The sequence below is a fragment of the Rattus norvegicus genome, chromosome 8 (assembly GCF_021556685.1).
Source record: "Rattus norvegicus strain SHRSP/BbbUtx chromosome 8, alternate assembly SHRSP_T2T, whole genome shotgun sequence".
NCBI classification, from domain to species: Eukaryota; Metazoa; Chordata; class Mammalia; order Rodentia; family Muridae; genus Rattus; species Rattus norvegicus.
Window position 1 is genome coordinate 30,236,130 of NC_141541.1, and position 144,179 is coordinate 30,380,308.

General features: G+C 44.2%; 1 protein-coding gene, 1 long non-coding RNA gene and 1 other non-coding gene across 8 annotated transcripts; 1 reads left to right on the forward strand and 2 right to left on the reverse strand.

Annotated features, from left to right (window-relative positions):
- Window positions 1-4,955: 4,955 nt before the first annotated feature.
- On the forward strand, window positions 4,956-112,002 carry Eepd1 (endonuclease/exonuclease/phosphatase family domain containing 1). Of its 6 annotated transcripts, NR_190792.1 has the most exons (9): window positions 4,956-5,250; window positions 5,674-6,712; window positions 21,896-22,000; window positions 65,222-65,273; window positions 96,673-96,783; window positions 100,940-101,074; window positions 103,682-103,820; window positions 108,875-109,069; window positions 111,300-112,002. NR_190792.1 is itself a non-coding variant. In NM_001014088.4 (8 exons), the coding sequence occupies exons 2-8, from the start codon at window positions 5,835-5,837 to the stop codon at window positions 111,497-111,499; spliced, it is 1,710 nt and encodes a 569-aa protein (NP_001014110.1). In that variant the 5' UTR covers window positions 4,956-5,250; window positions 5,674-5,834; the 3' UTR covers window positions 111,500-112,002. The 6 variants fall into 6 exon arrangements, 2 of the variants coding, with proteins under 2 accessions (NP_001014110.1, NP_001416733.1); NM_001014088.4 differs by lacking the exon at window positions 21,896-22,000; NR_190794.1 differs by lacking the exons at window positions 5,674-6,712; window positions 21,896-22,000.
- Window positions 68,408-76,397, reverse strand: LOC148003999 (uncharacterized). The gene is made up of 4 exons (XR_015627084.1): window positions 76,289-76,397; window positions 75,708-75,810; window positions 75,088-75,300; window positions 68,408-69,058 (listed from the first exon to the last, which is right to left on the reverse strand). It is a non-coding gene; the product is annotated as an uncharacterized LOC148003999 (long non-coding RNA).
- Window positions 86,336-86,469, reverse strand: LOC120094485 (small nucleolar RNA SNORA17). The gene has a single exon (XR_015628324.1). It is a non-coding gene; the product is annotated as a small nucleolar RNA SNORA17 (small nucleolar RNA).
- Window positions 112,003-144,179: the final 32,177 nt, after the last annotated feature.

The following is a 144,179-nucleotide window of genomic DNA, read 5'->3' on the forward strand; positions in this document are numbered from 1 at the left end:
CACAACCACAGAATAACATCAGTGGTAGAAACACAGATGACTCCATTCCCTAAAGACGGATCTTCCCTGCATTCTGGGTAGCTGGGCTCAGGTGAAGGATCAGAGACTATGACACTCGTGGTGACTCCAGCCTCTCCCTCTGGCCACAGCCAGGACCACAGGGGACCACTAAGAGGTGTTCATCATCCCCTGAGAAGAATTAGTTAGCTATGAAGGAGGTATGAAAATGGATGTAGATCAGGGATGGGAAGTCTTGAGTATTGAACAGTGAGGCCATGGGGAACCAAAACACCAGGGGAAAGGTCAAGCAGTCACTTCATATATACCAAAAGCAGAAAGAACTGAGCAAAAGTGAGCCCAAGACAGTACAGACAACAGGTGGGAGACGGGTGCTCACAGCTGTCATGGAGAAAGCAGGGAGCCCATGCTCCTGTACATACCTGGCTCACCTGGGGAGGTGGGAACTGCACAGCTGGCCAGAGCTTAGCTCAGCCACCTTTGGTTGAGAGGACACCTAGCTCCTCCATGACAAGTATTTTCTCAAACTACATGTTCAGCTGCGAAGAGCTGCCCAGGGGCAGGGAGAGGCTGTCTGGCCTGGGACCTTCATACACTGCATTCTGTTTCCCTCCTTCCATCGAATCCTCTCTGTATTGTGTTCTATGTCTGTGTCCTGTAGGAAATTCAGAACTCACAGGGTGAACAAATCCATGGTTCTCATCTCAGAGCTGGCACATTATTCTTACAGGTACAGCTGTCACTGAACCTTCATGGGTCACTCTTCATGGGGAAGACCCTCAGCTCTTGACAATCATCTTGTGAGCAAACTGAAAAGCAATGAGATGTATCCCTAAAGGAAACTAATACCTGGAGAGAACGGGGATAGGTGTGTGTGTGTGTGTGTGTGTGTGTGTGTGTGTGTGTGTGTGACAGAGAGGGGGAAGAGGAGGAGGGGAAAGGGAGGGGAAGGGGGATAGGGAGGGAGAGGGAGAGGGAGAGAGAGACAGAGACAAAGACAGAGGCAGAAAGAGAGACAGAGCAGGGCTGCATTGGGAGCTATGCCATTGTCTCTTCTTGTTGGGAAACAAGACCAGGGCCACAGACTGTGGTAAGCATGCTGTGAGGGGCTACTGTGATGTGCACTGCCTTTTGACCTCTGTCCCCTCTCATAACTTATTATGGGTGCTGGGCACTGCCGGGTGGCCTCTCTGCCCTTGGTTCTCTACTGGGCTCTTCCTATGGGCACATCTGCTGCGGCTGGACTGGGCGAAGGCTCCATAAACCTCACTTGCACAGCCAGGCCTGGAAGTGAGTGGGCTGGGCTGCTTTTTCTCCTCCATGTGGCCTCTCCTTGAGATGAGCTAGGCACCTCCAGTGCAGCTGCTGGGTTCCACCATATGGGGAGAGGGGTGTAGTGAGGACTCTGGGAGGCTGGCTCACTGGGAGAACAGGCACAGTCTCCTCAGGTTGGGCTGTGACAGAGAGGTCAGAGATGTGGGGCCTTTGCTGCTACTTGAAGTTCACCCTGAATTCCAGGACCAGGTGTGAAGGACACAGGAACTTCTGTTGACATGGTCCTGCTGTGTATCAGTGGTCACTCTGCCACCCCATAGCATGACTTGCAGTAGAGCAGACCTGATATAGAATATTCCAGAGCTCCGAGGATGTCTGGACTTTCATTAGTTCAAACACAGGGAGCATTGTAGTACAAGGAACAGATGTGCTGTCCAAGTCACACGAATAAGAGTGATTCCTTTGATATAATGCTCTTCAGAACACCGTCTCTCTTGACCATTGCAGAAGGCTGGTATCAGGTGCCTGTCAGTAGCCAGCTTGAACATTATTGATCTGGGAAGTGGGGTTTACTTTTGCTTTGAAGGGACTGAGAGTTTGTGGGTTGAGGCATCATTTCCTAATTATCTTTCAAGTCTCGGGCTAACTGTCACTTCCCAGGGATGTCGCTTAGACTAATTGTTTGATAGCCAAGTCCATTTTCTCTCCTATTTAACCTGTAGAAGTCTCCCTAATTTCTCACCTATATCTCTGATACCCAAGGACTCTGGGGAATCGAAGGGATCAGAATTTGGCTCATTACGGTCTAAGAGTGCCTGCACCACGCTATTGAACCTGGAGATTGACAAATGTTTGGCTCCTTAACTTCCACCACTTTTCTCCTGGTCACTGTTTTTATCTTTGGAACTGCTGAGTAAAAGTGAAAGGCCACTGACCTAGACCTCTCTGATTAGGCCTTAAATGAAAGCTGTGTTTTAAGGGGCAAAGTCCACTACATGTGGCATTTGGTTGGAACCATACAACCTCTGACATCTTTGTGTAACTCAGTGGTCACCTAGAATTCTAACATCCCTGGAGAATCGAGAAAGTTCATTAAAACCTTTGTTCCTTGCATAGTAAGCCCTTTTACCAATGTCTCCATGCCTGTGGTGATTCTGGATCGTCCCGGATGCTGCTAGGCTATCTCCCAGTCTGGCTTTCTATGTGTTTAGAACTTTCTGAGCAGTGCATACGTCTCTTCTTGTAGCTGTTGACTTAGCTTCTCATCCCCTTTCACCCCTGTCAATGATCAGCCTTCAGTCAATTCTGGCTTAGCCCGCTCTACCTCGATTTCTTCTTTTCTTTTAAGCTAAAAAAGCGTTTCTTTTGGAATATCTTCTGATGATTTGCCTAGCCTATTGAAGTATAATTTAGCTGCACTAAACTGTACGTTTAAAACATACCATTTCCTTGCTTTTGACATATTCAGCCAGCACATCCCAACCACCCGCCATGAAGATACTCTGTGCTCTTTTTATTCTGTTCCTCCCTCCCTCCCTGCATTCATTCCCACACAAGCACTGGCACACTGCACGTGGACAGCTTCTATGTTTTAGCTTGTCTACGAATCCCTCAGCGTGTTTTCTTTCTGCCGGCCTTCTTTCATGCAACCGACTGCTTTCCATTTTTCCTTTCTGCTGTTGCTTTTGTTCAGTAGTTTCCCGTCATCACTCAACAACATTGCACACGTTTTTCTTTTCCCTTTTTTGTACCACTTGTTTTCCATTGCTATACTCAAATGCCTAGAGCTTGTGGAGAAGAGGCTCATTTGGCACATGGTCCTGGAGTCATCAGGGAATAATGTTCACGTGCTGTCCACTTTGGCAAGACCTCATGGCACATGGTATCACAGTGGCAGGAGGAGGGATGCCATCAGGAGACTGGGAGCCAGGGCATGAGGAAGAGCCAGGGTTTGTTTTTCTTGTTTTGTTTTTGGTACCAACTCTTTGCAGTGACTGACTCAGGATCTTCCAAACATCTCTTACTCTCTTCAACAGGAGGCACCTCTGTGGCCTCCCATGAAGCTCCATTTCCCAACACGATCACCTTCCTGAGGGCCAAACTCTAATACAGGAACCACTGGGGGACAAATTCACCCCAAACCCGGACTGAAGTTCCTGAGGTTGCCCATCTTTGACTACAGTAAGTCTAGGCACACACATGTGGAGGGGTTTGGCTCTGTGCTTCTCTTGCTCTTCCGGTCATTACCTGTAAGTGCAATGTCTGAGTGGTGCAGCAAGTGTATTTTTAACTTTCAAGGGAACTGTCAAGGTAGTCTGCAAAGTGGTCGTATCAACTTCTGATCCTACAAGTGATCGGTGGAAGTTTCATTTGTCTGTATCCCCAGCAGCTTGATCATCAGTCACTGGAATGATGTGTGCCTTCCACCTTAGTCAACGTGTACATGGTGCACTCTGTCCATCTACCTGTTCCTGTTGCCATCGTATTTTTCCTCTCTACATTCTTTTTTCCCCCTCTCCCCACTTTGGCAGTCTTCTCAAGTGAGAATGGCTTGAGTGGAAATAAAGCTGACAGATCGAAAGTTAGCTGAAGACATGGAGGGAGTCGGGCCAGCCTGTGTCATACTTAGTGAGGATGCATGCCTGCTCCAGGTAAGGTGGATTCCATAACGATTCCCGGTGAATCAGGACCCCTTTTTTTCTTTAAGTTCATCAGACTGGGGTGTCTTTCACTTGTACTAGTGAGGTTCCTTAGATCCCTAGCATTTCACCAAGCCTGGGTTGTCACCCACTTCACCTGTGAATGCTTTCTGTTGGTATTCAAATCAGAAGCCTTGTTCAGATCTGTTCTTTCAGAGGTCACTGACAGCTCTGGGTCAAAGTATCTAAAGGCTCACCCTGTCACTGCTACCCTGCAGGGTTTGTTTAGCCAAATACTCCTGCTTCAGGTATCCATTGTAATGCATCAGGCTCTTTAATCTTTAACTAAATTATCATCATTTCACAATGTGATCCAAAAACTGTTTTGGAAAGCTGCCTGCACTTCCCAGTATTGTTTCCTTCCGTTTTTTTTTTTTTTTTTTTTTTTTTTTTTTTTTTTTTTTGCGATTAGATTTAATACTTAACAGAAACATGCCCTTATTTTCTCAGAGAGCTAAATTTGCAAAGGGCAGCAGATGTACAACCTTTGTGAACACCCAGGAGGCAAGTCCTCTTCCAGTGACACATGGTTCCCAGACATTAGTGGAGCACGAAGGTCTCTCTGAGTAGGAGGAAAGACCTAAAAAGTAGCGAGAGAATTGAGCTAGATCCATTTTATCCCCGGTCTGAGAATTTCAGGAGCTCTGGATATGCAGGACAAGCCTACTTCACAGAGAAGACCCCCGCTTGCCTTAGGTAGCCCTAAACAGCTTCACCTAACAAAAGGAGCTTGGTAGGAGCTCAGGTTCAGAAAAACAGCCCGGCTCACAGTGAGCCATTCCTACTGCCCGCCCAGTCCCCAAGTCCCGCCCTCGACCCCGCCCCACGAGGCCCACCAATGGTCCCGCCCCAAGGCACTCCTGTCCCGCCCCTACGTGCGGCGGGGAGGCGGGAGGAGGAGTTTGCGCGGAGGAGGCGTGGCTGTGCGGGCGGAGGCACGGGCGGGCGCCGCGACCCTACTTCAGCTGTGACACCCACGGCGAAAGGCGGTGGTGGCGCGCGGCGCGCGGCTCGGGACGCGCTCCGCCGTCTCTCGCACCCGAGTTAGGCGCCGGGTTTTGCCTGGATCGACGCAGCTGCGACGCCGCTAGTCCTGGTGCAGCATCGGGGGCCGAATTTCGCCGCTGCTACTGTCGTTTAGGAGCAATCCTGCCTGCCCCGGGAAAGCTGCACTGAAGAGTTTCCCTGGGAGAAAGAGCCGGGACGCGCGCGTAGAGCCACCGGGGACCGAGAGCGGACCCAGCAGAGCGGCGGAGAGGTGGGACGCGGGGATCGGAGATCCGGGGGGTGGGTCCCTAAATCCTTGTTCAGTGTCTGCGGCCACAGGCTCAGCCGAGTTACCAAGTTACAGTGCTTTGAGCGCAGTAGGGGCTTCTTCTTGCCTGTCTGCAGGAGCCCCGTTGTGTGTGTGTGTGTGTGTGTGTGTGTGTGTGTGTGTGTGTGTGTGTGTGTGTATGGGGGGGGCGTCCGAAGTGAGGAGGTGGCCCCAGCGGGGATATCTCTGTTCCCCTTTTGGATCCAGTGTGATAAATAACCCGAGGAAACCCCACAAAGGTCAGCCTTTCTGGGTCTATGTTTTTAGAAGTTGACCTGACCCCCCTACGCGTTATGAACTTCCAACACTGCGAGAGTGCAAAGGGTTGATTGATTAATTTCAATCAATTTCCATGTCAATTTCTAGGGGGCCAAGCAAAAGGTAATTTTGAACACTAGTCATGGAAGATTTGATGTTCGTCTGCAGCAACTTCCTCGACCCATAAGTCCTGCAACCTCCTGTTCTTTTGTGCCTGTAAAGGCTCCCGGGTTCCTTCTCTATCCAGAATTGTTTTGTGGTGGTTGGCCATGGGGAGCACCCTGGGCTGCCATCGCTCTATCCCCAGAGACCCATCAGACCTGTCACATAGCCGCAAGTTCAGCGCTGCCTGCAACTTCAGCAACATCCTGGTGAATCAGGAGCGACTAAATATCAACACTGCCACTGAGGAGGAACTGATGACCCTGCCTGGGGTGACACGTGCAGTGGCCCGAAGCATCGTGGAGTACCGAGAATATATCGGCGGCTTCAAGAAGGTGGAAGATCTAGCACTTGTCAGTGGTGTAGGGGCCACTAAACTAGAACAGGTCAAGTTTGAGATCTGTGTGAGCAGCAAGGGTAACTCAGCACAGCACTCTCCCAGTTCCCTGAGGCGGGATCTGCTGGCTGAGCAGCAGCCCCATCACCTGGCCACCACTGTGCCCCTCACTCCACGAGTCAATATCAACACAGCCACCCTTGCTCAGCTCATGAGTGTCCGGGGCCTCAGTGAGAAGATGGCCGTCAGCATCGTGGACTACCGCCGCGAACATGGCCCTTTCCGAAGTGTTGAGGACTTGGTGAGGATGGATGGAATCAATGCAGCCTTCCTGGACAGAATACGACACCAGGTGTTCGCAGAGAGGTCCAGGCCCCCATCTACCCACACCAATGGGGGTCTTACCTTCACTGCCAAGCCTCATCCCAGTCCCACGTCTCTGAGCCTGCAGAGTGAGGACTTGGACCTGCCACCAGGGGGGCCCACGCAGATTATCTCTATGAGGCCCTCGGTGGAGGCCTTTGGAGGTATGAGGGATGGGCGACCTGTGTTTAGGTTGGCCACGTGGAACTTACAGGGCTGCTCTGTGGAGAAGGCCAATAACCCAGGGGTCCGAGAGGTGGTGTGCATGACGCTTCTGGAAAACAGGTGAGGGCTGCAACCGCGAAGGGTGCTGTGAGTGAGGATACAAATGAGTGGATCCTTTGTGGCAAGGGAGAGGAAAGAGTGCTTAACCCATGTTCCTGAGGTTCTAGAGCTGAATGCTGAGTGATAGTCCCCTGCTATGCAGAGGCTATGTACGGTGGGTTCTGCTTTGGAGAAGGACTTTGGCTTATGGAACTTCACAGACTTTTAACTGCCTCAGGGACTGAGGCATATAGTCTTGCATATAAGAAAAACGAGGGTTTTTTTTTTTTTTTGTTGTTGTTGGTTTTTTTTTTTGTTTGTTTGTTTTTTTTTTTTTTTTTGTCTTTCTTCAGAGTCATGCTTTCTCTGTAGCTTTGACTGTCCTAGAACCAGGCTGGCTTTGAACTCAGGGATTCAAGGGATCCACCTGCCCCTGCCTCCTGAGTGCTGGGGTTAAAGGCATGCACTACCACTGTCCTGATAAAATCCTGAGATTTTTTTTTAAGGTTACGTTAGTGGGAGGGAAAGTCATGTTTTCCCATCAAATACGCCTATTTGTGTGGACAAAAAAAAAAAATTTTGCAAACTTACGCACTGTATTTGCCAGGGAGCTGTGAACAAAGCACGGAACACTGCTTTTCCTTGCTGAACCTGAACTTGGCTTTTAGCATGCTCCTCCTCCTGTCCCAGAGCTAGAAAAGGCCAGTTTGGGTGTGGATACTGGGCGGATGGTTCCTTCTGAACTAAAGGAGAAAAGCCTGGCAGGTCCGGCCAGTGGGAGAGGATGCTTCTAATCGTCACAGAATTACCGTCTGTAGGAACTAACTCCCCACACGGTAGAATAATACATGGTGGCAAGAACTCCTGCTATTTGTAACAGTGTACAGTGTCATTAGCTTTCTCACTGTGTCAGAAATTCTCAGACCCTGATCTGCAGGGATCTGGGGCGCAGTCAGTGCTGGTACTTTTTTGCTTGCCCTCCTTTGAGGAGGCCGATCTGCTTGGCGAGGTGGTTTCTTGGTGTCTGGAAGTGAAAAGTGAGCTCTCAGTGCGGAATCAGTGAACTGAGGCAGGTCATGGACAGATTAGTGAGGAGGAAAGCAGGTCACAACATTTTCTTGGCACCGTCCCATGGCACATTCTTATCTCCGAGGGGAGAGAGAGAGGGTTGCAGGATGGATCAGGAACCAGAAGATCACTGGGTGCTCTACTCCCTGCTACATTGTACTTACTGTCTGTCTGTCACCCCAACTCAGTCATTCTGCAAACTAACCCTGTTCACAGCCCTGGGAGACTCACATCAGGACCGGCTTGATAATGATGCTCCTTCACAGCTGCTGGGGGACAGCGGCCAGCAGCATGATTGCCTGATTTCCAGCAGGGGTTTTCTTAAGACCCAGTGTAGTAAAGAGATGGGCGAATCTGGATCTCAAGTCTCTCAGTAGGGTGGACAGCAGGGGCAGTCCTTCTCCATTCACTTCATCAGTGTGGCTCTGGACCAGTACCACCAGACACTGCCTAAGAAGCTCTGGGTGCCAGCCAGGGTTCAGTCTACGTGTTTCTGGTGTGCTCTAGAGCTGAGAGGCGTGGTGCTGGTATTGGCATTCCTGGTGTGACTTTGTGTTGAGTTTTTCCGTTACTTTGCCCCCTCCTTTGACTGTTCTGGCCATCCCTGAATTTATTTGTTCCTATACCATTCAGTCTGGCCAGGAATTAAGGGCCTTAATACTTTCTAAGATATACGAATGAAGAGAGGGGAAGGTGGGAGGGTTGAGACTGGATATGGAGCCGGTTGTTCCCAGCTACTCAGAAGCTTCTCAGGCAGCTGGCCTGGCTCTGAATCAACGATGGAGCCACAAGGGGCTGTCTAGAGAGGAGCAGTAACAATTCTTGTTCAGTGTGGAGTTTGTCCTGTTTTGTTCTTGGAAGACTATTGGAGTTGTGTCCCTGATGGGTGAACTTCAGGCAAGTTCACCCAAACCCAGTGAAGTGTAGAGAGGGCGCTGGCAGTAAGCAGTGGGAAGGTGCCCTCTACCTCCATTAGGTTGTCACACTAGGCCACATATATGTCCCATGAGTCGGTGACTCCTTTGGTCTGATCACAATTCAGTCACTCTTCTGAGGAATCCTAGCACATGGTTAGTGTCTGGTAAAACCCAAGTAATAGGCTTAAGGCTTGATCCGTGCAAAGCTGGGGTGGGAACGTTTGTGGTCGTCCTGGGGCACCAGAAGCTGTCACTGAGTCCTTGAGGACAGGTGGCAGTGTCCATGCTCCGAGAGCTGTGTGTGTGTGCGCTCATAGTGATTCACAGAAGTTTCCCAACATCTCGGGGGTTCTCTTTGTTAACAGCAGGAAGCAGATCTAGTGTGAGCAAGTGTGGCTGCTTGCAGCTTCCCGAGTGGTTCTTATTTTCCTACTGTAGATGTCCAGGGGAAGAGAGCTGGAGCTCAGGGCGTGCCTTTGCGTTTTCTGACAGCTTCCACATCCTTTCGTTCTTCCCCAGTCACTCTAAAGTCGGGAATGTTTGCTTTTGTTAGAGATTCTCCATCTTTAGATGAGGAAAGAAGCGAAAGGAGTTAAACCTCTCTCCTCTGAAACAGCTCATTTGTGACTCCCGGGACAAGGACTGAGACCAGCTGACTTTATTTATACTATGCTCCTGGCAAGCATGCTGTTTGTTTAGGCATAGCACCTGTGCACTGCTGTACCAAACCACGCTATACCAAACCAAAGGTATTTGCCAACTCCCATGTCAGTCACAGGCATTAAATCCATTATTAAGGCATTATAAAGCAAACCCTGGGCAGTTTTGTAGGAGGGAGTGGCTGTCTCGTAGCTTCCTTTCTGTGAGTTTTGCTCATCCAGTATGTGCGTTTTCTTAGAGGAAAGGTACCCCTGTATGGGAATTAAAGTCTTTATTGCTCTCATATGCTGCTGACTTGATAGGTGGAGACATTTTGCATGTGAACTCTAAGGTAGGACCTCTTGGAGCTAGATAATTATAGTCACCAGGAACCTTCAGGGACACTGACGGTTTCATCAGATTCATTTGCCAAACCTTGGTCTGGGGCAATGTTCTTCCTTCTTCAGTATTTATGGGGCAGGAACGAAAGAGGCATGCTTCTGCTGAATATCCTGGGCAAAATTCTGGACAGTATGAGCGATGACCCTCCGGTGTTTGTTTATTGCTGAGTAAGCATTCTCTCTTCTAGCGTCCCTTTGGTTTCTGACGATAAATGCAGGGAGAGCTGATCGAGAATCTCCAAAAGAAATAAAGAGATCCCACATCCCGGCTGCCTGTTTTCCTCATATTCTGTATCTGAAGGAAACTCCGGTGTCAAAGTAGTTAGCTTTTTAGAGGTTTTAATTGTATTTCTTTCTGAGTCTTCATTGGCAAATCACGTGTCGATTATTAATGCCTGGCAACGTGTATAGTTCTGAAAAGAAAAAAAAAAAAGACTCCACCAACAGATTTTAGTCTGACAGACTTGATTAGTGGGATCAACATAGATAGAGTTCATCTTGTCATTCCATTCATCCATTGAAAAATATGTATTGAATGTACACTTCCTGTGCACAAGTATAAACACAGCTCAGGGATCAGCTTGGATCACCTCCACGACAGAATTAACTAAATGTCAGTCAGTTTGTGTGGCTCAGCACGGAAACGGTTTGGTTAACCCAGTTTTTTTTTTTTTCCCCTAACTCACAGAAACTCATTTGTATTTTGTCCATATGAATAATCGGCTCATGTTGGGGAATTAAAGAGTAGGTAGATGAACCAAATATAATATCCAGGGGAGGAAAAAAAATCACTCCGCAATCCTCTTAAAGTAGACGTGGTAACATCTCTTTTGATAGCTGTGGAAACAGAGGCTCAGAGGCTTGAGATAACACCCCATTGGCCTTCAGAAGTAAAGATGCTAGAACCAGGATTTGAATCTCTTCATTTGTCTGATTTCAAAGCCAGGACTTGGTATGGATTTTACCAAGTTCAGTATGTCCTTCCATGTCCTGTTTCTGAACCTCACTGGCTCACTGTCTTGGGTTAAGCGTCAGGGCCTTGTAAGAAGGGTGGTTTCACCCAAATCCCTGAAACTGTCTTAGCCTCAGAAGGCCCCCATGCCTTTCCTGTTTTTGTTCCTCCAAAGGCTGGGGTGGTAGCCAGAGTGTGGAGCAAACTCAGAGGACGTCAAGGCCTCTCTGTTTGGCCCTAACTGTGAGTTTGAGACCTTGGGCTCCACTCCAAGGTGGAGTTCCGGTTTGCAGAGCCAAGGAATTCTGGGTCATTTCCAGATAGAAAGGTGGTCGGCACGAAGACTGTTGTGGCTTTGTAAGAGAAGGAGGGGGTGAGTAAAGAGAGGTCTTAGTGCGGGCATCCCTCAGAAAGGAAAGGGGCTATGTTTGTTTTTCAAAGAAGGTGAGTTTCTTTGGGGTCTAATGTCAAGGTCCTGTGGAGGTTTGATACTGTTGATTTTTTTCCGGGTGATTAAACATTCAATCAGGCATTTCTTCTTCTCCCTCTGGGTAGCAGGCTGTTTTAGGCAATGCTGCTGCTTTGATGGAACTTCCCTTCTGGATAGGGAGATAAGCATGTCCTCACACAGGTACCTAATTACAGGTGGGTGCAAGAGTAAGGAGAGATGAGGCAAAGAGATGCTTGTTTAGATAAACGGAGGTCATAGAAGGTCTCCTCCGGGCGCTGGTGGATGGCAACGAGCCAGGCATGGGAAATCTGGGGATAGAGGTAGACGCTGGTGAGATGAATTCCTGCTGAGTTGTTGTGACTGCTGTGGCCTGAATGGATTGTGTTTTAGGAGTTGTAAAGAGGCTATTCTTGCTTGAGGTGTAGTGAGTGACTGGAGATGAAGTGGGTGGAAATGAAGGACCTACTTAGAGATAAGAATGAAGGTAGTTGTCTGTGTCAGGGATGATGGTGACTTGTTTGAAACTTCAAAATTCCTAGAAGACAGGCACAGAGGCATTTCAGAAATTTTGAGGACAACTGGCATGCTTCTGCTCTGTGTGAACATGCACACAACTCTCTGACCTCATCGCTCCTCCCTGTGCATGCTGTATTCTGGACGAGGAGTAGGGTTGTGGGTACCCATAGCTATATAGCCTGTTCTCTGCCCCAGAGTGGCGTCTGACAGGGCCCTGTACTCTATTAGCACCAATGACACGTAGAACAGTCATGCTTAGGGATCGTAGGTAACTTTTCATAGGAAGATAATTTACCTTAGTTTGTTTCCTTGTTTTTTTTTTTTTTTTTTTTTTTTTTTATTAACTTGAGTATTTCTTATATACATTTCGAGTGTTATTCCCTTTCCCGGTTTCCGGGCAAACATCCCCCTCCCCCCTCCCCTTCCTTATGGGTGTTCCCCTCCCAACCCTCCCACCATTGCCGCCCTCCCCCCATAGACTAGTTCACTGGGGGTTCAGTCTTAGCAGGACCCAGGGCTTCCCCTTCCACTGGTGCTCTTACTAGTATATTCATTGCTACCTATGGGGTCAGAGTCCAGGGTCAGTCCATGTATAGTCTTTAGGTAGTGGCTTAGTCCCTGGAAGCTCTGGTTGCTTGGCATTGTTGTACTTTTGGGGTCTCGAGCCCCTTCAAGCTCTTCCAGTTCTTTCTCTGATTCCTTCAGTAGGGGACCTATTCTCAGTTCAGTGGTTTGCTGCTGGCATTCGCCTCTGTATTTGCTGTATTCTGGCTGTGTCTCTCAGGAGCGATCTACATCCGGCTCCTGTCGGTCTGCACTTCTTTGCTTCATCCATCTAGTCCAATTGGGTGGCTGTATATGTATGGGCCAAATGTGGGACAGGCTCTGAATGGGTGTTCCTTCAGTCTCTGTTTTAATCTTTGCCTCTCCCTTCCCTGCCAAGGGTATTCTTTTTCCTCATTTAAAGAAGGAGTGAAGCATTCACAATTTGATCATCCGTCTTGAGTTTCGTTTGTTCTAGCGATCTAGGGTAATTCATGCGTTTGGGCTAATAGCCACTTATCAATGAGTGCATACCATGTATGTCTTTCTGTGATTGGGTTAGTTCACTCAGGATGATATTTTCCAGTTCCAACCATTTGCCTACGAATTTCATAAACTCGTTGTTTTTGATAGCTGAGTAATATTCCATTGTGTAGATGTACCACATTTTCTGTATCCATTCCTCTGTTGAAGGGCATCTCGGTTCTTTCCATTTTCTGGCTATTATAAATAAGGCTGCGATGAACATAGTGGAGCACGTGTCTCTTTTATATGTTGAGGCATCTTTTGGGTATATGCCCAAGAGAGGTATAGCTGGATCCTCAGGCAGTTCAATGTCCAATTTTCTGAGGAACCTCCAGACTGATTTCCAGAATGGTTTTACCAGTCTGCAATCCCACCAACAATGGAGGAGTGTTCCTCTTTCTCCACATCCTCGCCAGCATCTGCTGTCACCTGAGTTTTTGATCTTAGCCAATCGCACTGGTGTGAGGTGAAATCTCAGGGTTGTTTTGATTTGCATTTCCCTTATGACTAAAGATGTTGAACATTTCTTTAGGTGTTTCTCAGCCATTCGGCATTCCTCAGCTGTGAATTCTTTGTTTAGCTCTGAACCCCATTTTTTAATAGGGTTATTTGTTTCCCTGCGGTCTAACTTCTTGAGTTCTTTGTATATTTTGGATATAAGGCCTCTATCTGTTGTAGAATTGGTAAAGATCTTTTCCCAATCTGTTGGTTGCCGTTTTGTCCTAACCACAGTGTCCTTTGCCTTACAGAAGCTTTGCAGTTTTATGAGATCCCATTTGTCAATTCTTGATCTTAGAGCGTAAGCCATTGGTGTTTTGTTCAGGAAATTTTTTCCAGTGCCCATGTGTTCCAGATGCTTCCCTAGTTTTTCTTCTATTAGTTTGAGTGTGTCTGGTTTGATGTGGAGGTCCTTGATCCACTTGGACTTAAGCTTTGTACAGGGTGATAAGCATGGATCGATCTGCATTCTTCTACATGTTGCCCTCCAGTTGAACCAGCACCATTTGCTGAAAATGCTATCTTTTTTCCAATGGATGGTTTTGGCTCCTTTGTCAAAAATCAAGTGACCATAGGTGTGTGGGTTCATTTCTGGGTCTTCAATTCTATTCCATTGGTCTATCTGTCTGTCTCTGTACCAATACCATGCAGTTTTTATCACTATTGCTCTGTAATACTGCTTGAGTTCAGGGATAGTGATTCCCCCTGAAGTCCTTTTATTGTTGAGGATAGCTTTAGCTATCCTGGGTTTTTTGTTATTCCAGATGAATTTGCAAATTGTTCTGTCTAACTCTTTGAAGAATTGGATTGGTATTTTGATGGGGATTGCATTGAATCTGTAGATCGCTTTTGGTAAAATGGCCATTTTTACTATATTAATCCTGCCAATCCATGAGCATGGGAGATCTTTCCATCTTCTGAGGTCTTCTTCAATTTCTTTCTTCAGTGTCTTGAAGTTCTTATTGTACAGATCTTTTACTTGCTTGGTTAAAGTCACACCGAGGTACTTTATATTATTTGGGTCTATTATGAAGGGTGTCGTTTCCCTAATTTCTTTCTCGGCTTGTTTCTCTTTTGTATAGAGGAAGGCAACTGATTTATTTGAGTTAATTTTATACCCAGCCACTTTGCTGAAGTTGTTTATCAGCTTTAGTAGTTCTCTGGTGGAACTTTTGGGATCACTTAAATATACTATCATATCATCTGCAAATAGTGATATTTTGACCTCTTCTTTTCCGATCTGTATCCCTTTGATCTCCTTTTGTTGTCTGATTGCTCTGGCTAGAACTTCAAGAACTATATTGAATAAGTAGGGAGAGAGTGGGCAGCCTTGTCTAGTCCCTGATTTTAGTGGGATTGCTTCAAGTTTCTCTCCATTTAGTTTAATGTTAGCAACTGGTTTGCTGTATATGGCTTTTACTATGTTTAAGTATGGGCCTTGAATTCCTATTCTTTCCAGGACTTTTATCATGAAGGGGTGTTGAATTTTGTCAAATGCTTTCTCAGCATCTAATGAAATGATCATGTGGTTCTGTTCTTTCAGTTTGTTTATATAATGGATCACGTTGATGGTTTTCCGTATATTAAACCATCCCTGCATGCCTGGGATGAAGCCTACTTGATCATGGTGGATGATTGTTTTGATGTGCTCTTGAATTCGGTTTGCCAGAATTTTATTGAGTATTTTTGCGTCGATATTCATAAGGGAAATTGGTCTGAAGTTCTCTTTCTTTGTTGTGTCTTTGTGTGGTTTAGGTATAAGAGTAATTGTAGCTTCGTAGAAGGAATTTGGTAGGGCTCCATCTGTTTCAATTTTGTGGAATAGTTTGGATAATATTGGTATGAGGTCTTCTATGAAGGTTTGATAGAATTCTGCACTAAACCCATCTGGACCTGGGCTCTTTTTGGTTGGGAGACCTTTAATGACTGCTTCTATTTCCTTAGGAGTTATGGGGTTGTTTAACTGGATTATCTGTTCCTGATTTAACTTTGATACCTGGTATCTGTCTAGGAAATTGTCCATTTCCTGAAGATTTTCAAACTTTGTTGAATATAGGTTTTTATAGTAAGATCTGATGATTTTTTGAATTTCCTCTGAATCTGTAGTTATGTCTCCCTTTTCATTTCTGATTTTGTTAATTTGGACGCACTCTCTGTGTCCTCTCGTTAGTCTGGCTAAGGGTTTATCTATCTTGTTGATTTTCTCAAAGAACCAACTTTTGGTCCTGTTGATTCTTTCTATGGTCCTTTTTGTTTCTACTTGGTTGATTTCAGCTCTGAGTTTGATTATTTCCTGCCTTCTACTCCTCCTGGGTGTATTTGCTTCTTTTTGTTCTAGAGCTTTTAGGTGTGCTGTCAAGCTGCTGACATATGCTCTTTCCTGTTTCTTTCTGCAGGCACTCAGCGCTATGAGTTTTCCTCTTAGCACAGCTTTCATTGTGTCCCATAAGTTTGAGTATGTTGTATCTTCATTTTCATTAAATTCTAAAAAGTTTTTAATTTCTTTCTTTATTTCTTCCTTGACCAGGTTATCATTGAGTAGAGCATTGTTCAATTTCCACGTATATGTGGGCATTCTTCCCTTATTGTTATTGAAGACCAGTTTTAGGCCGTGGTGGTCCGATAGCACGCATGGGATTATTTCTATCTTTCTGTACCTGTTGAGGCCCGTTTTTTGACCAATTATATGGTCAATTTTGGAGAAAGTACCATGAGGAGCTGAGAAGAAGGTATATCCTTTTGCTTTAGGATAGAATGTTCTATAAATATCCGTTAAGTCCATTTGGCTCATGACTTCTCTTAGTCTGTCTACATCACTGTTTAATTTCTGTTTCCATGATCTGTCCATTGATGAGAGTGGGGTGTTGAAATCTCCCACTATTATTGTGTGAGGTGCAATGTGTGTTTTGAGCTTTAGTAAGGTTTCTTTTACGTATGTAGGTGCCCTTGTATTTGGGGCATAGATATTTAGGATTGAGAGTTCATCTTGGTGGATTTTTCCTTTGATGAATATGAAGTGTCCTTCCTTATCTTTTTTGATGACTTTTAGTTGGAAATTGATTTTATTTGATATTAGAATGGCTACTCCAGCTTGCTTCTTCTGACCATTTGCTTGGAAAGTTGTTTTCCAGCCTTTCACTCTGAGGTAGTGTCTGTCTTTGTCTCTGAGGTGTGTTTCCTGTAGGCAGCAGAATGCAGGGTCCTCGTTGCGTATCCAGTTTGTTAATCTATGTCTTTTTATTGGGGAGTTGAGGCCATTGATATTGAGAGATATTAAGGAATAGTGATTATTGTTTCCCTTTATATTCATATTTGGATGTGAGGTTATGTTTGTGTGCTTTCATTCTCTTTGTTTTGTTGCCAAGACGATTAGTTTCTTGCTTCTTCTAGGGTATAGCTTGCCTCCTTATGTTGGGCTTTACCATTTATTATCCTTTGTAGTGCTGGATTTGTAGAAAGATATTGTGTAAATTTGGTTTTGTCATGGAATATCTTGGTTTCTCCATCAATGTTAATTGAGAGTTTTGCTGGATACAGTAACCTGGGCTGGCATTTGTGTTCTCTTAGGGTCTGTATGACATCAGTCCAGGATCTTCTGGCCTTCATAGTTTCTGGCGAGAAGTCTGGTGTGATTCTGATAGGTCTCCCTTTATATGTTACTTGACCTTTTTCCCTTACTGCTTTTAATATTCTTTCTTTATTTTGTGCGTTTGGTGTTTTGACAATTATGTGACGGGAGGTGTTTCTTTTCTGGTCCAATCTATTTGGAGTTCTGTAGGCTTCTTGTATGCCTATGGGTATCTCTTTTTTTAGGTTAGGGAAGTTTTCTTCTATGATTTTGTTGAAAATATTTACTGGTCCTTTGAGCTGGGAGTCTTCACTCTCTTCTATACCTATTATCCTTAGGTTTGATCTTCTCATTGAGTCCTGGATTTCCTGTATGTTTTGGACCAGTAGCTTTTTCCGCTTTACATTATCTTTGACAGTTGAGTCAATGATTTCTATGGAATCTTCTGCTCCTGAGATTCTCTCTTCCATCTCTTGTATTCTGTTGGTGAAGCTTATATCTACAGCTCCTTGTCTCTTCTTTTGGTTTTCTATATCCAGGGTTGTTTCCATGTGTTCTTTCTTGATTGCTTCTATTTCCATTTTTAATTCCTTCATCTGTTTGATTGTGTTTTCCTGGAATTCTTTCAGGGATTTTTGCCATTCCTCTCTGTAGGCTTCTACTTGTTTATTAATGATTTCCTGTGTTTCCCTAAGTGTGTTCATGTCTTTCTTGAAGTCCTCCAGCATCATGATCAGATATGATTTTGAAACTAGATCTTGCTTTTCTGGTGTGTTTGGATATTCCATGTTTGTTTTGGTGGGAGAATTGGGCTCCGATGATGGCATGCAGTCTTGGTTTCTGTTGCTTGGGTTCCTGCGCTTGCCTCTCGCCATCAGATTATCTCTAGTGTTACTTTGTTCTGCTATTTCTGACAGTGGGTAGACTGACCTATAAGCCTGTGTGTCAGGAGTGCTGTAGACCTGCTTTCCTCTCTTTCAGTCAGTTATGGGGACAGTGTGTTCTGCTTTCGGGCGTGTAGTTTTTCCTCTCTACAGGTCTTCAGCTGTTCCTGTGGGCCTGTGTCTTGAGTTCACCAGGCAGCTTTCTTGCAGCAGAAAATTTGGTCTTACCTGTGGTCCCGAGGCTCAGGTTCGCTCGTGGGGTGCTGTCCAGGGGCTCTCTGCAGTGGCAGCAACCAGGAAGACCTGTGCCGCCCCTTCCGGGAGCTTCAGTGCACCAGGGTTCCAGATGGTCTTTGGTGTTTTCCTCTGGCGTCCGAGATGTGTGTGCAGGGAGCAGTCTCTTCTGGTTTCCCAGGCTTGTCTGCCTCTCTGAAGGTTTAGCTCTCCCTCCCACGGGATTTGGGTGCAGAGAACTGTTTATCCGGTCTGTTTCTTTCAGGATCCGGTGGTGTCTCAGGCGCAGAAGTCCTGCCGCTCCTGGGCCCTCCCCCACAGGAGCCCAGAGGCCTTATACAGTTTCCTCTTGGGCCAGGGATGTGGGCAGGGGTGAGCAGTGTTGGTGGTCTCTTCCGCTCTGCAGCCTCAGGAGTGCCCACCTGACCAGGCGGTTGGGTCTCTCTCTCACCGGGTCTGGGAGCAGAGAGCTGCCAGTTTGTTTCCTTGTTGACTGAGCACCTGCTCTGCTTCTTCCCCGATGAGGTCAGTGGTTTAGCGACCTGCCCTGTGTTGAGGAAACGGACAGTCTTGAGTGGAGATAGGAATCTGACAGGTAGTTAGCTACCAAGGCGAAGTGCAGTGTGAGGGAGGAAGTGAGTATTGCTGAGAGGCAGAGAACACAGTGACTTGGTACCAGTCTGCTTGGTTCCACAGGGTATGTGGAAACCTCAGCCTAAGGGGAGAGTGAGGAACAACCTTGGGAACAAGTTCACTGGGAGGGAGGATGTCATTTGACAGAGAGCAATGTGGCAATAGTTGGGGCTATGAGTTAGTAGCTCCTCCATGATAAAAATGGAGGGCCAAACTGGACCGTCTACTCCGGCTTCAAATGTATCATACTTAGAAACACAGGTTTCTTCTCTAGAAATTACAAATAATTAACATGAGAACAACTGCCTTTATCTTTGACCTTGCACAGTGGCACACCTTTAATCCCAGCAGAGGATCTATAGGTAGGTGAACCACTTTGAGCTCAAGACCAGCCTGGTTTACATTAGCAAGTACCAGGAGAGCCAGACCTACATAGAGAGACAAACAAACAAACAAACACAAAAAACAAATGTCTTAGCCCATAATTCCTTAATAATATTTGCTATAGTAGCAAATAAAATGATGTATTTTACTAAAATACCATTTGCTCATCACTGATACCTGGTCTGCTATAGAGGAAGCAAGGTGGGATCCCATCTTGGTAATCCTTCCCATCAGAGCATTAAGGAGATGCTACAGAAATTTGGGGTGAAAGCCTCCTGGCCTTACTCCATGTGACTGCACACAGACCTTATTCTGGGTCACAGAATTGTAGTGTTGTAATTGAGAGCTGCTACACACGCAGATCTTGGTGGCTAGGAGTCTTTGGAGGGTATCTGGGAGTGAACATGTCAATAAAAGAAGTCTGGAGTCCTTCCGAAGTCCCATATAGAGAAACACGGTGTGTTTCTTTTTTCTGGCCATAGTACTCTAACTGATGTTGATTTGTGCTTATTCCCGAACAGCCCTTGTTTCTTGAAGATTCTATTTTGGGCAAACCATTACCTGATTAAGCTGTTAGGCCTGGCCTTTGATTGAGAGGGCTGCTGTAAGGTCCTGAAATGGAGCGCTTTACCAGGGGAATGCTGTCCTGCCTGCCTGTGTCTTCTACATTCTGCTCTTGTAGGGATCTTTGAGCTTCTTTGCTGATTGAACTCTGGAGTACATTAGTACTTTCTCAATTCAGGCTAAAAGCATGGAATCTAAGGGGTGGGGGGTTAAGGTAGATTGTGTTTTTTTTTTAAATATTGATTTAATAACTGGTTCAAAGAAAACCTCTCCTAGAGCTTCTTGAGCAAATTCAGTCTGATTTGCATTTTAAAAACCCCCTTTAAAGAAATTGTTTGTTTGTTTTTTTTTAAATAAAATAACCAGCTTCATCATGGGTGGTGTCCTGCGTGGGTAGCGTGCAAGTTAACAGTCACTGCCCGCCATTATTCTTTTGTCTTCCCACTGCTGTCTCCGTGTCTCTCCCCAGACAGTCCCTTTCTCCAGGGCCACATCTCTAACAGCAATCTGGAGTCCACATTTGAGAGGAAACATGACATGTTGGTCTTCGTGAGTTGGCTTATGTCTTTTGACCCAATGGTCTCCAGTTCTATCCGTATTTTTTTCCTGCAAATGACACAATTGTTATTTTACGTTGAAGAAAAAGTAAGACAGTGGTCTGTGGTCTGAAAGTCCCCTCCCGTGATTGGCTTTGCGGGTCTGAAACTGTGGACTCCGTTTCCTCTTTTCATTTCTCAGAAGGAGCCTTCACAGCTGCCAGTCCTGGTGTCCCCCGCCCCCGCCCCCCCACCATTTGTTCGGTTAACACTGTGGTCTCCAATCTTAAGCTGTAAAATCTCGCTCTAAGCAGCAAACTCTTCCGTGCCTGTCTCCCCACAGGGCCTGGAGCTCTTATGTCTGTCTCTTTGGTAGCAGTATGTATGCTGAGAACAAAAACTCATAAGTAACACTGGACTGGCTGGGGCTGGGGCGTGAGCCCAGCCTGTATCACCTGTGGCTGTCATCTTTGTCTCTGTCTAATGAATGGCAAAGGGATGGCCCGGGGAAGCCTAGACCTCTGCCACGGTCACATGGCTTTTAAGTCATGGGGTCTGAATTGCAGTCGCAGCAGTTAGTGTCTAAGTTTCATTGGTTTGCCTCTGGAGTACCTGCTGCTCTGCTGCTCTGTCTGCTCGGAGTTCTTTCAGCGTGTGGAGACACAGCAATGCCATTCGTGCAGTGCATGTGCGTGCATGCGTTTGCTCTGGCCTTTGCTTCTTCACAAGGACATTCGCAAAGCCACCCAGGTGTCAGATACCGCGTATTTTCTTTTATGACTTTTGAGTCTTTTGTATTTATCCTGCCCACACCTTTTTTTGGATAGCAGTTTCTGACATAATTTGTTTCTACAGCATCTTTCCAAACGCTCGTCTCTATTTTCTGAGAAACAGCTTCTCTTTCCGTTCACACTTCTTATTCGTGAATCGGTGTCACGTTTTAGGGATAGTAGCAGTGTGCAACCAGCATTAACGGTCTAGGGGTAAAGTTGGCCCCTGGCAAGCACAGGATGCCCATAGGCATGGCTGCTCCACTCAGGAGTGTTCAGTGTCCTATGGGCCTGCCAAGTGTGCATTAACCGAGGAGCGGGGCAGTCTGCTGGGTTTCTTGAATTGAAGTGGCTGAAAAAAGAAAAACAACTCACTTTTGTGTGTAAAATCACTAGTATGTGTTCAATGAATCTCAAAACGCACCAGCCAGGTATAGGGGCACATGCCCGTTGTGCCAGTGTTTGGAAGGCAGAGCCAAGAGAATCGTGAGTTTGAGGTTAGCCTGAGCTACAGCCCTATCTCAAGCAAAACAAAATAAAACAAAATCCCAGTCAAATAAAGAACAAAACAAACTAAACCTTGGTACCCGTGCCGAAGTTATAGTCTATAGAGTGTTACAGGGCATGGCGTTTGCTGACTCCTAGCAGTAGCCGAAAGTGTCAGCCGCTCATCAAAGGCTGACTCAAAAGATGTGGCTACTTATAAACCACAGGGCCATTGCTCCAGTGTATCAGTTCTCCCTAAATTCCTCATTTCGGCTCCCAGAAAGGTAAGTGGCAATGGACTTTCATTTTTGCTTTTATTTTTCTTTGACTCGGGACATGTATTACTTACGTCACAGTAGCGAAATCACAGTTGTGAAGTAGCAATGAAGTTAATTTTATGGTTGGGGGAATCTAGTAAAGGGTCACAGTATCAAGAAGGTTGAGAGCCACTGTTGTAGGATTTCCTGCTGATGTAGCCTGTGAATTACCCTGAGTTGGGATAAGTTTTTGAGAAAGAAGGCTGCCTTTGACGCCTTGCAAAGCATTTTCCTAAGTTTTAAGGTTTGCACAGTTTCTTTAAATTGTTCTGAGTTGAATTTTAAGGTTTATTTATTTTTTTACTATTTTTTATGTAGAATATGTGTGAGATCGCCCAGTGGCTGAGGGGAGCACTTCAGCGGATATGAACTACACTGAACAGAGTCAGACAGCACGCAAAATGGCGATGATCTTGAATTATGGTAGTCTTGATGATTCTACATTTAATAATAAAAATATAAGCCGTTGTCAGATAACTGCTAATTTTGACATAGAAGCAAAAGTTGTTTTATCTAAGTCCAGGGTAAACTTAATTTGAAGAACATTTAAGATGATGGATCAAAGTGCTGCTTATCTATGAAAATGAAGAATTTATTGACATGAGCCATGACAGAAGAAACCTGGAGGATGAATGGTAGGCAAGATTTCAAAACTATCTGTTAGCCCTGATCTTGGATATAGTATTTATTTATTTGTTTATTTATTTATTTATTTATTTATTTAGTCTTGAAACAGGGTGCTCAATGTGTAGCCCTGGCTGTTCTAGAACTCTCTATTTAGACCTGGCCTCAAATTCAGAGATCGCCCTGCTTCTATCTTCTGAATGCTAGAATTGAAGGCATGCACTAGCAGACCCAGCTCAGATACAGTATTTGTGTTCGTCAAAATCACAGTTAGGCCAGGAGGGTGGTGCAGTATGGAGTCTGAGGCAGGCTTGTGTCAAGGAATTCTGAGCTCCAAGCTGAGACCCTGTAGTATCTTAAGGCCAGCCTTTCTCTAATAGTAAAAATCAAAGCACAAAGAGAAGGAAAGAAAGGAGGAGGGCCAAAGGATGTCTGGGTGATATTTTGATTGGTCAATTCTTTTGGTGGGTGTTGTATACTTAAATGTATGCATTTCTTCTAAATTGCAGAAGTCCCTTCTATTCTGAAGTTTTACTCACTAGTAAGGACAGTGACCCCTATTTTCTGCCACGTACTTGGAATTCAGAGGAGGAGGGATACTCATTTCTGTAGATAGGGTGGGTATTAGTCAAGAAGGTTGCCTTGATAAAGTTCTGTGGACCCGGTAGCCCAAACAACTGGAATTCATTGTCTCACTGCCGGGGCAAGAGACCACTATGTGTGGTTTAGCAGTATTCTTTGTTTTGTGTTTCCCTGAGGCTCGGTCTCTGCTGAATAGCTAACTAGGCCTTCATCTCCCGTTGTTTTTGCATGGCCCTTCTACCTATCCGAATCCAAATTTTCTCTGCTTGTGAGGACGCTAGTCATTTTGGACGAGGAGATAGTTCATTTTGTAGATTCTGACTTACTGTGGGCTGGTGAAGTTTGAGAGGCCACCATCATTCAGTGTATAAGAAGATAATTTAGGGAGAATTGACTGATGTGTCTTTGGGCCATTTGTGAGGAAGATATGTCTCTGAATACTTTCAAAGTGTTCAGTGCACAGATTAAAGCTGACATCCAGTTCCTGGGGTGACATTGGGGTGACAGCATTCTTTTTAGCCATAGTAGGTCTGACCTAGCTTTTTGGGAGCCAGGGTTAGTTTCCCCTGCACTGCCCTTCAGAAGTGCCAGTCTAGGCATCCTGCTGGAACAAACTGCATTGCCCTGAAGCCCTGTGGTCCAGCTCCACTCCCAGACAGCATCCTTCAGTCTGCCAACTTGGTGCTTGCCCTTAGCCCCAGATAATATTGATGCTTGAGGTTGCAAGAACCTAGACACTAACTTCAGGTAGGGATTTAGTGTCTGTCTGCTGTTTGGAACTGTGTGTTCCTTAGACCTGCAGTGAGAAGGTGAGTCCAGAGTGCCTGTCAGAGAGCCAACACAAGCCAAGCTTTCTCTGACTTTTGTTATTAAGTGTCCAGTTATGGGCTCCCATCCAGATCTCCCAGACCTTAGCAGGTCCCCCACTGCAATTGCATGTAGATGCCATCCACCCTTCTAGACTGAGGGTTTTTACAAGGGTAGGAGCTGGGTTCTGAATCGTAGTTTTTGGCACAGCAGCACTAAGAAATTCATGGCAAGAATATGTTGGTCACATTTATTATTTAATTTGGTTCAAGAGCCACTGTAAGCATTTTATATTCAGTCTCTGACTTCATTCTCATACCAGCAAGTGGCTACAGTATGTCTACCAGACGCATGAGGATGGTGCTTGAAGAATTCAAGCAAGTTTGCAGGAAGTCACCCAGCTGGTGAGAAGGGATCAGGCCCTGTCTCCTTTATGTAGGAGAGAATCTGAAAATGTGGAGAGACCACATCAGGCCCAGGATGGGACACTTCTATATCTAGAGAGGCTGGAGAGACAGCATGAGTTGTGGGAAGAGGGAGCTCAAGGTGGTTGTCAATCAATTGATACGTGGGGAAGTCACCCAGTCTGTCCCAGGGAGGCCAGCAGTGCTGGGTTGTGTGGCGGCTGGGTTTGTTTTTGGAATTAAAATAAAATTTCCACATCATGCAGCTCACGGCGGTAAACTGACAGTAGTTTTTATTATATTCACGGTATTTTACTATAGTCACAGGTGAGGGTTGTGTTGCTGTCACCCATGTAATTCCAGAACATGGAGCATAAACATGGAGCAAGCAGTTTATAAGGGAACTCCATAAGTATTAGCTGTCACTTCCGGTGCCCGTCCTTTCTTCTGGACACTTGGCTGTTTGAACTGGACTCCTTGCCCTCCCCATGTTTCAAGGTTCGTCTTTGTTGCAATGTGTTAGAATTCCATTTTTTTTCCCCTTGAGAGCTGAGTAATCTTTCACTATATTGATGGAAACTAGTTTTTTTTTTAACCTTTAGGCTTTGATGAATAATATTGATTTGAACATAGATGAAGACATTTTTATATGGAAGGTGTTGTCATTGCTCTACACTATATCCAGACAGTCAGGTTGTTGGTTCATAGTTAATTCTATGTTTAACATTTTGAAGAACCGCCAGGCTGTTTTCTAGAGCAGCTGAATCACTTTCCATTTCTGTCAGCAGTACACGAGGGCTCATGTTTTCCAAATGCCTGTCAACACTTATTATTGTCTTTTGATTTTTGACCATAGCCATCCTATTAGGCGTGGAACCGTGTTATCAGGGTTTGAATTTCATTTCTCCACTACCCAGGGATGCTTAGCGTCTTCCCATGTGTTACTGGCTGTTTACTTCTCTTTGGAGAAATATCTAGATGGAAGCCTGGGCTTAGGTTATCTTCAAAGTCATTGCTAAGCGGAGGAACACAGAGATGATGCTGACTGCTTCTCTTCCCCTCTTTCTTGCCATTTAGTCAGAGAGTCATTGTACCAGGACACAAACTGGGAAATTTCTCTGTAATAGGAGAACGTTCTCGACATCCTACCCGAAGGAAACTCCATCTGGGAAGACCTTGGCACCTTCCTCTTGGCGTGTTGCATGATTCTGGCAGAAGCAGTGTGTCTGAGCAGGCCTTGTAGGAGAGTCCTTCAGAGGTACTGAGTGTCCTCCAACTTCACATTTAAGTTATGTGTTTTGGATGGAAGTTTGAGCACTCATCTGGAGCCAAGGTTTGCAGTGAGAGGTAAACACTGGGGATCTCACTTCAGTGCCTGCAGTCCACAGGCCCCTCAGGCAGGAGAAGTGCCTTGAAGGAACACCTGCTGGAGGATGCTGGCCAAGCCATCACACACAGATGAAATTACATGCAGCATGTTTACTTCCTGATCCCTCTGAGTCCTAGCCGTGACACACTGAGTCATACCCTTCACTTCAAGGGACCCTGCAAGGTTTCACTTCCCTTTGCTTTTGTGTTTAACATGACATTTCTCTTGTCATGCACCTCCTATCCGCTTGCAAGGTAAAGCGGTACTTAAATGTACTTAGACGTACCGGTGGGAATTATGAAATTGTTAATTCACAAAAGAACCTGCTGAGCTCTGAAGATTTCCAGCTAGCGACTGCTTCCGAAGGCCTTGTCCTCAGGAGCAGTTCCCTCACTCTCTCCATCTACCACGTGTATGCAGCCCCACTCCCGTCGTCCCTGGTGGTCTGTCGTTGTGTTTAGTTATCTTGTTACCTCGGTGATCTCTCTAATGTACATCCTTTCTGTATTAGCCTGTCTCCTATAGTGGTAACAGGACACCTTAAACTAGGCGATTTATCTGAGTACAGATCTGTTTTGTTCCTGGCTCTAGAGGCCGGGAGGTGCCCAAGAACAGAGTGCCAGCAGCTAGTGAGGACCGAGGGGGCTGCATTGTCCCTGTGGTGGATGGTGGAACACTGAAAGGCAAGATACTGGAGAGGGCCAAGCTTGCTTTTGAAGAGATGGCTCAAGGGTTAGGAGTATGTATTTTCAGATCTGTGCTAAGCTGGGGGGAAAAAAAGATGATGTTTTCCTTCCTTTCTTTCTTGGTGCTTAGTCATGGGGTCACTGCACCTGGACACAGTTTGGAATACTGTCTCTGTGGTAGGAAGAAGTGCTCAACGTTGTACCAAATCCATCTTCCCTCTGAGAAAATCTCGGGGACCCGAGTTCAGTTCCTCCTACTCACATCAGATGGCTCATAATCACCTGTAACTGGAGCCCTAGCGGTTTCAACAACTAACACAATCACACATATACATAATTTCAAAACAAAACAAAACGAGCTCTTCTGATAACCAATGTGCTCCCCCAGCAAGGGGTAGTCCACTGTGGGGACAAAGCTTTCTGTTCTAACCACCTGTAATTTGACCCAATACCTTTCACTAAGAGTGGTGTATGACCTTGGGGGAACATGTTCAAACCAGACCATTTTATTTGTAATTCAAGACCAGTTTTCTAAAGGCCTCCTCATTGGAAACAAAGGCCAGTTGATCAGAACTCGGAAGTCCTCTCACACAGTTGGAGGCCTCAGTTGTGACTAGTTACAATTTTTCTCCTTTGCTACTCTCATTTTCTATAGTTAATTTTACCATTCCCCATGCTTTACATGTTTAAAAAGTTCTGATTTTAATTCTGTGTATTTGTGGGCAGTGTATGTACTTGCTGGTGTAGGTGTGTGCACACATGTGCTTGTGGAAGCCAGACATGGATACTGGAATCTTTCTGTGGTTGCTCTCTACCTGTGTCTATTCAGACAAGATCTGTTCAGACATAAACTGAAACTCACTGGCTCCGCTAGGCTAGTTGCCCAGCGATCTTCAGGGGTTCGCCTGTCTCTGCTTCTCTTCCCAATATCGTGGCTATAGGTGTGTACCAGCAGGCTCAGCCTTTTACAAGGGTGCTGTGGGTTTGAACTCGTGTTTGCCTGCCAGGAATTTTTTCGGCTGAGCTGTCTTTCCAGCCTCTCATGCTTTTATCTTTAGGAAATAAATTATTGTCTATACTCTAAACCTTAGATTCTCCGAGTATATTTTTGTATAAGTATATACACAGATACTAATGGACCTAGCAGAAAACCCAAAACATACACTGCTGCTGGCATAAAAGCAGACAGACCCCAAATACTGAGCCTAAATTACAAATACTTGAATTTTAACCCGATTTTATTTGCGCAAAATAAATCGAGCAGTGAGTCAGACTTCATCACAGGTCGAGCTTGAGATCAGCAACGTCGAAATTATCTTTCAGATAGGATCAATTAATGGAGTCTTACTTTTATAAGCCTGTTTTACATCTCATGTGTCCCTAGGTTTGTATATATCTGACCACAGACAGAAGTTTGTATATTTCTCCACCCACAGAGTGTCTGGCTATGTGACAGCTATAAATATATCCATCTTTAAAAATAGATCTTTATCTTTAGTGCTAATTACATCTCGGCTTCCTTCACGTTGTCAGGGAGTAAGAGTACTTGGGAGAACCTGTGCACAATTGGCAGGATACTGCCTTCTGACTAATTGTTTGCAAGTTCTCTCTCCTGCAGCTCGTTATGGCAATGGCACTATTGGTGATTTACTATCAACACGACAGATGGAAACAGGGGCTCTTTCTTGCTGTCCAGTGGCCTGGTGGCTGCTGGAGCTGGAGCCACGAACCTTGACTTTATTTTTATTTTTCATGGTTCAAGGCCAGACTGTACAGCACCAGTTTTCCTTGTTTGTATATGTGGAGCACTTCATTATTTGTATGAAACCTTCAAAATCATAGGAAAGATGCTTGGGCTCACGTTCTTGAGGCCTTGGTGCTGTTTACCATTGTGCTGGTCTTTGTATTCCTTCAGAACATGAGAAATCACCTTCCCAATGAGACTTGATGGTCAGCAGTGCTCACTACCCTCTGATGAAGCTATCAGTGGAGCCACTTTTGCCTGGCATAGCGTGTCCCTGCTGGTCTCACATTGAGGGACAGTGGTACCTATTCAAAAGCATAGGGGATAAGAAGAGTTCCTTCTGGCTGTGGGGACCGTTGACTCAGGATCTCGATCTTGGGCAGATTGCACAGACATTGTGGCTGGTGGCAGGGAGTGATCATGCCAGGGCTGCTAACTGTAGAACTGCTCAAAGAGGCTGCAATGGTGCCACTGCCTCTTCCGACCAGCCAATGCTGTTTCCTGTTTCCTGAAGCTACCACTCTTGGTGGATGTGCCCTGACCCTCAGGCCCTGGGCAATGCATCTGTTTGTTTACAGGTATTAGGGACAGAACCCCAGGGTCTTGCTTGTGCCAGGCAAGCACTCTACCACAGAGCTGTATTCCAGATCCTGGACAGTGCTTTTAAAATGCTTTTTAGTCAAGGACAACTTTCCTTAAATGAAATCTTCTGTGGCAGCAGGTTTCACCCTGTGGGTTGAGGCAGGCCCCTCTGGGGATCAAATGGTCCTTTTACAGGGTCATATATCAGATATCATGCATATCCGATATTTATATTACAAGTCATAACAGTAGCAAAGTTACAGTTGTGAAGTAGCAACAAAAATAATTTTATGGTTTGGGGGGTGTCACAACATGAGGAATCGTTTTAACGAGTTGCAGCATTAGGAAGGTTGAGAACCAGAGTCTTATAGACGAGTACAACACACCACTCTGGTAAAAGATGAGCTGCTGTGGGCTAGGGCTTGTGGAGTCTGGGAGGTACACTGTGCAAAGAAGCATGGACAAAATCCTGTGTGGACATTTTTTATCATCTGGCTCAATGTCAGTCTGTCTCCCTGCTCATGTTTCTAGGCTCTGTTTGCTGCCAACAACCCATAGATGATCATGGGACTGTTTGCTGCTGGTTCATCAGTTTGTTTTCTGGGCCTTCTGAGTGCTATTAATGTCCTCCGCATTGGTCTTTGTAGGATGATCACTTTCCCAAGCATAAACACTTGTTGGCTTTCTCGGGTGCAGACCCTGAACAGGTGGGGCCACCTGCACCAGAGGTTACTGTCTTCTTCAAAATACAGTTCCATTTTTAAGGTTTGCTTTTTTCCTTAAACAAATACTACTAATAATGAACCAATCGGTAGGGGCTACATTGGCCCCAGCAGGCAGTGCATTTATGGCAGGCTCTCTTGGCCTGAGTTCTATCAGCTTTGATTGTTTAAAAATTATACTTTTCATATTGAGGTGATGGGAGATTCACAGACTATTGGTATTTTTAGGAAGCTCATTGTTTGTGGTGGGACTGGCTCATGTTTTATATGCTATTTAGTGAATCCTTGCTCTCTATTCACTAGATACTACAAGGGCCTGCCTTCTCTACCTGTGAAAACCAAAGGCTCTCTAGAAATCTCCAAATGAATGTTTCCTAGGGCAGAACAGGCCCATGCCTGTGCTTTAGAAGCACTTTAAAGTCATAAGGAGTGGCAAAGGGACTCTACCATTGCTGGAATGATTTTCCCTGGCTAGAGGGGAAGTTAAGGCAGTCAACAGGCAAGGAGAGACCCAGGGCAGAGCTTATGGGGTCTCAACTGAACAGGGGAGGAGGTGTCAGAGGAGACATACTGAAAAGAGGTGACTGCTGTATCACTGTGACATTGAAGGGAACATGTGGGCAGTGTCTTACAGGGAGATCTGGGAGGCAATGGCAGTGGGTTCCTGTGATTTTGAGACATAGGTTTGTGACAAAGACCAAGCTGGAGAATAGGCAGAATAGAAGACAGGATGATGAGGAAAGGCCCAGAGTACCCTCAACTGTCCCTGCCCCTTATTGGCACTTATTGAGTAGAGGAGGCACTAAGAACTACTGGTCTACCTTGCTGGTGATGGGGCTGGGCTTGAGTAAGAATGTGAGAGGCAGGGAAACTATGCAAAGGCCTGAGGGGGAAAAGCCTCCTAGGAAAAGTGATGCAAGGCCTTCCAGATTTTGTGGGAGGGGGTGTAAAACCACTTGGAAGATAGCAGGTATTTGAGGAAAAGCCTGAAGCTAATCTTCTCCCTCTGGGAAAGGGCAGGAAGTTTGGAAGAATGTCAGCGTTTCTTATCTCTGTGCTGCCTTTTAAAGTAGGAAAAATTAACTTGAGTCCTACTGTATGTCTGAGTAAAATCACCTCAGTTCAGATGCTGAGCCCTCTCTTTTGTAGTTAGCAGCAGAGTGTTTATAGTGTTTTAAATGCTAAAGACTTAGTGTTTGCAAGCCTCTGTGGGGATTATAAAAACAGAAATGTATTTGGAATGATGTTTTCATTGTTTTGTGTGTAGAGGAAGGCTTAAAATTTAAGATATTGTATTTGACATCGGATCATGTTAGTTTGATATGTGTTTTGCTCTTATTGTAAATATGATTCAAAATTAAATTCCTAATACCCAAAGTAACCAAATGTATCATTGTCAGTGAGGGAAATGGCATATGGTACAATATTGTACGTGTTAAAAATAGTGCTGCCTAGCCCAGTGTAGCTCTTAGGTACTTTGAATGCCTTTGATGGGAGGAGAAAAAGTTCCAGCATGGTTTAATCTGCTTTGACTTAAACGGGTATTGCATGTTTTTATAGAAAGAAAGTGTGTCAGGAATTGGGCTAGGGTTGAGAGCAGGGATCCACTGCAGATGGGAATGAGGAAGCTTTAGGGGATGACTGTGGTAGAGGTCACGCATCACCCGTGCACTGCAGAGGGTGGGTTCTCTGCTATGTAAAGTTATTGCTGTCTGCTTTAATGGTGTCTGATACAAGTTAGCAGCTCTCATGTCTTCTTGTTTGACTAGTCTTTTTAGTAGGTGCTGAGTGTAAAAGAAGTCATTTCAGTCCCTAGGGCTCATCTTTAGGAACACAAGATGAGGTTGTGTCAACTCATGGAATTAATTGTAAAGCATTTGGCACATTCCTGGTTCATGGTCATTACCCATGGCCATTGTCACCTTCCTCTCTGTCCCTGTCATAAGGCCTGGCTGCCTAGTGCAGGCTCATTGGAGAGCCTTACCTACTATTTACATGCTACTGTCAGAATGGGACTTCCAAAATTAAAACCCCAATCTTCCTGAGAGCATTGCTTTAGGAAGGCCCTCATATGCCATTTGTGCGTGCCTGTGTGTGTGTGTGTGTGTGTGTGTGTGTGTGTGTGTGTGTTCCTGGTACCCTGTGCTGACAAGGGAGGACCTCCATCACACTGAACCCTTCACTGTCCCCTATCTCCGAGTCATTTATGTTTTTGTCAGTCAGACTTACTTACCTTTCTCCTGCCAACCCCAGTTTTCCTTATAGTCCAGAGTCCCAAAGCTGGGACCTTCCCATCTTTTTATCCCTGTCCCCAAGTCTTTAGGTATTGTCATTACCATAATGACCCAGATTCTGCCTATGAATTGCGGCATCTGCCAGTAATACCTGGCTCAGTGTCCAGCAACCAGGACACTGTTGAAAAAAGTAAACCATTTGAGGGGATTAAACCACCGTTTCAGTTGCCCACAAGGAGACAGCTTGGCTCCAGGTATGATTTAGAAGCTTAAAGTCCAGCCCTCCACATGTTGTTCCAAATTATCTATTCATATGAAAATACCTTTTTGAAAGTAGGTACCATGTTTAATGTATGCATGCCAATCCAAAGGGAGAGGAAAGCAAAGGTCCAGAGCCCTTCTCTCTGTGGCTCTTTGTTCAAGGGAAAACTCCTCTTTGGTTCCCAGAGTGTGATTGTGCCTGGGAAAGGGCTCTTGGTCTTTGCATGAAGTAGATGGTGTTTGTCACAGGGAAAATTCTTTCTGCCTGTGGTCTTGGCATCTCCCAGCCCCATGGTGGAAATGCTTTCTTTGCATGGGGCTAAGAGAGAGTACCCAGGAGCCAGCTGTTAATCTGCAAAGCCTCACTTGGCTATATCCAGGATGTCACCATTCTCACAGGTAACTGCTCCCTCATATAGAGGAAGATGTAAGCCAATGAGGATCTGATTGTCTAAAGACATATGTGGCAGCAGAGTTAGGGCGTGCTCAGATTAAATGGGGCTTCCTTCTTTATGGAGTTGTTAAGTGCATTTATTTTTGTACCTCGTGTGTTCGTTTGTCCTTTCTTGCACTTTTCATCAGGAGTAGGGGAAACTGCAGACCAGCGGCCGAGTCTTGGTCCATCTGTTCTAATATTGCTAACAGCAACGGCAAAAAACAAGGGCTCCCGTCGGTTGCTCCCACTTCCTATCTCTTGTTTCTCACCAGGAACCAGAGCATTGCACAAAAATGAAGGTGATTTATAAACCTGTGGCATGAGGGGAAATTAAAAATCTGTGATATTGCTGCTGGGAACTTATCTTACAAACAAGTGTGGAGAGTTACACATCGCTGTGACAGAAGAGGACAGAGAGGGCATGTGGAGAGGCTCCTATTCTATGTTGTTCAGAGGATAGACCACAGAGTGGTATACAGCTCCTCTCGTTTTCATGTAAGAAAGAGGGCAGTAAGAGTATATATTCATTCATGTTTATAGTACATTGAGAGATCCTGGCTAGACACCAGTCAGTAAAATGACAACCTAGTGGGAGGATGGGGTGAGAGCCAAACCCTCAGTGTGTCTCTCTTCATAGCATGGTGGTTATTGAACTCTATGACTGGGACCTTTCTAAAGGTTATACATAGTTATACATGAATAAAAACAATACCTAGGATAAACATTTTCAGTGTTTTAATTTATAAATAAATAGACTAATTCTTTTATCTTTTTAAGTTAAAACCAAATGGCCCACCAATGGATTTGCCCTACAGAGTCCCATAGCTGCTATAAACCTTTCATTCTGTCCTTGTGGTACAGACAGCCATGGTTTGCCTTCTCTCATGAGACTGGGAAAGTAGATGAGTCAGCATGGAACTCGATCCCTGTCAGTCTCTGTCAGGGCCTCTGCATGGTGGAAGCAGCCGTGAGCTACTTCTTTGCCACTGATAGTGCCCACCAGCACACAGACTCCGGCATTAAAGTGACACTGTGGGGTTAAATTCCTTGCTTATGTTTTTACCTTTTCTTCCTTTTCTGACCCTGCTGTGTATGTCCTGTATCCTGTGAACTCTTTCTTCTTCTTCCATAAAAAGCAGGGGCCACATATCAGCAGGAGGAGCTAGTTGGGGGTGAGCAGGGCCTCCAGGTGGTTATGGTGAGGCAGGCTTTAGAGAAGAGGCCAGGGGATGGCAGTCTGTGCCTAAGCTCACTCACAGGTTCCTTTGTTTTGTTTATTCACAATTCGCTGAACAGTGGGTCATCCCTGAGTATCTTGTGACATGCAGATGGTCCATACATTGTGATGTTCTCTCCACAGGGACTCAGAGAAACCTGGTTCACTTGGCAGAAGTTCTGGAGTTGGCTATTGCAACCCTGTGCTCCTCAGAGGTCACAGAGTACTCAGTGGGCCAGAGAGTGAGTTCTGGGTGGCCGCTGGCCTTTGCATCGAGCCTGCCTGACACCCCCAGAACAGCTCTGCTCCAATAATAGCTCAGAACTGCACCCTCAGCTGCTCGCAGGAAGCCCAGAACCTGTTACCGCTTTGGCACTGGGGATGTTGTCAAAACACAGTCCGTGAGCCTGTTATGCACCTGATGAGCAGCTTTGTTTTGAGCAACTAATGTGGTTTTGTTTGCTTTCTTCAGACTGAGAAATTTCCATATTCGTGAACCTTTCTACTCTAGCTGTTCAGTACAGATGTGTGTTCCAGCAGCGGTAATGAAATGCTAGCTGTCACTGGCGGGCTTCCTCTCCGCCCATCTTCTTGCTGCTTCCAGATGACTCCCAGCCCTAACGTTTTGTTTAGTTTGATTTTTGTGGCACTGGGGTTGAATGCAGGGTTGTGTGTATACAGGCAAGTGCTCTCCCACTGAGTTATATCCTTGACTTCAGTTCTTTATAAAGTATATTTTATAGATTGTATATAGTCTTCTAAACAGTTTAATCAAAGAAGCAAACTGTATTATTTTGTTCTTTTATACTTCGTCTTGTTATTTTGAAAAACTCTTTCTTTTCCTAGTGTAGGGGTCAGCCAGTCTTTTCTGTCAGGGGTCAGGTGTAGCATAAACACTTTAGGCTTTTTTGCCCTCTTTTATGTAAGTTGTAAGTTTCTTGCAGTTCCTCAGACAGGACATACATGAGTAGACTGTTTGCCAGCGGAATGTTGTTATCACTAATGTTTGACTTTCGTATAATTTTTTATGTTATGAAATGTGTACTCCCCTTTTGATATTTTTAAACTGTTAAAATACCAAAACAAAGGTGAGAGGGAGAGAGTACAGGGTGGGGGAAGGGAGTAAATCAAATGTATGATATACAAAGGACACATTTAACTTAAAAATGCCAAAAATCAGTCTTGGGAGGTAGCTCAGTGGCTAAAGCTTTGCAAATGTGAGGACAGGAGGGGCACTGCCAGAGCTCACAGAAATACCAGCTGTGTCATAATGCCAGTGTTTGGATGCTGGAGAGGGGGACATTGAGCAAGCCACCTGGCTACATGGGCCTTATAAGTGAGCTCTGGATTCAACTGAGAGAGTGTGCCTTAATAAGTAAGGCAGAGGGAACCCCTGCTGTCAACCTTAGGCCTCCACATACCTGTGCACACACATTTGCATGAACATTTGTACACACACACACACACACACACACACACACACACACACACACACACACCCCACACGCACACAGAGGAAAAACGACAAAACCATTCTTATAAGAATGTAAACAGGTAGGCCACGTTCTGGACATAACCCATCGGCCATAATTTGTGAACACTTACTCTGGAGCACTGAGTTTCAGACATGTCTGTGAAATAGGAGGTGGTATCCCGATAGCAGCCAAAGACAGTGCTTAACCAGAACACATCTTAAGCAAGTGACAGAGTCCAGAGGTACACGCAGCCTGGGAATATAAGATCTAGGGTCATGGAGGGCAGGTCAAGGATTTGGAACAATATGTCTCCTGTTCCTTCCCTTGAAGATTGGTAGCATCTTTCAGAACCAGTAGCAGATTACTGACTTTTTGGTTTTGAGAAATATCTTCATTAAAAATGGCCCTTAATATGGGAGCCTGTTGTTCCAGCTCTTAGAAGGTGGAGATAGTGGACTCCTGTAGGACGCTGGAGAGCTGGACTAGCCTTACTGCTGGGCTCTGGATTCAAATTTGAGATCCTGTTTCCATTTATAACCCCCCCCCCCAACCCCCTAGCTTCTAAATCACCAACCAAAGAGCACACATGCAGGGAATGTAGCAGAGGATGCAGTAGCAGAGGATGGCCTTGTCAGGCATCAGTGAGTAGAGAGGCCCTTGGTCCTGGGAAGGCTCGATTCCCTAGTGTATGGGAATGCCAGGGCAGTGAGGTGGGAGTGGGTGGGTCGGAGGGGGAGAATCCTCATAGAGGGGAAGGGGATGGGATATGAGTGTTTTGGAGGGGAAACCAGAAAAGGGGATAACATTTGAAACGTAAATAAATACATAAACTATCCAATAAAAAATACAAACCAACAAAACTTAAAAAACAAACAACTCAGCTATTTCCCTAGTCCCCACTTTTACCTTTAAAAAGATTTAGGGGCTGAAGAGATCATTAATTTTTTTTTGATGAAAACAAAACAAAACAAAATACAGAAAACAAAAACAAAAACAAAAACCCAATTGACATTGACGGAAGTTCCTTTGCCAGCTGTAGGCCTTCAGACAAACTCAGAAGCCAACCACAAGGGCACACCTCCGTATTCCCAGCTATGACGTTGGAGGAACATTTGAGCCCAAGAGTTCAAAACCAGCCTGGGTAATATAAGACTGTGTCTCAAAACTGGAAAAGAGACAAACATTCAAAAGATGTGTGAAGGACAAAATCAGTGCTCAGTGAGTAGCCCATGTGCTACCTGTGCAGCTTGAGCAAGAGACCCTCATTGCTTTGATGATCCTTCTGTGCTCTTCTAATGCCTGGGATCTATTTGCAAGAAGTGTGTCCCCCATTGGTCCCTTACTTTCCTGTAGTCATACACAGGAGTTCTTATCCCTAGACTGTAGATGCAGTGTGCTGCTTAAAACTGGAGTAACTGCCCATGCACTCCCTGGGGCTTGCTTTTATTTCAGTCAGTCCTCTGTTTCCGAGGTTCCTCCTTGCCTTGTGCTCCTGGCTGTGCTCTACTCAGTTTTACTGCAGGACTGTATTCCGTCGGGTGCGTGTCCCATGATGTGCTTATCCATTCTGTTGTTGAACATTTAGTCCATTTTTGGGCTTTTGTTATTACAAGCTGTACTGCTGGGAATATCCTTACATATGTGTGTTAGTGCCTATCTATGCCCACCTCTTTCTCTTGGGAATAGATTAAATGGTAGAGAGGCTAGCATTGGAATTTTATTTTATTGAACATACGAGGACCAAGTATCCATGTGCTAAGCTTGTGAATCTCCAGATTGCTTGCTCTAACTCCTGTTGCTGTGGTCCATCACCACCAAGCCATCTCTGTGGTCCCTTGTCTTGCTTCTTTGGAGGGATGCCCTATGCACCCTATGCACCATGAGTTGGAGTGGCCTCTTTAAGGAGATTCCTGCCAGTATTCCTTTGAGTAGTTCTAGAGCAGCTCCAATTGTTGACTTCAGGTCTTTGTTCTGCAGCCGTGCGTGACGGGGTCCTGTGTCTGCTCATCATGTCTCCTTTAGGCTCTGTAGCAAAGAAAGTAATTTTTTTCAGTGTGACAGTAGTGGGGCTGGCTGAAGCCTACAACTTGGCTGTCTTCGGATCCTCAGGAAGCCGTGTATCTTTCTGGAGGTTGTGTCCTAGGGTTCGTTTGAGCAAGCTTTTTAGATACCACAGCCGGAATGCCCCAACTTCCCCATTTCTCATCTTTTACTGTCTTCCCTCAAGTCATTGCCGGTCATCGACCTCTTCCCCAGGAAAAAATGCTTAGGAGGTCAGTGAACTCGAAAAGACTTCTACATTTGTGTTTACTCTGGAGTTCTCCCATTAGGGCCAAGTGGTAGAAAACTAAACAGCCCTCAGAAGTCATGTTGGTACCAGGTGACAGAGTGACTGTGGCTCCTGTCAAGGAAGCATTCTGAGAGGTATTGGTTTGTACCAGGTCTCATCATTCTGGGTGTTTCCATCAGTGATCCTAAATCTGAGTATGTGGTTGGAGTGCAAGAGAGTTCCTAGGAAAGGGCGCATAAGGCCCTCGGTTAATCCCAGCCATTCTGAACATCAGGAGTGGCTTTTTGTTATAACCTGAAGTCAGTATTTTAGCTAAGCACAGCTTCCAGGTAAGCGTGGATACTACGTACCTCATACTGCAGGGAGCTTGGGGGGAGGACAGAGTAGTATTGGGCTAGAGAGAGAGACACACACAAGAGAGGGGCAAATGTCAGGCTCATCAGTGCTACTTCCCTGCACCTGCAGCTTGAACATGCTGCTGTCTGGCCTCTTTGTTTTACCCCATTATGGCCAAGGCCAGAGCGAGGACTGGCTAGAGGTAAATAATATTTGCTTTCTGTTTTAAGACTTTCACCCTCTACTGAAGAAGAGAGAGACTGTGGCGACCAAAGGATATATTCTCATTGTCCAGTCCAGTCTCCCTCAATGGTACAAGTCTTCAAACACTTTGGATGGCCACCAAATATAGGCTTGTGCCTGTCTATTGCAACCCCAAGTATCTAATGGGATATTTGGGGTAGGTGCTGTTTTGAAGGTGCTCACCATAGAGACCAGAGACTGTGATCTTCTGATTTAGAAGTCTATGAGACCAAGATTATTTAATGACTCTTATCCCATGCCTTTGAATTTGAAGGCATAGGCCAGGAGAGGTCAAGGGTCAGCAACATTATGGATCTCCCCAGGATGCCAGAATCTCACAGGACAAACATCACCTTTCTGCACCCTGCTCTGGAGTATGCAGGCCCGAATTGATGGTAAAAGAATGAACTGGGTGCCAAAGCCTCTCACCCTGCTCTGAAAAGGGAGCATGTGAGCTTTGCATTGCTGATGTGAGCTTTATTTTTAAACTCCCGAGTGATGGCGTGCAAGTGGTGACGCATCCTCAGCCAGCTAATCTGTATTGTGTAAAAACACACAAACCACAAATTATTTTTAAAAGAGTAGAAGGCAAAAGAACAGATGCAGCCAACTCCCTGATCATGGGAATGGAGGGAAAATCTCCCCCAGAGGCAATGCTGGACAGTGGCAGAGCTCAGACTGCCCTAGGAGGAATACACAGGAAGTGGACAGCTTGCTTCTTGGGATAGCTGACCTTGCTGTCCATCTCTGTGTGTACTTAGTTCTTCCTTTTCTTTTTGAGAATGAATTCTTCACATTAAGAATGAGAATCTCTTCATTCATTGAGAATGAATTCACAGTTTTATGTGAATACTGGGAAGAATGGTGACCATGAGTGTTCAGTAACTTGACCAGTGCAGCTTTTCCTTCCCCTTACTCAGGTGGAAGCTAAACAATTTGATCTCATAGAAGTAGAAGCTATTATGATTGCCAGTCATGGCTACAAAGAGAGGGGGACTTAGCATATTCAGCAGTGGCTATCAACTTGGGGGTGGTGACCCCTTTGAGGGTCAGATGACCCTTTCAAAGGGGTTGCTTAAGACCATCAAAAAACAGCAGCAAAATTACAGTTATAGGTGGCAAGGAGAATAATTTCATGGTTGGGGGTCACCATAGCACGAGGAACTGAATTACAGGGTCTCAGTGTTAGGAAGGCTGAGAATCACCAGCCTAGAGGGAAGCCTATAGGAAGCACATTAGGATGAGTATACTTTACAGAAATTTGTTGTGTATGTTATGAAGAGTTAGTATAGAGCACTTTGAAACTTCTAGACAGAAGGAAATGCTAAAACGTTTGAGAGGAAGGTTCTAACTACTTTGACTGATGTTCAACAAACATATCATCAAACATTGGATCAAGCTGTCATATTGTATCTAAAATCTCTGTATTGTATATAAATAAACATCCCCCTAGAAGGAGTAGAGGTGTATCTAAATGATTATAGCCTCAAATGCTCAAAACCTTGGCTTCAAACTTCAGTACTGTGATCTGTATATCCATTGGCGGTCTGTATCTCAACACTAACCATGAATTACAAATGGCATAGTTTATTCCATAACCCAACTCCTCTTATATTTTAATGTGCATTTACAGTGTGAACAGGAAGAGAAACGACACTTATAAGACCACAGCGCAAATTGTGTTTTCATGGATGAGATTCAGAACAAATTGTAAAAGTTGAAACATTCTGCTATTCTCCCTGTCCCCAGCCTGGGTAGACCTGCTGTTCTTCCTGTCCCCAGCCCAGGTAGACCTGCTATCCTTCCTGTCTCCAGCCCAAGTGGACTGGTTGGCCTGCTTGTTCCTTGTGAAGAATAATAATGCCCAGTTGTCTCTCACAGAGAAGGGAAGACTAACAGAGTATTCCTTCTTCCCATAGGCTATTGCATGGAGATGAGATGGGAGGGCATGTGAAGTTTGAACTGGTCCCTGATCTCTTCAAGGTCTCATCTGGATTCTCTAGGGCTCAGGTCCAAGTTATAGAAGGAATGCCTGTTCCAATAAGGAAAATAAGAAGGTCACACAGTGGGTCCTGTGAATGGGCATAGGATACCATAGATGGTTATATCTGGGATATAAAATTGGTATCGGGTGGGTGGGGTGTCAGGAAGAATCCCAACAGGACAGATGGTGCCTGGCATGACTGGAAATGCTAGCCAGAAGTTAGGTAAGGAGGCCCAGAGAACAGAGGTCTGGGCAGAGAGCATGGACAGAGACTTGAAGTCAGGAGACAGTGGGTTACATTTAGAGTGATGAAAGTGGGGACAGTGTGGCTAGAGAAGAGAGACACATCAAATAAGACCAGGGTATGGTGCAAGGGTCAGGAGCAGAGGGGGGAATCTAGGTTTGCCTCAGGACCACCCAGCAGTATGGGGTTACTCTGAGGACAGAGGGAGAATATTGTAGGAGCAGGGAAGCCTCCCATGTTTTATTGTTTCTCACTGATTTGGTCTTCTACTGAAGTGGGTCCCATCTTCTCAGCTGCATGAACAGTTATATTCCTGGTTTCCATAAGAAGGGACATTGAAGCCTTTCAGAGTCTAAGCTAAGGAAGGAAGAAGTATGCTCTCCTGTCATTCTAACCATGGACCAATAAAATTAGCATTACCCAAGAGTTTACAAGAGCTGCAGACTCAAGTGCTTAGAGTTGGCAGTCTTCCAGGGTTCTCAGGTGATCTGTGATTCAGGTGTGAGGCATCCTTTGCTTGACAAATTGATACTGTTGATTCCAAAGCTGAGAGAACAATTTGTCTTCTGTTGTGTGCCTCCACAGAACAGTGGAGGGCTGGACCAGAGTCTATATGAGAGCTGGGTAAGAAGATCTCAAGGACATAGGTCATTCCATCCAGGCCTTTGTGTGGAATTCTCTCCCTGGAACAGCATGGGACTTCTGTCAGGGCCTTGCATAGTGATTGTCTCGCCAGGATCTTGTCAGGGATTGGGTTACTCTTTATTTTCTGGCCTACATTTATGTTTTCCACTATTTCCTGTCTCATTTCCTGCCTGTGCCAAGAAAATGTTTGTTGTCAGACCACCTTCTATCGGGACTGTCACCTGGTTCTGAGGGTGGCAAGCTTGCTGTCCAGGACTTGTAAGGGTATCTGTGGAAAATGAACCGCACAGATTGCATGGTCAGTGGCAAGACCTACAAACTCAGCTTGATGCAGGTGCTGAACAAGCTGTTCTTAAACTAAGCCAATAGTTCTTGGATGACTTGATGTATCTGAGGACGGAGCCATTTTCTTTTTGTGACCTACAGAGTTGGAACTATTCTTAGTTAACTGTGAGCCTGGGTTTAAAAATGTCAAACAGACCCAAGGTCACACAGTGTATATGTGTGGTGGCTATTTCTGGTTGTCAACTTGACGACATCTGGAATGAACTACAACCTAGAAATGGAGGGCACATCTGTGATGTGGATCTTGAGGTTGCTGGGTACTTGGGTTGGCATCTTGGTTTTGAGTTCCTAGACCCAAAGAGGGAAGACTTTTGGAGTGATGGGCCAAACCCCCTTTATGGTTGGTTAGATGTTCATCATGGTGCAGCTTCTCAGGGTTGGCTGAGGGTCTGTGTTTTGAAGTGTGGTTCCTACAGGTGCAACTGAGACCATTGTGGTCAGAGAGGGGGCTGCCTATGAGAAAAAGCTGCCGAGGAAAGCAGAGTAGTTTATATGTCATGTTCTATTCAATAGCATTTCTGGTCTGTGGTCCCTCTCTTCTCCCTCTCGGACAGGTGAGCAGAGGAAAGTGGAAAGCCACTGGAAGCTTCTTCACTCCTGCAAGCTTGATTTGTCCTTATCATGACTCTCCCCCTCAGAAATTGTCTTTAAAATGCTAAGACATGATCCACTGTTAATGAAAGACCATCAATAGTTTACATAGCTTCCTTGGGGAGTAGTCATTAGCTTGTTGGGACAGGAACATGGCAACAAACAAACTAACATCAGGTTCCCGGTCCTCATCTTTGGGTCTGACGGACACTGGCCAAGTGGGCTCCAAATTATTTGTGTGCGAGCTTCTTAATTAGAAAAAGGCATCACAAAAAGTGTATTATCTGGTTAAGAAAATTTAGTATTCAGAAAATCAAAGCTAATATAGAAAAATCACTCTTAATACCGCCAAACAGAACAACCTTTTTTTAGACCCCAACAAATGTTCGCTTAGTCTGTTCTGTGCTCATGGTTGAATGCTATCTGCATACTCTTACAGACTGACTCTTCATTCAGTATTTTAGTCCTTTCCCAAGTCATTAGATCTCCCTTTCAATGGCATTGAAAATGTTCACATTGGGTAAAGGCATTACAGTTTATCTATAAACAGCAACTACGGTGATGATGGTGGTGGTGCGCCTAGGGGTGATAAGGAACTTGCTTTTAGAGACAATCTAGTCTGACCTTCAACCCACTGTGTATCCTAGGCTGAACTCAAGTTCAGGGGCATCATCTTGCCTCAGCCTTCTGGGTTCTGCAATGGTAGGCATTTGCTACTGTGCCTGCTTGATGGGTAACTTTTGTTTAGAACTAAGTTTTACTTATAAACTTGATTTAATATCACATGGTTTTATGAGGTAAGTACTGTTGTAATTGTCATTTAAGGCTCCTTTAAGGCTCTCACCTCTCTTTCTTCTTCCCCCTTTCTCTCTCTCTCTCTCTCTCTCTCTCTCTCTCTCTCTCTCTGTACATGAATTATGGTCAAATCTACGCTCAGGCCTTCAGCATGTTGGCAAGTGCTTTCCACTTAAATACACCCCAGCCATGTTGATACTGGCTCAAAAACAATGCAATAGAGAAGTGTTGACCCATGTTTACAGACAGAGATGCTCTCACTGATCCCTCTACTTTGCTCTGGTTTGGACTGGATGTGGTCCTCCGGTCTGTGAGATGAGAGTGTGAGTGTCTGGTGTCTGCTGAGTATGGACTGTGTGACTCAGGAATCTAGGATGAGCTTCTCTTTAGTTTCTGGATTGTTCTCCAGGACCAGTTGTACCAGATCACTCACCTGGCCTTTACCACTTCATATTGTTGGATAATCCAGTCTCTTGACTTAGTATCTCTTTGTGAGACTGAAAGTTCCTTGTGGGCAATAACCACTTCTCATGTGGCCTCTCACAGCTAAGTGTGGTGTGCTGGGCACAAGTTCTGTTTCCATTGGTTTGGCAGAAAGGAAGAAAACTGACTCAGTAAACCAAGATGGGATTTGCAAGCAGATGAAGCAAATTTCAGAGAGGGTAGAAACAGAAACATCTAAATTCCTTTGCAGAAAGCCCATTTTGGTTGTGTGGATGAGGGCACCTTGCCTCCTCCTCTGAGGCTCTAGGTTCATGAGATGCAGAACTGAGTGGGCCCCTGACATCTTTGTAGGTGCATCTAGAACAGATTGGGAAACACAGGAGAGAGAGAGAGAGTACCTACAGGTGGATTTTAGGGACAGTGTTGCAGATGTAGACTTGTTAGGGCCTGGATCTATGTTTGATACGTGGAGTATAGATGAGTAAATCGTGGGCTGTTGTTGACAGAGATTATCTTTCAGTAGTGACAGGTTTGATAAGCAGAAAGCAGTGGCCCTGGTCTATTTCTTGTCATCACCCTGGCCTAAATGTTAGGTCATTCCGTTCCCCAAACCATGTTGACTTTCAGTGGGGAGGGGAGGTAGATGTGCCTGGGCTCCTTGACCCAAGGGAGAGTAAAGTAGACCGGGAGATGGGAATGAAGACCAGTGACACCATTCGTCACTTTTCCGCCAGAACAAAAGCCAAGAGAGACCCAGGTTCTGGAGGCCGCAATGGTATGGGCTGTCACTCAGTCCTTCCTAGGACGTTGGTGTTCACAAGGAGATCATGGCTAGGGATTCTTCATGGAAATAAAATAATTAAAGACACTCAAAAGAAAATAGTCTTATCTCCTAGGACTGTCTTCCTTTTAAAGCTGAGTCATGTTTGGACCATTGCAATTTGATTGTTTTGTGAAGAGGAAAATGTTCTATATTTATGTGGCAGTGGCCTGTAAGTTATCTCTGTCTTTCCCATATCTCTCCGTCCAGCCCATCCCTCACCCACACACACACCCCTAGCCCCCGTCCCTGTCCCTTCTGCTCCTGTCCCCATCCCACCTCCAGTCTACTGGTAAAATCTATTTTATTTCCCCTTCCTTGCACCGCACCCCCGCCTCCTTCCCCCTCCCCTCCCCCAACTCATTCTCTTTACCCAGCCTTTCTGGGTCCACACATTATAGCTTGCTTATCATTTATTTAACAGCTAATATCCACTTATAAGGTAGTACATTTTGGGTCTGGATTACCCCACCCAGGATGATTTTTTTTTTTTTCTAGTTCCATCCATTTGCCTGCAAACTTCATGATGTCATTTTTCTTTTAACAACTAAGCAACACTCTGACTCTGAGGACAAGTGGGCCTCTGCCTTTTGACTTTTCTCAGGACTCTTTTCCTCCTCTTGGGCTGCTGTGTCCAACTTTGATAAGATAGTTTTTGCTTCACCTTCAATCTCATTTTGTCATGTTTGGTTGTTATAGGTTAGAAACCTGTTCTTTTTAGGGTGAGACAGGAAAGGAGTAGATCTGGAGGGGAGGGGAAGGTGTGGAGGTGTAGAGGGGAAATCCAGCCTTCCCTGAACAGAGGTATCTGTTTTCCTTGCTGTTGCAGTCCTAGCACTGCGTTGGGAAGAGTGAAAGCCGGGTCCTGTAAAGTGTGATCTAAGAAACAATTGCAGGTCGTGAGCATGGCTAGTGATTCCTTTGCTCAGATGTAGTGGCATGATGTTATGTGCGTATCTGTTTGTTTGTCTCTCTTTCTGTATGTGTCTCCCTGGGTGTCTCTGTGTGTCTGTGTGTATGTCTCCTCTGTCTCTGTGTCTCTGTGTCTGTCAGTCTCTCTGTCTCTGTCTCTCTGTCTCTGTCTCTCTGCCCCCCCCCCCCCCCCTGTATGTGTGTGTATTTTACTGGAGATGAACCTAGGGCCTTTCCCATTACAGGCGAATGGTCTAGCAAAGGGATTTTTCCTGCAAAAGGCAAAGGGAGTCAAGAGTAGCACAGATGAAACTCCTTAGAAATTCACCCCTGGACTCTGGAGTAATGGGGCCAGGGGACTAAATAAGGGCAGGAATCTGCTGAGTTTAACAGGTTCCAGCTGCCAGCATGGCTGAGTCGGAGCTGAATTGAGGCTGCTCTGTCTTCCATTCACGTGCTGGCTCTGTGTATAGTCAGGTCCTGAGTGACATGGAGGGCCTTGTCTCACACCAGTTGGACTATACCAGCTCGGCTTTCCAAAGGTTGAGTGGGAACAGTGACCAGAGACACTGGCAGAGAAACAGCATCTGACCCTAAGAACCTAAGAAACTCGGAACCCTCTTTGCTCCAAGAGTCCTGCTAGGCAGGCTGCCTCCATTCTCACTGCTAGCCATTTAGAATAAGAGCGGTGGATGCTGTTTAAACCAGTCTGCAAGCACAGTTTTAAAGGTTCAGGAGGAACAGGTAGCATTCACGTTAGTAACTTTTAATTTTTCCACTGTATCCAAAATACTAACATTTGTGCACACAGTCAATATAAAATTATTTATATATATATAAAATTCTATGATATAAAATTATTGCAGAAGCATTTTTTATTCTCTTGTAATGCGCCTTGAAACCTTTTTTGTATATTTTACCTGAATAGATAGCAGGAGGGAAGGGCCTTAGTCTGCCCAGGACCTGAGGCTCTCCTGAGGAGATTTGAATATAAGGCTTAGGAGGTCTGAGGCAGTAATTGGGAAGGGGTGGGTAGTGAGTCCTGAACCCTGCCCATTCGGTGAGAACTCAGCTTAGCCTGTCTTGACAGCCTAGACAGGTGGGGCTCCCTGCTTGAAACCCTACTAGGTGTTCATAAGCAAGACCCAGCAGTCCAGGCTGGCCAGCCTCTCACAGCTCTTCATAGGCAAAGGGGATGGTCTTCAGCAAGGGGCAGGCGCATGAGGCATCCACTGCTGGGAACTGCTAATTGGATGGCCTTAATTCTAAGGTCACTTTTTTCCGTGTAGATCCCAAAGTGTTTGTTTGCTGTCTGAAATTAGGTTATTGTTCTTGTGGTTCTGCATAGTCGCCAAACACATCCAGGGAAGATGTGTGCACTGTTAAACGTTACTGCCTTTCATTCTTGCCCTGGAGTCACAGGGAGGATGAGGACTTGCCGTCTTTTGGGATGCTTTGAAACCCACATGAATGGGCTCAATTCTGTTCTGGACTCTCACTCACTACAGTTTTCAGAACCGAGATAGGGAGCTGGGCTCTTGCCTCCTGTCTGCTCTGGTCTCGGCTCACTCCCGTGGTGGAGTAGAGAAAGCAGCAGGCTGCAGCCGGGTGCCCTCCAGGAATGGAGCACCTCCTCTGCCTCAGCAGTTTTATTTTTATCTCGTCAGCTTGTTCCTGCTTTTGAAGTGTGAATCCCAGTGACCCGAATGAGCTGTCTGCCTGGGTCTGGGCCAGCAGAACCAGGTTACTAGAGTTCAGAGGAGCCTCTCGGCCTTTGGAAACAGGGATGTTTGCTCCTGCGTGGTTGGGCGGGGGTCTTACAGGGCAGCTTTGCTGTGGCCAGAAACAGGCAGCTTCCAGGTTTACACAATTTCTCATCTGAGAAGACGTTGCGCCGAACGTCACTTGAGACCCGTATTCTCCTTCCCACCTCCCTTCAATAGCAGCCCCGTAATGACAGCAGGCATAATTTTATGCAAGTTAGATGTTCGTATTTAGAATTGCAGAGTCAAGTATGTGTACCTGTCAGTGTCTGGCCCCTTTACTGTCATGTTTGCTTGTGGGAAGGCCTGTGTTTTGCTGTGTGCTGGTGTTTTAGAACAGGATGGGGAACATAGTTAATGCCTGTGTTAGGACATGGGAGTTTCTGTCCTGGGACTCTGAGGCAACAGTGACTGACTTGGGGCAATGAGGGAGGGGATGTGACCATGCAGTAGTGGCAGGGGATGACCCGGATAGGTGACACAATGTTAGTTACAGAAAGGCCCCAGAACACCTGAGTCAGAATCAGTTAAAATAATACTTGTGGGACCCCTAGATCCTATCAGAAACTGGGTTAAATTCTTTTTATGCGTTCTCCCTGGGGATTCTTTACAAGCATCTATACATTTGTCCTTGTGAATGGCAATTTTCCATAAAGCTGGTTCCAGGGTGGTCATCATCTGGATGGGAACTTGTTAGCGATTCATGTTTTCAGGCACTACTTGTCAAAGGAATGCAACTCTGGGTTGTTTTAGTGAATGCTCCATCCCTGCCCTAGGTGACTCTGATATCTAGATCTCGGGGATTCAGGTTAGCAAGAGGAGACTAGGCTGGGCTCAACTCTCCGTCATATGTCTTTGGATGGCTAGAGCAAGCATACCGTGCCTCAGTGCTCTCAGCTGTAGATAAAGGTTGGTAATAAGTCCTGTCTTTCAGGGCGGTATGTGCCTTGTGGGTCATGTACGACTGTGTTGGGCATGTGGAAGGCATATGGTAAGCACTTGCTCAAACACATTCAAATTTAGTCAGCTTTGACCCTGGGTCTGTTTGACTTCAGGGCTATTTACTCGCTATATTATACCGATTGTCTCTTAGGAACCTAATTGATTTAGCTGTGAAGGCAACTAATTTTCCAACAGTAATGAGGGCTGTCTTTAGACCAAGGCTTGCCATGTGGTTTGCTCTCAGTGGCAGCTCTGGTTTGTGTTTCGGTTGCTCAGAGAAGGATTTTCTGAACCAAGGTTGCCGCGTGTGAGCTTCTATTGATGTTATGTCTGTCATGGATTTGTGGGGTGTTGCATAGTCACCCTTCCTGCTGTGAACTTGGTGTGGGTTTCTGATCCCTTCCTGTGACTGGGTTTAATGGGAAGAACTTTGAAGTCTCTCCTGAATACCTTAGACTGAGGGAATCATGTGGAGTGCATGTTTGGAACAAGTCTGCTGGGCACTCCATGTGGTTTGAGGGCAGCACCTGGCCTAGTAATTAATGTGCTTTCTGGCCCCTTGCCATCTCCTGCAGGGCATGTAGATGTCTGTGGCTGCAGGAGAGTGCTGAGTTGAGGATCCTTGCCAACCATCCGTCCATCTCATGACAGCCAGGAACTTTGAGCCCCATTTTGCTGATAGGGAAAATAAGACTCAACAAAACAAAACAAAACAAAACAAAACAAAACAAAACCCAAGTGTCATTTTCTAGTGCTTAGTCATGGCCACAGAGGGGGCTTTTGTTCGATAGACCTTGTGTCTGTGTGCATCTGGAAGCTAGGATAGGGGCAGGACTGGATCTATTTTCTTGGAGCTATGTCCCAAAGACCCACTCATGTGCTACTTGAGCTTCTGTGCATCTCGAAGGCTCTTTTCCCAGAAGGCAACAGTTCTAACATTCTCATGACCTCAAATGAGCAGCCAAAGCCCACTTAGCACCAGGCTCTAGGGTGGGTGTCCTTTCTCCCATCAGTCTTAGCTTCTTTTGTTAAGGCAGCTGTGGCCTTGTGTCTACTGGAGGAAGTGGTCACTTCCATTCACTAGTGTCTGTATGTTCAGGTGGGGCTGGATCCTGCACTCATAACAAACGGTCCCTTTGTCCTCTTACCCTGCTTCAGCCCTTCTAGCCTGGAGGAGTGTTTTGGTATCCTACGAGAAGTCCATCTGGGTAATATAGGTAAATACTTCAGTTCCCTCCCATTCTCACCCCCCCCCCACCCTGATACTCCCATACTGTTTGTGACAATGTATCCATGTTTGTGACAGTGTATCCACATTTCCTTCCTTCTGTCTCCCTTCCTTCCTTTTTCCTCTGTGTGACCACATCTGGCTTCAGTAGAGCCCTGTTAAGCATCCGACATGTTCATGGTTCCCTGTGTACCCAGCTTTTTGCCCCTTTTTTTCTGTCAGTTACAGGATAGCTTGCTGCCTTAAATGCAGGCACAAAGAAAAGAGCCGCAAAGCAGTTAGGGCTTCTTGGTGGCTCTTCACCCAGGCAGCTGCTTACATTGCTTTCTGGGGCTCTTGAGGCCTCACCAGCTGTCCCATACTTCCAGTCAGAAGACTCCCTGGTAGAAGGAACACATGGTGTTTACTTACTCAGCGTGCAGGACAGGTGTCTCCCACCTGAAGACACATCCGTTCTGCGTGTAGTTATTCTGCTTTTCCTGAGGCTATTCTGCAAGTGTTTGGTTACCCTATCGTATCTGTGATACCTGCTGTGGGACCACCCTTCGCTCAGAGGAGTGTCTTTGGAGTCTTATGGGGGCCTCACTTCACTTGTGTGTGCAAATTCCCTCGTAGACAGTGTCAGAGCTACACTGGATCAGCCAAGAAGGTCACTGATACTTGAACAAAAGGAACTGGATCTTCCAGCTTCTCATGCACTGGGTTCTAGGAGGCTCGAGAGCTCAGAGCTGTTCACAGCTCATTTCATGACATCTGACCTAAGATTAGCTGCTTTGCCAGGAAGGCTCCTGGAGGTGAGGGCTCTCTCAATCCAGAGGTGGAAAAGCCCTGTTAAGGGTTCCAGCAGAGCTTGGAGGAGGATGAAGGCTGTTGAACCAGTTTGTAGGTCCCATGATAATACGGATGGATGGAACAGAGGGGGCTGAGAGCAAGCAGGGAGGTGTGGGAGAGCGCCGGGACGGCAGACGATGACACAGAAGGTGCTTAGCAGAGTCCGGCACACAGGGGAAGCATTTAATAAATGTTGCTTGTTCAGTGCTTGGTCTCCCACACCACCCACAGAAAGGGGAACAGAGAGAAGTGTTTCCCCTGATTTAGTGGTGTACCTCATGCCTGGACTAGTGCACGGTACGTTTGTTGAGTGAAAGTATGAAAGCAAGAAAGGGGAACATCCAGTAAGTGGACGATAATTAAAACAAAAACTAGGCTACAAGCAGAGGCAGATTACAGGAGCAGAATACTGCATCTCAGAACAGGAGCCTTTCAGAGAATTTTGCTTGTGATGCCACAGTATGGCAGATCAGTGGAGTAATGGAGGGATAAGTGAGTAAGTGACCAATGCAAGAGAATTACATCCTCCCCTCACTGTGTACATTAAAGGTTATAACTGCATCTCTCAAATTAGCCAGAGGTTCAAGAGAAGAGCTGGCTTTTAAAGCATGGAACACCAGAGAAAATAGGAGAAAAGATAGAGCAGTGGATCAGGCGACCTTTAAAAATCAACTTTAGTATCATCACAAGCTTTAGAAACAAAGTTTGAAGTCAGTGTTGAAATCTTGGCTCGTGTATCAAAAAAAGAAGTTTAATTATTTTAAAAGGTGAATATATAAATGAAGAGGGAAAGCCTTTCCTATCTTTAAAATCAATTATGTGTACACATGCTTTGCCTGGTTGTATGTCTGTGAACCACACACATGCCTTGTGGCCAGGGAGGCCCCGGGAGGGTGTTGAATGCCCTGGAACTGGAGTTATAGATGGTGTGGGTCACCAATGGGTGCTGGGAGTCTGCGAATTCCGGAAGAGCAGCCAGTGCTCTTAGTGACCAAACCTTTCCTCCAACCCTGCCATTTCTACCGTAATAGAAATATCCACCCAAGGGCAGGCAGAGATGGAAAAATTGCATGGCGGGATCACATGCAGTCACACTGCATAGGAGAACTTGTTGACGATTGGAGAAACGCAGAGAAAGAGGAGGGAACATTTTTTTGCTCATCAGCTACAGAAGCAGGACTTGCCTTAAGAAAGATGCTTCCCTGAATTGCTGGTGGGAGAAAGGCTAGAAACTGCTTTTTTTTTTTTTTTTTTTTTTTTTTGGCAGAGTTTAAAGAGGCTTAACTTCTACATACACTTTTTTTTTTTAAGATAGAAAATGCCACTCTCTAAATCCAGATTAAGGAAATATCTAAAGTGTCTACAATATGTGCATATATATTTATCATAAATCATGGAAAAGTAAAAAAATAGGTGTCCAACAATAGAGAATAATAAATTGTAGAGCACATACATATGCAATATGACATGACCTTTAAAATAATTTTAAAGAATATTTAATGGAGTCATTTTTACCCTTTACTGAGTCATGCTTGCCGGTATCCCATGGCTTCAAGCACAAACACAAAATGAAGTTGAGCTGTCTCCTCCTGCCCCCTATTTATCCCCAGAGCCACTGGGTATCCCCAGATGGGGCTAGAAGGTCCCCCAGCCCCAGTTGCTGGTGTTGTATGCTCATGTACGCTCATGAAAGCCTACTACTGTGTGCCTGATGTTGCACCCTCATGAGGTTCTCAAGTGGTAAGTCCTTCTGAGTATCACTCAGTCTGGCAGTACCCACTTTCTACCCTTGAGCAAATTCTGACGCCACACCTGGGGCCTAATTAAGATGGTGGTCTCCATTCTCACAGAACCACTGTCCTGCCCTGCTCTGAAAGCACAGGGCAGCAGTTGCCAAGGGCTAATTAGCCCTGGCTAACCTTTATGCAGGGGCCTCTGAACTGGGGTAGTGCCCCACCCCCACCCCCTGCCTGAAGGTGCTTTTGAAGTTGTCTATTTGAAACCTGCTTTTGAATTCCCTAAGCTAGGGGAACTGGACTGATAAAATTAGAGGTCCCTGTCATGTGACTTCCATTTTACAGGGTCTGCAGGTTCTGCTGAGATCCCAGGCAATTTTCCAGGCCTGGCTGTGATTTGCATATAAGTTTCTGAGCCGAGATGGGACTCATGCATCCCCCCCCACCCCATCCCCCACCTCCACCTCCACCCCGAATTTGGTATTTTAAATTGCTGACTGAAGGACCAAAGAGAACTGAATTGCAGGCTCTCCAGGATAAGGTTTCATGCCCAGCAGCTGGAATTCATAGCTCTGGTGTCTGGGACTCAAATCTTTGAAGAGGAGTGAGAGGCCATTGCCTAACAAAAACCAGACCCAGGCCCCTGGCTCCAGTCCTAACTGTGACTCTGCCCACAGCGGGTCATCTAGCCCCTAACTGCACTCCAGGTCATCCCCCACTTACACCTCTCCGATACAAACTGGCTTAGCAGGGCATTTGCAGTTGCTTTTAAGGGACCAGACCTCTCAGCTGCTGCCGCTCTCAGCACGGAGACTCAGCAGCAGATGCTAATTTCAAGAACAGTAAGTGGTGTGTTTTTCTTTTTTGTAATGTAGAGAGAGGCTCGCAGAAATAGAGACCAGGCAGATTCCCATATTTAAAAATGACTCATAAACCAGGGTGTGTGGTTTCACAGCCAAGGCTCTGGGTACACAGCTGGTGCTCCTTGGTCCCCGAGTACCTGCTCAGCTCATTGGTCCCTGACTACATGCTCACTTACATTTCGAAAGCCTATTCATGCAGTGTTTGGGCTCCTTGATAACTGGGATTTTGGTCCAAGTTCTTTACTGTTCAATACTAGATCCCGGGAGCAGGGGTCTCTCTCCTTCTGGGGCTGAGGCTGCTCCTGGATGTCAAGGGCTAGCAGGTTAGTGCCTGTGACATCTCTTGGGGAGTACCCCTCCTCCTGGACAACCTCTAGGCTTCTCTTCAGATCCCAGCATATGTCCACTCCAATGCCTTCTTTCATGGCATTCCTGTAGGTGAGTCTGCTATTGCCAAAGCCTCAGGGAGGGTGTGAGGCCAGCATCAGGTTCTCCTCTACTCACGATTTTGAGGCAATAAACAAATCCGTCTAAACATTCCTGTCCAGTGAGTAGACTTTGGTCCTACTTACCTTGATGGATAGATCCCATGCAAAACTTTTTGGACAGAATACCAATAGCTTCTAACAGCGGTATTTGGGAATTTTTAAAAGCCCTTAATAGCATTTTTCTTTATCCAGGGAAATAGGTACAGTTAATAAGGAATCTGAGGCCCGGTGTCTAATGGTTGTTAGGCCCATGGGTGCTGGACTCACTGGACCGTCCAGCATAGTTCACAGAGGTGAAGGCAGCTCCCTGGGACTGCCCCTTGTGCCACCGTTATGCACTGGTTCAGATGAAGGAATTGAGGCCCAAGTACTAGAGAATGGGCAGTGACAGGAGGAGGGCTGGGGAGGAATGGACACTTTATGAAGCTTGGGTAAGACTTGGCTCTGTAGAAGTCAAGGCCAGAGCTGAGGAAGGCCCAGGGAGAAGTCTATCTTTGGAGGACCCTGGTTCATTTGGACTGGACCGAAGGATGCTGAATGCAGGTCTGTCCATCTTGAGTCATAGTGGACTGCATTAAAAATGACCAACAAGGACTTCCTGGGTGCTCCACAGCTTCATTTCTTCTTCCCTGGTGGTGGTGACCCTGGGAAGGTTAGGATGAAAGGGAGGTACTAGTGTCCTAGGCTCTGAGCACGGAGGGAGGCATTGCTCATGAAGCATCCTGGCCCACAGTACTGTTCCTGTCTTTCAGGTAGATCTAATGATGGTGCGAACAGAAGTGTGTAGGAAGCATGTATGTAGCTCAGTGTGTTGGGGGGTGGGGTGGGGGAAAGCTTTCTTTTTCTTCTTCCTTTCACCCCAATTTGAAACTTGCTACAGAGTATTCTTTTGGCTTTTCAAACACATAGTAGCCCTGGTTCTCCTTGAACTCACTCTGTAGACCAGGCTGGCCTCAAACTCAGAGATCCAATTGCCTCTGCCCTCAGTGCTGGGATTAAAGGTGTGCACCACAGCATTCTTAAAGTAGCAGTTTTCTTCCTCTATTTTAGGGAAAGCATTTCACTTCTCACTTTCAAATGACCTGATATTTAATTCCTTTCCAACATCTTGTAACTTCTAGGATCTTCTCTTTTTTGTTAAAGGGATTTTAATTTATAACAAATCCCACATGTAGGCTTGATAGTTGTCAACAAACATGTTTATTTAAAATTACAAACATTCTGACCCTGATCTCATGAGATATCTTATACTAAGAACATAGGCTACAACTGTCTGTCTGTCTGTCTGTCTGTCTGTCTGTCTGTCTACCTACCTACCAACCTACCTTTCGGCTATGTGTATAAGACCTTTTTGAAACTGAAGTAAGTTTCATATTTAGACTTAGGTCCAATCCACCAGCATGTTTATGTGTATATATCTATATATTTCAAGCCTTAAGCATTAAGAATATAAAGAATAGAACATCCATGTATGTTTTGCCTATTATTTCCATACTTTAAAATTTTAGGGATAAAGAACAAAAGCGTGCTGTCTAGTCGACTTTAGAGATCTTACAATCGTCATCGCTCTGTGAGGGAGTGCCTAGGATAGAGCAGGAACGAGAGTGTTTCCTTTTAAGTGATTCACTGCTGACGGAAGGAACTGCAGAAACACCAGCTCAGCAACTCCACGTCCACAGGTCCTTTTTCTGTATCAGCTAGTTATTTGTAACAGTTGGGTTTTTTTAGTAGTAAAACGTTAGCTTTATTTTGATCAACGACAGCTCTCTATGTACTTTCCAGTGATCATGAAGGTAAGAATTGTGTCTACTTCAACAATATCATCAGGTACAATTTATTGAGTACTACTATATAATGCAAGCATATGACATTTCATTGAATTTTCACAGCAAGCCCATTAAATTAGAGTTGCTATCCTAATTTACAGAGGAGAAACTGCAGTCTGACCAAATGCTTTGTAGAGGACAGGCCTTCACCAATCTGGCCACCTGCTTCCTTGCATCCAGTCATTCTGGCTACTGGCTCTGCTTCGGTTTTTATAAGTTCATTATCATGAAACATATTATAGTGCTATAATTGATCACATACTCTATTCATTTATCATAGAAACACTAAGTATTTTATGACCCTAGGTCATTATAGATCTGGTCTGCCATGGTCTGCTCAGGGTACTATGATACAGTACTATAGAGCAGATGACTTATACACAGCAAGCCTTAAGCTCTTCTACTTTCGAGTCTGGGAGGTCCAGGATAAAAGTGCCAGTCAAGCTGTGTTCCTGTGAGGACCAGTGTCTCAGCTCATACATTGAAAGATGCCTTTACCCTGTACTGTCTGTGGTAAAATGAGTGAGGCTATCTGAGGTCTCACTGACATGCGTACACAAGGATGGTCTCTTTACGGTGAGGTGGCGTGCTACATTGGAACAGCAGAGTTATTTTTGGTCTCTTAAGTACAAGTAAAACTTATGCTCGCATTAAAATAGAGTCTACTACTGTGCATATTTGCAGTTAAAATATGTTATTGCTGAAATAGCATATGTTCCTTTGAGCCTGCAGTGAGCTGTAGTCCCTCCCTGGGGTTGGGGGGAGTCTTCCCTAAATGATGCTGCATATTGATCAAGCTGCTGGTGGCTACTGTCAGCAGCTGTGCTTATTTCTTATAACAATGAAGCTTGTTGCCTGGCTTCTCTTTCATAGATTTCTTTCTAGGCTGTGACAGTGTCTGATAGCATTGCCCATAGGCGAACCTCTGAAAGTTAGAGACAACCCTCTCTTGTATTTACCAACTGATTTCACATTAACCCCGAGAGACCTTTGTCTCACTTCAGCATCTTTCGTCATAGGCTGCAGGCTCAATTTCTTTCTTTGAGACTTTCTTTGCTCATTCCTAAGAACAAGTCCTCACCTCTTGTTTAACGTGACATCATGGCAGTTCAGGCAAACCTCAAGTTCCACTTAGAATTCCTGCTGTCTACTGGTTCCCTCACCTCTCCAGTCACTTCCTTCCCTCACATCTCGAACCCTTAATCATTCATGAGGCTTGGAATCATGTTCTTTCAAACTCTCCTGAACACTGACATCTTCACCTCTCATAAGTTTCAAATATTCTTAATGGCATCTAGAATGGTCAATCTTTCCAGCCTGTTCCCGGTTCCCGTTGCCACATCCATTAGAGGAATCTATGGCAGATAAAGTCTTCTAAATGCATCTCTTAAGTCAGAAGCCTCTACAGTTGACGTGGTGCTTTCATAACGGACAGCTACATTGGCAGGCAGAAAAGCAGCATTAATCTTGCTAGCTATGTCTGCCAGAACTCATGGGTGATCAGGTGTTTTGTGAGTGTCCTGTAATATTTGAAAGGAAACTTTTCTGGGAAGTAAGTGCTAACGATCCGCTGCAGATATTTAGGAAGCCATGTTGCAAACAGATATGCTGCCATGTGGCCTCCACTACTTTATTTACTGGGTGCAGGCAATTTCAGTCTCATTCTTGGGGGGCTCTAGGAATTTGGGGACATTAAATGAACATTGGCTTCCACTCAAAGTCACCAGCTATGTCTAGTCCTAATGAGAGATGGCCTGTCCGGAATGCTCTAAAGCTAGACTTTGATGTCTCTGGCTCTGAAGTCCTGGGGACGTGTAGCAGCGCACACCAGTGGTCTCAGGGGCCCTGTGTGCTTCTTGTGGGTCACACATCAACACCCGCTGCTTCGACTGCTTTGTGTTCTAGACATGGCCATTTCCTTAAGTCCCAGACTTGTCTTCTCCAGTTCCCTCAGCTCTCTTGGGGGGCACAGGGTTAGAGCACAGGGCCTTGCTTTGGAGAAGACTTTGTACCTGCTCTGTGCGGTTCGATCTCTCCAAACCACTCCATTTCCCTATGGACAGTATGGCTGTTGTGCTTGCTTACCCTTTTTGTGTTCATTGAATTAGCACTTTTCATTTTACCCAGGAATCCTTCCTATGATCACCAGCATGATTTAATTAATTAATTAAAAGTAAAAAAAAAATTTAAAGAACTTTTCCTTTGCACTCACAACTTGGATAAGTATTTCGGGCAGGAGGCGCACCATTCACCCTGCCTTGGTTGGTGTTAACTTTTTCACTAAACTTGCCCATATCTAGTTTTTGATTGAAAATGGTGATTCTCAATCTGTGGATTATGACCCCTTTGTGGGTCAAATGACCCTTTCAATAGGGGTTACCTAGGACCATCGGGAAACAGGTATTAATATTGTGATTCATGTACATTCGCAGTAGCAAAATTGCAGTCGCAGTGAAAATCATTTTGTGGTTAGCAGTCATTATAGCACGAGGAACTGTATTAAAGGCTCTCAGTGTTAGGAAGGTTGAGAACCACTGGTTTCAAGTGAGAGGCTTCACACTCTTTCTATGTGGACACTCACAGGTGTCTATAAGGCGATTGACTGGCCTGATTTCAGTACTGTTGTGTCTCAGAGGCTAGGAATGCCTGAGGAGAGGGAGAGAGATGGTGAACAGCTTTCAAGCAGGGTAAGCACGCACATTTACTAGTTAAGCTCACTGTATTATATGGTACTTGTATGGCATCCGACAGTCACAGTAGTAACACAATAGATGACTGGTTATGGTTATTGTAATAATGCAGAAATGTGAAACACTGTGAAAACGAGACAGAGATGCAAAGTGATTACATCGTTGTCAATAGATGTGCTCAGTGCAGGGTTTCTCTATCCTTCCATTTGTATTAAATACAGAATCCTCACAGCACAGTAGAATAAGGTACACCCGTGCAAAGGCATCTCCTCTCGTGGCATCAGCAAAGAACTCACACCTCTATCACATTAAGGGATGCTGTTTTTTGTTTTTTGTTTTTTGTTTGTTTGTTTTTTACAAAGAAACCTAAAGGGCCACATACATTTACTCTCTAGTCCGTCTCACTAGAGAGTTTTGCAGCTAGGGTGTGGAGGCTTCCTAAGAGCTAGCTGATCTCATCTCTTAGCTCTAGCTTGAAACTTACCCAATGGGAATGACTGTTATAAGCACTGAAAATTGGTATCCCTAGAGAGCGCTGCTAGTGTTTCCCTAACAAGCAGTTCCGAGCATTAGACATCATTCTTCTGCTGTAGAAGTTTATTCTGGATGGGTGCCCTGGCCATGGGCATCCCATTGCATAACATTGCAACACAATGTCATCTATAGAGTCCTTGATTAAGAGCTGAACAACTGAGCTTTAAAAACAGTCAGAAATGGGGCATGGCAGTGCATGCCTTTAACCCAGCCCTTGGAGGCAGAGGCAGGCAGATCTTTGAGTTGAGCCAGCCTGGTCTACAGAGTGAGTTCTAGGACAGTCAGAGCTACACGAGAAACTGTGTTTGGAAAAAAAAAACCAAAAGAAAAAAAAAAGACAAATCTTACAGTGGAAGTCTAAAAGGGTAGAGTAGATGATACTTTTTATGCTGCCTGTCTGCAATGCTATTCTTTCCTGACAGTTTTTTTCTGCTTTCTGATCTTCAGGAAAGGGTTAATGACTAAAGAAAGGCTCAGAGTAACTTGAGTGCTTAAACCCGCCTGAGCAGAGCAACATTCAGATTTTACCCATGTAGTCCCTGCACAGGGCCACAGAAATATGTGCTCGACATTTTTCCCACCTTCCCCGGACGGAGCTCCCAAAGTTCCTAAAACCCTGCAGGCAGGAGGCAGCAAGGCTCAAAGGGACTTCAGTTGTTGGAGCTGACTCCTTGCACCAGTATGAGGAAACTTAGTGGTAAACACCTTTAGATTCCCAAAGATTTGAACTGCTCAGATATTTTGGAAGGAAAAGCAAAACCTCTGTGTAGAGGAGATCAGAATACTGCTCTGACGCAGTATCTTGCTATATAGCCCCTGGCTGGCCCCAGCTCACAATCCTTCTGCTTTATCCCCACCATGCTATGATTACATGTATACCAGCAAGCCCAACTGTTTCATCTTCTTATTGGCTAGGAAGTAGAATTTGTTAGTGGGCATGATTAAGGAGAGGCAGCACAGTGGAAGCCCTCACGTGTGCTGGGCTTGTTACTTGTCCCATGGAACCACAATTGTGGATGCATTTGACATCCGTCCTTTGGAATGAGCTGTTCTCGCCTGCTATGTCTTTGTATTGGATCCACATTAAACTAGATGAAGCCCCACTCCTTTGAGATATGCAGCTTCTAGCAGTCAGAGAACGTGACCTCAAACTTAAATGGATAAATTTCCACAGTGCCTCGTTCTGCAACTTGGAGGTAAAGACTTAGCCACCAGTGTGAGTCCTAGCCATCTTGCCCTGGTTCTTCCCTAAGGATATATATCTATATCTATATCTATATCTATATCTATATCTATATCTATATCTATATCTATATCTATATCTATATCTATATCTATACCTATACCTATACCTATACCTTTACCTATACCTATACCTATACCTATATCTATATCTATATCTATATCTATATCTATATCTATACCTATACCTATACCTATACCTATACCTATACCTATACCTATACCTATATCTATATCTATATCTATATCTATCTTAAATTGGGACAGAAAAGGTGAGTGATATTTGTAGTCTTTGGAAAGGCCTGTCTCCAGGACAACCATATAGACAGCAAGCTGCATATCCTACCAACGAGCCTGCTGTTTGCAGCCATTGTTCGTTGAGCAATATATTTTAAAGAGTGAAAAATGTGCAGGGCCTATCCTGTACTGTGTTACTGTAGAACTATAGAAAAACGAAACCCACAAACCCAACTATAGGCATGCGTCACTTAGCAACAGGAACGCATTTGGAGAAGTGAGTCATGAGGTGATTTCATTATTTTTTGTACTTGCATCGTAGAACACTCTCATATGGGCCACGAATGCTCCCAGAGCCCTGAGAATAAAAGCTTATGAAACCACCACTGCAGATGTGGGCCGTCCTTGACTAATATGTTGTCACATGGGGCGCAACTATGGTTAGGGATGTGGAAACAACCCAAGTAACCTTCGAACATAATAAGCACATACAAAACAATCTAGAAAGAGGGGGCAGAAAGTGTTAGAGCTGTGACATTATGTTTTCTGGATGTGGCAAGGAGGCTGCACCCACAGAATCTCAAGACTGGTTGCCTAAGCAAGTCCTACAAAATACCATACTGGATTTCTTTCTGTCTCTTAAATGGCTATGGCTCAGGAGCCTGGAGGGATGGCCCAGTAGTTAAGGAGGCTTACTGCCCTTCCAGAGGACCTAGCTTTGATTCCCGGCACCAACACTGAGCCTCACAAACTGCCTGTAACTTCAGTTCCAAGTTATTTGACACCTCTTCAGACCTCCTTGGGCTCCCGTATGCACATGTGGTGCACACAGACACACTCTATCTAGCATATACCTATACACATAAAAGAAATTAATATAAAATCAGTTATGGCTTAGGGTATCTGCTGTTGGCTGTCCCCTGTGTTTAGCCTTCTGTCAAAGTTACCTTCTTTGACACCGTCTCTCTCTACCCCATTGTCCAATTCCAGAGTTCAGAGCTTGCTGAGGTACAGTTATTGTCTCTCTCATACTGCATTCCAAGGCCCCAAGACCCAAGTGTCGGACGTAAATCACTAGTCTCCATCTCACTGTCCTCCCTAAGGACATGTTCCCTCCACCTCCCAGTCTTAACATTGAGGTGAGGTTTCTCTGGTGTCTCATACCCAACCATTTCTCATAGTTCATTCAAAAAAAAAAAAAACAAAAAACCCTCTGAGATGGCGCAAACTCAGGAGGCTGTGGCAGGAGATCATGAATCCAAGCCAGCCTAGATTATATAATGAGACCCTGTTTCAAATAAAACAGCATCAGAAGGAGACTCCTACCCTTGTCTGGTATCCTTCTAGTGGGCCATATAGCACATGTGATCCTGAAGGGTGCTCACCAACTGGTAGATATCATTATCTGGTTTGTTTATCAGATGCAGGCACATTAAGGCAAAGGCTACCCTTGCTTCTCAGTGTCTCCTAGTAGTGTCTCCTAGTTTCATGTAAAACAGGATTGAGTGTTTTGTTCATTTGATGATACATGTGTCATCACGTGACACTTATGGATTTATCATATACCATTCTATCCCATGCACTGTGGTTCTTAATAGTTTTCCTTTACTAATCTCCTTTTATAATTCTCTTATAATCGCCATGACAGTTTGCCTGTCTCTAGAGTTGGGAGTTGTACCTTTAAATGTGCTATAACCCTTATACAAACTTTACACTTCAGGCTTAGGGAACATAAGAAGAGGGAGCAGAAAAAAATGTAAGATGTAGGGAACCAGAATGTCTGCTGCAAGATAATGCTGGATATGCAGAATGCTGTGCCCATGAAATCTCTGCAGTACTTACCAAAAACAATGCAATGCTAACACCAGTCGTCATGCAATGTGGGTGGGGGAAGTCTCACAATATACCACCCTTGGATGGAGGGCTACATGAAATTAATGGCTGCTGAGAGAGAGAGAGAGAGAGAGAGAGAGAGAGAGAGAGAGAGAGAGAGAGAGAGAATCAGTTTTCCCCTCTGATAGATTATCCAATCCCAAGTGGCCAGCCCTAAACACATGCATTTATATGCCCATGTATATAAAACAATAATAATTAAAGAAAAGGTCATGAGTCTGAAGGAGAACTGGGGGGTTTGGAAGGAGTTGGAGGGTGAGGAGGGAAGGGTAGAAATGATGTAAATACACTACTCATGTATGAAATTCTCAAAAAAAAAGCTAGATTAAAATGAAAGACTGCTGCAGGCCTTATAGAGTGCTCTTGTCCATGTCTTCGGGGGTTACTGACGTCTGCTGAATCCACGGCTCTGAGCCCCCCAGATTGCAGCTGGCCTCTGGCTTTCCTCTGTCATGGTGGTGCTTTTCTTCACCGTGGAGAGTGCACTCTCCTCACAGCCTCTTCCAGTCCTCTCAGAGACCTCACTCTGCCATCTGTCACTCTTGTAAAAGACACAGTGCCCTCCAGCACATTGCCTCCTCGAGGCTTGTGTGGCAGAATTTAATTGTGTGGATTCTAGGTGCTTCCAAGTATTGCTTGACCTCAAACCTTGCCACTGAGATTCTTTCTGAATCAAATCAGTGCTGGCAGCTGATGGATGTGCTTTCCCTCTCTTCTCTAAGTGGAGTACCAGAAAAAGAAGGGCCGTTCATGGCAGTGTTCATTTGCTGGCTTCTGCTGCTCCCAGAGAATCCTGATTAGGTACCAGGCCTCCCACAGGACATGCTCCGAGACCCAGACCCACACTGGAATGCAGAGAGAGTCTAAATATCACACATTCCCGTCCCCTGAGCACATGTGCCGAAGCGGCACCTTTGTTCCTTCCTGCTCCTGAGGGCAGGGACATTATGGTGTTCACATGGGCCTCCCACCCCAAGCATGACGTACTTTCTACAGCTGGAGATATCCAGTGTCTGTTTGTGGAGTAGCAGAAGAAAGAAGGGACAGAAGATGGGGCGACATTGAAAACCATGTATCAGATGGTCTTCCAGAGTAGGGAGTTAGATGGTGTCAAGTGAAGATTTGGTAAATAAGTTTGCTGCTCCTAAATATGTATGAAATTGCTTCCCAGGGTATACCAGGCGCATTAGAAGATTGGATATCATCAGTACTAGTAAAAATATCCAGGACTTGAGGAGCACCCAACTTTAGAAATAGCAGTGGATAGCATATAATGGGACATCTGAGGACACACTTAGAGCCTGCAGACTTAGGAGGAAGAGTCATGGCTTGCTGAAGGGTCCTACACATCAAGCCCTAGAACAGCCACCTAACTTGTCCTGCTCCCATTTTGGGGCACAGACTGTCTGGATTAAGGGGCTCATCACCACCCCTCCCTGGATCCCAGAGGCCCTTCCACCTTGGGTCCAGGTTTTAAATGTCTTTTTCTACCCTTTTCCTATGACACTAAGGCTGCTATTTGTTTGAGAGCAGATGTTGAGTGGGTTTGAGGTTGCTATAATCTGTAGTAGATTGGCTATGGCTTTCGAGGCAGTTCTGAAGGATTCTAAAGTTTTGTTTAGGTTCAATGGAAGGAAACTACATGAAAAGAGGTGGCAAGGGCAGGGATGGTTGGAGAGGAACCATGATGATGTCACCCCTGTTCTAGAGAGTGGGGAGTAGTAGCCTAGTGTTGTTGGAGGTTATTTTAATTTCATTTTTCCTCTAGAGCTTTCCCTTGGTACTCTTCGGTAGGTTGAATGTGGTATCTTTGTAGATGGAGAGAAAAAGAGTTCAGAGGCTTCACAGCTTCCACATCTAACTTAGTATCTGATATTGGACCCTAGACCTTGTGATCACAGACAGGCAGGAACAGGAGGCTGTTTAAAACACCCCTCCGGAGCGAATGTTTTCCAGTAGTTATTTCAGAGGCAATTTAAGCTTTTGTAACTTGAGCTGTGACTGGTTCTCCTAACTTAGCACTTAAGTTGCTGCCCACATGGCTAGAATCTTAGCTTTCTGCACTGGCAATCAGAATGTACTAACGAGGAACCAATGGCTTTGGGCTGCCTTAGGGTCTGTTTCATTAGCAACAGTCACTTACACAACCTTGTGTAGCAGATTTTGCCCAGGGTGAATTTGTCCAGTTACTTCCTTTAAGGCATTGCTTTTATCATGTGGAGAAACTGAGGCACAACTGGAATGTATGAATTTTCAGAGTAACTTGGACCTCGGGCTTCTTGGCCCATGAAGTTAGCAAATATTCCTTGAATGTTTTATGCATGTCTATTGTAGATGTTGCAAGAGTAACTATGAGCAATGACATCTGAGCCCTTCAGGTTTAAAGCATTTCAGTAGTTGTGTGAAGGTAAAGGGAAGCACTACAGCAAATAATATTTTAAAAAGAGTAGTAAGGGAAACAAAAACCCTCCACTATGGTTGACCAGAGAAGCTCCTTGGGGATAGTCCCAAAGAGTCTCTGAGAAACAGCTGAGGCAAATCTGTGTGGTGGATGGAAGAGAAGTCCATGGCTCGTGGAGAGAATGCCCTGAGGCAGCCTATTAGCACTCGAATTATGGATGGGCATAGCAGTGAATTTATTACAGGCCTCAAAGGTACTAGTTGCTTCTCCTAGACCCGCTAGCAACATAAGCCATTGCATTTGATAAGGTATACTTGCTTAGTTGTATGAAGAGTGTGAAGATGTTTATAAGGTACAGCGAGCCTTTAGTGGTTTGATCCCTGTAGGCAGCTATGTGTGACAAGAAGGGTTTTCACCTCCGCTCTGCACAGCTTGTGGCATGCAGACTACAATGACAAGTGACCATAGATGAAGGCATCAGCATTGAGGAGGGAGTGTTATAGGGGTTGGGGATTTGGTTCAGTGGTAGAGCCTTGCCTGCCTCCTTGACTGGATCTGTTCATATTCTGTAATACTTCAGAATCAGCAAGCCTAATTAAGAAAGCATTATCCCACTACTAAATTCTGTCACCTCAGTCATTGGGTTCAGTCAAGGCTCCAGGCCCCAAACTAGAAACTGTAACATTGCCCACTCCTCTTGGCATCTTTGGGCATCCTTCCCTGGCAAGGCTATTTTGGTCTCTTTAGGAAGTCTTCTGTGGTGTCTGTGGAACCAGGGTTCCCTTAGTATCTCTGTTTATCCACTGAACATTTCACTTTCTATTGTGCCTTCATCATGGCTTCCACGCAGCCTGGAACTCCTCACACATTTTTAGCCTCATGCACATAGTAAGGCATCATCAGTGCCTGCCTGATGAGCAATTTATGAAGTTTATACTTCACTCATTATCACAGAAAGATCATGAGTGAAGATTGATCCTGAGCATGAGCAATTGTTGACTTCCTTAGTCCTCAGAACTGAGTCAAGTTCTTGGCATGAAATAGTGATCAGTAGTCACTGTAAGGATACTTTGCGCTAACAAACTGTGTATGACAAAAATTACCATTTTAACCAATATTAAGCACACATTTGCTGATATCATCACATTTGCACTGCCATCTCACCACCACCACCCAACTCCAGAACTTTTTCTTCATCCTACAAGGATATGCCATTCCAGTTGAACAGTAGCTCCTGATTCCCCTCATCCCCAGCCCCAGGAAAGAAACACTCCTCTTTCTGACTTTATCAACTTGGCTATTCTTGCTACCTCATGTAAGTGAAATCACCCAGTCTATCTTTTTGTTATGACTTATTTCACTGAACATGTCAAGGTGCATCAGTGATCTCTGTTGTATTTATTAAAATATCCTTCCTTTTAAGGATGAATAACCCATACATGTACACACACATGCATACATGCACACACATACAAACCTGCACATACATGCACACAGACACAGACGACACACATGTACACATGCATACACAGATACTGACACACATGTACACATGCACACACAGATACTGACACACAGACATACATGCACATGCACACACACAGACCCAGACACACAGACACGTACACATGCACACACATACACACAAACACACAGATATGCATAGATACAGACACACATGTACACATGCACACATATATGCATACACACATAGACATGCACAGACACACAGACACACATGCACACTCACACACACATGCAGATACACAGACATAGAGACACAGGCACATACACACACACACACACACACACACACACACACACACACACACCACTTTGTGTTTGTTTTTTATCTGCTGATGCATATTTGGGTTGTTTCCACCTTTAGGTTATGAGGAATAGCGTGAACACTGACGTGCAAATTCCTTTTCAAGTCCTGACTTTCAACTTCTACTGAAAATAGAAGTGCTTAATCTTGTGGTAAAGCTACTTTTAGAGTTTAGAAACATTTTAAATATATTTGGGACAGTCAGTTTACATCAAACAAAGTCACCTTCAGGTAAGAGGTGACATGGAATGATGGGCTGAGATTTTTGCATTCTTCTTTTTTGACTCATGTGATGATGCTTGCTGACATGAAATGACTTGTTTTAAGTATGATTTATTTTATTTTTTACAGCATCAAACTTCTAGCTGTGCAAGAACTGCTTGACAAAGAAGCCCTGGAAAAGGTAAATATTTTGTTTTTCCTGCCACACAGGAAGAATTCTGCTCCCTGACCAGGGGCAGCACTTACTGCAGAAGCAGTCTGCTTCTTCATATTCTCCACGGGTGGTGAGCCATGCAGATTTTCAATTGAAGCTCCCAGTCTTCACTCTCTGTTTACACTTGTAGACTCAAGCTTGCTCTGTTTTTTTCAATCTCTGGGAAAGCAGAGGCTTGCTTATCACAAGCCAGGCCATACTCTGTAGAAGGTTTCTTGTGCTTCTTAGCCACAGGACCAAAGATGTTTCCCATCTGTCAGGCTTCATGCTTACTCTCTCCTCCTCTTGGTTTCACACTCAATTGTCTGAGTGTATAGATGAAGGAACTGAGGATCAGCTATACTTGGTCACCAGCCCTAGGCAAATGAATTCAGTGGGAACCTCTCATACGTCCATTTCTAGAATGGTGGCTTTGCTGTTTAACAGGTGTGATTGTGACAGCTTTCTTTTAGTGGTTTAGCTATTATGGTATATTGGGCTGTTGCTGAAGACTGGGAAATCACCTCCATACCTGTGCTGTGGGAAACAGACTGGTGCATTTTGGCAGGTTCAACTCAACTGGAACTGACACTCTTCTATTTGTAGATTCTAATTCTGGGTTGAAGAGGAATGGCTTTAACGATTCAGGCTAGACAGGTACAGAGGAGGCCAGGCCCTAAATGTCATTGTGAGGGCTATTGTACTTCTGCAGTACACTCCCCTGGGCTAGTTCAGGACTATTCCTACAAATGTAGCTGCAGACGTTTATTATAATCTATAGGTTGACATAAACATAGGTTGTTAGAGAGATAAACATCCAATAGTAATTTTTTAAGGAATGTAAAATGTTTGAACCAGTGCTGAGTTTCTTGCTATGATAATGAAGGAAGCCTTTAAAGTCAGGATCAAGCAGTGCTGTGAAGGGTAGGGAGTGGCCTGAGCTTTGAGATTCCACCCAACCTCTTTTCCATGAGGGGTGAGACAAGGACACTGGTTCCACTGGACCTTAGAATGGAAAGATGTGAGGCAAATGAGTTAATGTAGCCAAATGGCTCTCTAGATGTGAAAGCACTGTGTTCATATCAAATCTTAATTATTCATGTCAATTCTTCATACACAGCCAGCTATTAAAATATGCTATGATGACTATAAAAGCTATCAGTGGGACAAATGACAGCCTTGAGGGTGGATGGTAGATTAGATAATGGTACTAAAGTAACTATAACTTTTCCAGAAGCTGGTGACTTCTTTGTGATCATGTCAGAGAATGGCCTGGTCCTTAGGAATCACAGGAAGGAATACAGAATCATTCATTCTGAAAAGAATTCAAAGACAATGGAGAGAAAGAAGGGGAGGGAGAGAAAAGGGAGAGAGGAGAGGAACGTGGAAGGAGAGAGGGAGGGAGGGAGGGGAAGGTTTGTGCAGATGAGGCAAAATGCAAACCATTGACCTTTCTGTGTAGGCAGTTATATGAGATTTCTTTGTATGTCTTTGAAACTTTAAAAGACTCACCCCGTTTCCCATTGTAATAGTATTCACTGCACCTATGTGTTTACTTCCTGATTTTGAAAATTTTAGAACAAAATCTTACCACACATGGAGCCTCCACATCCAATGCATCAGAATAATAAAAATATAGACACCAAAAATACCAGTTATATCCTTGAAGTGGTTACTGTCCAATTTAGAGAGGCCACATAGCCAGGTCAATTCAGGGGACCAAAGCTTGCAAAATGGATCAGAAGGTGGTATTGGGCTTGCCGTGGCTGGCTGCCAGCCAGTGAGTCATTGCACCACCCTGAGAACCAGGCTTCTATGGCTTTGCTCCAAAGCCTGCCTTCTCCTTCCTCCTTGAATCTTGGGTTACTTACCTTCTGTGCCTCAGGTTTCCAGCTAAAGAATGAAAATCTTAATCCTCAATTCACAAAGCTTTAGAAGAGACTTAAGTGGGCTATCTAGGGGAAGGTGCTCAGTAGGACATCTGGGTCTCAGTGATCTCCAGAAGTTGGCTTCTGTATATACTGTTCCCTCATCCCCATTCACCTCCAGCAGTCCTCCTCTTCCTCCCATTGTCCGTCTTCCCTTTCTGTAAGCCTGGTGGTGGGTTTGTATCATCCTATCTTAACAGATAGGACCATCGAAATATATGCAGGGACCAGTGGGGAGCCAAGACCTTGTGGTTTCTTTTCTCTCCTCTGTGCAGTTGTGTCCTCATTCGCTTATTCATTCTGCAAGTGCTGAGGTTTCTGCATGCTAGGCAAGTAGTAGACATGTTTTGAAATACTCAGAAACAGCCCAGTGGCTATGCTCCTAGTATTCAGTTACTATATGTTGAGTGAATCGTGGTATATTGCCTAGATTAGAACTTTTTCATTGTTGTTTTGTTTTTGTAGTAAGATTGGTTCAGTGATTTGTTAAAATAAGATATGTTCCCCAAGGAGCCTCATGGATCATATTTTCCTTCCACTTGGTCAGGCTAGAGAGCCACTGAGAAAAGTGTCTGGTAAACCCAGCTCTGCTAGTCAACATTGTCACTGGGCCAGTAGCTAACTCTGGAAGCTCATTAGGAATGTAGAACTTTGCCCTTTTAGCTCAGACCCACTGAATCAGAGCCACAGCCTACAGAGAGCCCAGGTGACTAGTGTACAGTAAAGTCCAAGAACTATTCAGGAAAGGACTGTTTACTATCCCCACAGTGATTATCGACTAGCCTATAAAGTCAGAAGCCTATTAGATTGCACAGATTCTGCTTCTATGTCCAGTGAAACTCCTTTGGGAGATATATGTGTGGGACAACTAAAAAGCAGACGACATCATTCTATTTGTAGATTTCTCTTTGGTTGTGGCATGCATATGAGTATGCAAGCACACAGACTTGTTTAGGACCCAGAGCAGAATTGGGGAGGGGACTTTCTCTACTGCTGTCTGCCCTATTGCCTTGAGACAGATGCTCTCAAGGAACCAGAATCTTGCTATTTCTGCTAGTCTGGCCAGTTAACCAGCAAGCTCCTGGGATTTGCCCGTCTTTGCTATAGCGCTGTGGTCACAGATATGTGTAACCACGCCTGGTATCTTGGTTAAAGTTTTATTGCTGTGAACAGATGCTATGACCATGGCGAGTCTTAGAAAGAAAAGTATTTAATTGGGCCTGACTTACAGCTCACAGGTTTAGTTCATTATTGTCATGAGGGGAAGCATGGTGGCATGCAGATAGACATAGACATGGGAAGGTAACTGAGACTTCTACATATGGATCCATGGGAGAAAGTGATACTGGGCCTGGTTTGAACTTCTGAAACCTCAAAGATTCCCCATTACATACTCTTCCAACAAGACTACACCCCCAATAATGCCCCTCCCTCTGAGTCTGTGGGGGCCATTTTCATTTAGAGTACCACACGTGGCTTTTTTTATGTGGATGCTGGAATTTGAACTCAGGTCCTCATGCTTGCAAAGCAAGCACTCTTACCCAGCCTCTTGAAACCTCATTTAGATCTTACTTTTCCTGCTAGTAATAGAGCTAACAGAGAGGTCTCAGAAGTGCAGCTCACAAGCCTCAGACCTATCACTATCTCCCTGCTGATGTGATATGGAAACCTGCCTTTGGAATTTATGGTTGCCGAATTCCTGAAGCTTGGCCATGTTGGACCTGTGCCTTCAGTCTCGATAGTAGAGGCCTGTGCATCCTTCTGTCTTGGAAGGTGGTAGTGATTCTGAAAGGCCTTTTCTCTCACACAGGGATTGGCAGTAGGTCTGAACAGTGATGGTTTAAGCTGCATAAAACACAACATGAAAGGTTGGCAGTGTTTGGAGGTCTTAGAAAAGGAGATTCCCAATGCCCCTTCCCTTTTGGTCAGCCATTGTTAGCATACTCTTAGTATTTGAGCTGAGGTTTTCCTGCTATGTACAGAACACAGAGCTGGGGCATCTTCCAGTCACTCTGTGGCTCCCTGTGACTCTGGAGACTGGCAGAAGACCATCCTGGAAGTCTTCTGATCTTGTTCTCCATGATGCCTCCAATAGCTGTGCTCATCAGAGCTGATATCTGGCCACACTGTAACTGGGGGATGTTTTGTCTTTTACCCCGCATTCTATTTTCTCTATTTTTTTCCCAGTGTTCCTTACTAGGCTTGGGGTTCTTGTGACATACCTATCCTATTCAACGTCAAAATTGGCATTCTGATAGAGGAATTGTGAACAGTGGTGACATCAATGGATAGACGTCCAGGGTTTCTATTTTGAGTTTTTAAACCCTCCCTGCAACCCCTGTCTGGGTTTGGTTTGGTTTTCTGGAGTCAAAGTTTTACTGTGTAGCATTAGCTGGCCTGGAAGTACTGTATAGACCAGGCTGTACTCAGATGCACAGTGTTCTTCTGACTCTGCTTCCTCAGTGCTGGGATTATAGGCCTATGCCAAAGCCTCAAGTTAGGGCTGTGGATTGGGGAGAGACTAAGGAACAATTGTAGCTCTGGCTCTGAGTGTTTCTTTTTTTCTTTTCTTTCTTGTTTTTTTTTTTTTTTTAAACAAATACCACAAAGGGCCCAGTTTCCAGATTAGACACAGCAATTTGTCAGTTGTTTTAAAAGTAAGTGACAAGCCATAAAATTAACAATCTAAGTTTATTTTAAAAAATTATTACCCATAACATTTATGCAGAGGGTCTGGTGCAGACCCATGCAGACCCTATGCTTGCTACTTAAGTCTCTTTGAGCACATATGAGACCTACTTAGTTGATTCAGTGGGCCATGTTCTTCTGGTGTCCTTGATCCCTCTGACTCCTACAATGTTTTCTCATACTCTTTGGCATGGTTCCCAGATCTCTGAGGGGAGGAAACCTGATAGGGACCTCCAGTTTAGACTCTTTGTTGGCATAATGTCTTGTTGTGAGTCTCTGTCTGCTCCCATATGTTGCCAGAAGACTCTTACAGTGACAAGACAAGGCACCTATCCTAGGTCTCTGGGCTATCCAGTCTCTCTAGTTCCTGGCCATGCAGGCAGTATAGGGCTTAGAATCCCTCTTGTGGCATGGACCTCAAGTTAAACGAGGCATTGGTTGGCCACTCCCATGAATTCTGTGCCACCATTGCCCCAACACATCTTGCAGGCAGGACAGATTGTAGGTGGTGGGTTTTGTGGCTGGATTAGTGTCCAGGTTTTTCTTTCCATAGTCTGTGAGTACTTTATTGTGCCAAAGAGACAAGGATGGTGAAGACTCCATGAAGGCATCAGCTGAATCTCTCTATGTTCAGTGAGCTGCGTGGATGTAGACCTCAGCAATATGGCCCCCACTCTCAGTCTTTTGAGTGTGACCCTCTGTCCTAGCATCAGCCTTGGTTGTTTAGGGATCTCCCCGGGACCACCTCAGCCAACAACTCAACGGAATACAACTCAGTCCCACCCCTGGCTACAAAAGATGACCACAACCTCCATTACTAGGATTCCTCATTAGAGTCCATGAAGTTTCCACTGCACTAGCTTTCCATACCATACCCCCAAATGCTCCGCAATTCCATCTCTCTCTCCCCACACTCTCTCCTTCCACCCCTCCCTAACCTGATCCCTCCCACTACCATCATGACCTGCCCCCAGTCCACTTGCAAATTCTATTCTATTCCCCTCCCCCTAGAGTCTGCCTCTTACCTAATGTCTCTGAGTCTGTGGATTGTAGCTTGATTAGCATTTCCTTAACAGCTAACATCCGCATACCTTATGGCTGTTGTTGGTATTTTTGTGAGACTTCTAGTGGGAGTGAGTGGTATGTCTCTGACTCTTTTGCCTGCTCTTGGGATTCTTTTCTTCCTATTGGATTGCCCTTGTCCTGCCTTGGCGTGAAGGCTTTCTTTCGCCCTCTCTTATTGTATTTTGTTTTTTGTGTTCGGCTGTCACCTCTTGGAAGCTTGGGAGTGCATCTGGGGGGGAGAAGAGGTGTAGGGAAGAATTGGGAGGAGTGGAGGAGAGGAGAAACTTTGGTCAGGATGAAATATATGAGAGAAAAATCTCTTTTCAATACAAATGAAAAGACCTGTAAGGTTAAAAAAAAGCCCAGACAAACTTTTCTGATATTTTTTCTGAACTGCATATATCTAAGCTATTAATAACCTAAGTCTTCTCTGCTAACTCAAAGTTAGATTTGTCTCTACGGACTTCTTATTAAAAGAATATTATTAGAACCATGATCAGGGTATCTAATATGCATAAGTATCACAGCCTGTGCCATTTTTTTCTGAAACAGTGTTTGTGTGCATGCCACACAGTGCTTAGCTCCCAAGCACAGTAAGAACCACACTTATCAACTACTTGTCTGTGCTCTTTGCTTTGAGAATAGTACCTTTTGTTTTCTTAACTTAAGCCACTAAGACTTGTTTCCTAGGATTTAAAAACAAACTCATCTAACGAGTTTAGATGTGGCATTACATGAAAGGAAATAAAAATATTGGTACAGCTTGATTTAGAAAGATCTTTTTTTTCCTCCCCAATGATCCTTTTGAACAGCTTCCTGCAAAGCTGCAGACAGTAGTCTGGCCAGCCATTCTGGCTAGAGATCACCTTCACCCTGACAGCACAGAGGGTGGCCACCATACTGTGATCAACGCCCACCTGTGAGCTCAGCCTCCGAGGCCACCCACCTCACAACTGTTGGCTGTTCTGCACCCCAAGCTGTTACTCGTTCATCAATCCCAGATCAACTGATCTGATATGACATCACACTCATTTTCTAGTGCTGAGCTTCAAGGGCATAGCCAGGTTGAGTCCAGTTTGGTTATTACCACTGAGAGGCCTACTGGGCAGGTTACCCACAATCTTAGTGTCCCCCCCCTTCCTCAGGGTTACAATTGTGGCGACATCTTTGGAATTTTGTGAGGACTAAAGGGAATGACATATATAGCAAAAGAGATCATATATTGGTTAATGCCATTGTGCCAGTGTCTACCCTATGCTGTCAGTGAGCTGCTGTCCCTGTCATTGTCACATTCATTATTCTTATCATCCATGCTGTCTCTTCTTTTCTCAAGAACCTTAGGTTGAGCTTTACCACTGCCATTGGAAGATGGTAAAGGAAAAGCCATAACCCTCCCCTCCCGCCATCTGCCAAACCTGGACAGTAAGATGCCCAGTGCTCCTCCATGCTGCTGCTGCTATGAAATGTTTTTCTTAAAATACTGACTTTGAAATGCAACCCTTTGTCTGGTTTTCTGGTAGGTGGAACAAGCAACCTCTAAGCCCCGCTTTGGTGTTTTCTATGCGTGACAAGTAATATATTCGTTTCACCAGGAAGCCTGGGGTTAGGAAAATTAAACTTAATACAGTAGTCCCTCTTCTTCCAGCTAGGAACTTGTGTTAAGCAGCATTGGGATTAGTGGTGAATAGTTCCCCAGAGATCTTCAGAAGGAATAGGAGGCAAACAGTTTTTATGTAGATGTGGGTGACTAAGCCAAGGATGCTAGCTCGGCCCCTGACAGTAATTGGGGGCCGAGTTTCAAAGTCACCGAAATGCACATAGATAGTGGCTTCTGTCGTGATCCGGATTTGTGGTTCATTTAGCTTGCACGAGTGCAGTGGCTGCCCTGCTCTTGAGTTATACTTTCTACCAAAGATGGTGAAGTTATAAAGCTTTGTCCTCAAATGGTCTGTACAGAAGTACAATGTTTCAACTGAGGTGGGGGGGGGGGCAGTTCAAACTATGTGAACTAAGCCTATACATTTCTAAGAAAGTACGCTGAGACCAAGGTTATTGAGTGATCCCTCTCCCCTGGGCCATAGCTGGTTTGTTGGTCAGGCAAAGGAGAGCTTTGCACTTAGTGTCCTGGCTTCTAGGTCCAGATGGTCACAGAACGGTAAAGAACATTAGAAAAATGAAGCACATGGAGTAGACACACCTGCGTTTGGGCTGAGATGCTTTATATAATACTCTCTGGAAAATGTGTACTTTAAAGATAGCAGCATGCGATCCTGCGGATCTGCTGTGTTATCGTCCCCTCTCAATTACCTAACTCCTCATTAGTTGGAGCTGAGTGTGACGGTCACGTTGAGTGGTTGGTAGTCATACATCTACAATGGTCGTTTCATCCGTGTGTTGAGCAGAGCTGTGCGTGGTCATAATTAATCTCGTTGTCATCCTTTGACAGCAGGAAGCTGGCCACTTTTAAAGGACCAGTGAGCAGAAACGGGGCTCCCGTCAGAGGTTACGGTCTCCTGAGTGGATCCTGACTCTGACAGGGGTTTGCTGCAGCTTGGAGTCATCAGGAGGCTCCACTTTCCAGACTGCACCCTGGCGTTTACCCACAGACCTCACTGCTGCGCATTGGAACAGCTTGGGGAATTGTGGAGCAGGCTGCATAGTCTCTTTAAAGGAGGTGGTGCTGGGGTTGTAACTCTGCTGTAGGCTGCTTGCCTATAGCATGCGCAAGGTCTGGCTTTAATCCTCAGTAGCAGCAAAAGAGTGGGAGCAAAGATGGGATTTCTCCTGCTGTTTTGACATCCCCACAAGATACTATGTATATACTCAGGGACTCACACTGTCTTGCCATTTCCCCGCCTGAAGCGTTTAAAAACTTCTTTAGCTTTATTAGTTATCGAAAGTAAGAACAGGCAGAGTGAGAGGTTATTTGAAGTCGGTGGTATTAGCAGTGCTTTGAAAACATCCTGCGTGAAGTTGAAGTTGCCAGAAGCAGCATGCTGGCGATTTCTGTGGAGGTCAGGGGACAGGAGGCTGACCCTCAAACACATGATGTGCTCCATTTGCCTCAGAGATGCTCCTACCCCTTAGCTAGGACCTGTTCCTGCGCATGTCTCCTAACGAAACAGTCCATGAAGATAGAAAATAACAACACATGGCTACACGCTTTGCAAGGGTGAACAACTGGAAGGCAGGCCAGTGTCATAAAGAATGGTTAGCTTTTACAAGGATTGTGATAGATCTGCTTTGGGGATGGGTATATGACTACCATCAATGGGGAAGCATTTAGCCTGGTAGGAATGTGCTAAACTTTCTACCAAAAAGGAGACTAAGCTTCCACTTGCTTTGATAACAACCATGTGTAAATAATGTATTCGTTCCTTAAGCTGATATTCGTTGATCCCCATCTCCTGTTAGACCTGTGTTAGTAGATGTCCATATCTGTGAACAGGACGTTTTCTTTTCCCTACCTCAAGGAGTTCACCCTGTAGTAGATAAGGGGACCACCATTAGCTGTTACACAGTTACTTAATTACAATAGTGAAATGAGGGAAAAAAAACAAAACCTCAAATACGAATCAGAAAAAGCAGGTTGTCAGGAAAAGGGGCCCTAACCTAGTGTTCTTAATGTATCCATGGGAAACACGTAATTAGGGAGGTTCTTCTTTTCCTTTACCATTGAGGTAATATTTCTGGATTGAACATTTTAGTGCCTCTTTGGCAGCTATAGTGGGAGGGGCAGGAGGAAGGAGCAATAAGGAAGGAGCTCCGTGGTGTCTGCAGGGTGGGGTGGAACAGAGAGGGAACAGCCCTTCTCAACAGCCTGGCATCCTGTACACAGTGGGTCCTAGCAGATCACAGCAGCCTGTTGCCAGTTGGTGGCTTAAATCTGGCCTATGCCTCGTTTTTGTGCAGTATCATTGGAATACAGAGCTACCCACCCATTTAACTTGGTGCCTGTGACTGCGGTCAAGCCACAAGGACAGAGTCCAGGGGTTGTAATAGAGATAATCTATCTGGCAGACCTCGAGTTATCTATCAGTTGGCTCTTTTTATTTGCTGTTTGCTGACTCCCCTTGTAGATAAGGAGTATCTTTTTAAGAGGGGGAACTACATACACTTACCTCAGAAAAATTCATGTCTGAACCTTTACGCGTGGTTGCCTTCTCTTATTTTGGGAGCCTGCAGGGCGCCTTGAGGTCTTACTACTGGTGAAGGTAGGATTCAGTTCTTTCCTCTAGGTATGCCCAGCCATTTCTTCTTGTCCACATGAATTTGTCTTGTGGACGTGGCTTTAATCGTGGGATGAATTTGCCCAAGGCAGTGGAGCACATAGCCTAAGGTCAAGGAGAAAGATTTTGTGGTTAGTTCTGGTCAGAGTTTGAAAACTGTATCCTACTGGTGCCAAAGCACCACCCCAGTTCTTTTCTGTGACTTATGGACACTCGCACAGTGGGGACGGGAAGGGGCTATCTGTTTTCCAGAGTATCTGCGCTCCCATTCTTAGCTGCATCAGACATGTTTAGGTCTCCTAAAACCCGAAGTGCGCTGAGACTTGACCTGCTTTCTTCTCTGCCTCCGCCCTGTTTCTCTTGGTTGGTACTTACCCGGAAAGAAGCCTCGATCCCATAGCCCAGCTTCATCCCCCTTCAGCACTCCTTGGAGCTTTGGAGTGTGCGTGGCCCTTGCCTCATAATAATGATAATAACGACAATCTAATAAATTACCGTAGACAGTTGCTTACCTAATTCGAAGCACTTTCAGCTGTAGAGGCTTTGTGATGGGGGCCAGAGAGTAAGGATGCTTCCTGCCAAGACTCATGACCTGAGTTCAGGCCCTGGAACTCCCTAGTGGAAAGAGAGAACTGATTCCTGGAAGTTGTTTTCTGATTCCGTAAGTGTGCAAGTGGGGACACACACACACACACACACACACACACACACACACTCTCTCTCTCTCTCTCTCTCTCTCTTTCTCTCTCACTCTCTCACTCTGTAAAATAAATTTTTACTTTCTATTATAAAAGATTATTGTTAAATTATTATGCTCAAGTTTTTGAATATAAATAATTTTTGGATAATTTTTGTTCCCATATGTTTTGGTATTGAAAATAAATTGATTTAGGTTTAAAATATCTTTTAATCTTTGGGGTATAACTGTATGGTCTTTCTATGTCTGCCACAGTTCTGAATAAAGAGACTTATATTTATTAATTTTAGTATTGGGCCCTAAGGCTTAGGTTTGTTCCCAAGTAGCTCATAACTTAAATATATATTAACCCGTATATATTGACCTATGTTCTGCCCACACGGCTCGTTGGTTTACCTCTTCTTCACTCCTAGCCTGCTTCTTCTGCATCTTGCTGGCAAATCTTCCACACTTACTCTTTCACAGAGTTCCTGTCTCTGCTGGAAGTCCCGCCTGTTCTCTCTTCCTTTGCTGTCAGCTTTTTATTAAATCAATCAGCAGGTGAGAGAGGGAGTGGTTACAAAATACCATGTATTCAAGGCTAACTCCCCACTTTCTGTTCTATTAGATTTAGTGTATCTGGCCTTACGTTGAAGTTTTTTGATTTGTTTTGTTTTGTTTTTTTTCCACGTGGAAAGGTTTATTGAGAGAAGAAGAGTAGAAGAGGAGAAGAGTAAAGGTTGGAGATGAGCATGTGGAGGGAAGGGGGTAGGGGGATGGGGAGAGAAGTGATAAAGGGAAGAGGGCAAGAGCAAGAGAGCAAGAAAAGAGACTAAGAGAAAGAGCACGTTGAGGTCTTTGATCGGCACCATTTTGTTAAGATGCTCTCTGCTTTCCACTGAACTTTGTATTCATGCTGATCCTCCAACAAGTGGAACAGGAGCTGTCCCTAAATCTGTCGCCTGCCTATGGATCCCTTAACTGGGCCACCTTGTCTGGCCCCAGTGGGAGAGGATGCGCCTAGTCCTGCAGTGACTTGATATTGGGGTGGGTATGGGGGCCGCGTGTCACTGGATCTACCTTTGAAAAATGTTTGAAGTTGCAGATGTATGGATTGGCAAGAAAAGGAAATAAGTCACCCTTGGATCAAATGTGGGCTGTCTGCTGAACCCCTTTGGGGAGTTTCATGGTGGCCATCTTCTGCCTGTCTGATTGTATTTTGGGGCTACTTCTCTGATGGTTTAATTGGGTTTCCTGCGTACTTAAAATGTTCCATTGTTATTCCTTAGTCTTCTAGTTAGTTCTAGACTTACAGAGTCAATGAACAGAGATTGTACACATATGGATTATTGATGTATATGCAGAGGCCTCAGCTGGGTCTACAAAATAAAACAAAACAAAATAAAACAAAACAAAATAAAACAAAACAAACAAAACAAGCAAAAAACAGGCTAATTCGGTTATGTCTCAGGATCAGAGGAGCTTTGGCCCATGGACATGGTTCAAAGTCTAAACGAGCACAGGAGAACTAGCTTTACTTTTACTTTGGGCTAGAGCAGTCAGTCCTCTGTGTCTCACTCAGAGGCTTTTTCTTAACCACCAGCCTGAAAAAGTTTTACTGGCCTGTCAGGATGACTCATGACTTTGTGGCATTCCTAGGTCATGAGCTGGCTACAACTTTTTCTGTGCTGCCTTAGCCGTCCTGCCTCCGCTCTCTGCAGTCTCCACTTATGATCACGGTCGTGTACCTTATATCAGAATGACCTTCCCTCAGCTAACAATGTGAACTGAGTAAGATGCACTCAGGTATTGCCAGGTCCCAAAGGACAACTAAAATAGGCAGACACTGTAGGAGCCACAAGAGCGGCAGGAAGGAGCTCAGAGTGAGGGCCATTTCCCTGTCACTTGACCTAGCTCTCTACCCTGTGGGTGGCTAGTGTGTGGGCAGCCAAGTCCCCAGCAGAAGCCCAATGTGTAGAGAGGAATAAGAAAGTTTGGCCTGAGCTTGAGACTCCCCATTTTCTCTGTCGTTTTCTGTCTTCTGGTGTCACTTTCTTCCTGGTGTCACTTTCTTCTCCCTGCTTTCGCTTTATCGCATTCTTCCTTGGAGGCTTAGATTCTCCATTTGAGCACTTCTCTGCTGGTGTGGAAGGCCCCTTATTGTAAACTGATCTTTAATGTTGTCATAGCTGATTCTTTCTGCTTTAGCACATTGCCTTTCCAGTTTATCCATGCCAAGGTCTTTCTGTTCCCTCATGATTTCCTGTTTAACCTTTTGGTATGTCCAAGTGAATTGTTTAATTTCCACACACCTATAAATTTTCCAAACTTATTTTTATTTAAAGATTTATTATTTATATGAATACACTGTCACTGTCTGCAGACACACCAGAAGAGGGCATTGGATCTCATTACAGATGGTTGTGAGCCACCATGTGGTTGCTGGGAATTGAACTCTCGACCTCTGGAAGAACAGTCAGTGCTCTTAACCGCTGACCCATCTCTCCAGCCCCTAAACTTTTTTTTCTCACTGATTTTTCATTTCCACCTTCTTGTGGTCAGGGTACGTGTTTCCTTTGATTTTTATCTTTGTAAGTGTGTTGACCCACGGTTACTGGCCCAGTGTATGGTCTGTCCGGAGATCTCCTGTGTGTACGTCAGATGTGTGTTACTAGATGTCTGGAGTGACTGTAGGCTTTGTTGACTCACGCTTCTGCCTGATGTTACAGTCTTGTCAATCACCTGCCTAGTCAAACTTAACTATTATCAGTGAATTACCTATTCCTTTAATTCTGTCAGTTCTTGGTTCAATTATTTGGGGGCCCTGTTATTGAGTTCATAATGATCATATCATTCTAATCCCTTGACCCTTTTATTATGTATTGTCTTTTCATCATGTCTATTTTTAGTAATTTTTTAAAGTTCAATTTTCTTTTCCTTCCTTTTTTTTTTTTTTTTTTTTTTTTCTTTTTTTGGACAGGGTTTCTCAATCCTGGCTGTCTAGGAACTCTCTCTGTAGACTAGGCTGGTCCCTAACTCAGAGGCCCGCCTGCCCCTGTCTCATGAGTGCTGGGCTAAAGGTGTACACCCACATACCCAGCTACAGCCCATCTTTCTGACCTTAGCGCAGTTCCTCCTTGCATCATATCCACCCCTTTCCCCTTTGGCTTTCATTGCCACTCTCAGACCCTGCGACAGTTGATGCCTGTTTTTTATATAGCGTTTTATGCTTAGCATTGTGAAGGCTGTGGTTGAACGGGAGGCTACCATTTCACCTTCGTTTTTTTGTCTTTACTCTTTGTTGTTGATCCTCATTGCTCCGCTCTTAGGTATTAAGCATACATTTTTCCTAGCATTTGTTTAATTCTTTTTCTTATTTACTGATTGTTTTTCGAGACAGGGTCTCACTATGCAGCCCAGACTAGCCCAGCAATCCTCTTGCTTTAGCCTCCCAAATCAAAGGGTCATAGGCATAAGCCGCACACCCAGCTTTACGTAAATACATAGCACTGTAGTTTTTAAAATCCTTTCTTTACGTATATCCATATGTTATTTTCTAGTAGCTGTTTCATGACTTATCATAATATCTTAATTTATAAGGTCACACCAACTGCTTTCAAATTTTTATTGTTTCACACTGATGCTTCCAATCCCAGCAAGCTGTAGGCATATTTGTGCTCTAGAGCTCATCCTCTCCTCCCCCTTTTACGCGAGTGATAGGCATATTAATCCATATTTTGTAGACTGACTCTGCATTGCTGGAATTCTTTTTATATACACCTTTAGGCTTTTAAAGGAGGCAGGAGATAGAGCAAGCATTTACCTGTAGATTAGCCTCGAGAAGCCTACCTTACAATCACAGCTGATTATTCGTGCCTGTGGATTTGAGTGACCACTTAGTGTGATTTTCTTATTCCAGAACATCGTTATTCATTCCTAGCTCCCTTCTCCTTTATTTAATTTTTTTATGTGGTGTAGGCCTTATAGTACAATTAAATGTATGTTCTTTTATACAACCTCTCACCCCCACACACCATAACTCTGGGATTGAAACCATGACCTTGTAGATGCTGAGTGCTCCGTTCAACTGGGCCACACCCCAATCACTTAAATGAGATAATGGAAGGGCAGAAATAGGCTCCCACAACAGCAACTACAATTGCATTTGCAGGTGGTACTTTTTTAAAAATTCAGTTCTCTGGTTAGTGTGAGATTATTTGCTTTTGGCCTAAATATCATATTTTGAAAGTATTAAAATATAATCATATCATTTTTTTCTTTTCCCCATCCAACCTGTTCCATCTCCTTTTCTCTTAAATTCATGACTTCTTTTTCTTTGATTATTATTCTTACACACACACACACACACACACACACACACACACACACACACAATGTATAAATATATACAAATAGAACATCGTCTTTTTGCTTGGTGTTGGTTGTATGTCTATGATTTTAGGGCTGAAATTTGGTATTGGATAACAGAGGGCTCACACCTGGGGAAGACTAGTTTTCTTCCTCTCTTAGTAGTCATTAGTTGCCAGTAATTCCTTGTCTGGGGGTGGGACTCCATGAGATTTCTGCCATGATATCATACCATGATAGCATGTCTATTGATCTAGTAGTTTAGGTTGAGGACGAGTATAACTTCCCTGTCATTTTAAGGCGACATTATCTCACAGCAGGCTTTTGGTTCTTTGCCTCCTTCCATTCTCCTGAGCCTGAGGTGAGGAGGTTGTGTGATAGATGTATCCATTGGGGTTGGGCACCCCATAATCAGTTATCTCTGCATTGTGACCAATGGTGCTTTTCTATAGTGGTGTCCATCTGTTGCAAAGAGAACCTTTACTGAGGAGTGGGAGCTATACCTACGTGTGATATCAAGGTATGTTTTAGAATGCAGTTCAGGGATCACTCTGGTCTAATAAAGTGGCCATAGGTTCTCCTCTAAACTCCATGACTTCACTTGCCCCTAGTAGTTGTCTAGGTTTTCAGTCCCAGGCCTCGTTTTTTTCTCCCGTTGAGCTTTCAGTCCAGTTAAGAGTGATTGGTCACTGCCAAGACATGAGTACCACTATTACCCTTTAGAGATAGCTTGCCTCTCTGATTATAACTTTAAAGTATTGCTCATTAGATGACTCAGCGAAAGAACAGTTTGCCCAATTGTAAGATCAAATGGCAGTCATTTCATTTTCTTTCAGCACCATCTATCTGCCATTTCTCTCCTTCCCTCTATCCCTTCCTTTCTTCCTTCCTTTCTTCTTCCAGAACAGGGTCTCATGTAGCCCAGGCTAGCCTTGAAATGCATGTGTAGCCAAGGATGACCTTGACATTCTGATCTTCCTGTTCTCATCATCCACGTGTTGGGTTTATAGGTGTTTGCCATTGCTCCTGGCTTGATTATGTTATTTTACTGCCTTGGTCTCCATTGTCTCTGTGCAGGTTCAGTAGTCTATCTCACTGGGACCAAGTGACTTTACACAGCTGGATACATTTCTAATACTGCTATGTTAACCAAATGAAGTATTTGATCTATTAGATTTCTTATGATAGACTCATGTGTATTTCCTTAGTGTCCTAAATCTGGTCCTGCCTTAGTGACAGTTTCTTTTGTTTGAAATGAGCTTTAAGGCATTAACTGCATAAAGTACAGTGAAAGTTTCATGTGGATTGAGCAAAGGGGAAAATGACAAGGTATCAATATACTCTAGAAACACCAAGTATTTTGTAGTGAGTGGACATTGAATTTGACTCTCAAATACTAGATCTCAAAATCAGTATAGTATGCCTCACCTAGCATTTGTTTCAGCACATGTCTTGAATGTATACTTGGGCATATGGGTGAGTGGGCATATGGACAGCTGAATGAATGACCAATAGAAATAGAGTATATTTGATTGCCACATAAAATGGTATCTGCTGCCAGAAGTCGTAGTGAAAACGTGTGAGAACTGTTGTGTTAATTTGTTGGCTCGGAAGAGAGGTGCTGAGGGATTTGTCAGTATTGGAAGGCTTCTGCTTGTCTTCACTTTTTAACAGGTTGGTGCTGGCCCTCACAATAGCCAACACCTATAGCTGCTGGGAGAGCCATATGGCACATGTTCTACAGTTTCCTGACCTTTTTTAGTCTAGCCTCCACACTAGTCTTATCAGGAAATGCAAACAATGGACTAAACCTGGAGAGAACTTTCAATTCACTCTTTCTAGAAAGTTCTTAGGCTTTTCATGAATGCTTCCTTCATTCATTGGTTTCTGAATACCGACTTTGTACTCAGCCTAGTTTGGGATAGGTGGTCATTGAAAAGAAACAAAAGGGCAGACAGGTGAAACTGATTTCCCTGAGTTGCTAAACACATCAGTGCCAGATGTTCTCAGCAGGTAAAATGTCCAGACTGAGCTGGTTGTTAAAGTTTGCTTTGCCAGAAATAATTCAGAGGAGTGTTCTGATGAACTGGCAATTCTGCATTTAGGGTAAGTAATTCCTGCAGCTGATAAAATATTTTTACTAGCTTTCAAAGACATTAAAGTGATGAATTTGGACCTTCAGATTCTAGACTTCTTTGGAAAGTGTCCAACCTGGCTTCAGAGATTTTGACACATTTGGGTAGTGATTCACAAGTGCACACTGATACCAGGATGCAAGACCTGCCCGAGGGTCCTAGACTTGATTTCCCCACCACACGCAATGGCTAAAGCAGATCCCCAGCATACCAATGTCGAAACTGAAGAAGTTTGGGGTTGTGCCTAAATGCCCATATTTGCACAAGTTGCTGGGGAAGGCAGGAAATCTCCCAAGGCTTCTAGCCTGTAAGACTGCAGGATTACATCATAGCTAGTCTCCTGCCCTCCCTCTTCCTCTCCTCTTGGCTGGAAGTCCCTGTGGAGACACAGCACTTATCCACTGACTGTTGGTGTGCTTTCTCTGCCTGCTCCCGCCCGTTTATGCACTTAGTTTATATGAATATATTCATGAATAAGGCGTGGAACAAGCGTTCCCTTTCAGGATGAGGCATGGGCATTGAGGTTTCGGTAACAGCAGTTAGTGAGCTTTTCTTTTATGAAAAAGAAATGGCCGAGATGAGAAAGTGGGAAGCACGTGCCTTCCACATGAGTAAAGGCTAAGCCAATCAAGTGATATTTTTCCTGTGGTTAGATGAAATTTCTAGAACACTGGGAGAGAAATTAAATATAAAATTATTGTTTTCAGAGTCACCCTTCTATCCTATGATTTATACAGAAGAGCTTTGGTATCTGCAGGGGGTTGTTCCAGGACCCCTCCTTACCAATTCCTCAAATATTTACATATACACTAAACGCACCCTCTTCTATTTGATCACATTAAGTTTACACTACTTAATACAATACAAACACTATGTAAATAGTAATTGTCTCAATTGTTTAGGGAATGATACTAAAACACGTCTGTACATGTTCAATACACACAAACATACTTTTGTTCTGAATACTTTTAATCTATAGTTGAGTGAATTTGTAAATAAAGATGCTGGACCCATGGGTATGGGTATTTGTTTCAGGAAGGAGCTGAGAGACATGATATCTTGGGCAGATCTCCTGGGGGTCTGGCACACTGATAGGAAGTGGCTTCATTGCCCCACGGCATTGGCGTGGTGGTCACAATACAAACCTTGACCATTATTCAGCTTGGTTTCAGTGCCCATTTCCTAACCCTTTCTATCTGTTTGCATTCAGCCCACCCTTTTCCTATATTCTGAAAGGATCTAAAAAAGTCTGTGAGACTAACATCACGTACTTTGGCGTTGCAGCTGGCCAGAAAATTTAATGAGCAAGAAACTTGACTGAAAGATAGGTGGGGATTTGGCTTTGTGTTTCCCCATTAGCCTAGAAAAATGAAGAATTAATGAATCTCAGACATTCTTCACTTCTTGCTGCCACCAAGCCTCTGGGAATGAAAAATTGTAGGTCTTTCTCTCCTTTGCTGCCCACACAGGAGAGAACACTTAAAGCTATGGAGTCTCCTTGGCAGAAAATTGGGAAAAGTAAAGGCGTTTGAGAGCGGGATTTGGCATAATGAAAATCTACGTAGTAAAATGTCATGAACTATATTGCGTCCCCCCACAGTTTTGAAGTCTTCGTGTTATGATTATTGCTGAAGAAAGCAGGTCATATTAATACGGTTTAGAATAGCTGAAGACTGGCATTTCAGAAGAAAAATGGCAACCAGAGCCATTTCCCTGAGGCATCGTAAGTGCTAATTCTGTTTAGTGTGACAATTCCTAAATAACTCTGGGTCCCTCGCAGAAGCACGTGTAGGTAGTGTTGGGGCTCTGCAGTCTAGAGAGAGTTACAGAGGAAGCTAATTGTCAGCATGTACAGACCAAGAAAATGTGTCTCTGGAGCTCAAAAACTGTGTGTGGGCGTTCACAGAGAGGAGGCCTGGGAGCTAGTGTGAACGGCAGCTTTGCTCTGCTCCAAAGGACTAGTCTTTGGATTGAAGCACTTGGGCACTGAGCCTTCCTCACATTTGCAGTCTTTGTCTGCTTCTCATCTTCTCCTTGTCCTTTCCCTGCTATATCTGAACCTTGAACTCTCTGGGGTAAAAGCGCTCCATACTAGTAACATGTATCACTCCAATAGAAATTCCTGACCTGCAATTCTTTTTAGCCTTTTTATTGGTTTCTTGTGAACCATACATCATGAACTCCAATTCCAGTCATCTCCCGCTCCCCTCGTACCCACCCAACACTCTTGCAACCTTCAATCCAGCAGTGGGGAAAAAAAAATCTCATTGTGTCCCACAGTATACCCTTTTGACCACACTTCTTTGCTTGCAAATGTTCATTACAGTGACTCATTGGTCTGGTACAAGACCTCTGGCTTCTGCTACTTTATCAATACTGGAACCTCTCTGATCTCATGTTGTTGTCCTGTGTCATGGAGATTCTGTAGTGGTTGGGTCTGTAGGACCGGCCCCTTCATATACTCCAGCAGTTCACTGATGGGGTAGATGTTGGGGTGGGCAAATTCAAAGCCCTGGATCTTGGCGCGAGAGAGTTCTGAGCTGGTCAGTCTGCTGGATCTTCTGCATTCACAGGCTTGGAGCTGCCTCACCATCAACCCCCACCAAAAACCAGGGCCAGCTCTTATGTGCTGCCCAGGCAAGGTTTGGGGCCTGCTCTCTGGAACTGCTCTCTGCTGGAGCTGGTGAGGGACATGGCCAGTTCTCCCACTCTCATGACCCTGGGGCCAGCACTCCTGACTAGCATAGACATCGAGGGATGAGGAAGGCATATCCCTGTTGTCCACACCACTGCAAAAGACAAGAGGCAGGGCTAGTTCTCCTGTGCTCACATCCTTGGGGCTGGTTCACCTACAAACCCTACATCAGTACAGGGCCAACTCTCCCAAGTGCTGTAGCAGCTGAGAGGCAGGGACAGCTCTCTTGTTTTTATGACCCCACTGGGGCCAACTCTCCTGCCTACTGTAGGTGGCAAGAAATGGGGGTGGGGTTCTCTCTCTTGTTCATGTCACCACACAGCAGAAAATTGGTGGGCTCAGCTATTTCATGCTCATGCCTCAGGCAAGCTCCCCAGTCCCTCCCACCAGAGTAGAGGGTCAGCTCTACTGTGCTGCCCTGACAATGTGTGCAGCCTGCTCATGCTGCAGCTAGTAAGGGGCAGAGCCAGGTCTCCTGTCTGCTAAACTGGTAAGGGATGAATGTATCCCTCGTCCACAGCACAACACAGGAGGGAGTGGCAGGGCCAGCTCTTCCATGCCTGTATCCTTGGGTTAGGCTCACTGGCAACTTCGATGCCAGAGCCCAGGGTGGGGTCGGCTTTCCTGCTCCTAGGCCTCCAAGGCCAGCTCTCCCATGATGCCCAGGCAAGGAATGGGGCCAGTTCTCCTCAGACACTAATATGGTGCTGGGTGGCAGCCCAGGTGAGGGACATCTGCTTGGCCTTTGCTGGCAATAGATCCCTGCTGCTGCAAGGCCATGGACCCATATGTGGCCCTAGGTAGGTAGCATCACTAGCTACTCACATCAGGCTGACCCTCACTACCCTCTAGTTCTCAGCTCTGCCTCTCTTCCTTGTGCCCACGTCTTTCTGTTTCTCTTTCTCTTCCCCTTCTCCACCACCTACTTGCTCATCTTAGTGACACCTCGGGTCTTTGAGTATCTGGGGTTGTGAGGAGTGGTCTCAGGACTGCTATGCCCCTGCTGTATTATGGTACCAGGCAGGGGTCATCTCAGGCTTGGTCTGATCTCCAAGGCCTGAGCAGTGCTGCACTGGTGATCTTCTCATGATAGCTGTCTGGGCCCCATGGCTCTAGTCTGGTGGTCGTCTAGGGCTCGCTCCTTGCTCAGCCCAGGGTTCGTTCTTCTGGTTTCCACCTTGACCATGCCACATGTCCTGGGAGTTTATCTGGGCCTGTCTGGTGCAGGATTTGTGGTTGCCTCAGGTCCCCTTTTTTTTTTCAGGGAATGTTGGGCTACTGTAATCATTCAGATGTTCATAGGTAAGAACACTGAGCATAGACATAGCCTCTCTCCTCTCTGTCACCTACTGATCCACATGTGACACAGCAGCCACACCTGCAATGCCTCTAGGGACAGGGACCTACCACTTTTGAGGCATGAGTTATTTTGACTTGTGGTTCCTGAAGTTTCAACCATAGTCCTTGGCTCCACTCATCATGATGACTGGAGACTCTTCACCTTGCGGGATCTGGGAAGTAGATGGAGACCATCCTGTTGTCCCTGGATCTCCTTTCCCCTTTTTATTCCTGCAGCCCCATCTGGAATAGTGTCTGTCCCATCCCCCACTTAGATGATGATGATGATGATGATGATGATGATGATGATGATTTTTAGAAATGTGTTCCGATATACCCCTCGGCCCTCTTTATGAAATTTTCCAGGCATTTCTCAGTCCATAACCACACAGGGCTGGAGAGATGGTTCAGTGGTTAATTCACAACCACCTGTAAACGCAGCTCCCGGGGAGCTGATCCCTTTCTGGCTTCCTTGGGTCTCCACACACATGGGAGATATTCATGAGAACACATATACATGCACATACATTAAAAAAGAAGCACAATTTACCATCATACCCTCTTGCGAATCACTTTGCTTAGGGTGCTTTGGTGGGGGGGGGGTCGGAGGATGGTCTTTTTCCTCCATGTTATCCATTCTTTGAGGGTGTTCGTCAGACATCAAAGAGTAAAGATGAGTCTAAAAACAGGAAGGGGTGTGCTTGTCTAATCAGCAAGGCCTGTGTTAGGACATATGCTACCTTGTGGTGCAAGTTCATGGCAAGTGCATCTGATCACAAGTCCATGTTGTAACACACAGCCCGACAGCTCTTGCCGAACTGGCAGCTCAGCATTACAGTAGAAGTAGCAGGCAGCTCTGCTTCCTCCGCCTTCACTGTTAGTGTGCTTCTTGGGCTACTTAAACTGTAGACTCTGGGTAAGCATGTTCAGTGAAAGGGCCGTGACATGAACATCCCAGTGTTTTACTGTGATGTGGGATGTGCTTCAGTCTGCCTGCAACTTCCCCACGTTCTCCCAAAATAGCTATAAAAATCCTCCAAAACGCACTGCTATTTTCAGACTTGCTTCCACTTAGAATAATTAGTTTCAGTCATTACTCACGAGTTTAGTGCCTTAATTGGGAAAGAGGAGCTTCTTTTATTTGCCCTAAAGCTAACTCACTCTCTCTCTCTCTCTCTCTCTCTCTCTCTCCCCCCCCCCCCCTCTCTCTTTCTCTCAGAACCAGTTTTCAGTTTTCGAAGAATTACTGGGTCATTCCCAGAGCGGAGAGAAGTATTGAGTTACTGCGTATAAGGAGCCACCCCACGGTGGGCCCTGCCTCTCTGTTCCCACTAGATCACCTTGCATTCTGTACTGCAGCTGTGCAGCCTTTGAGATCGCAGGGCCCCTGTTCACAGTCTTCAGTGATGATAGGGGTGCTTGTGGGCAAGGAACTGATTCCTTTCAGCCTGGTTAGGACTCTGCAAGCTCATACCGCTCCTGCTGTCTTTGCTGCAGCTAAGTAGCTCTCTGGTCTATCAACTCTTCCTGCTTTCTCTGCTACGCTTCTTCTGTGTGCTTTCTTTGCTTCTGAAATGCTCGCCCCACTTCTTTGTCTACTCAGCTCCTCTTTCTCTTCAGTTTGGATCTCAGACATTACCTCTGCAGAAGCCTCCTCCAACTGAGGCAGTTTCCCCACCAGGGGCAAATATGCACACAGGTTTCTCCAGTCAGTTCTTCATAGCATGAGTCACCAGTCTGGTTTTGCTTTAGGCTGTTTCTTGATTAACTGTATGTCTCCACCTCTGGTCCCCAGCCTTCATCCCTAGCCAACACAGCCTGGGCAGGCAATGGTGCTCTTTCCTAATTCTCAGAGGTCCAGAACTGCTGTGCATCCAATGTTTCTGTCTCGCTCAGCCATTGTGCGCTGATGCTTTAATCCCTGCAGTGAGGCAGAGCTCTGAGAATTAATGAAGGGAGAGAGAATACAGGTTTGCTGCTAAATAACAGACCCGGCCCAGAAGGGCACATTCTGGGAGAGAACCCCGGTGATGGCGGTGGTGTGCGGCTAGCATCTGGTAGATTTATTTAAAGTATCTGAGCCGCTGAGCACACACAGTTCCACAGAGTTCTAAACTCAAAACCAACCATACTACTTAGCAGTTTTTGGGGCTTAGACTCGCCCGAGGGTCCTAACAAGTGCAGGTTGGTATTAGGAGAATTTCTCCACAGAGGTATTTTATTATAAGGAAAGCTAGAGAGAGGGATAAAGGTGAGTATCGTCTGTCTGCAGGTGACAGAAAAGAAGTTTATTTGTGAGGATTCTTCTCTTTTGTGCCCATCAGACATTTTAAAAAAAATGTCACTTTCTTTCCAATCACAGATTCTGGGAGGTGGACTATAGCTTTTGTCATGTACTCCCCAGGTCTCTCTCTGAGCTGTAGTCTACCACAGGTACATGTTAAAACAAAACAAAAACTCTTGGCTTGTTTTCATAAACAAAGACAGAATAACCTTAAGTTCTTAAGATATTTGAAACATGATAAAACACATGGCGCATGTGAGGGTGGGTGAGGGTCTCCTGCCACCGTTGTATAATGTTTCTAGTGAAAAATAAGCCTCAAATGGCAGAAATTATCTCCAGGCAATAAATCTTTCACTATCAAGGGGATGCAGTGTAGATAACAGTGATTTAGAGAGCCTGTTACTTAGGTTCGAGGAGTTTCTCCAAGTGTGGCATGTATAATCCTGGCAGGGGAACAGTCTACCATGATCCCACTAGGGAGGAGAGACAGCAAGATCGTATGTTTGAGGCTAGACTGCTACATGCTGGGGAATTGTCTCAGAAAGGGACAAGGGACCATAGATGTAGGAAAAGTAGAATGTGTGTGTGTGTGTGTGTGTGTGTGAGAGAGAGAGAGAGAGAGAGAGAGAGACAGAGACAGAGAGAGAGACAGAGACAGAGAGAGAGACAGAGAGGGAGAGAGACAGATAGAGCATGTGTGAATAGAGAGATGAAGTCTATGGATGAGATTCATAGGAAACCGTCTAGAAATAATTTCCTAGAAATATTAGCATTGGTGGTCTTTGCACAGTGATATTACACTCTTATTTTTTCTGTCTTTGCCTTACGAATTGCCTGAGTTATTATATCAGCCATTAGTTTCTATTTAATGAGAACAAAACAAAACAAATGACCACAAGATCACCATCAGAGTCTCCGCTACCATGTGAGATGGATCCTTAGTGCCTGAAGACCTTGAGAGAAGAAAGGAAGTTTTAGAACTGTTTCTGAAAGGTAGGGACAGTGGTGACAGTGACACAGAGACGAGCTAGCTGTTCGAAGCATACCATCCCTAAGGAGAGCTCTTATTCACAGTCCTAATTTTATTTCAGTCTCCATGAAATTTCTTGCTTTTGAAACTACTTGCCCTTAAAATTTTTGGGGTGGGGTGGGGTAGGGAAGTCCTTCCTCAGTACATGTAACTGTCTCGTGTCTTTTGGGAACCATGAGAGATTACCAGCCATTGGAGACAGGTTATATGCAAAGAGGTCATAATTAAATGATTGTATGGCTGTTTGTTCCTTTCCTTCCTCTGTGAAGTACAGATGCTCGGACAAGGATGCACAGCCAGCCACACACAACTTCCTTTTCCTTTCTCTGTAGAAAGAGGAGCTGTTCTCACAGTGACATGTAATAAAGAAGGAGCTGACGGCCTGGGTTTCTCTGGACAGATGAAGGCAGGGTCTTACTTAGAGCAGGGTCCAGGTGACACGCAATGACATGGTCCCCATGAAAGGGAAGGCTGACCTATAGCATGCATGCTTGTGAGGTAGGCTACTAGTGACACAACTGGCTTCAGCAGGGTCGTTTGTCTTCAGGCTTCAGTTCCAGAGAACTAACAAGTTGGAGTCTGGATGGACACTGCATGAAGGCAGGCGTACACTGTCATCTGGGAGTAGCTGGCTAATGTGTTCTGAATGCTTGGAGCAAGAGAGTTGACCAATCCTGGCTTTTTACCCTCTTGCTGGCCGTGTGATTGACCCAGTCCTGTCAACCCCATGAGGCAAATGGGGATATCATTGTCTAACCAGAGGGACTGCTCCTATGACATGTTAGAAAGAAGGTGCCAGTTTGTGAGAAGTGCCTCCCACATTTCTCTTCCTTCTCTATGCCTCTTTCCATCTTTTTTTTTTTTAACCAGAAGCACACCTGTGTGTAGATGATTAGGTGCTTGATTGTTCTTTTTATTGGACTCAGCCTACAAGGATCAAAGCCTATTAAAAGTAAGCCTCTATTCTAATTACTTTGGTGAGGGTAGCTTCTTGTGGAGTTTAGGAGACACCGCAGAAAGCTGGTATAGACCTTTTTGTGGGGAACCAAGCTACTGGCAAGTTGACCCTAGTGTTCCAACAGTGCCTTTGTCTTCTTTTTAGGGCTATTTTCTGCTAATGGAAAAGGCCATTTGCTCACTGGGCCTTTGAGTAGTAGAGGCTGAAGTGGACTCCTCTGTTCTTTCCCCAGGACCCAGGGTCTCTGGGCACAGATCCCTGAGGTAATGAAATGGGAGTACTGTGCGTGGGTTTCAGACAAGCCTTGGATCCTGGCATCTGTGTTTGCATTTGAGCTGAGGTAGCTGCACTTTGGCTGGCTATGTAGGGACACAGTACTCATCCTTAAAGAATGTAGGCCAGGGGGTCTTTTTCCTCCCATAAAGGTTTTGGGGAAAGGGAATGGGAATGTTCTTTGCCTTTGCTCTCTGATGGTGTTGGTTGCGTTCTGCCTGAGAACCATCTTTTTCTAGATGTGTGCGAGGGATGGTGAGACTACAAACCATCACCAAAGATATAGCTCCCAGTAGAACTGAGAAAGGAAGGCTGTTTTTATCTCACTTGTACAATGTGGTCTTTCCAAGTCTTGGTATTTTAGAGAAACTTCACAATAGGCTTGCTGTATTTAGAAGGTCAAACATGGGTACTAATTAGTTTATACTTAATGAATTTTAGCATTTGCTTAGTTTTATTATGCAGCAGGCTGATGCTTTTTATGGACTCTGGCCATCCCTTCCTTTTGGCCACCATGTAAGGAATTTCCAATATCTGTTATGTCCTGTGCTCAAACATTTAGATAAGGAAACGCCCTTACTTCCCACCGATATTTCTACAAGCCCTGTCATTGTCTTTTGCCATATTGTATCCTATTCAGATGAGACCCTTGACCCTGCTTGACCTGAGATTGGGCTTCTTCTCTTTTTGGTGGCAATGTATCTTTATAAGGAGAAAACACTCCATCTACTTCATTCGCCAAAGCAGATTGGATTTTTTTCAGTGGCCATACCGAGAACACAGAGGAAATTGGCCTCATCATATGGGAAACTCATTGTCAAAGGGAAGTCACGTCCAAAATGAGGGAAGCAAACCAAACACCCACCCAGGGAAGCAACTCATCTGGAAATCCATCGTCATGGAGCCGGCGCTCCTTGTCATTCCAGGAAACAGGATGAAGTGGCCATGTGGTGTTTGCTTTAAAATGGCTACCAGGACTCCAAAGCTGCTTCCCATTAACCCCGTGAATACTATTAGCAATATGTATAAACTGGTCACAGGGCCAGGTCTTCCTTTACCTTGACTACAAAAGGAAGCTTTAAGTCTCCTAGAGAGTTGGAACACTGTTTTCATTTTTACTTCGACCATGGCCAGTGGCATTAAGGAATATTCTTTTTAGAAAATGGGAGTGGTCAAAGTAAATAAAAAAAAGAGTGCAAAGGTCTGTGGGCAAAGGCAGTCATTTCAAGTCGTAGGGCCCTTTGACCACTGCAGAGATAAGTCATCAGCTGGTCCAGGGCAGACCTGGCAGGCAGCGAGCACTGAGGTCACAGACGTAGTAGATTTTTTTGTCTCTGCATCTCCCAATGCCAGTGCCCCAGGCACCTTGTAGATTGCCATTAAGATGTTTGCTTTGGCCTCCTGTTGCCAAGATATAGGGCGGGGTGGTAATCAAGTAATTCCCATCATTTCTTCCTCATTGGTTATATTAGTCAGTTTTCTGTGACGGTGACAAAATGCCTAAGACAACCACCTTTTAAAGAAGAAAAGTTTACCTTGGCTCATGGTTTTACACATTTCATTCTGTGGTTCATTGTTGACTGTGTTGCCTTTGGGCTCACGGCAGGGCAGAACTGGGTGGTGGTAAGAACGTGGTAGAGGGAACTACCTGAACACCAGGAAGCAACAACAAGAAGAAAGGACCATGGTCCCAATATCCTCTTCAGAAACATAACCCCAGGAACCTGATATCCTCCTGGTAGGCCCCATAGTTTGAAGATTCCTCCACCTCCCCATAGTGCTACCTTCAAGGGGACCAAGGCTTAGACACAAAGGCTTTGGGGGGTAGTATATCCACACAGTAGTACTGATCATCCTTCTGGCCACTGGCTGTGGGGCAAGTTTAAAAAGAAAAAAATGGTTTTGCCCTGCTTGGACTGAATGCAGAGAAGCAAGTTGTGTCTGTGGCTACCCTTGTAGCTCATGCTTCTAGAATGTAGAGGGTGGAAAACCATTGACATAGTCACAACCGAGCACCATTGCTTGCCTGCTGTGTGCCTCGATGTTATATGGTGATCTCATGGATCAACTGCAGAGAGCCACAAGCCAGATGCTTTCAAGGTGCCGGGTTGAAATGCTAACATGGTTTTTGTTTAGAGCAATGAAAGCTGTCTTCCCAGACCGTGCGTGCGTGTGCGTAATGGAGGTTGAATGGCTGAGCTCCACGGCAGCTGCCCAGCTTGTCTGAGCTTCTCACACATGAGAACTGCCTGGGGAAATCTGTTACAGCTTTCAATCTTAGACCTAACCTCAGAGATTCAGTCAATTAGGGCTTATTAATTAACTGGATTAAGAAGAAGAGAGGTAGGCGAGATGGCCCAGCGGGTAAAGGCACTTGTGGTGGAATCCTGTAGATAGAACTGAACATAGCTGGGTAAAGATAAAGAAGATTCAACTCCGTGAAGTTGCCTTCCAACCTCCACACATGTGCCAGGGCACACACACCACCCCCATCATAATACTAAATAATTAACTTACAAAAGAGCAGGGGCCAGCTTAGTTCTGATTTAGGTTGATGATCAGTTAGCTGTAAGAGTTTGAGGCATGCAAGGGAGGATGGTATATTGGTATGAGAGTGGACCAAGTCACTGTTACTGGGACACCTTTTTTTGAACAACACATACTTTTCTTCTGCCATCCCTGCCATTTCGGTCTTTCTGCCTTAGTGACCCAGTTGTACTCACGGGACTATTGTGTCTTTCTTTTGGTTGGGTGGGTGATACAGATTATTTAAGAAGTAGCCGACTTCAAACAGTTTAAGGCAGAGTCCAGGTAGAGAGTGCTTACAAGATGCTTCTCGGTCACATTAGTCTACATTCATTATACATGACCCTGGGTTACATAAAGGCATCTATATGAATATGTAATGCACTTTGAGCTTACTCTTGCTCTATACCCCACCCTGCCCTTCCTGTTAGCCCCCTTATTCCCCTAGAGAGTTTTGATTCTGCATTCATATATGTACACTGGATTGTACGAGTCTGTATAAAAGTTAGGAGCCACACATGAGAGAAAACATGTGACACAAGTCTTCCTGAGACTGAATTCACTTATTATGATTATCTCCAGTGTGTCCAGTTTCTTGAAAATTACAGAACTTCGCTCTTTGTAGCTGAAAAGAACTCCATTCTACACATTGGACATGCTTCCTGAAGATGTCTTCCTTTTGTTTCCCTTTGGCATTGCTGGGATCCAATAACTCTGTGGAGAGGGCCTGGCCTCAGCTCCTCTGACCTTGCTCCACTCTGACCCACCTGTCAGACAAGGGATCCAGCAGACAGGACATGTGTTCAGGTCTTCCCAATGGCATTCACCAGCTGTGTGATCGTGGCCTTAAACCCGAGCCTGGGCCTCACCTGTCTGTGAGGCACTTCGCTCATGAACAACTGTGGGCTGTGTGGAGACAGCAGAGCTGTTCTGGATGGCAGCATCTACCGTAGTGCAGCCGATGGAAAGGCAGACATGTTGATTTCTCACAGCTTCCTCAGATCACAACTCATCCTGGGAAATGGTGGACATTGAGACAGCACGTCTTAGGAGCCTGCTGATGTTTATGTGTCTTGTCTCTGGATCTCACTTTGATCAGTGAGGGCATAAGAGGTGTCCTACTGTGCAGGTTAGCTGTGAACTTCGAATGCAGAGTCATCTCCAGTTACAAACCCATAATTCTTTTCTCCAGTTCTAGAACCATAAGAAAATCCTACCTTGTACTTAGCAGTGATCCTGGAAATTGAGGATAGAACAGTTTCGGCCGGCAACGAATCTATCTCCTCAGCTTTTTGAATAATTATTCGTCTTTAGCAGCATAAGAAATACAAAAGAGGTTGGACAAGGGGAAATGTGTTGTGTGGGCTGAGAGAGGATGACATGGGCCAGTTTCCAAATGTTCTAAATTTAAGTTGGCTCATCAGGATCAGTGATGATGCCTCCTTAGGGCTTCTAGAGGGGGCAAGCACAGAAAGCAGTGCCATTGGCTTGGTCACTTGAGCTGGTTGAATTTGGGGTGTGTTCAGAGATCCACCTGTCCCCAGCTATCCAAAAACCCTCCTGAGGGTTAAGACCCTGCTGCTGGCTGTGGCACCACTGCCTGTAGACAGTGACCCTCAGATGCCCGGGTTCCATGGTAGCTGTAACCTGACAGGGACTTGTGATGATTAACCATCTAGGGTGCACTGTGGAGGTTCTGATGAGACTTCAGTCCTACTTGGGAGACATTGAGGCTTCGTTGGCATTGAAGACCTGGGTTTTGATGGCCTTGCCACTGTAGCAATTGCTTGGAAGTGTTTCCCCTCACTTATCTCTGTTGTCCTTAGATCACAGCTGCGTTTTTAGGGGGGTTTGTATCCTGCTGCATTGGTTCCTTTTTGCATCGCTGTGACATTATCTGATAGAAGCAACTTTTAAAAAGGAAGGATTGTGTTTGGCTTGCAGTTTGCAGGTTAACAATAGGTTGGCTTAAAACTCAATGTCCTTCTGCCTCTGAGTGCTGGCATTAACAGGTACAAGCCACCATATCGTGCCTTGCCTGAGTTTTCAGTTTCACTGATGAGTTCCCCTTTAATGCCTTCATGTTATCCAACCTGGCGAAAGCGTCTCTTCTGTCTTCCCAGAGGAGTCCCTCCCTCTCCTCCTCTACCCAGGCTTCTGTGCTCTTTGCACACAGGAATCAGAGTGGATGCCGATGCTCTGTTGGCTGCTTCCCCTTTAACTCAGTCTAGGACCCCAGACTAGAGAATGATATCACTCGCCTTTAGGTGGTGGGTCTTCCAGTGCCCTTTAACCCAGTCTTGAAGCTACAGCAGACATGCCCAGGAGATTATCTCTCAGGCGATTCAATCCTGTCAGTTATACCCCACCAACTTCATTTGTGTGGTTCTGTGCTGCCCAGAGGGCATGAAAGGAACTTGCCTGGCTGAAGCCCCTGAAGGGCTGTCGGCGGCACTGTAGAGTCCAGGATCCATGCTTAGGCAAAACTGAGGCAGCCACAGCTGCTCTCAAACCTAATTACCCGAAGAGCTTACTACAAGCTCTGATCAAGCAGACCCATGATGTGCTCAGAGAATTAGTGATTTCCAGGAGATGCTGCTGCTGCTGTTCCTCAGACCACACAGAAGAGGAGAAAAATAAATAAAAATAGCCAAGCATACTATGTATATAAACACAGGCTGTGGGAGTCAACTGGGGACAGAGAAGAAGTTTGCTGGCTCAGAATTAAACTGGGGTCATTTTTGCTCCCTCTAAGCCAAGCACTGATCCTCATCCAGGGGCTCCTGGGACCTTGAATCTCCCAGTGTCACAGTATGTATAGGGACCAGACATCTCTTTCTGAACCGTGGAGATTAGAATGATGGAGAGAAACCATTTTGTTCTGAACAAAGAGGGTCCTCAGGTGATAATGGCTTGTAGGTTGATAAATATTTGCTTTCTAATTTGTGGTGTTTAGTAGCATGGTTATGTGCAAACCCTGTTTTTTGTTTGTTAAGTGGGGTTTAACAACCCTGTTAAACAAGGACATCGTTATGTCCTTATTTTGCAGTAGCCAAATCAAGCATTCAGAACATGGGGATGAAAGTCAGCAGGTTTTTAAGTGTTTTGTGGTAACACAGAATCATCTGTGTCTAGTTTCTGAGGATGCTGTGCACAGGGACACACACACACTGACCCGAGTTCTGTCTTTGCAGTTCTGTACAGAGCTGAACCAGCCAATCCTGCCCAACATCCGCAAGTGGAAGGGCCCCCGGGGATGCTGGAGGTCCATTGTTGCTGAGAAGCCTTCCAGTCAGCTCCAGAAGGTACACCTCTCTGACAACTGCCTGCATGAATTTTGTTCTTAAACACAATATCCCCCAAACTAAGGGCGATTTAATTTTTTCTTTGTCAATGTCCATGGTCCAGGTTTGCATTATCGGCCCTGACTTTTATAGTCATTTTTAATGCCCTAGGCCTCATTTTATATTTTGATCAGAGATGAATTCCTACTCACATAGAAACGGGAGCTTAGCATTATGGGAGGAGGAATCCTGTCTGGGACCAAGGCATCTCTGCGTTTGTCTGTATGTCTGCCCTTTGTCCTTGTAATCCTGAGGTGACAGCTCTGTCCCCTGCCAAGCTTTCAGAAAACCCTATTCGCTGGCTGAGAATTTGCACTCACTGTAGTTCACGCATTGCATATTCTCTCTCTCTCTCTCTCTCTCTCTCTCTCTCTCTCTCTCGTGTGTGTGTGTGTGTGTGTGTGCACGTGTGCACAGAGGTTGGCCATTAGGTGTCTTCCTCCATTGCTCTCCACCTTTTATCTTGTTGAGACAGACTCTCAGTGAACTGGCAGCTCAGGGATTCAGATACACTCAGCGAGTCAATGAGCTTCAGGGATCCACTCTCTCAGCCTTCTACCCTAATGCTGGGGTTCGAGGCATAGGCCACAGAGTTCAGCTCTTTATCTGGTTCTAAACATAAGTCCCCGGGCTTGTGGTACCTTGCAGGCTGCCATCTCTCTAGCCCGGGTTCTTAGTTTTTTAAGAAGATTTCTTGCAATTATTTGAATTTAAAAAGCACTGTTCTCACATAATTTTAGCACAGGTGCAGATGTTTTAAGGTTCTGATATTCCTTGTCTGCTTACAATGTTATGGGTTGTATTTACATGGTTGATACTTGTAATTTGGGATTCAAGTAATAGATGTAGAATGGATTAAAATTATCTATTCATTTACGAGTATTGACTCTAAGGCTCTTTTCAGTGGCTACTGAAGACTGCATGTGACTCCTTTATCTGGGTTGGCTGCTTTAGGGTGGAAACAGACTTGGAGTGGACAGCGAGTTCACAGTGGGCCTAAAGGAGTTCACGTGGGATGCATCTGGTTTTCAGATTTGTAGCCAGGGCTCTGCTTTTCAGTCCACCAAAAAAAAAAAAAAAAGAAAGAAAGAAAGAAAGAAAGAGAGAAAGAAAGAAAAAAGAAAAGGAAAGAAAGAAAGAAAAGCACTTTTCATGGATCTCACTGAATGAAACTTCATATGCCTCTTAAGAGTCCGTTCGCCTTTCTTCATTCATTCAATAACTATCTGCGAAAGGTTATTCATGTATACGTGAGAAAAACAGACCCAGCAACCTAGCCCTATCTGTGGCCACTTTTTATAAGACCTTCTGGGTATCCCAATCCCTTTCACTAAGTGTACAGCCATTGAGAAGGACAAGTCAGCTCACCTTCCTTTAGGAGGGGGCGCCAAGGCCAGCAGAGCACTGTCACTGAGAGCTTTCTGCTTTAGTTATTTCTTCTGCACACTGTGAGTAGTAGCTCTCTCCTCAGCTCACAGGATAGCCCCAGTATAGAAGGAGACAGTGAGTGTTGGGTGCTTCCTGGAATAGAGCACCACCAGGGCTGGGTGAGATGTGGCTCAGGGGATGGTGACTTTGAACTGGGATCCCTGCCAGTTGTCAGGCTGCAGCCATGTCTAGGCCTCGCCTCCTGTTATTATGGGCCCAGTGGGTCACAGTCACACAGATTAATGGCATGTGAGAGTTCTTAAACTTTAATGCTGCACAGATCCAAAAATCATTTTTAAGCATAATGTGAGTCAGGCATCATATCTCCATGGTAGTGAACTTGCAGTCCATATACTGAACAGCTGTTGGGTCCCTGAGCCCTGCAGTCATGTTCAGGTATCAAATGGAGGAACAATTCAGAAATAAAACAGCAGCCAGGCGATGGTGGCACATGCCCTTGATTCCAGCACTCAGGAGGCAGAGGCAGTGGATCTCTGAGTTTGAGGCCAGCCTGGTCTACAAAGCAAGTTCCAGGAAACCAGGGCCACAAAGAGAAACACTGTCAGAGAGAGAGAGAGAGAGAGAGAGAGAGAGAGAGAGAGAGAGAGAGAGAGAGAGAGAGAGAGAGAGAAACAGAGAGACATAAAAATGTAGGAAGAAATGATTTTCCCCAAAGCAGCCCCTGTCGTTGGAAGTGGCAGCCTGCCTATGCCCAGTGAGCTATCTCTGGCATAAGTGCTTTTCTATGCTGTGACCATTCTGCCTAACTGAGTCATGTTTTGAAGGGTCCCTTGGGGAGGGTCAGAGCCGCAGTGAGAAGGAAGAAGTGTAGGGATGAGAAAGGCTCAGAGAAGCTGGGGGCCTTGATCAGGGGCAGGGAGCAGCATTGGAACCGAGTCCTCTTAGGACACCCCTCCTCCCATGTCCTGGAGGATTGTGGAGCCGGGCGGTTTTCTGGCAGCTGATGTGAGTGATGCTCGAGGCAGTGTGTGACTCCTTGGGCCACAGTAAACAAAATAATGGCCTTCTCTCGAGCCTACTATAGTGACTGTGTTCTCTGTCTCCATGAGGAACTGAGTCTTAGATACACTGAAGGGCTTGTCTTGGCTGAGACCCAAGTATGACCATGCTTAAACTAGCACTATCTTTAGTGGTGGGCAAGGAGACTCTTTGATTGTTGGTCTCTCTCTCTCTCTCCCTCTCTCTCTCCCTCTCTCCTTATGCATTTATGTCCCTCTCACTGTACCCTTCCCAGTCACCCCTTCCCACAATCCTTCCTCCATCCCCATTCCTCTGAGTGGGTGTGGTCCCCACTGAGTATCTAGTCTCTTCAAGGCTAGGTGCTTCCTCTCCCACTGAGGCCTGACAAGGCAGCCCAGCTAGAAGAACATGTCCCATATAGAGGCAACAGCTTTTGGGATACCCTCCTCCCCAGCTCCAGTTGTTTGGGACCCACATGAAGACCAAGCTACACATCTGCTTCATATGCACAGGGAAGCCTAGGTCCAGCAGCCTGTGTACGTTCTTTGGTTGGCAGTTTAGTCTCTGAGAACCCCAACGGTCCATGTTAGTTGACTCTCTTGGCTTCCTGTGGAGTTCCTATCTCGTCCCGGGCCCTCAAGTCTTCCTCCTATTCTTCCCCAAGAGCCCTCAAGGTGGGCAAGGAGATTCTTAGACAACATAAAACTCATGTTTATATCTCCACTATGTCCCTCCTACACACACCTGTTTAAATGAGTATGCCTGTCAAGTATCTGACTGGGTGGTGAGCTGAAGTTGTGTGTGTGACAGTGTCTGCTCAGTGGTGGCTAAGGTTAAAGGTTACTTCCTCTCCCATTGCAACATAGAGGAGCAGGGTCAAGTGCCACTGGCCTGTTTGATGACCTGTTGATCTGTCCCTGGTGTCAAACCCTTAAGAATGCCCTGATGACCAGCTGTGGCTCAGCTGGAGTAGGCAGACTGATGCATTTCTCTCTCTATAAGGCCCCAGAGGCAGTGGCCAAAGCAAACAGAGGAAGCATCTTCTCTGATTCCTTGAGACAGACGCGGGCCTTGAACTGTTGCCCAGCACAATCCAAGTTTGTCTGCACCCCCCCATCAAGGCCTCTGGCCCAGGCTTCAGACTTCTGTGTGTAGTCCTGCCCATCTGTAGAGAACCCCATTTCAAATCACTGGAACCCCTAAGCATTGACGTCCATTCGTCGGGCAAATACTGACTGAGAGCTGACAAGGGCTTAGGCACCATTTGTGCAAGCAGTAACTTACCCACAGGCCTACCAGCCCTCAGAGTCTTTGAACTCACATTGGCACCTATGCTACGGGGTTTAGGGGAGTTACTCAGTCTCTATGAACAGCAGTGGCCTCATCTGTCATGTGCAGATGGGAGCTGTTGTCTCCTGTCATGTGGTCACTCAAAAGTGATTCTGGGCCTGGTATGTGCTTTTCCTACCTTTTCCCATAAAGGGAAGAGCTAGGCACCCTTGGCCATGAGGAAAACTCTGCACTGGGCATCGGTACACTGTGGCTTGGAGGTATGTTCTTCGTTATAGAAGCATCCCATGGTGAGTGACTGTGAGGGCCTGAAGCAGAGCCCACTGCTCCATGTCTGGTCCTTCTGCTTTTCCTTATGCTATGTGCCTCTTGGAATTAGGAACCTGGCACCAAGACCCTGTTTCCATTTGCCCTGCAGGGCCCCTGCTACTCTGGATTCCTGTGGGACACAGCAGCCAATGTGGAGCTGAGAGACATCCCCGGGCAGGAGAGCTCACCCAGCAACGGTCATGCGAAGACTGTGGGTCCCAGCCCGTTCCTCGCCAGGTTCAAGGTACCTGTTTCCTGTCACCTCAGAAATCCAGTTCCTTCCAAAAGGGAAGTCTTTGTGACACTGACCCAGAGAAGTCACATCTTTCTCACTTGATAGTATTCTCTTAGTGTAGGTTAGTACCTATTCTGGAATAGGTAACCTTCTACAGGGCAGTAGTGAAGGGATTTTTGAGGGCATCTTTGACCCAGAAAAATCTAACCCATGGCAAGAAGAAAGACAGTAACCTGGGAGGAATGAGGCACCCTTGTCTCAGCAACAGGGACTGTGGCAAAAGGATTGCTTGTGTCCAGGAGTTCAAGACTACCCTAGGCAACCTAGTAAAACCTCTCCTCTCAAAAACAGGTAGCTAGTTAGCTAGACAGTTGATAGGTGATATTTAGTTGATAGATATATGAAATGACAGACAGACAGGAAAGAAAGAAAGTGGGAAACTAATTCATACAGCTGTTTCCATGCATGTTATACAGAAGGATAACCTTTCTTAAAATCAGGCATTGCCTAGGCCTCGGCCATCTGTGATAGGGCCTAGGCTGTTTTCAAGTGTGTTTACTGGGTCCCACCTGTCTGGTACTGACTAATGGGGTCAAAATGGCCACCTCTGGCAGAGCTGCTCTAAGGAGCCTCTCTCTTCAACTGCCCCTCAGACCTCATTGTTTAGATGTCAAGAAGAATGGACCCACTGAGGGCTTATTGGATTGGAGGTGGGATCCAGAAGGAGCTCTGGACTGAGGGACCCCATCATTGGCTTCTCTTTATATCTCCTTGTCCATGAAGAGGCTTGGGGGGGGGGCGCTGGGTGGTGTGGATCTGAGTGTCCTCTCTCTGCTATGTCTTGCATACCTCTTGACATTGTTCCTGAATACCAAAGTGCTTTAATGATGGACATAAGAGGAAACCAGAAAGTCACCACAGAGGCAATGAACCTCATCACAACTTAACTGTGAATTCCAAGTCAGGCAGCTTGACCCCTTCAAGAGTCCAGCAAGCTGTTCTCTATTGGTCTCTATTGACATCTTTTCTTTCTGTGTCTTCCCCAGTAACTCTGGAGCTTTAAACTTACCCACTAAGGCCAGCATCATTTAAGCCCAGCATGAAGTGGGGCTTGGGGACAGCCATGTCTCTATCATGGGTTATATAAGCCTGTATCCCATCTCCCAAATTTGTAGTAGTGAAGGCGATAGGATTGGTGTATGCTCACACCGATGTGTCTTCTGTGGCATCAAGTGGCTCCTTCAATCCCTTTTCTTGCCATATTGATGAGGTTCTGTCTGTATTTCTGGCACCTGTGATTCTGATCCATGAGTTGGCCAGGATTATCTTTAAACCTAACAATACATTTAACTTTTAAATGGTTTGTTCCGGCTCCGGCTAACTGGAACAGGCAGCCACAACCAGCTTATATAGCTAAAAAGCAGGCTGGTATTTTTGCTAGTGCCTTTATTATTTTTTGAGAAACAGTCTTGCTATGTGGCCTACATAATGAACCTTTCCAGTCCTGCCCCGCTCAGCTCCCTGAGAGCTGGCATTACAGAATAGCTACCATGCCTACCACCGTACAAAAACAGCTTGTAAAACACTGTCTTTAGCTAACATAAAAAAAAAAAAGCAAACTATATTTAATAGGCTAATAAAGAAAATGCTAGCTGTGGCATTGGGAGTGGTGGCTTCAAATCATTGGAAGCAATCACCCAGCCCAGCCATTAACTTTCCCCCCCCATCTTTATTAAATTGGGTATTTCTTATTTACATTTCAAATGTTATTCCCTTTCCTGGTTTCCACTGACTTCTTGTTTTTCAAGTCACATTTAAGGGATGGCCAATGCTTTAGGACACAGACAGCCTATCCTGACAGGCAGCATGTCCCAGTACAAGCCTCAAGGTGGCTTCTCTGGATGTGATAGCAGCATCTGTAGAGTTGTTGGTCCTGATGGTGACCTGGGGCCACACCTACAAGATAAGACTGGTACTTTCCACATCTTGGGGCCCATATACTCATTCCTTCTCAGAAGTATTTAATGTTTGTTGCCATGGCAATAGAAAAAGCAGACTTGCTAAACATAGAGCAACTGATCAATGTTATGATAGCCCAGAAGATAAAACACCCTCACATGTATACACTACCAGAAGACCATGAGAGCCACCCTGGGGCTCAGGCTCCAGGTAGATCTTATGCCTTATGGTTGGTGAGCTTTGGTTCTTACAGAGAAATCAGGTTAAAGTGGATGTTAGTACACAATTGATTCCAAAGGAACAAAGACGAGTTGGTGGGGAACTTCAAGCTAGCCTTATGGAGAACAGCCTTGAGTCTGTAAGATCTCGATACTAAAGACACTTCCTTCTTGCATACAGTTATGCAAAAGGTTTATCAGAAATCCTACCACTTCCAGATATGTCAATAGAGGCAGGGGGCTGGAATTTAGAGTTGTAGACTTTAGATTCGATAAATTGAAAATAAAACACCTTGTGTTGCCTCTTATGCATAAGAACTGGCTTTGATTCCATTTACCGTCACCAACTGTGTGTAGAAAGCCATTTATTAATCCATCGTAAAAGAAAGAAGCATGAATATCTAAGGTTTTCCCTGTTTCTTTATTTCCTGCCACCCAGGTGGGAAGTAATGACTTGACCCTGGTTAACCTCCAGCTGACAGCCCTGGCCCTCCCAGGAGTTGAGAATTCCAGCAAGAATCACAGCGATGGCCACCGATTATTGAATTTTGCACTAACCCTCCAGGAAACCCTGAAAGGTAGGGATCTCTATCTCTGTGGGTGGGAAACACTTCTTCAGGGCGGTAATGGTAATGGTAATGGTACCTTTTCCCAGATATCTCTCTGATCTCTTAGCCTGGCCACTCAGTAGAAGTCATGGATTCAGGGGCATTCACACTCCTGGCTCTTGTAGATCCCATCCGACCTTTCTGCATGCCCTTCCTTTGCATCTGAGGGTCTCTCCAGTGGGTGTCAAGGTACCAGTGACATGGTCTGTCAGCCTCTTGGATGAAGAGGACTAGAGGAGGAAGTATAAGTGGCGATAGTCCTCTGCTGTGACAACACTTCCTGGCTTGACTCCTCTGATGGCACTGCCTGCAGGTCTGCACATGTTCTTGTGCAGGAGGGACAGGAGGCGACAAGGTGAAGAACTGCAGCTGGGGACCTCAAAATCCTTTCTGTATTCTTGAGTCTTGACTGCCCTTTTAACTTCCTAGACTTCAGGTCACCAACTTGTCCCATCATAGTGGGACATTCAGTAAATAATTGGCCATGCAAACGTTTCTGTCCAGTTATAACTTTACATTTTCAAAGCCTTTTTATTGTAACAAGATAGACATAAAGTTCACCATTGTTTTGATTGGTAAGTGTCACTTCAGTGGCATTCAGTATATCCACAATACTGTACATCAACCACCACCATCTCTCTCCAGAACACTGCCATCTTCCTTCTGGAATCCTGGTACCCCCTGAATCCTGGTCCTCTGTCTCTTCTAGTGTCCAGCATCCACCATCCCATCCTTTCTGTTTATAAATTTGATAACATGCTTCATATGAGGAGAAAAACATGCTGTTTTCACTCTGTGTCTGGCTTTTCTGACTTAGCCTAGCATTCTCCATATGAGTGCTGTTGTATAATGTGTCAGATGTTCAATCCTTTTTGTGGCTGAACAATTATTGTTTGTGTTACATTGTATTGTTCACATCTGTTGGTAGGCTCTTGGGTTGCTTCAACCTTTGCACACTATGAATATGAGTATACAGGCTTATGTTTCAAGTCAGGACCTGCCCTGACCAGTATTCTACTTAAATGATGACTCCTCAGGCTGAAAAACACGTGAGCAGGTTCAAACTGAGATACCCCATCCAACAAGTAGCTATGTGCGGAACTCTTCACTCACTAGTCTCCCACCTATTCGAAGGATGACTTGAGACCTTTTCATATCTGTCTCTATTCTCTAGATCTCTATTAGTCTCTATCTCAGATGCAGGAAACAAAGATGCTTCTTCAGATGTGCCCGATGGCCATAAGCAGATACCATTTTGCCCCTGGTTTCCAGGTAGAGTTCAGGAGTTTATCAGAAAACTTCAGGCAAGTTTCACATTGCCAAGGGCCTACTGACTGACCCACGGCATGACTTGGCCTTGACACATCCAGGTAGGGACAGTGACTCATGCCCCCCACTCCCCTGCTGGTTACTAATACCCAGTTAATTGTTAACTGGTGACCCAGGGGATTCAGGAAATACTTCAGCCCTGCAGCAAAGAAAGATCGATGAGTGCGATGTTCTGCTCAAGTGAAGATGAAGCCTTTTTCCCACAGAGACAGAAACATCTGATTTGCAAACTCCAGGCCTTTCTGCCTTTGTCTGGAATAGGAAACTCCGGTTGGCATCAGGGATCCTATGCTTGTCCTTTCGCTGAACTTTCTTTCAACCTTATCAGGGCTTAGGGACAAGGTCTCCTGCTGTGAGCCCAGTGTTGCTCCTGGTGTCTTCTAGGAAGGCCCTGAGGTAGGAGTGTGCCTCAGTGGGGAGCCACTTCAGTGGGTGTTGCTGGCCTTTTCTAAATCTAGGGAATCTCCTGGAGGAAATTGGCCTAGAGCTTTCTTGCCTCACGCCTAGGAACTCAGGGAACCATGACTAGGGAGCCCACACAGGCCTGTGATCGAGAGAGTTTGGGCTGTGCATTCTTAGGGGCAAAGCCGAGGCCATGTCACCTCTAACACACATTGAGCCGGAAGAGCTGGTTGTGAGAAATCTGGATGTGCCCATTCAAAAGGAGCCTTTGTTTTCCTTTTTGAAGTTACACAGAGCTGGCTGATTGACCCCGACCCCAGCCTCCCTCCTGCTTGCTGAGTTGCTCTTTCCCCCCAGTAGTCAGGTCTGTACCCCCCACTGAAAGGCTTCCTTATTTATATGGGCATTGTCTACCTCAGTTTCCCAGATAGTGTATGTGATAGCTTTTGCCTTCATTCAGAGGTCTTCCTCCTACTGGCACAGATTGTCTGCTTGTACAGTAGACCCTGACCTTATCTCTCCATGTGTTAGGATAAATGGCAGCTGGCATCCTGAGCCTCCTCCTCCCTCACTCTTTGTGAAGAACTCTGGCTTAAGAGCCACCTCCATGACTTTGGGGAAATTATTTCGTTTTCAGAGTCTGAGCTTTCGACCTGCAAAGAGGAGAATGTGACATCACCTGTCTCCTAGGAGCGGTGACAGTTAAGTGACACATTGTCCAAGAAGTCATCTATACAGTGTAGTAAGGGATCCGTGACTGGTCATTGTCCCAGGTCATCAGTCCTGGGGTCTGTTCAGCAATACTCTCAAGTTGGTTTTCCTGTGAGAAACTGGCATCAGTTTTCCAATGCCTGGGCTCACCCTGATTCATACTGTGGATGGGATCTAAGTTTTAGGAAGTGGAGCAGTGGGAGAGGCTTCTCGTGGGCCCTGCTGTGGGACCTGTTATTTGTAGCACACAGGTGCCCCCTGCTGGCCTCTTCTGTCATTTCACTTTAGATTTCTTCCCCTTTAGCTGTCATTACTGCCGGTGTACTCATACCAAGGGAAAGGCATTTGCTGAAAGTCTTGGATATGCTATTTTGTTCAAGAGCTGCCTTCTTTAAAGGGCCATTTACAGAGGGCAATGGAAACCTCATTACCTAGGGACCCTGGCTTCCCTGCAGTAAATTCCTCACAAGGGTCAGCCCAGTTCATGGGAATCTAGTCGAGCCTGGCTGGGGGCCATTGTTCTTTTGGAATTCATATTACTTGGGAAATACTTCCTAACTATCCATTTCCTGCAGGCGGTGAGAGAAATATCTAAAATACTTCAAAGGGGCAACCTTTCCACCCTTCCCCTGCCCTCTCTTTGTAGCCCTTCCTTACACACAAGAAAGTCCTTTCTGCTGCTGTGCCTCTGGTCGACTCTCACTAATGTGGCTCAGGAGAGAAGAAAGGAGGTCCGCACTGCTTGGGAGAGCCTGTGCCAGGCACTTACAGGAACACTGGGCTCTGTACTCACGTCAACAACTATCAGGAAACGGATTGTTCTCTTTCTTTGGTGGACCAAGGCCCCACCTACAGCTCCCAAACTGAGAGGTGGCAATGACCAGAGTCACCCAACTATTTTCTCCTAGGATGGGGACAGGAAGTAGTGTTCACAAAAACAAAAACAAAAGGAAAAAAGAAGAAAAAAGAAAAAGATGATAACTATAAATGCTGAACATTTGTGTGACTTTGTTGTCGCCTTCGCAAAGATTTGAAAAGCTCATCTGTGGTACAGAGGTCACTATTCTTTAAACATATAAAGAACTTTTGTAATCAGTTAATGAATCCTTAGAACCCTGAGGGAAGAGGTGTCTGTGCTCCACCCAACGCATGGCTGGAGGGAGATGGGGTTCCCTGGAGAAGTGGCTAAGTCTAGGGCTGGGCCAGAAAAGATATAGGTGATCCTGGAGTGTTTTGGCAGGTCACAAAGGAAGAAAGCACTCAGACCGAAAAACTAAAAGACAACATGGCGGGGTGAAACAAATGCTTGAATGGGCTAATAAATCCTTGTGCAGAATTCTAAATAATTTGTGTGGGTGCTCTATCCTCCAGGCCATGAGCACACCTTACTTGTCTACATATAGGAAGGTGAACCAAATAAGACGGACCAAACCATTTGACTGAGGATGTTCATGGATGGTGTTAGCGCGCATTGCTCATATTGCTGGTTGACATGGGAATAGCCTCTGGTAACGAGGCCAGCATTGCTTATCTAGAGTATGAACAGTGACCATACTTTTAGCTGGGCCTCTTTACAGAAAGCAGGGACACAGATACTTGTGTGAACGTCTCCTTTCAGCACTATTTACATCTGTTAATTTTGGGGACAATCGAAGAAATGACCTACACAAGAGTATAGCAAGGTGTCTACATGGATGCTCTGGGCTGCTCACTGGGTGAGGAGAAGACACCCAGTCTTTCTCATGGTTCATTACTGTGACCTGATTCCCAGGCAGAGGACGTGCCTGCCAATTAGAGAGTATCTGCTGCCTGCATCTCTTGCATGAGGTCAGGGTACAACTTAGAGAGCTCGTTCTCTCCTTCCACTGTGTGAGCTTTGGGTATGGAACTCAGGCCATTAGGATTGACAGCAGATGCCTTTATCTTTGAGCCAGCCACATCTGACTTCCTAAACCTTCACTCTGGAAGCATCCGGCTTCTCCAGATTCTGCTGTACATCCCCCCAACAAGATTGCTTCATTGCTCCCTGCTGCCTAACGTCTTCCTTTCATCTGATGGCTCTTGTGCATCCTCTAAGACTAAAGCCAGCACCCGTCTCCCAGGAGCCTCCCTGGCAACCTTCCTTGTGCCCTCAGTACCACTTTCTGGTTTTAGACCTACACTGTGATCCTGGCAGTCTCTTCATTTTCCTCTCCCTTAGACTGTGAAGTCCCAGAGGGCAGGGACAGTCTTGTTGTTCATCTTTGACTGCTGTACAGGCAGGGCCTGACACTCTGTAGAAGTTTGCTGAACTGTTGTTAGACATATGAGCAAGGCCTTTTGTTCCTTTCCCCACTGTAAGTTTAGAGCCTAGACACACTGAATGAGGGGTGTTTCTGCCTCACGCTGTCCGTCATTTCCAAATTAACCTATGTCCACAGTCAGTGGGTACACAAGAAAGGACAGGAAAACAGAAACCAGACCTGTGGCCCTAAACCCTGAGTGGTCAAACCAAAGAATCACAGTCCCTTTCAAGGGGCTGTGCCAATGTTGTCTTTTGCTTCTGACCTCCTCTTTTCGATTTCTCTTTCTTTTACTCCCAGGAGAAAAAGATGTTGTTATTTTAGGGGATTTTGGCCAAGGGCCAGATAGCAGTGACTATGATATCCTAAGGAGAGAAAAATTTCACCACCTGATCCCGGCTCATACCTTCACCAACATCAGCACCAGGAATCCTCAAGGCTCCAAATCCGTGGACAACATCTGGATCAGCAAAAGCTTAAAGAAAGTGTTCACGGGTAAGGGAAGCCTCCCCCCCACCCCCCACCCCCGGCTGTCTCTGTTCAGTAGTGGGCTGAGGACCTGTAAACATCTGAGATAGCCAATGCTACTTGTCATCCTCCACTGTGTCACTGTTGGGTCAGAGACATGTCTAAGAGGACATGTGACAAATAATTTAAAGATAACCACTAGTCCACATGAGCAGTTTGCATGCAAACCCAGCTACAACCACCTCTGTAGGTCATCAGAATCATGGTTCAGAGATGAACTGTTAACTTACCTGGACATTAAGAACACTTAGTCATTCAGTGAACATTCAGTCAAATATTCAAATGCTGTCCTGTGGAATGAGGTACACGGTACACTTTCACAGGCGAGGAGATGCGTCACTATTAGTGTTTCTGTCACTGTGACAAAAATGCCCAAGATAATCTACCCACAAGGAAAAAAGCTTTCTTTTGGCTTATAGTTTCAAAGTCTTCAGTCCATGGTCACCTGGCGTTACTGTTTTTAGATCTGAGATAGTACACTGTGGTAGAAGTATGTGGCATTTGTGGATGACACCTGTGGCAGGAATTGTGAATTTGGGACATTGTTTCATCTGTTCCCTCCCCCCACATACCCCTTAAAGCAGCCAAGAAGGAGAGGGAAAGATCCAGGAAGTGGCTGCAGTCCCAGTGTCCCTGAAAGGGCATGTACCCAATGACTTAACTTTTCCTGCCCCCTCAACCTTCTGTCACCTCCCAGTGGTACCATCAGCTGGGGACCAAGTCTACAACACATGAGCTTTTAGGGAACCTTTAGGAACCAAATCATAACACATATTCTCCCAGAGGGACAAGAGAAATCCTCAGCGCTCCCCAAAGAACACAGCATGGTGGATACTCCACGTAGCCTCAGACTGTGAGCTTCAGAGCCAGGAGACCGCTAGCACTCTGGGAGAATGGAAGGCTCTTCTGTGGTTATGAATGTGGTGATGCAGATGGCACCCTAGAGCCTTTAGATGCCCAGGATGCCAAACAACATCCCCAAATCCCCAGGGTGCTTGATGAAAGCCTAGAATGGTGTTCTAAGTCTCCCCCGTAGCTCTGCAGAACTGTCCTGTACCACATACAGCAAGAAACTTGAAGAGGAAAAGAAGCAATTCCTGGGTCCCACTGCAAGACTTGGCCACACAGACATGGCCGTCCGTTCCTTGGGATTTAGAACTTTAAGTGTGGATGACTGTCTTGCCAGCATGCCTACAGGGCTCACCTGGGCCTCTACTGGGCTTTGACTACTATTGCCTGTGGCAAGATGTGATTTGCTGAACGTGCATTGGAGCCCAGGGCTACTACGCTCTCTGCAGGGCCCTTGTGGGAGGCACTTCTGTCAGAAATGGTGGAGCTGAGCCATCCTTTCATTTGTCTTCCACCTTCAAGATGTGGAAGATGAGGTGAAGGGACAAGCCTGCCATAGCTGTCAGCTGTGCTGCCCAGACCAAGTCCGGAATCCAGGCTCTTCATGTCTTATAGTAACCCTGATGTCATACATCACAGAGGAGCATAGCAGTTCCTTGTAATTGTTTTATAATTGTGGTTTTCAGATATAGTTCCTATTTCTTACATTTCTCCCTTTACTTCAAAGGTATTAATGCTTTCTCAATAGCCATTATAAGCTTCTCCTTTTCTTCTGTAGGAAGAAATTGTCTGCTAATGCTTCCTTAGTGATTTATGCTGTGTGAGGCCTTTCATTAACTTTGTCAAACGCTCATTTGTCATTAGAGGCACAGTGTGATGCTGGCCTCACATATTCAGGACCCCGGCTTTAATCCCTACTGCTATAAAAATTAATTACAAATGCTAATTGGATTCAGTAGGTTGTAATAAAACGAAAGATGTGAACTTGGGAGGGAGATAGATTTGGGGGGGTCAGGGTCTAAAGAGAGTTGGATGCATGTGAACAAGACATTGTATACATGCGTAAAAAGTTAAAATAGTCACCAAAAAGAATGGTAAAATATTACTTACATTTACTTTTGTTGGTCATATTAGTAACACTATGAAAAAGGAGTAGATCTTTTTCACTGTTTAGCTGGGTACCCTCGATACTTGTACAAGTAAACTATCATTTATAGTATGTGAAAAAAAAAAGGCCATAGTTGGCCCTGAGGTTTTGATTATGCAGGCCAGATTACTGGAGGACGGTTGTCAGGTGAACCGTGCTGGCCACCCTTACTCTAATTCTTGGTCTCTTCTCTCTATTCAGGTCACTGGGCTGTTGTGAGAGAAGGCCTCACAAACCCTTGGATTCCAGATAACTGGTCCTGGGGTGGAGTCGCTTCCGAACATTGCCCTGTGCTTGCTGAATTGTACATGGAAAAGGACTGGAGCAAGAAGGAAGTCCCCAGGAATGGCAATGGAGTCACCTTAGAGCCAAGCGAAGCCAACGTCAAACATGAGCGGTGATGACATCACTCTTTCTGGCCTCTGACTCAGGAGAGCATAGGAAGGAGCTGGCACTACAGGGTGGGAAGATCCAGGGCCTGTGAAGCATCATTCTGAGGACCTACGTCTTGGTCCCTGCACCACTGTCTACTTTGTGAACACTTGAGAACCTCTCCTGAGGGGAGCCCGTCAGGCGCTGGCTCTGTTGGGCATCACGGCGAAGCTGGCTGGGACTGCAATGTCTTGACGCTGTGTGGCTGAGTTCAGGCTTGGGGCGGGGGCTATACTGCTGGCCGAGTTGTTTAGCAGCATGAGAACAGTGACAGAGCAGTGAAGTGGAGATGGGAAAGAGGACTCAGGCTGGCGATCCACGCCACGGCTCTCATTTCTGCCTCACCACGATGTCATGTTCTGCCGACAAACTTCAGGAAGCTTTTAACTGTGATGAATGCACTTCTCAAAGATTTTTAGTTTTGTTTTGAAAAAGGAAAAGAATAATAAACAGATTAATCTGCCTGGCTTCAGTCTGAGTGTGGGATGGGTTGTCTCGTTCTCTCATCTTGTTAGTTCTGTGGGCCACGGCCACCCACTCCCAAATGCCTTTTCCTCCCCTGCCCCTTTTATGTCCCTACTGGGACCCTACAAAGGTACCTCTCACATGCCTGTCATCCATGTTGTTTCCTCCCCCTCAGTTTCTTCTTCATCTCTACTTTGCTAGAGTTTATCCTAGGCCCCAGGCCTTTAGTGTAGCGCATGATTTCTACCAGAAAGACTCATTACCTGCACCATTCCCATAGGCTATATTCTGAGCTCAGAGCTTCCTTGGCTGATTCTGAGGCATACAGGGGCATTGAATCAGCAGATCCTACAATTAGAGATCCAGCCGACCACCCACGAAAACATAAATTGTGTGTACTGTGTACACTTCTTGTCATTATCCTCTAAACAATATGGCATAACTGTTTCATAGGGCTTACCTTGTATTGGATGTCCTCGTATCTGGACGGTATAACATGGGTGAGAAGAGGTGTGCAAATGCCATACCATTCTGGGTAAGAGACTGGAGCATACTTGGACTTTGTGAACCAGTTGTCTTTAGATTCTATGGAATGATTTCTGATTCAGGATACGCAGGAGGCTAAACCTGAGTGGATCACTGAGTTGGTGGGGGTTCAGGGGTCTGTCAGAGGATTTGGGGACAACAAGAAGAGGTGGACTTCTCTGAGCCTGAGCTGGGTTGGGTTTATCTTAGGTACATCATCCTTCCATTACAGCAACTGCCCAATTCACAGCTTCTGACAGTCACTCAAACCAAAAACTAAAGAACTCCACAAACCCAGGATACTTGGATACTAAAACCCAGTCACAACATCAGCTCCATGCTTATCATGTATGCGGCATTATAAAAATAAAGCATAAATCTTAGACTTACGTTCTCTAGGTCATTCCAGTCTTCTGTAGAAGCTGAGAGTTTATCGCACTTTCTACACTAAGTACAGAGTGGCCCAAGATGGAGAAACTGTCACTGTCACCAAGCAGTTTTGACTTCAACTCTATTATGCCAACTTTTTATCTGGAGAGAGGTGAACATGTGCTCACCAACAGCAGGCCAAAGAATGATTCTACTCAAGTCTAGCTTGGTGAGCCATGCCTTTAACTTACTTAATAAAGGAACACGGGAGACATAAGCAGCTACACCACGAAGAAAAGCTCCTTTCTAGCCATCATTGACCTGTATCCTGGGAAGGGATGGAGCATCCTGTGAGGTTTTATCTCTTGCCTCTGAGCGGGTCCCTTGTGTGGCCTTGTGTAGCTTGTGAACTCTCCTCATGAGTGAGGGTTACGGTGTCCAGTCTTGTGAGGGTCTCGCATAAGTAATCACAGTGCTGGGACTTCAGGGTAGCAGTGGCCACACAGTTGCCAGCATTCCCTAAGAGGCCTGATGTCATAGGTTCTGAACTGCAGCCACACCACTGGTGTTTCACTTCTGACATCAGGATCCCAGGAGCTTAGCCTGCAGGCCATTGCTTTTTTTTTAGTCCCACTTGGCTTGGGTTCTGATTTTGACTTCTTTATCCTGATTTTTTTTAAATTAATAAGCTTCAATTTTAGGAGCAATTTTTGGGATAGAGGAAAACTGGTGGAAAGGAGTTTAGTATCACCCCCAATTTCTTATTAACCTGTTTGACAGCAGGGCAATTTGTTGTAATTGCTGTTCCAACACTGCCATATTACTATTGACAAAAGACCATAGTTTATTTTACATTCTACTCTGTTGTCCCATGCCTTTTGACAAGCATCCATGGGTTTACAGTGGGATTGTATTCCAGTTAAACTCTAAATATAACAGGTAGAAATGGTGGTTGTCTTAGAGTGATAAGATATCATAATCATAATCGGGGAGGAAAGAGCAAGAGTGGCTCTGAGGACAATCAGATGCCCTCCTGGCCTGTGGGTTCCCTCACCGCTTGTGCTAGGGATGCAAAGGAAAGGGAAAGTAACCCAAGACTGTCGGACAGACGTGTTCTTGAGTTTCTTTAGTTTGGGCTTGTTTTTCCTCTTGTGCATAAGTGAGGTAGGGTAGAAAGACAGAAAGTTATCCAGTCACAGGCAAGAAAAGGAGCCCCTCAGTCTGGATTCCCATCAAAGCTTCTGGCTGGTTGAGAAGCAAGGATTCCTGTAAATTATTTGCTATGAAGGATACCAACATTAACGAAAATGTTAACATAGCAATAAGTCAACTTTAAGACACGAACATGTGTGACCTGGAGTGGGTGGACCCCAAGTAAGTGTTTTCTGGAAGCTCAGAAAAACTATTAACTTTGTCTTTAAAAACAACGAGAATATCGTAACTGCTCACATTTCACCCAGAAGCATCCTGCCAGGAATGAAGACATTCTAAGGAGATCTTTGCACCTTTGGGGGGGGGGGGATGGATGAGGGGGACTGTTGAAACAATAGACTTCTCAAAACTAGAGATTTCCCAGGAGTCTCATGCTAGGAGGAAGAAACGACTGAAGCCTGGTGCCACCACATGGGGAGCTTGTCTCCTGGGAAGAGGTTTACAACAGCTGAGATTTATAGCATGCCATACCAACCTGCCAAGATCGGAGTGAGACAGTAAGGGACAACACCTTGACTTGGATGGTTCACTCAGGAATTCCCCTTCCCTGCTACTTAAACCTAACGTAGGATCCTAATAATGGACAATGAAGGTGACTAGATTTCCTTTGTCCCCTTTTCCAGTGTTGTCCACACCAAATCATCTCCTTTTTTTCCCTTTTGCTATTATTTTTTATCATCAAGAGGTCTATGGAGGGCAGTTGCCACACCTAGGTGGTTAGGACTTCTGGGGCTCAGGCTCTGACCCTCACAAGTCTGGTACCCAGTTTTGTGAGGCAAACAGGAGGAGAGCACACATATCTCAACAACTGGTGATGCCTGCATCCTTGGAAGCTAAAGTTTTACCTATTAATTTATTATTGTCAGCCACACCCTAGGATCTCATTTGAATGGCTTAGCAACAGGATGAGCTGTAAACACTACCCACATCCTAGGGATGATAAAGACAGCCAAGTTACAGATCCCTCTGCGATGCCTGCACCCACGCTTTTGGATGTGTCTTCCGTTTCTTCCTTGAGCACCGCTCTCACTCTCAGCTTCTGTTCCTAATCAGTTAGGAATGCATTCAATAAACTCCAACTATACCTTCTACTTACTCAGTTTGAAATTCTTTTCCGTAGTGAAACCAACGATCTGCCTTTACCTGAGGTGTGCTTTCTAAGAGATGATAGGACTTGATTTGCCACTAGAACCCTGGAGGAACGCAGAGACACGAACACCAGACGCAGCTCAGCACAAAGAGTATGCAGCCCATGAACCGGGCCAGCATCTGTAATCCTAAGGAAGGACCACTCATCTCAGGGGCATTCTTAGGGGTGACAGAGAATTCTGAGAGCTGGGGAAGGAATGCTGGGAGATCCGAGCGAGAACCTAGTATCGGACCAGTGCGTTTTTTACATCCCTCATCCCTGCACATCGCTCCTCAGCACCTGTTTCATCACCATTTGTTTGTGTCTGGTGTAAATCTAGCAGGCAAGTTCAACCCTGCGTGTTCTTGGTTATTTATTTATTTATTTATTTATTTATTTATTTATTTATTTATCCTCTCCTTACTCCTTTTCATTTTCTCACTCAAAGAACACAGCCTGGTCTCGTTTACATGTTTTCTGTGGCTCAGACTCTAAAGATGATGGGGATCTTTCTGTTATCCGATGGCATTTATTTATCCCTTCAATCTACCTTTAACCCAAACTCCCTCCTCCTCCTGATGCTCTCCTTTCTACTTACATTCTGTTTCTCTACTTTCTATCAACACAGCGTGAGTCATTATTCTTACTTTGCTTGATTCTTTGCATTTTGTTCCCAAACACACAGTAACTTATATGTTGGTTACGATTTCTGTCCTTTTGCCCTTTAAAGTAATTTTGACTTAAGAGAAAACAGTGTTTTAGTTGACTCTTCCTTGTTCTCACAGTAGGTCTACTCCTCAGTAGTCATTACTGTCGCAGAGGGTATTCTACTCTCGAGAGGATTGGAGGGAGAGCCTGTTACCCCAACGCAAGTCTGACAGAATAAAATAACACCTCCACCTTACTACAACCTGTTCCGTTGTTATGTTATAGAGCAAGTACTTCTTTTGTTAAGTAAAAACAAACAACAACAAAACAAAACAAAGCAACAAAACATCCACCAACCCGTGCCTAAGTTCAGATATGCAAGTCCCAGTGCAAAATGCAAGTAGCACGAAAAATCAGTGCCAATCTCCTTCAAAAATGACCACGTCCACAGTAACGGCCATCGGTGAGAGTGATTTAGAGAAACGCTTGGAGCATTCAAAAGAGTGATTAACTATCATAACTGTGTTGGAGAATCAAAGGGGATGGAACAAACTCTTCACTAACTTTCAAGAGAACACATTACAGTTCAATGAAATAAGGAAGTCAGCACAGGATAGAAAAATGGCATTCAATAAAAAGACAGAGATTCTGAAGAAAAACCAAACTGAAAAGCTAAAGGTGGAAAATTTAATAAGTCAAATAAAACGCTCTGTGGGAAGCCCCATCACAGAACACACAAGGAAGTCATTGTGCTAGGACAGAAGACAAGGGAGAGCAATTGTAGCATTCAGCTAAGGACAAAGATAAATGAACAAAAATGTTCGGGCAGAGAACTTTTGGCGCACTGTAAAAAGACCCAATGTATGACATATCAGCCAAATGGGAGGAGGAGGAGGAGAAAGGTGGAGAGGAAGAGGAGGATGAGGAGAATAATTTTTATACTAAAAGCATAGAAACTACGTGCAATAAAGAGTACTAGAAAAATTCAAATCCAAGGAAAGTTATTGGAATCCAGATAAAGGTATATAGAATTTCAAATCAGACTTAAGAAAAAAAATAAGAAAAAGACAGAAGAGAAGAAGAAACTCGCCACATCATAGTTAAAACATTAAGTATGCAGAACAAAAAGCTGTACTGAAAACTGAGAAACACCACACTGAAAAGTGGGCCCACCAGAGTAACCATGATTGTTTTTTTCTCCAGCAGAAACTTTAGAAGCCAGAAATGTGCTAGTGCTTGCCTCTAATTCCAGTTCAGAAGGCAGAGGGGAAAGTGGATCCTTCTGAGGTCCAGGCCAGCCTAATTTACATATGGAGTTCCAGACTGGGCAGGGATGCATAATACGACCTTAATCAATTAATTCAATAAATAAAAATTCAAATGTGCTTGGAACAGTGTATTTTAAGTTCTCAAAGAATACAGTTACCAACCCGGACTATTAGACACAGCAAAACAGTCATAATGGAAGGAAAAGGGGAAAGTCGTCATGATAAAGTAGATAAGGAGATTTGTGATCGCTACAGTAGCCCCAGAGAAGATGCTAGAAGGAATTGTTCAGACTAAAGAGAGAGATAAACACACCAAACAAACTGCAGGATAGAATAAATCAGTAGAATGGTAACTCATCCAAAGGAAAACTAAGAAAGTGCCAAAAACTTAGAAGTCATACAGTTACAAGAATTAAATACTACTGTCTAACAATAAGTGAATAACGATGATTTCTCAGATCAATAGATACTTAGAAGCAGATCGTATTTAAAGAGATCCATCTACTAGTTACCTCCATGCTAAACAATTTACCATCAAAGACAGACACTGTCTTATGCTGAAAGGATGGAAAAGTGCATTCTAAACCAATAGAATAAGAAAACATACATAAAAATTATTTTATTTATTTACATTACAGCCGTTGCTCCCTTCTCTTCGCCCCTCCCCCAGTTTCTCCACCCGTTTCCCCTCCCCTTTGTCTTAGAGAGGGTGCTCTTCACTCTGTCCCCCACCAGGCATCCCCTTTCCCTGGGTCCTTAAGTCTCTCACGGATTAGGGGCATATTTCCCCACTGAGGCCAAACCAGGCAGTTCTCTGTTATATATGTGCCAGAGGCCTTAGTTTAGCTCATGTATGCTGCCTGGTTTGTGGTTCAGTTTGGGGAGCTCCCAGAGGTCTGGGTTAGTTGAGGCTGCTGGTCTTCCTATGGGGTTGCTCTTCCCTTTTGCTTCTTCAATCCTTTCCCCAATTCTTCCACAAGGGTTCCCAATTTCAGCCCAATGGTTGTATATAAGTATCTGCATCTATCTCAGTCAGTTGCTGCTAAGGCCTCTGAGAGGACAGCCATGCTAGGCTCCCCTCTGTAAGCACATCATAGCGTCAGTAATGGTGTCAAGCCTTGGTGCACCTACCCTACCTTGAGATGTATCCCAAGTTGGAACAGTCACTGGACTGCCTTTCCTTCAGTCTCGTCTCCATTTTTATCCCTGTAGTTCTGAATTCTAGGTCAGAAAATTTGACTGTGGGTTGGTAACCCTGTCACTCCACTTGAGGCCCTGTTTATCTATTGGAGGTGGACTTTTCAAGTTCCCTTTCTGTCATGTTAGGCATTTTGGCTAAGTCACTCATTGAGTCCTGAGAGTCTTTTACCTCCCAGGTCTCTGGGACTTTCTAGAGGGTCTCCCCCATCTCCCACCCCCAGAGGCTACATATTTCCATTCATTTTCTTGGCCTTCTGGGCTTCTCTCCTGTCCCTCCCCCATATCTGTTCCTGTTAAAAGCAATATATAGGAAATCAATAACCAACATCAAATTTAGTGGAGAGAAACTAGAAGCAATCCCACTAAAATAAGGGACAAGAAAAGGCTGCCCATTCTCTCTCCCTATCTCTTCAACATAGGACTTGAAGTCCTAGCCAGAGCAATTAGACAACAAAAGGAGATCAAAGGGGTAAAAATCAGAAAGGAAGAAGACAAAGTATCACTATTTGCAGATGATATGATTGTATACATAAACGACCCCAAAAATTCCCCCAGAGAAATCTTACTCAGCAAAGTGGTGGGAAAAAAATTTAACTCAAACAGATCACTAGCCTTCCTTTATACAAGTGATAAACAGGCTGAGAAAGAAACTAGGGAAATATCTTTCACAATAGCCACAAATAGTATAAAATACCTTGGTGTAATTCTTACCAAGCAAATGAAAGATCTATATGACAAGAACTTCAAATCCCTGAAGAAAGACATTGAAGAAGATCTAAGAAGATGGAAAGATCTCCCATGCTCATGGACTGGTAGGACTAGCATAATGAAAATGGCCATTATACCAAAAGCAATTTACGGATTCAATGCAGACCCCACCAAAATTCCAACACAATTCTTCACAGACATGGAAAGATTAATTCTCAACTTCATATGCAAAGGTCACAGACATTTTACATCTAAAAGAGACTTTAAAACAAAATTAGAGGACATAAAGAAGGCTACTTCATACCAATTAAGGGAATTGTAATTCTAAACATGCACATCTCAAACATCAGTGCATCTAATTTCATAAAACAAATATAACTAGATATAAAGTCACAGATAACCCCACCACAATAATTTTGGGTGACTTCAATATTCTACTTCCACCAATTAATAGATAATCTCATACAGAAAATAAATAAAGCCATATGTGTTAAATTACATCATAGAGCAAATGGACTTAGCAGAGCATTCTGTATTTATAAAATACATCCTATATTAATATGCAAAACAAGTATCAGTGAATATAGGAAAATTGAAATAATGTCTTTTATTCTATTTTACCATAATGGAAAGATTAAAAAAAGAGACTACAGGAAATACATGAGCCTCTGGGGAATGAACCACACACTATTGCATAATATATCATTGAAGATATCAAGATAGAAATTTAAAAATTACTAGAATCAAATGAAAACGTACAAAATCATAACATACAATTAAAGCAGGCTAAACAGGAAGTTCATATCTAGATATATGTTCATTGAAAAATAGACAATCTCAAATAAATAATGATGCATCCTAGAGTCTCAGACAAATAACAACAAGGCAATCTCAAAGTGCAATAGAACATAAGAAAAAATAAACAAGCAAAGCAGACAATGGAATGGAAATGAAAAAATTACAAAAATTCAACAAAATGAAGAACTGGTGTTTGATTAGCGGTATCACTGCTGTAGGATATGGATTCCTTTGGTTATATGCTCAAGAGTGGTACAGCTGTTCATGTGGTAGATCTATTTTTAGTTTTTGAGGATTTCCATAGTGGCCACATCAATTTGCACTTCCACCAGCAGTCTTTCCCTACATCCACTCCAGGCTTTGTTATTATTATTATAAATTATAATTATATAACATATTATTATTATCTTAGTCATTATGATAGGAAAAATGAAATTTCAAAGTAGATTTAATTTGCATTTCTCTGGTGGGCCAAAGATATTAAAAAACATTTTTCCTTAGCTGTATTTATATAGCAATTTTTATCACAAGTTTTTCCCTTGAGAACTTTCTATTTCATTCTACTCCCCTTTTTAAGTTGGGTTGTTTCTTGATGCTTAATTTTTGAGTTTTTTATATTGTAGATATTAACCCTTTGTCATGTCTAGTAAAGGTATGCTTTCTCTGTTTTATGGGCTACATCGTCACTTAAACAGTGGTATCTTCAGCTGTGTAGGAACCATTCAGTTTTATAGGGTTCCACTTTTTGGATCTTCATGCTTGCCCTATTAGGGTTCTTTGCAGAAATATTTATTGCTGCTCTAATCACAATAACAAGGAAATGGAAACAGCCTAGATATCTATCAACTGATAAATTGATAATGAAGATGTACATTTACATAGCAAAAAATTTAGTGACAGAGAAAGTGAAAAGCATAGATAGATGTATCTGCCAACAGTCATGCTGGGCTACCCAGGCTCAGAAAGGTAGCTATCGCTCTTGTGGATCTTCGCTTTGAAGCTTCAGACATGCATTTATTTCATTTGGAATATAATTAGAGAACCAGGAAATCACTAAGGTGTATGGGAATTAATTTTCCAGGGAGGAGAGCTAGAGTATAAAGGATAAGGGAATAATAGAACAACAAGGGTTAGTTGGGGGCGGGGAGACAGGGTGGAAGAGAGTACAGGAAGGGATAAGTGACACCAAATACCTCTCAAAAACACTACTAAACAAACTTCCTTTCTTATTCCTCTCCCTTGTTCTTTCTACACACACACACACACACACACACACACACACACACACACACACACACACAGACACACAGAGACAGAGACAGAGAGAGACAGAGAGAGACAGAGAGAGACAGAGAGAGACAGAGAGACAGAGACAGAGATAGAGACAGAGACAGAGAACCAGCCTCAGTTTAGTCAAGGGTCCTGAGGAAGGGGTGTTGTTTGTGAGCAGCAGAAGAATGATAGAGTCACTGATGGATGCAAGCTGACAGCCACATGGCCAAAGCTGGTGAATTCTGTTGCTTGCTGGAGCTGGAACACGGACCCATTGTTCTATTACATTATCATCAGCTTTCTGTTTTCCAACTCCTTCACTGCCCAAGGTTGGCTGTCCTGGAAGATGCTCTATAGACTTTGAACTCAGAGATCTGCATGGTTATCTACTGAATGCTGGGATTAAAGGCATATACCAACCAGTACACCTGGACCTAAGCTTTTCTTCACGTAGGGCTTGCTCTGTCCCAGCCTTGAACTCAAATATCTGCTTGCCTTTGTCTCGTCGGATTAAAGGTGTGTACCACTATGCCTAGGTCTAATATTTTTTTATGGCCACTATTCTTCAAGATCCAGATCAAAAGCCTGTGTCTTCCAGCCTCAAGATCTGGATTATAGGTATGCCCTCTATTTCTGGATTGTAATTCATTCTAGATTAAAAGTCCAAACTATTCCTTGTTCATCTGCAAACTCAAGCAATAAGATTAGCTTGGTGGGATCTTGCCCTGAGATTGCTACTTCCTAAATCTCTTTAGCTCCATCCTTAACATCTTTCTGACAAAGCTGGCTCATTAGTGCAGCTGCCTCTGTTCTTTCAGGTCTGTGAAGCCCCTCATACAACTCATATTGCATCCTTACATTTTGCACAGTTGAGGAACCGTGTAAAGAACAGTTCTTACATTGATTTATGTATTATCGAAGTCATGTTTTCAGAGTTTTCCCCCACAGCTTTAAGGGCTGTCCTAAAGGTCACAGCGTTACCATTTTGCTGAGGAATATCAGAATCATTTTTGCTTCCTGGAAATCTGCTGTTTCTGATGATTATGGAGTCATTAACCTTGCCATGGAGAACATTCCCCAAGGGAGGAACATAAAGTAAAATATGTACATTGCTATTCAAATAAGCCTTAGATGTACAGCAACTGTCAGTCCTGCTGGCTCAGCCCCAGGGACGGGAACTGTGTCACATTGTCTCTTCTATGGCCATGCTGAGCCTGATGTATAACACCAATAATGCCCTTACTAGATAATAGAGGCTAAAGATGTAGCGATAATCAATGTCAATATAGCTTTAGCTGAACAAAATAAAGAAATAGGAATAGGAAATAGGAAAGATATGAATTGACAAAATTATAAACAAAAAGGGAATGATACAACTGATACTGGTGAAATTTAGAATACCATAAGGGTATACCTTCAAAACTTATATTCCACTAAACTGGAAAATCTACCAGAAATAAATGAATATGACCTACCAAAGTTGAACCATGAAAAATAATTTTAACAGATCTATAAGGGCAATGACATTAAGCCAATAATAATAATGATAATGATAATAATAATTCAACTATAGAAGTTCTAAGCCCAGATAGATTTACAGAATCTATCAGACATTTGAAGAAGAGATAGCACCTATAATCTCAAATTATTCCATAAAACAGAAAATGAAGAAATGCTTCTAGTTCTCTCTTTTTTAAACTTTTATTAATTTTTTTTAACCATTCAGTCATTGTCCCTGTCCTGGTCTACCCTCCCATGTTTCTTCCTCCTCTCTCTGTCTTCAAGAGGATGTTTTCTGACCCCTTCACCAGGCCTCCTCACTCCCTGTGGCCTTGAGTCTCACAAGGGTTAGGTGCATCTTCTCCCACTGAGACCAGACCAAGCAGCCCTCTACTCTATATGTGTCAGGGGCCTTGGGACCAGCTTGTGTATGCTGCCTGGTTCAGTATCTGAGAGATTTCAGGGGTCTGGGTTAGTTGAGACTGCTGGTCTTCCTATGGGGTTGCCCTCCTCCTTAGCTTCTTCTAGCCTTTACCTAATTCAACCACAGGAATTCCTGACTTCAGTCCAAGGGTGTGTGTAAATATCTTCATCTGTCTCAGTAAGCTGATTTTTGGGTCTCTCAGAGGACAGCCATGCTAGGCTCCCGTCTGTAAGCATATCATAGCAGTAATAGTGTCAAGCCTTGGAGCCTCCCCCAGAGATGGATTGCAAGTTGGACCCATCACTGGACCACTTTTCCCTCAGTCTCTTCTCCATTTTTGTCCCTTCAGTTCTTTTAGACAGGGACAATTCTGGATCAGAGTTTTTGACTGTGGGATGGCAACCCTTTAGGAAGTCAGCATTACCCTGATTCTCAAACCAGATAAGGACACAATAAAAAAGAAAATTAGGGACCCTAAAGAACATAGATACAGAAATTCTCAATCAAATACTTACAAATGGAATTCTAGAACACATCTCCATGACAAAGTTGGCTGCATTCCAGAGGTGGCTTGAGGTGTGCAAGTCAGTAAATGTGGTGCAGAAATAGACTCTAGAACAGAAATTATATGGTTATTTCATTCAGAGAAAAGTCTTTGACAAAATCCAGCATTCCTTATGATAAAAAAGAAAAACAAACAAACACCCCTCCCCAAAACCACCACCAAACAAACCCCTAAACTAGAAAACTGGTATTGGAGGGAAAGTATAAGTGCCCAATAAAGGTTATATGGCTATATGTATAGAGTCCATGTACTAAATACAGAACGCCTTAAAGCAAGTGGCGGTGTTGCTTCAAGAGGAAACCTTTAGAAGGTGGAGCTGAGATGGAGAATGGGCCTTATTCACTGTAGCTCAGACCCAGTCCTAGCCCAACCTATTTCTTTCCTGATTACCAAGTGTAGCTCGTCTAACAGCTATACTGCTGCAGCCACAAGCTGCTGTGACCTTCCCCACAGCTTTCCTGTGAGGATGGACTGGGCTCTCCCAAACAAGAGGGTAAGGAAACCCTCCCATGCATTGCTTCTTTTAGGCGTCTTTTTCTTCAGAACATCAAAGTGACTAACACAGCTCCAGGGCAAGCTCAACTTAAACCCAGCATTAAAAATCTAATTTAAACGAGGCTCTAGAGGCAGGGGAAGTCAGAGTATTTGCATCGTACATACAACCCTGCAAATTCCAACCCTAGTATTACCAAAAAGGAAAAAGAAAAAAAAAGTCCCAGGTCACACAGCTCGTTGTCGTCTCACTGGACAATGGTTCAACCCTCAGGCTTCAAAGTGTTGGCTGATGGTAGATGAGCTATGCCTCAAAAACCGAGAGATGTCACAGAAGGACATAAGAAAGCATGGGGGCTACCAGTGAGCTGTGTGCCCAGATGTGCGTGTCTTTGGAGGCCTTGGGTATCTGCTCAGTCACTCACCACCTTTGCTTTAGAGGTAAGATCTATCACTAAATCTGAATTTTTGGCTAGGCTGGCTGGCCATCAATCCCCAGGGAATTTATTTTCTTTGTTTGTTTTCTTTTTTTTTATTTTTTTTATTTTTTTTTATTTTTTTTTTTATTAACTTGAGTATTTCTTATATACATTTCAAGTGTTATTCCCTTTCCCGGTTTCCGGGCAAAATCCCCCTCCCCCCTCCCCTTCCTTATGGGTGTTCCCCTCCCAACCCTCCCCCCATTGCCGCCCTCCCCCCATAGTCTAGTTCACTGGGGGTTCAGTCTTAGCAGGACCCAGGGCTTCCCCTTCCACTGGTGCTCTTACTAGGATATTCATTGCTACCTATGGGGTCAGAGTCCAGGGTCAGTCCATATATAGTCTTTAGGTAGTGGCTTAGTCCCTGGAAGCTCTGGTTGCTTGACATTGTTGTACTTTTGGGGTCTCGAGCCCCTTCAAGCTCTTCCAGTTCTTTCTCTGATTCCTTCAACGGGGGACCTATTCTCAGCTCAGTGGTTTGCTGCTGGCATTCGCCTCTGTATTTGCTGTATTCTGGCTGTGTCTCTCAGGAGCGATCTACATCCGGCTCCTGTCGGTCTGCACTTCTTTGCTTCATCCATCTTGTCCAATTGGGTGGCTGTATATGTATGGGCCACCTGTGGGGCAGGCTCTGAATGGGTGTTCCTTCAGTCTCTGTTTTAATCTTTGCCTCTCCCTTCCCTGCCAAGGGTATTCTTTTTCCTCATTTAAAGAAGGAGTGAAGCATTCACATTTTGATCATCTGTCTTGAGTTTCGTTTGTTCTAGGGATCTAGGGTAATTCAAGCATTTGGGCTAATAGCCACTTATCAATGAGTGCATACCATGTATGTCTTTCTGTGATTGGGTTAGCTCACTCAGGATGATATTTTCCAGTTCCAACCATTTGCCTACGAATTTCATAGACTCGTTGTTTTTGATAGCTGAGTAATATTCCATTGTGTAGATGGACCACATTTTCTGTATCCATTCCTCTGTTGAAGGGCATCTCGGTTCTTTCCATTTTCTGGCTATTATAAATAAGGCTGCGATGAACATAGTGGAGCACGTGTCTCTTTTATATGTTGAGGCATCTTTTGGGTATATGCCCAAGAGAGGTATAGCTGGATCCTCAGGCAGTTCAATGTCCAATTTTCTGAGGAACCTCCAGACTGATTTCCAGAATGGTTTTACCAGTCTGCAATCCCACCAACAATGGAGGAGTGTTCCTCTTTCTCCACATCCTCGCCAGCATCTGCTGTCACCTGAGTTTTTGATCTTAGCCATTCTCACTGGTGTGAGGTGAAATCTCAGGGTTGTTTTGATTTGCATTTCCCTTATGACTAAAGATGTTGAACATTTCTTTAGGTGTTTCTCAGCCATTCGGCATTCCTCAGCTGTGAATTCTTTGTTTAGCTCTGAACCCCATTTTTTAATAGGGTTATTTGTTTCCCTGCGGTCTAACTTCTTGAGTTCTTTGTATATTTTGGATATAAGGCCTCTATCTGTTGTAGGATTGATAAAGATCTTTTCCCAATCTGTTGGTTGCCGTTTTGTCCTAACCACCGTGTCCTTTGCCTTACAGAAGCTTTGCAGTTTTATGAGATCCCATTTGTCGATTCTTGATCTTAGAGCATAAGCCATTGGTGTTTTGTTCAGGAAATTTTTTCCAGTGCCCATGTGTTCCAGATGCTTCCCTAGTTTTTCTTCTATTAGTTTGAGTGTGTCTGGTTTGATGTGGAGGTCCTTGATCCACTTGGACTTAAGCTTTGTACAGGGTGATAAGCATGGATCGATCTGCATTCTTCTACATGTTGCCCTCCAGTTGAACCAGCACCATTTGCTGAAAATGCTATCTTTTTTCCATTGGATGGTTTTGGCTCCTTTGTCAAAAATCAAGTGACCATAGGTGTGTGGGTTCATTTCTGGGTCTTCAATTCTGCTCCATTGGTCTATCTGTCTGTCTCTGTACCAATACCATGCAGTTTTTATCACTATTGCTCTGTAATACTGCTTGAGTTCAGAGATAGTGATTTTCCCTGAAGTCCTTTTCTTGTTGAGGATAGTTTTAGCTACCCTGGGTTTTTTGTTATTCCAGATGAATTTGCAAATTGTTCTGTCTAACTCTTTGAAGAAATGGATTGGTATTTTGATGGGGATTGCATTGAATCTGTAGATCGCTTTTGGTAAAATGGTCATTTTTACTATATTAATCCTGCCAATCCATGAGCATGGGAGATCTTTCAATCTTCTGAGGTCTTCTTCAATTTCTTTCTTCAGAGTCTGGAAGTTCTTATTGTACAGATCTTTTACTTGCTTGGTTAAAGTCACACCGAGGTACTTTGTATTATTTGGGTCTATTATGAAGGGTGTCGTTTCCCTAATTTCTTTCTTGGCTTGTTTCTCTTTTGTGTAGAGGAAGGCTACTGATTTATTTGAGTTAATTTTATACCCAGCCACTTTGCTGAAGTTGTTTATCAGCTTTAATAGTTCTCTGGTGGAACTTTTGGGATCACTTAAATATACTATCATATCATCTGCAAATAGTGATATTTTGACTTCTTCTTTTCTGATCTGTATCCCCTTGACCTCCTTTTGTTGTCTGATTGCTCTGGCTAGTACTTCAAGAACTATATTGAATAAGTAGGGAGAGAGTGGGCAGCCTTGTCTAGTCCCTGATTTTCGTGGGATTGCTTCAAGTTTCTCTCCATTTAGTTCAATGTTAGCAACTGGTTTGCTGTATATGGCTTTTACTATGTTTAGGTATGGGCCTTGAATTCCTATTCTTTCCAGGACTTTTATCATGAAGGGGTGTTGAATTTTGTCAAATGCTTTCTCAGCATCTAATGAAATGATCATGTGGTTTTGTTCTTTCAGTTTGTTTATATAATGGATCACATTGATGGTTTTCCGTATATTAAACCATCCCTGCATGCCTGGAATGAAGCCTACTTCATCATGGTGGATGATTGTCTTGATGTGCTCTTGGATTCGGTTTGCCAGAATTTTATTGAGTATTTTTACATCGATATTCATAAGGGAAATTGGTCTGAAGTTTTCTTTCTTTGTTGGGTCTTTGTGTGGTTTAGGTATAAGAGTAATTGTGGCTTCATAGAAGGAATTCGGTAGTGCTCCATCTGTTTCAATTTTGTGGAATAGTTTGGATAATATTGGTATGAGGTCTTCTATGAAAGTCTGATAGAATTCTGCACTAAACCCGTCTGGACCTGGGCTCTTTTTGGTTGGGAGACCTTTAATGACTGCTTCTATTTCATTAGGAGTTATGGGGTTGTTTAACTGGTTTATCTGTTCCTGATTTAACTTCAGTACCTGGTATCTGTCTAGGAAATTGTCCATTTCCTGCAGATTTTCAAGTTTTGTTGAATATAGGCTTTTATAGTAAGATCTGATGATTTTTTGAATTCCCTCTGAATCTGTAGTTATGTCTCCCTTTTCATTTCTGATTTTGTTAATTTGGACACACTCTCTGTGTCCTCTCGTTAGTCTGGCTAAGGGTTTATCTATCTTGTTGATTTTCTCAAAAACCAACTTTTGGTTCTGTTGATTCTTTCTATGGTCCTTTTTGTTTCTACTTCGTTGATTTCAGCTCTGAGTTTGATTATTTCCTGCCTTCTACTCCTCCTGGGTGTATTTGCTTCTTTTTGTTCTAGAGCTTTTAGGTGTGCTGTCAAGCTGGTGACATATGCTCTTTCCTGTTTCTTTCTGCAGGCACTCAGAGCTATGAGTTTTCCTCTTAGCACAGCTTTCATTGTGTCCCATAAGTTTGGGTATGTTGTACCTTCATTTTCATTAAATTCTAAAAAGTCTTTAATTTCTTTCTTTATTTCTTCCTTGACCAGGTTATCATTGAGTAGAGCATTGTTCAATTTCCATGTATATGTGGGCATTTTTGCCTTATTGTTATTGAAGAACAGCTTTAGGCCGTGGTGGTCTGATAGCACACATGGGATTATTTCTATCTTTCTGTACCTGTTGAGGCCCGTTTTTTGACCAATTATATGGTCAATTTTGGAGAAAGTACCATGAGGAGCTGAGAAGAAGGTATATCCTTTTGCTTTAGGATAGAATGTTCTATAAATATCCGTTAAGTCCATTTGGCTCATGACTTCTCTTAGTCTGTCTACATCACTGTTTAATTTCTGTTTCCATGATCTGTCCATTGATGAGAGTGGGGTGTTGAAATCTCCCACTATTATTGTGTGAGGTGCAATGTGTGTTTTGAGCTTTAGTAAGGTTTCTTTTACGTATGTAGGTGCCCTTGTATTTGGGGCATAGATATTTAGGATTGAGAGTTCATCTTGGTGGATTTTTCCTTTGATGAATATGAAGTGTCCTTCCTTATCTTTTTTGATGACTTTTAGTTGAAAATTGATTTTATTTGATATTAGAATGGCTACTCCAGCTTGCTTCTTCCAACCACTTGCTTGGAAAGTTGTTTTCCAGCCTTTCACTCTGAGGTAGTGTCTGTCTTTGTCTCTGAGGTGTGTTTCCTGTAGGCAGCAGAATGCAGGGTCCTTGTTGCGTATCCAGTTTGTTAATCTATGTCTTTTTATTGGGGAGTTGAGGCCATTGATGTTGAGAGATATTAAGGAATAGTGATTATTGCTTCCTGTTATATTCATATTTGGATGTGAGGTTATGTTTGTGTGCTTTTCTTCTCTTTGTTTTGTTGCCAAGACGATTAGTTTCTTGATTCTTCTAGGGTATAGCTTGCCTCCTTATGTTGGGCTTCACCCTTTATTATCCTTTGTAGTGCTGGATTTGTACAAAGATATTTTGTAAATTTGGTTTTGTCATGGAATATTTTGGTTTCTCCATCTATGTTAATTGAGAGTTTTGCAGGATACAGTAACCTGGGCTGGCATTTGTGTTCTCTTAGGGTCTGTATGACATCTGTCCAGGATCTTCTGGTTTTCATAGTCTCTGGCGAAAAGTCTGGTGTGATTCTGATAGGTCTGCCTTTATATGTTACTTGACCTTTATCCCTTATTGCTTTTAATATTCTTTCTTTATTTTGTGCATTTGGTATTTTGACTATTATGTGACGGAAGGAGTTTCTTTTCTGTTCCAATCTATTTGGAGTTCTGTAGGCTTCTTGTATGCCTATGGGTATCTCTTTTTTTAGGTTAGGGAAGTTTTCTTCTATGATTTTGTTGAAGATATTTACTGGTCCTTTGAGCTGGGAGTCTTCACTCTCTTCTATACCTATTATCCTTAGGTTTGATCTTCTCATTGAGTCCTGGATTTCCTGTATGTTTTGGACCAGTAGCTTTTTCTGCTTTACATTATCTTTGACAGTTGAGTCAATGATTTCTATGGAATCTTCTGCTCCCGAGATTCTCTCTTTCATCTCTTGTATTCTGTTGGTGAAGCTTGTATCTACAGCTCCTTGTCTCTTCTTTTGGTTTTCTATATCCAGGGTTGTTTCCATGTGTTCTTTCTTGATTGCCTCTATTTCCATTTTTAATTCCTTCAACTGTTTGATTGTGTTTTCCTGGAATTCTTTCAGGGATTTTTGTGACTCCTCTCTATGGGCTTCTACTTGTTTATTTATGTTTTCCTGGAATTCTTTCAGGGATTTTTGTGATTCCTCTCTGTAGGCTTCTACTTGTTTATTAATATTTTCCTGTGTTTCTCTAAGGGAGTTCTTCACGTCTTTCTTGAAGTCCTCCAGCATCATGATCAAATGTGATTTTAAATCTAGATCTTGCTTTTCTGGTGTGTTTGGATAGTCCATGTTTGCTTTGGTGGGAGAATTGGGCTCCGATGATGCCATGTAGTCTTGGTTTCTGTTGCTTGGGTTCCTGCGCTTGCCTCTCGCCATCAGATTATCTCTATGTTACTTTGTTCTGCTATTTCTGACAGTGGCTAGACTGTCCTATAAGCCTGTGTGTCAGGAGTGCTGTAGACCTGTTTTCCTGTTTTCTTTCAGCCAGTTATGGGGACAGAGTGTTCTGCTTTCGGGCGTGTAGTTTTTCCTCTCTACAGGTCTTCAGCTGTTCCTGTGGGACTGTGTCTTTAGTTCACCAGGCAGGTCACTTGCAGCAGAAAATTTGGTCTTACCTGTGGTCCTGAGGCTCAAGTTTTTCGTGGGGTGTTGCTTATGAGCTCCCCGAGGCGGCCGCAACCAGGAAGATCAGCCCGCCCTTTCCGGGAGCTTCTGTGCACCACGGTTCCAGATATCATTTGGTGTTTTCCTCTGGAATCAGTAATGTGTGCAGAGTGCAGTCTCTTCTGGTTTTCCAGGCGTGTCTGCCTCTCTGAAGGTTTAGCTCTCCCTCCCACGGGATTTGGGTGCAGAGAAATGTTTATCTGGTCGGTCCCTTCAGGTTCTGGCGGTGTCTCAGATGCAGGGGACCCGCTGCTGCTGTGCCCTTATCCAAGGGAACCCAGAGGCCGTATACAGTTTCCTCTTGGGCCAGGGATGTGGGCAGGGGTGGGCAGTGTTGGTGGTCTCTTCCACTCTGCAGTCTCAAGAGTGCCCACCTGTCTAGGCGGTGAGGTCTCTCTCCCACAGGGTTGCTCACAACTATCTTTAACTCTAATTCCAGAGGTCCTGGAACTCTTCTGATCTCCAGGAACACCAGAAACACACATAGTATAAATACATATACGCAGGCAAAACACTCATGCACTTGAAAAAAACTGAATTTTAAAAATTAATTCAAAATGCCTGAAACCATCTATTGTGAGTTAAAAAAATTTTTTGATACAGCATCAGTAGTTTTAATTTCTTTTGTTTCTTCTCAGCATGGGGAAATTGAGCGAAGGGGTGGGGGGACCATCAATGACAAACTCATTATAAGTTAGAAACACCCTTCTCAGTCTGATACCTCTCAGGAGAAATCTGCCATTATTGAAAACAAATGTTTCCTTATACTTCAACTTAATTGGTGGTGTTTTGAAACTGTGAATGCCTTCCATTCTTCCTTTTTAATTTATGCATCATTTTGTTTAGAATATGTAAATAATGAGAACTAATGAAAGGCTTCAAGCAAAAATGAAACTAAGTAGAAATAACAGAATGTGCAGAAATGTATTGAAACATAATATCACAAAAGTCCAGCATTATTAGTCAGAAAAGGAAATAGATCTGGAAGTAAATTAGAATAGTGTTACAGAACAAAAATGAAAGATTTAAAATAGCTCAGAAAATGGCCAGACCGCCAATTTAGTAATTTATAACTTTTGGGTTCTAGTTTTGTGTGTCTATATGTATGTATGTGTGCGTGTGCGTGTGTGTGTGTGTGTGTCTGTGTATGTATGTGTGTGTGTGTGTCTGTGTGTGTGTGTGTGTCTGTGTATGTATGTGTGTGTGTGTCTGTGTGTGTGTGTGTGTGTCTGTGTGTGTGTGTGTGTGCGTGTGCATACATGCACGCCTGCATCTTTACAATAACAGGTTGCTGGGAGTCACCAAATGTGAATGCAGAGAACCAAACTAGGATCCGTACTGCCTTCTAACTACCAAGCTATCCCTCAATGACATTCACTATTTTGAATAAGGCATAGATGGCATTTACTGAGTTTTAAATCTGAGTGTTTTATGCTGAAAATACATTCCTCCCTCTCATGGGCTTCGTACTAGTTTTCTAGAACCTTCCTTCATGGATATGGGAAAATTAAAGCTAAAATCTGCATGCGGGAGATTGTGCTGTTTATTTGTTAGGCTTAGCTCTGCCTCACTTAGTCCAATGTTTTCAATTCCGTCCATTTCTGAAAGTTGCGTAGTAATTTCCTGTATGGCTGAATGAAATCCCAGTGTGTTCATGATCCAGTCATCTCCTGGTGGACAGAAAGGCTGACTCCATTTCCTTCTTACTGTGAACAAAACAGCAGAAGGCATGGATGGGCAAGTGTCCCTGTAGAAGGATATAGTTCCTTGGGTATGTTCTCAAGAGTGACAAAGCTGGTGTTGACGGGGAAAATAAAGTTCTCGCCTCAAAAGGAGTAAGAAATAGTTTATTCTGGAGTCAAATATGAGTGATGGGATGATGGCCTGGGAGCATTGGTATAGCTTTCCCTACATTTAATGTTCCAGCATGTAGTAACAGAACAAAAAGCATTTACAAATCGAGGTGTTTTAAGGATACATTAGTGGCACAAGTAAGCGGGCAGTTACAACGGGCAGAGGAATCTCTGCTATAGGCCTTAGATGCTATCTAACAGCCTTCTTAGCCCCTTTGTTGTATGAGAATAGAGTTTTGTTGAGTTAATGTATTCTGAAGGGTTTATCTGTTTGTCAGGACGTTAGGTTCAGCTTTGTCTGTTACCTGTTCAGTGTTGGGTCTGAGATGGAGATGGGCGAGAAATGGCTGTTTGGTCGTCTTCTTATCACTCAGGATGAATTGTAATTTGGCCCTGTTCTGCTATGGAGGGGACATAAGGTCTTTTAAGCCCCTATCATCTTAGACATGTGACTTCCTGTTTACCTCCTGGAGCTGATAAATCTTTCTGGAGGAGAATGGCTCGGGAGGGAACTGCAGTACGTGAAGGAAAATTTCTGGGAAGAAGTTTGTGTCTGCAAATAGCAAATGATTGATTGAAGTGTTGTGATGTGGAAAAGTCCAGAGGTAATTATTTGATCTTTTACTAGTTTTTGGCTTCTGAATAGTTATTCCTTGTCCACATCTGTGTTTGAACTAACACATTATGACTAATAGATTAACATATTTTGTAATCTATTTAGTCTACTATTAGTGTTCACCAATCCAAAGCTAAACATGTCATCTGATAGCATCTGAGGCCTATAGAGGCTGACTCTCTGATGTGTCCCTCTGTATTTTAAACTTGTCTCGATTTATGTTTTTCTTTGTTTAATAACTTGGACCATGGCATTTGAAGTAACACAAGTTTGTGTTCCCAAGTCATGATTGCTCAGAATGATCACAGGATAAGCTCTTCTTGCCTTTAAGATCAGAGCTGGGGGTATTGTGTCAATACATACAATACCAATTTGTCAGTAAGCGGCACATTTCCTGAGTAGTTGGAGTCCTATTTACACTTGATCTTAGCCAAAAGGCCGAGAAGCGATGGAGTCCTATTTAGAACACCCTGCCTACGCCTTATCTTAGAGTGTTTTCCCTACATTTTCCTTTAGTGTTTTCAGAGTTTTAGGTCTTTTGTTAAGGTTTCTTATCTATTTGCGGTTGAATTTTGTGAAAGGCAAGAAATGTGGATCTTGGTTCATTCCTCTAGTCAATATCTAGTTTCCTTAGGATTATTTGTACAAGAGACTGTCTTCTCCAATGAGTGTTTTCAGTGGCTATAGCTGCATATGTTTCTGTTTGGGTCCTCTATTACACTCCCTTGGTCTGTGTCTGTTTTTTGTGCCTGTACCATGGTGTTATTTTTTAAATTTATTTATTTATTTTTATTGGACATTTTATGTATTTATATTTCAAATGTTATCCCCTTTCCACCCTCCCCCTGCTTCTACGAAGATGTTCCCACTCCTATGCTCTCATTCCCACCTCAACACCCTGACATTCCTCAACACTAGGGAAACAAGCCTTCACAGAACCAAGGGCTTCTCTTCCTATTGATGTTGGACAATTTCATGCTTTGCTACATATACAGCTGGAGCCATTCGTCCCTCCTTGTGCACTCTTTGGTTGGTGTTTAGTCCCCAGAAGCTAAGGAGTATCTGATTAGTCGATATTGTCGTTCTTCCTATGGGGGTGCAAATCCCTTCAGCTCCTTCAGTTCTTTTTCTAACTCCTCCATTGGGGTCCTGTGCTCAGTTCTATGGTAAGCTGCAAGCATTCTCATCTGTATCAGTAAGGTGCTGGCAGAGCCTCTCAGGAAACATCCATGTTGGGCTCCTATCAGCAAGCACTTCTGGGCATCAGGAATAGTGACTGGCTTTGATGACTGCATAAAGGATGGATCCCCAAGAAGAGCAGTCTCAGGATGACCTTTCCTTCCTTTCCTGTATTTCCCCCATGTGTATTTTCCCCCATTCTAAGAAGGACTGAAACATCCACATTTTGGTCTTTCTTCTTCTTGAGTTTCATATGGCCTGTGAATTGTTTTTTGGGAATTCTGAGCTTTTGGGCTAATATCCACTTATCAGTGAGTGAATACCATGTTTGTTCTTTTGTGACTGGGTTACCTCGCTCAGGATGATATTTCCTAGTTCCATCCATTTGCTTAAGAATTTCAAGAAGTCATTGTTGTTGTTGGTTTTTTTTTTTTTTTTATTAACTTGAGTATTTCTTATATACATTTCGAGTGTTATTCCCTTTCCCGGTTTCCGGGCAAACATCCCCCTCCCCCCTCCCCTTCCTTATGGGTGTTCCCCTCCCAACCCTCCCCCCATTGCCGCCCTCCCCCCATAGACTAGTTCACTGGGGGTTCAGTCTTAGCAGGATCCAGGGCTTCCCCTTCCACTGGTGCTCTTACTAGGATATTCATTGCTACCTATGGGGTCAGAGTCCAGGGTCAGTCCATGTATAGTCTTTAGGTAGTGGCTTAGTCCCTGGAAGCTCTGGTTGCTTGGCATTGTTGTACTTTGGGGTCTCGAGCCCCTTCAAGCTCTTCCAGTTCTTTCTCTGATTCCTTCAATAGGGGACCTATTCTCAGTTCAGTGGTTTGCTGCTGGCATTCGCCTCTGTATTTGCTGTATTCTGGCTGTGTCTCTCAGGAGAGATCTACATCCGGCTCCTGTCGGTCTGCACTTCTTTGCTTCATCCATCTTGTCTAATTGGGTGGGTGTATATGTATGGGCCACATGTGGGGCAGGCTCTGAATGGGTGTTCCTTCAGTCTCTGTTTTAATCTTTGCCGCTCCCTTCCCTGCCAAGGGTATTCTTTTTCCTCATTTAAAGAAGGAGTGAAGCATTCATATTTTGATCATCCGTCTTGAGTTTCATTTGTTCTAGGGATCTAGGGTAATTCAAGCATTTGGGCTAATAGCCACTTATCAATGAGTGCATACCATGTATGTCTTTCTGTGATTGGGTTAGCTCACTCAGGATGATATTTTCCAGTTCCAACCATTTGCCTACGAATTTCATAAACTCGTTGTTTTTGATAGCTGAGTAATATTCCATTGTGTAGATGTACCACATTTTCTGTATCCATTCCTCTGTTGAAGGGCATCTGGGTTCTTTCCATTTTCTGGCTATTATACATAAGGCTGCGATGAACATAGTGGAGCACGTGTCTCTTTTATATGTTGAGGCATCTTTTGGGTATATGCCCAAGAGAGGTATAGCTGGATCCTCAGGCAGTTCAATGTCCAATTTTCTGAGGAACCTCCAGACTGATTTCCAGAATGGTTTTACCAGTCTGCAATCCCACCAACAATGGAGGAGTGTTCCTCTTTCTCCACATCCTCGCCAGCATCTGCTGTCACCTGAGTTTTTGATCTTAGCCATTCTGACTGGTGTGAGGTGAAATCTCAGGGTTGTTTTGATTTGCATTTCCCTTATGACTAAAGATGTTGAACATTTCTTTAGGTGTTTCTCAGCCATTCGGCATTCCTCAGCTGTGAATTCTTTGTTTAGCTCTGAACCCCATTTTTTAATAGGGTTATTTGTTTCCCTGCGGTCTAACTTCTTGAGTTCTTTGTATATTTTGGATATAAGGCCTCTATCTGTTGTAGGATTGGTAAAGATCTTTTCCCAATCTGTTGGTTGCCGTTTTGTCCTAACCACAGTGTCCTTTGCCTTACAGAAGCTTTGCAGTTTTATGAGATCCCATTTGTCGATTCTTGATCTTAGAGCATAAGCCATTGGTGTTTTGTTCAGGAAATTTTTTCCAGTGCCCATGTGTTCCAGATGCTTCCCTAGTTTTTCTTCTATTAGTTTGAGTGTGTCTGGTTTGATGTGGAGGTCCTTGATCCACTTGGACTTAAGCTTTGTACAGGGTGATAAGCATGGATCGATCTGCATTCTTCTACATGTTGCCCTCCAGTTGAACCAGCACCATTTGCTGAAAATGCTATCTTTTTTCCATTGGATGGTTTTGGCTCCTTTGTCAAAAATCAAGTGACCATAGGTGTGTGGGTTCATTTCTGGGTCTTCAATTCTATTCCATTGGTCTATCTGTCTGTCTCTGTACCAATACCATGCAGTTTTTATCACTATTGCTCTGTAATACTGCTTGAGTTCAGGGATAGTGATTCCCCCTGAAGTCCTTTTATTGTTGAGGATAGCTTTAGCTATCCTGGGTTTTTTGTTATTCCAGATGAATTTGCAAATTGTTCTGTCTAACTCTTTGAAGAATTGGATTGGTATTTTGATGGGGATTGCATTGAATCTGTAGATTGCTTTTGGTAAAATGGCCATTTTTACTATATTAATCCTGCCAATCCATGAGCATGGGAGATCTTTCCATCTTCTGAGGTCTTCTTCAATTTCTTTCCTCAGTGTCTTGAAGTTCTTATTGTACAGATCTTTTACTTGCTTGGTTAAAGTCACACCGAGGTACTTTATATTATTTGGGTCTATTATGAAGGGTGTCGTTTCCCTAATTTCTTTCTCGGCTTGTTTCTCTTTTGTATAGAGGAAGGCAACTGATTTATTTGAGTTAATTTCATACCCAGCCACTTTGCTGAAGTTGTTTATCAGCTTTAAGTTCTCTGGTGGAACTTTTGGGATCACTTAAATATACTATCATGTCATCTGCAAATAGTGATATTTTGACCTCTTCTTTTCCGATCTGTATCCCCTTGATCTTTTGTTGTCTGATTGCTCTGACTAGAACTTCAAGAACTATATTGAATAAGTAGGGAGAGAGTGGGCAGCCTTGTCTAGTCCCTGATTTTAGTGGGATTGCTTCAAGTTTCTCTCCATTTAGTTTAATGTTAGCAACTGGTTTGCTGTATATGGCTTTTACTATGTTTAGGTATGGGCCTTGAATTCCTATTCTTTCCAGGACTTTTATCATGAAGGGGTGTTGAATTTTGTCAAATGCTTTCTCAGCATCTAATGAAATGATCATGTGGTTCTGTTCTTTCAGTTTGTTTATATAATGGATCACGTTGATGGTTTTCCGTATATTAAACCATCCTTGCATGCCTGGGATGAAACCTACTTGATCATGGTGGATGATTGTTTTGATGTGCTCTTGAATACGGTTTGCCAGAATTTTATTGAGTATTTTTACATCGATATTCATAAGGGAAATTGGTCTGAAGTTCTCTTTCTTTGTTGTGTCTTTGTGTGGTTTAGGTATAAGAGTAATTGTGGCTTCATAGAAGGAATTCGGTAGGGCTCCATCTGTTTCAATTTTGTGGAATAGTTTGGATAATATTGGTATGAGGTCTTCTATGAAGGTTTGATAGAATTCTGCACTAAACCAGTCTGGACCTGGGCTCTTTTTGGTTGGGAGACCTTTAATGACTGCTTCTATATCCTTAGGAGTCATGGGGTTGTTTAACTGGTTTATCTGTTCCTGATTTAACTTCGATACCTGGTATCTGTCTAGGAAATTGTCCATTTCCTGAAGATTTTCAAATTTTGTTGAATATAGGTTTTTATAGTAAGATCTGATGATTTTTTGAATTTCCTCTGAATCTGTAGTTATGTCTCCCTTTTCATTTCTGATTTTGTTAATTTGGACGCACTCTCTGTGTCCTCTCGTTAGTCTGGCTAAGGGTTTATCTATCTTGTTGATTTTCTCAAAGAACCAACTTTTGGTTCTGTTGATTCTTTCTATGGTCCTTTTTGTTTCTACTTGGTTGATTTCAGCTCTGAGTTTGATTATTTCCTGCCTTCTACTCCTCCTGGGTGTATTTGCTTCTTTTTGCTCTAGAGCTTTTAGGTGTGCTGTCAAGCTGCTGACATATGCTCTTTCCTGTTTCTTTCTGCAGGCACTCAGCACTATGAGTTTTCCTCTTAGCACAGCTTTCATTGTGTCCCATAAGTTTGGGTATGTTGTATCTTCATTTTCATTAAATTCTAAAAAGTTTTTAATTTCTTTCTTTATTTCTTCCTTGACCAGGTTATCATTGAGTAGAGCATTGTTCAATTTCCACGTATATGTGGGCATTCTTCCCTTATTGTTATTGAAGACCAGTTTTAGGCCGTGGTGGTCCGATAGCACGCATGGGATTATTTCTATCTTTCTGTACCTGTTGAGGCCCGTTTTTTGACCAATTATATGGTCAATTTTGGAGAAAGTACCATGAGGAGCTGAGAAGAAGGTATATCCTTTTGCTTTAGGATAGAATGTTCTATAAATATCCGTTAAGTCCATTTGGCTCATGACTTCTCTTAGTCTGTCGACATAACTGTTTAATTTCTGTTTCCATGATCTGTCCATTGATGAGAGTGGGGTGTTGAAATCTCCCACTATTATTGTGTGAGGTGCAATGTGTGTTTTGAGCTTTAGTAAGGTTTCTTTTACGTATGTAGGTGCCCTTGTATTTGGGGCATAGATATTTAGGATTGAGAGTTCATCTTGGTGGATTTTTCCTTTGGTGAATATGAAGTGTCCTTCCTTATCTTTTTTGATGACTTTTAGTTGGAAATTGATTTTATTTGATATTAGAATGGCTACTCCAGCTTGCTTCTTCTGACCATTTGCTTGGAAAGTTGTTTTCCAGCCTGTCACTCTGAGGTAGTGTCTTTCTTTGTCTCTGAGGTGTGTTTCCTGTAGGCAGCAGAATGCAGGGTCCTCGTTGCGTATCCAGTTTGTTAATCTATGTCTTTTTATTGGGGAGTTGAGGCCATTGATGTTGAGAGATATTAAGGAATAGTGATTATTGTTTCCCTTTATATTCATATTTGGATGTGAGGTTATGTTTGTGTGCTTTCATTCTCTTTGTTTTGTTGCCAAGACGATTAGTTTCTTGCTTCTTCTAGGGTATAGCTTGCCTCCTTATGTTGGGCTTTACCATTTATTATCCTTTGTAGTGCTGGATTTGTGGAAAGATATTGTGTAAATTTGGTTTTGTCATGGAATATCTTGGTTTTTCCATCAATGTTAATTGAGAGTTTTGCAGGATACAGTAACCTGGGCTGGCATTTGTGTTCTCTTAGGGTCTGTATGACATCAGTCCAGGATCTTCTGGCCTTCATAGTTTCTGGCGAGAAGTCTGGTGTGATTCTGATAGGTCTCCCTTTATATGTTACTTGACCTTTTTCCTTTACTGCTTTTAATATTCTTTCTTTATTTTGTGCGTTTGGTGTTTTGACAATTATGTGACGGGAGGTGTTTCTTTTCTGGTCCAATCTATTTGGAGTTCTGTAGGCTTCTTGTATGCCTATGGGTATCTCTTTTTTTAGGTTAGGGAAGTTTTCTTCTATGATTTTGTTGAAGATATTTACTGGTCCTTTGAGCTGGGAGTCTTCACTCTCTTCTATACCTATTATCCTTAGGTTTGATCTTCTCATTGAGTCCTGGATTTCCTGTATGTTTTGGACCAGTAGCTTTTTCCGCTTTACATTATCTTTGACAGTTGAGTCAATGATTTCTATGGAATCTTCTGCTCCTGAGATTCTTTCTTCCATCTCTTTTATTCTGTTGGTGAAGCTTGTATCTACAGCTCCTTGTCTCTTCTTTTGGTTTTCTATATCCAGGGTTGTTTCCATGTGTTCTTTCTTGATTGCTTCTATTTCCATTTTTAATTCCTTCAACTGTTTGATTGTGTTTTCCTGGAATTCTTTCAGGGATTTTTGTGTCTCCTCTCTATGGGCTTCTACTTGTTTATTTATGTTTTCCTGGAATTCTTTCAGGGATTTTTGCGATTCTTTCAGGCATTTTTGCGATTCCTCTCTGTAGGCTTCTACTTGTTCTCTAAGGGAGTTCTTCATGTCTTTCTTGAAGTCCTCCAGCATCATGATCAAATATGATTTTGAAACTAGATCTTGCTTTTCTGGTGTGTTTGGATATTCCGTGTTTGCTTTGGTTTGAGAATTGGGCTCCGATGATGCCATGTAGTCTTGGTTTCTGTTGCTTGTGTTCCTGTGCTTGCCTCTCGCCATCAGATTATCTCTAGTGTTACTTTGTTCTGCTATTTCTGACAGTGGCTAGACTGTCCTATAATACTGTGTGTCAGGAGTGCTGTAGACCTGTTTTCCTCTCTTTCAGTCAGTTATGGGGACAGAGTGTTCTGCTTTCGGGCGTGTAGTTTTTCCTCTCTACAGGTCTTCAGCTGTTCCTGTGGGCCTGTGTCTTGAGTTCACCAGGCAGCTTTCTTGCAGCAGAAAATTTGGTCTTACCTGTGGTCCTGAGGCTCAAGTTCGCTCGTGGGGTGCTGCCCACGGGCTCTCTGCAGTGGCAGCAACCAGGAAGACCTGTGCCGCCCCTTCCGGGAGCTTCAGTGCACCAGGGTTCCAGCTGGTCTTTGGCTTTTTCCTCTGGTGTCCGAGATGTGTATGCAGAGTGCAGTCTCTTCTGGTTTCCCAGGCTTGTCTGCCTCTCTGAAGGTTTAGCTCTCCCTCCCACGGGATTTGGGTGCAGAGAACTGTTTATCAGGTCTGTTTCCTTCAGGTTCCCGCGGTGTCTCAGGCAGGGGTCCTGCCGCTCTGGGCCCTCCCCCACGGGAGCCCAGAGGCCTTATACAGTTTCCTCTTGGGCCAGGGATGTGGGCAGGGGTGGGCAGTGTTGGTGGTCTCTTCTGCTCTGCAGCCTCAGGAGTGCCCACCTGACCAGGCGGTTGGGTCTCTCTCTCACCGAGTCTGGGAGCAGAGAGCTGCTGCGGGCCAGGATCCGCGGGTGAGGTCATTGTTTTTAATAGCTGATTAGTACTTCATTGTGTAAATGTACAACATTTTCTGCATCCATTCCTCTGTAGAGGGAGATTTGGGTTCTTTCCAGCTTCTGACTATTATAAATAAGGTTGCTATGAATATAGTGGAGCATGTGTCTTTGTTGCATGTTGGAGCATCATTGGGTTTATGCCCAGGAGTGGTATAGCTGGGTCCTCAGGTAGTTCTATGTCCAATTTTCTGAGTAACCTCCAGAGTGATTTCCAGAGTGGTTCTAACAGCTTGCAATCCCACCAACAATTGAGGAGTGTTAGTTTTTCTTCACCTCCTCACCAGCATCTGTCACCTCAATTTTTTTATCTTAGCCATTCTGACTGGTTTGAGGTGGAATCTCAGGGTTGTTTTGATTTGCATTTCTCTGCCGACTAAGGATGTTGAACATTTCTTTAGATACTTCTCAGCCATTCGATAGTCCTCAGTTGAGAATTCTTTATTTAGTTCTGGGCCCCATTTTTTAATATGGTTACTTGACTCTCTGGAGTCTAACTTCTTGAGTTATTTTTATATATTGGATATCAGCCCTCTATTGGATGTAGGATTGCTAAAGATCTTTTTCCAATCTGTTGGTTGCCATTTTGTCCTAATGACAGTGTCCTTTGCCTTACAGAAGCTTTGCAATTTTAAGAGGTCCCTTTTGTTAATTTTTGATCTTAGAACGTAAGCTATTGGTGTTCTCTTCGGGAAATTTTCCTCAGTGCCAATATGTTGGGGGCTTTTCCCCACTTTTTCTTCTATTACTTCAAGTGTATCTGGTTTTATGTGGATATTCTTGATCCACTTGGACTTTAGCTTTGTACATGATGATAAGGGATCGATTTGCATTCTTCTATATGCTACCAGTTGAACCACTACCATTTGTTGAAATTGCTATCTTTTTTCCACTGGATGGTTTTAGCTCCTTTGCCAAAGATCCAGTGACCTTAGATGTGCAGATTCGTTTCTGGGTCTTCAATTCTATTCCATCGTTCTACCTGCCTGTCTCTGTACCAATACCATACAGTTTTTTTTTTTTTAATCACTGTTGCTCTGTAGTACAGCTTGAGGTCAGGGATGGTGATTCCCTCCAGAAGTTCTTTATTGTTGAGGAGAATTTTCACTATCCACTATCCTGAGTTTTTCGTTATTGCAAATGAATTTGCAAATTACTCTTTTTTTTCTATTCTTTTTTTCGGAGCTGGGGACCGAACCCAGGGCCTTGAGCTTGCTAGGCAAGCGCTCTACCACTAAGCCAAATCTCCAACCCCCAAATTGCTCTTTCTAACTCTATGAAGAGTTGAGTTGGAATTTTGGTGGGGATTGCATTGAATCTGTACATTGCTTTGGCAAGATGGCCATTTTTACAATATTAATCCTGCCAGTCCATGAGCATGGGAGATCTTTCCATCTTCCAAGATCTTCTTAAATTTCTTTCTTCAGAGACTTGAAGTTCTTGTCATACAGATCTTTCACTTGCTTGGTTAGAGCCACAACCAGGTGTTTTGTATTACTTGTGACTATTGTGAAGGGTGTTGTTCCCTTAATTTATTTTTTAAGCCTGTTTATCCTTTGAGTAGAGGAAGGCTCTGGAATTGTTTGAGTTAATCTTATATCCAGCCATTTTTCTAAATAAAGTTGTTAATCAGGTTTAGGAGTTCTTTGGTGGAATTTTTGGGGTCACTTAAGTACAATGTCATATCATCTGCAAATAGTGATATTTTGACTTTTTCCTTTCCAGTTTGTATCCCTTTGACTTTCATTTGTTATCTGTTTACTCTGGCTAGGACTTTGAGTACTATATTGAATAAGTAGGAACAAAATGGGTAGCCTGTTCTAGTTCCTGATTTGAGTGGGATTGCTTCAAGGTTCTTTCTATTTAGTTTGATATTGGCTATGGGGTTGCAGTATATTGCTTTTACTATATTTAGGTATGGACCTTGAATTCCTGATCTTTCCAAGACTATTAACATGAAGGGGTGTTGAATTTTTCCAAATGCTTTCTCAGCATCTAATGAGATGATCATGTGGGTTTTTTCTTTGAGTTTATTTATATAGTTGATTACATTGATGGATTTCCATATATTAAACCATCCCTGCATCCCTGGGATGAAGTCTACTTGATCATGATAGATGATCATTTTGATTTGTTCTTGGATTTTGTTTGTGAGAATCTCATTGAGTATTTAGGCGTCAATATTCATAAGGGAAATTGGTCTGAAGTTCTCTTTCTTTGTTGGGTCTTTGTATGGTTTAGGTATAAGTGTAATTGTGGCTTCATAGGAGGAGTTGGGTAGTGTCCCTTCTGTTTTTATTTTGTAGAATAGTTTCAAAGGTATTGATATTAGGTCTTCTATTAAGGTCTGATTGAATTCTCTGCTAAACCCATCTGGTCCTGGGCTTTTTTTGGTTGGGAGATTTCTAGTATCTGCTTCTATTTCTTTAGGAGTTATGGGACTGTTTAGATGGTTTATATGTTCCCAATTTAACTTTGGTACTGATATCTGTCTAGAAAATTGTTCATTTCATCCACATTTTCCAGTTTTGTAGAGTATAGGCTTTTGTGGCAGGATCTGATTTTTTTTTGTTTGGTCGATTGTTTTTGTTTTTTTAAAATTTCTTTCATTTCTGTTGTTATATCTTTGTTTCATTTTTGATTTTGTTAATTTGGATACTCTCTCTGTGACCTCTGTGACCTCTGGTTAATCTGGATAAGGGTTCATTTATCTTTTTGATTTTCTCAAAGAACCAGCTGATGGTTTTGTTGATTTTTTTGTATAGTTCTTTTTGTTTCTACTTTGTTGATTTCAGCCATGAGTTTGATTATTTCCTGCTGTCTACTCCTCTTGGGTGTATTTGCTTCTTTTTTTAAAATTTTTTTTAATAAATCTTTTTTTTTAAGATTC

Coding starts and splice junctions, on each gene's coding strand:
- Eepd1 (NM_001014088.4), top strand. CDS start 5,835: ATGGGGAGCACCCTGGGCTGCCATCGCTCTATCCCCAGAGACCCATCA. Junction 103,821..108,874: donor CCTCCAGGAAACCCTGAAAG/GTAGGGATCTCT, acceptor TTTTACTCCCAG/GAGAAAAAGATGTTGTTATT. Junction 109,070..111,299: donor CTTAAAGAAAGTGTTCACGG/GTAAGGGAAGCC, acceptor CTCTCTATTCAG/GTCACTGGGCTGTTGTGAGA.